The sequence below is a fragment of the Ananas comosus genome, linkage group 13 (genome assembly GCF_001540865.1).
Source record: "Ananas comosus cultivar F153 linkage group 13, ASM154086v1, whole genome shotgun sequence".
In the NCBI taxonomy this organism is placed as follows: domain Eukaryota; kingdom Viridiplantae; phylum Streptophyta; class Magnoliopsida; order Poales; family Bromeliaceae; genus Ananas; species Ananas comosus.
In genome coordinates this window covers 2,471,514-2,577,976 of record NC_033633.1, presented here as the reverse complement: position 1 = coordinate 2,577,976, position 106,463 = coordinate 2,471,514, and the positions used below count along the sequence as shown (strand labels likewise).

At 34.6% G+C, this 106,463-nt stretch overlaps 6 protein-coding genes across 15 annotated transcripts; 5 read left to right on the top strand and 1 right to left on the bottom strand.

Moving 5' to 3' along the window:
* LOC109719431 (zinc finger CCCH domain-containing protein 53-like) lies at positions 15,278-18,729 on the top strand. Of its 7 annotated transcripts, none has more exons than XR_002218692.1 (8): positions 15,278-15,761; positions 15,872-16,057; positions 16,171-16,271; positions 16,371-16,646; positions 16,794-16,920; positions 17,204-17,440; positions 17,776-17,861; positions 17,981-18,729. XR_002218692.1 is itself a non-coding variant. In XM_020246113.1 (7 exons), the coding sequence occupies exons 1-7, from the start codon at positions 15,403-15,405 to the stop codon at positions 17,807-17,809; spliced, it is 1,323 nt and encodes a 440-aa protein (XP_020101702.1). In that variant the 5' UTR covers positions 15,278-15,402; the 3' UTR covers positions 17,810-18,729. The 7 variants fall into 7 exon arrangements, 2 of the variants coding, with proteins under 2 accessions (XP_020101702.1, XP_020101703.1); XR_002218690.1 differs by having other exon boundaries at positions 17,201-17,440; XR_002218691.1 differs by having other exon boundaries at positions 17,201-17,440; positions 17,776-17,884.
* Positions 29,544-38,683, top strand: LOC109719561 (dihydrolipoyllysine-residue acetyltransferase component 1 of pyruvate dehydrogenase complex, mitochondrial). The gene is made up of 20 exons (XM_020246321.1): positions 29,544-29,684; positions 29,804-29,883; positions 31,085-31,138; positions 31,521-31,575; positions 31,640-31,673; positions 32,170-32,219; positions 32,321-32,365; positions 32,666-32,739; positions 33,034-33,103; positions 33,208-33,618; positions 35,116-35,176; positions 35,250-35,294; positions 35,387-35,470; positions 35,890-35,966; positions 36,044-36,106; positions 36,572-36,642; positions 36,732-36,792; positions 37,892-37,952; positions 38,035-38,115; positions 38,207-38,683. The coding sequence occupies exons 2-20, from the start codon at positions 29,855-29,857 to the stop codon at positions 38,263-38,265; spliced, it is 1,485 nt and encodes a 494-aa protein (XP_020101910.1). The 5' UTR covers positions 29,544-29,684; positions 29,804-29,854; the 3' UTR covers positions 38,266-38,683.
* On the top strand, positions 51,369-55,843 carry LOC109719681 (protein SCARECROW 1-like). Its single transcript, XM_020246461.1, is given in 4 exon segments — positions 51,369-52,932; positions 52,934-53,019; positions 53,087-53,872; positions 54,701-55,843. Coding segments are annotated over 4 exon segments (2,190 nt in total). The 5' UTR covers positions 51,369-52,062; the 3' UTR covers positions 55,149-55,843.
* On the top strand, positions 69,405-73,474 carry LOC109719729 (calcium uniporter protein 6, mitochondrial-like). 2 transcript variants are annotated; one of them, XM_020246521.1, is made up of 3 exons: positions 69,405-69,949; positions 72,274-72,758; positions 73,204-73,474. In XM_020246521.1, exons 1-3 carry the CDS (start codon positions 69,533-69,535, stop codon positions 73,253-73,255), a joined length of 954 nt encoding a protein of 317 aa, XP_020102110.1. In that variant the 5' UTR covers positions 69,405-69,532; the 3' UTR covers positions 73,256-73,474. The 2 variants fall into 2 exon arrangements, with proteins under 2 accessions (XP_020102110.1, XP_020102111.1); XM_020246522.1 differs by having other exon boundaries at positions 69,411-69,946; positions 73,204-73,470.
* Positions 75,633-79,086, bottom strand: LOC109719227 (L-ascorbate oxidase homolog). Its single transcript, XM_020245776.1, has 5 exons — positions 78,988-79,086; positions 77,701-78,095; positions 77,175-77,426; positions 76,190-77,038; positions 75,633-76,097 (listed from the first exon to the last, which is right to left on the bottom strand). The coding sequence occupies exons 2-5, from the start codon at positions 77,943-77,945 to the stop codon at positions 75,800-75,802; spliced, it is 1,644 nt and encodes a 547-aa protein (XP_020101365.1). The 5' UTR covers positions 77,946-78,095; positions 78,988-79,086; the 3' UTR covers positions 75,633-75,799.
* Positions 90,568-98,811, top strand: LOC109719542 (ethanolamine-phosphate cytidylyltransferase-like). 3 transcript variants are annotated; one of them, XM_020246288.1, is made up of 10 exons: positions 90,568-91,061; positions 92,817-93,052; positions 93,137-93,318; positions 94,461-94,532; positions 94,956-95,023; positions 96,321-96,441; positions 97,609-97,674; positions 97,763-97,885; positions 98,094-98,167; positions 98,264-98,811. In XM_020246288.1, the coding sequence occupies exons 1-10, from the start codon at positions 90,736-90,738 to the stop codon at positions 98,547-98,549; spliced, it is 1,554 nt and encodes a 517-aa protein (XP_020101877.1). In that variant the 5' UTR covers positions 90,568-90,735; the 3' UTR covers positions 98,550-98,811. The 3 variants fall into 3 exon arrangements, with proteins under 3 accessions (XP_020101877.1, XP_020101878.1, XP_020101879.1); XM_020246290.1 differs by lacking the exon at positions 90,568-91,061 and adding an exon at positions 92,466-92,592; XM_020246289.1 differs by lacking the exon at positions 98,094-98,167 and having other exon boundaries at positions 90,570-91,061; positions 98,264-98,470.

The following is a 106,463-nucleotide window of genomic DNA, read 5'->3' as shown; positions in this document are numbered from 1 at the left end:
TTCAAAATATGACTTACTCAGGAGAAAGCAGTGCCTACTCCCTCTTTTAGCCAAACTCTATGTATGTGGCATGCATCATCTCATCCCCCATTAAATTAACATGAAGTGGTAATTTTATTTTTATCTTATTTCATGGAAAGATTAATAGTTCAATTCAAATTGGCGCTTTAATTTCTTAATCTTTCAGTGGAAAAGTTTGAAGAAACAGAATCCTTTTTTTCCTTTTTGTTGAAATGCTTTGTAAGTAGGAGATGTTTCAAAACTATTAACTTAGTTTCCTACGACAGCTAAAAGTTTTATTCATTGTATTTGTTCACCGATCGTACAACTTTTACTTCGTAAGTAAAAAAATCATTTTCATACCCACCTAGTATAAATCAAGAATCTAGTATAAAACTCTTCTTTTGATTAACCAGTTGCTAGAGAAGCTTTTTTTACTTACGAAGTAAAAGTTGTACGATCGGTGAACAAATACAATGAATAAAACTTTTAGCTGTCGTAGGAAACTAAGTTAATAGTTTTGAAACATCTCCTACTTACAAAGCATTTCAACAAAAAGGAAAAAAAGGATTCTGTTTCTTCAAACTTTTCCACTGAAAGATTAAGAAATTAAAGCGCCAATTTGAATTGAACTATTAATCTTTCCATGAAATAAGATAAAAATAAAATTACCACTTCATGTTAATTTAATGGGGGATGAGATGATGCATGCCACATACATAGAGTTTGGCTAAAAGAGGGAGTAGGCACTGCTTTCTCCTGAGTAAGTCATATTTTGAATGACATACAGGGGAGATTAGTGCTAGAGACAAAGGGTTGGGTACTAGTAAGAGTGTGGAGTAGTGATACATAGGAGTGACAAAAGATAAGGCAATCATAGAGGTCATTTGATTAGAGCACCTTGGTGGGCCACATGTGTACACCTCTTTCCTTTTCTTTTTCTTTTTCTTTTTTTCTATTTTTCAATAGAGACATGATCACACCATTTTCAGCGTAAATGACAAATGTGTATGAACTATTGGGATGGGACATATATAGAGAGAGAAATAAAGTAGAACTACTATACGCTTACGAGTATAGAGTCATTCGTATTCATCAGTTGTTTGCGATAATGAAGCTTCCGAATCGACGATCCATCATTAAATATGATCTAAGAGTATTTAAAAATTCTTAAAAATAAATTTTATAATTTTTTAAAATTATAATAAAATACATCAAGTAGACACAAAAATGAACGGTCAAAATCGAACGACATCCTAAAAATGGATGATCGGATCCTTCAATTTAAAATTGAAGTTGTTGATATTTATCTAGATAGTGAATAGAATTTTCTATCAAAACTTCAATCGATTCCGATTCTTTTACACCGTTAAACTAGTAAGTATTTCATACTAGCTGTTAAAATTTGTTAATTTTGAGATCTTTTGATCATAAGATAAATAATGTCAAAAAAATAAAAAAATTAATTTCTAAAAATTTTAAATGCTCTAGATAATGTTTAATGATATGGATCGTCGATTTGAAAGCTCTATCATCGAAAATGACTTATAAGAACGAAGACAATCATACTCATAAGAGTATAGTAGCCGACTCTCTCTCTCTCTCTCTCTCTCTCTCTCTCTCTCTCTCTCTCTCTCTCTCTCTCTCTCTCTATATATATATATATATATATATATATATATATAGTGTAGAACTACTATACTGTCGAAAGAATAAGGGAGTTGGTGCATCCAACGTTTTAGCCCTTAGATCAAGGATTGTAGGATTGTGACGATATTGGTAACTCTTAGAGTTGAGTAGTCCCCCCCCTAAGATAATAATATTAATTCAAATATCAGAAATAGTCAAAGAGATTGATCCAAGAACTTAAAAGTTGAAAGCACAAACTCTCTTATACTTCTAAAAGTATACTAGCTGTACGTTATATATATATATATATATATATATATATATATATATATAAAGAGAGAGAGAGAGAGAGAGAGAGAGAGAGAGAGAGAGGGCTGGTATGCTTCTGGAAGCACGGAGCCCTCCGTGCTTCCAAGTTGTTTTCGATGTTCGGACTTTCGAATTGACGATCGGCTCCATTAGAGTTGATCTAGAGTATTTGAAGTACATAGAAAATAAATTTTATGATTTTTCGATATCATTTGCCTAGTGATCGAAGGGGCTCAAAATCAATAATTTTAACGGCTGTGGTGAGCCATTTGCAAGTTTAACGGTGTAGAAATATCCAAATCACATGAAATTTTGATAGAAAATTCTTTATACAGTATAAAACAAGATCAATAACTTCGATCTAAAATTTTAATGTCATATCATCATATTGTATGATTTTTATTTTCAGCCGTTGATTTTGAGCCACTTTGATCACTAGGCAAATGATATCGAAAAATTGCAAAATTTATTTTCTAAATACTTCAAATACTCTAGATCAAGTCTAACGAAGCCGATCGTTAATTCGAAAGTCCGAACATCGAAAACAACTTGAAAGTACGAAGCGCTCCGTGCTTCCAGAAGTATACCAGACGCACTATATATATATATAACGAGTTGAGCTATGATACTTTTACAAGTATCACCATCATGGTGCTATTAGGTTTTAAGCCATTGGATCTACTTTTTGATTATTAATAGTCATTGGATTAAACACTATTCCACCTACCACCACCTACCACCACCTACCACCATCATCTCAAACTCACATCTCTCCATCCAAGGGCTAAAAACATACAAGTATCACCCCCATGATACTTTTACAAGTATTCTAGCCCTACTCTATACATATGTATATATACATATATATATATATATGTATATATACATATGTATATATACATATATATATATGTATATATACATATATATATATATATATATGATGAGTCCGGCTACGATACTATCGACAGGACCAAGCCCTTGGTACTATTGAGATTTCTACCGTTAGATCTACCCTTTGATCAGTTCCACCCGTTAGATTATATTATTAAATTAACCACCCACTCAACCCTAGGAGACCACTATCAATTTAACCGGGGACCACTATCAACGTAACCGCACATCTATTCATCCAACTGCCAAAAACTCAATAGTATCAAGGGCTTGATACTATTGATAGTATAGTAGCATAATTCTATATATATATATAGAGTGAGGCTACTATGCTATCGGAAGCACGAAGCCTTCCGTGCTTTCAGCTTGTTTTCGATGTTGCGACTTTCGAATCGTCGATCGGCTCCGTTAAAATTGATCTAGAGTATTTGGAGTACCTAGAAAATAAATTTTACTATTTTTCGATATCATTTGCCTAGTGATCGAATGGGCTCAAAATCAACAAATTTCAATGGTCGTAGTGAGCCGTTTGCAAGTTTAACGGTGTAGAAATATCCAAATCACGTNCTCACTCCGATGATACGATAGCCTTCGTGCCTCGGAAGGCACGAAGGTCGAGCAAAAGCTACAACGCTGAAAGCTTAGCAGCTAGCCGAGGCAATTTGAACTAGATCTCATAAACTTCATGGATCTTTTATTTAAAATAATAAAATGCTATAGTAAACAGATCACTTGCTTCCTATATATATATATATATATATATATATATATATATATATATATCTTTAGCCATGTATTTCAAAGAGAGTGAGAGATATATGGAAAGAGAGATATAATGTAATTATTAATAAATTAAGCTATATTTTTTTAGTGATTATGCAAAATAAAACAGTGAGGTAGTCAATTGGGAAATAAAGTTACTTACTATAAATGCAAAGATGCCTTAAATGCGGATCTAATAGAGATTAGTCAATTGGGAAAGGCATCAACCTACTTTGATCAATTGTTATGTTCACCTTATAAGCACCCAGTTAGTAACTGATGTCTAGATATATAGATGGAAAAGCTTTTCCTAATGAAAATGTTAAATTCAGAGTAATTTTACTTAGCATAATTAATAATACTTATCAAGCTAGACAATGAAGTCAAATGACATATTATGTCCTTCTTCCAGTAATCATTAGAGGTGACACATAAATACACATGTTTAAATGATGAATAAAGTTGTAATAATATATGTTTAAACCTAATTAACGTATGATTAGATTGTTGGGAAATGCGGTACTTGCCCTAGTACCGGATTTTGAGAACTTGCAACCCACTCCGATACCGACTGTTGGGATTTTGTAACAGTAACGTCAAATCGAATTTTTATCATAAACCTGTCTTCTCAGCAGAAAAGAGATGAAACAACCAAACAGAAAATATGCGAGTAAAATAAGATTCACTAAAAATGAAAAGATTACATCTGACTTCTTTTCTGCAATAGAGTAACTATAATTTGAGCTCTCCTTTTGAATCTCTCCCATCCTCCTCTGATCTTCTATAAACCCACAAAAATACAACTTCTCATTTTCTCTCTCATAAGAGGCTTTCTCTCGTCCGTACATCATATAGGGTCATTCAACAATTTGCATAAATGAAGCTGCATATAAGGCTCCATCCTAGGTGTACCCAAATCCTAAGATAATAAGGATTCCTACTCCAAATAATATTTAAATCTATATTTAATTTATCTTCAATAAATTTAAATATATATATCCTAATCTAGTTAGATTTATACTCTAATTAATATTTAAATCTTAATTTATCTTTAATAAATTTAAATATTAATTCTTATCTAGTTAAAAAATTTACTACAAATCTAATCAAATCCCAACATAGATGTCCCAAAATTTATTTTCTTGCTTATACATTAATATGTAACCAAATTTCTTTTTTTATTGCCTCGATCAGAACTAGCTAATTCTCTTAATTTGTTACCTTGAAAATAATACAGTTTTGTCGCCTTATTTTACATATTCTAGTCGTTTGTTGATTAATCGCCATCAAGGGAAAAACTTGATGGGGTGATTCGTTGAATGTTTCTCTTTGACATGTATTTGCCCCGTGACATTATTCTAAAGTTATACATCGTGGATCAATATATATATATATATATATATATATATATGCTATCATTTTCATAGGTACAGCTCCTTAGCCTATATAATATGACAAGGATAACAATGTGCTGATCAGTCCTCGCTGGCCCACTTACAATAATCAAATTTGACTCCTCCTGAGACTTCAAATTAATGAGAGGACAACTACTGCTTAAGCATTTGGATAAGGATTGCCACATATATTGTTCACTTTGGTTTTTTTTTTCTATCTGAAAAAGAAAAGGTATTTTGTCATTGTATCTTAATTAGTGGGGTCCATTTTGCAAGCTATGATGTAATTAAGAAAGGGAGAGATTTGATTTGCTTTCATCGAGTGCCTAGTCCACAAGATAGTGGGTTTACGAGCGCTAATGTTGAATATTCAGTTTTAACACATTGATCTTGGTTTAAAAGGCAAACTTTCATTTTATATACTAATAATAGTAAACAAATTTAATTTAAAATAGTGTTGGAAACACCCACACATGATCTAAGCACATTAGTCAACCTAATAGTGCTTTTTACTCAATTTCGGTCTTAATTAACTGCTCCACCGTTTGGTAACTTTAAAACTCCCGCCCAAATTTGAATCAAGCACCATATCATCCTTCCACCTGAAACAAGTCCATCGATCGGTATCTGAATCATGAAGTAACCCTAGCAACAAAATCTACTGATCGGTAATGTTAGGATGTCATTGTTGCATAAAGTAGAGATTTTTGCCCTGTAATCGGGTGTGAATCACGACAAAATCATAGTCCAAGCTATCAATGTAAAAAACAAAAGAAAGAAAGAAAAAGAACCTGAATAACAAAATATCGTGCCTTAGCCACACATCAACTGCGCAAGCCATTAATGCCTTGGATATGGTCTCTATATGTATATAAATGCTCAGTAGCTAGGTCGAGGTTGCAATTCGTCACGTCACGATATGCGATGAGTTGTAATCTTACTGGAAAAGTAGTATCAATTTACATCCAAATAACCGCTTTTGGCCATGCCAACATTTAGATATATGCGGCAAATAATTTCTTTTGGTCTCTCTTTACAATAACTTAGAAGAGTAATTCGTTGCTATTTTGTTTCCCAGCAAAAGGTCTGAAGAAAATAAAATTATTTTCTCCTTTATGATCAATATTCCAGTTAGATAATTGGCAATATATAGCAGGGTAAAATTTAAGCTTAGATCGAGACACATTATAATATGCAACAACCTATAATTTGTTTCAAGTGTATTCATACATTCAAGTGTTTTCATCTCAGAAGCAGGAAATCACAATTAAAGTGACAGAATATATGAAAATCATATTAGAGTTATTTTACTGAAAACACTTTTACATAAAATATATGAAAATCATATTAGAGCCCATAATGATACTATATGTTTTTTTGGTATGGTATAGTACTACTTTGCTAATTGATAGTTTGATAACTATCTTTACGAAAATTTTTCATGGAACCAAAAGTAGTTTTAAATGAAACATTTATAAAACTAAATGTTTTGTATTTAAAGTTCTTGATTATAGATAGTTGTGCTATTGTTTTTCCATGAGTGATCTTTTTTTGATTCATTTGTAGCATGCATTGAGCTTTAATTTGTACACTAGGACATGGTGTTTGGCCGAATGATATACTTACTTTTTTACACTTTACTATCACATAACAGGCAATACATTACCATAAAATATGATTTTAATTAGTTAAGGTATGCAATATCATCTCATAATAAATATAATACTATTATATATATGTCTTGTAAAATATTTATTTTTAAAATTTATATGTGGTGTTATGTATATAACGTCGATAGTGACCCAATTATCATAAGAGTTTTCCTAAAAAAAGAAAAAAAGAATATCGTGAGAGTTAATGTTATCTTCTATATTGTTGTACTATAACTAGCTAGATATATTAATAGTAATTAAATATAGCAATCAACTATAAATAGCTTGGTCTTAAATTAGATTTTCTATGGAAAAGAATATTTCTTTTTCTTATTTTCTAACCATACTATCAATGTTCGACTTGGTTGTAGCGTAACTTTAATTATTTACTCCTTTAGTATCTGTAGCAAACAGTATGTTCTCCTCTTATGTATAAGGCTGATTTTGACTAAAACTGTTGAAATGAGAGGAAAATGGATCAATATGACAAGTGTTATGGCAAAAGCGAAAAAGTTCTAGGACGTCTGGTGCGAAAATATCAAAAAAGAATCGAGAAAGAAAAAATAAAGACAAAATACATAAATATTTACGTAGTTCAGTCGCTAGCCTATATCCACGGGCAAAGGTGAAACAGAGACTTTCATTGTAATAAAACCGGTGTACAAAATGTCCCTCTCTCATAAAAATTCATGTACAAAATACACTCTTAACCCCTCTTATCTGTTAAGTATTATCTGTTAAGTAATGTGAAATAGCCATCCCTCGCATCTAGACTTGAGACATTTTGGTAGCCTCAAGATGTGGACTTAAATTAAATGAGAGGATATCACATATATAAGGAGTCTAGTCTGTCTCGAATTTAGGATCTTCCATTCTAATACTACATTAAATAATATGAAATAATCATTTTCTCCAAAAGAATAAGCTACTAGATAATGGTATATTTAATAGTTATATTCAACATCAACCATACGAAGTCAATAAAGGATACATTTATATTAATTATTAAACTTCAACAAAATTAGGGATAATGTTAACTTAACTTGATGAGTCGACCGAAATAGAATAGAGTTAGTAAATTTTGCATTTCAAAATTCGAGACATATCTAACAACAAAAAAAACCCGCAAAAACATAAAATCAAAATCTTCTATTTGGCAGATATCACGTGAAATAACTAAGTTTAACTTAAAAAAAAAAAAAAGAAGAAATAGTTAAGCTATTAACAAATTTAAGCATCTAGAGCTCAGCTCTCCATTTTTAGTGATCTTGATAAGAATCAGGTGTGCAATTGATAGGATCCATCCACATCCAAGTTATTTATGCATGAGAGTGACTTAAAATAATTGCTTCATGCGGATCGAATTAATTGGGCTCCAAAAAGAATGGTCTCAAATAGGAAGAGTGATCTTAATTTTTGTGCATGCCCACTCCTTCACGTATCCCTTTGCTCTTTACCATTCCCAATCTCCCAATCCCCAACACCCATTGCTCTTTGCTCCCCCTCTCCATACCTCTCTTTTAATGAAACTTGTTCCCTAGACATGGTCCACTACATTCGCCGTGGACCACCCATGCAACAAAATATGCAATCTGTCTTATCTCTTACTTCAATCGCTACCACCCTGTACCTATTGAGCTTTGTTGTAGGGCGAAGTAGTGTTTCACATAGTGGTGACTAAGAAGTGCTATTATAAAAAATAATATGTGTGCGTATTTAGGTCCCGTTGTAGGGTGTAGTATTGCTTGATAGAGTATTATTTAAATAGTGCTTACAGATCATCGAAGCACTGTAATATGAAAACAATCAATAGTCTCGTGTTTTATAGAATTAAAAAACCTTCATTTTTAAACCATCTTCATACACACTTAATTTTAAGATTCAAAATCTTGTTTCTATTTATCAATACAACAATTGCAAGAGATGTTTAGATTTAAACAGCCGAACAAGCAATGAATGATGGACATTACTCATATATATTTAATTCTTCTCAATAACTTTTTTGTAATTATAACCGACCGTCCCTAATGCAAGTGACAAAGAGTTTGGTGGTTGGTATTTGAGGTCTCAAGTTTGAATCTTAATTGATTCATATTTTCAGCTAAGTTTAATTCTAAATAAAATAAATGAAGCGGGTAGCATGTTATCTATTTCTCAAAAAAAAAATTTAAAATTATAATATCTGAATTATCAAGTTTTTATTTCTATGTCTCAAAAATTATATTTCTACTTCTCGATACAGCAAACAATCCAAACATCTCTAATCTCTAATTAAGCACCAGTTTGGTTCGGGGTTAAGGGGTGGAATAACCCCTTAACTCCGAAGTTATTCCCAAACACCCAATTTGGGACCCCATCCCACCCTACTACTCCAATTAAACAAAACACTATTTTATCCACTATCCTTCTTATCTCATCTACTCCAACCAAACACTATTTTATCTATATCTGGACTAAACCTAATTTTCAACCAAATACAAAATTACTCTAATCTCACCTTAATTCTGAACCTAACTCTATTTCTGAAATAACAAATTTTTACTTAATCCCGAATTAAACGGTGGCTTAAATGCAGTATTGCGGTTATAATCATAACTGAAAGCAGTAACAAATGGAGGACCAGACAAGCCCTAGTTAGTAAGTCCACGGATGCTGACGCGGCGGACGAGGTTCACGAAGCATTACTTGCACCCTCCCTCAGCCTAAAGTTCCCACCTCAAGGCATTCCCACGTGCCAAGGGCAAGCACACGTGAGTTGGCGCATATGCGGAGGAGGAAAAGGACAGGGCCTTGGTACGCATGCAGAAACGGATGGGTGATTTGAGACCACATTCCTGTGCCTAATTTGGTGGCTTTTGAGAACACATACAGAGCGGAGAGAGAGAGAGAGAGAGAGAGAGAGAGAGAGAGAGAGAGAGAGAGTAAGTAAAAGAGAGAGAGAGAGAGAGAGAGAGAGAGAGAGAGAGAGAGAGAGTAGGGAGTGTGTGTGTGGGGTGTGGGGTGGGGTGAGGGGGGGGGAGGAGGTGACCACATGCACCGTGCATGCACAACCCCCATGTGAGGGGGCTCTGACACCATGAGTACCTTTCCCCCCTCCTCTCCTCCTTTAAAGCCGAGTAGTCCCTCTTCACACTCCCCTTCGCCCCCACACGAGACACACAACACCACCCAAGACCAAGAGAGAGAGAGAGAGAGAGAGAGAGTTTATCGCCCCCCCACTCTGGTAAAAAAGTCTAAAAATGTAACAATCATATAGATGATCTAAAAATGTAAAAAGTTTTAAAAAAACTATAGAGGAAATCATTATAATACTAGGATAAAGACAAAAGTAACAAATGACAGCAAATCGAAAGTTCTTAATGATCCATTGTTAGAGGTATGTTTTTTCGAGAAAAATGTTGTGAGTCTTCCAAAATATTGACATAAATTATTGATATATTCATATATAGAGGCCGTGGCTATTATACTATTATGAGTATTGGAGCCCTCGTACTTATAAGTTGTTTTCGATGATGGAGTTTCCGAATCGACGATCCATTCCGTTAAATATGATCTAGAGTATTTTGAAACTTCTAGAAAATAAATTTTGTAAATTTTCAAAATCATAATAAAAGTCCATTAAGCGGCGCATAAAAATGGTCAACCAATCAAACGACGTCCTAAAAGATGATTGGAGACTTCATTCAAGATCGCGGAGCTAGTGATCTTTATCTGGTAGTAATAGAATTTCTGAGTCAAAAATTCAACAAAATTTGCGATTATTTTACAACCACGTTAAACTAAACAATATTCGCATACACGGCCATTAAAAATCGTCAAATTTGTGGACCTCTTGATCGTAAGGTAAATGATGCGAAAAATATATAAAATTTGATTTCTCAGAAGTTTTAAATATGTAAATAAACTGTTTAACGGATGGATTGTCAATTCGGCAAGCTCTATCATCGACACGCGTTAAGTATGAGAGCGATCAGTACTTCGCATCATCGAAAACGGACGGCAACCGTTTTCGATGATGGATGTTCGCGAATCGACATCGGCATCCGTTAGACTTGATCTAGCGCATTTGAAAATTTACTAGAACATATTCTTTTGCGATTTTTTGCGTATATCATTTACCTAATGCAATTGAAATGATTTAAAATCAATAATTTTTAACGGCTGAAAATAAAAATTCTATAAAAAGTGGTGATATAGCACTAAAATTTTCGATCGGAAATATTGACCTTGTTGTAGATAGTATAAAGAATTTTGTATCAAAATTTCATTTGATTTGAATACTTCTACACCGTTAAACTTAAAAACGGCAGATATCAACCATTAAAAATTATGGATTTTGAATCCTTTCGATCACTAGGTAAATGATATCAAAAAATCGTAAAAATTATTTTCAAGAAACTTCAAATGTGCTAGATCAAGTCTAACGGAGCCGATCTCGATTCGAAAATTCCATCATCGAAAACGGCTCAGGAGCACGGAGGCCTCCGTGCTCCTGAGAGCACAGCAGCCCTACTCTATATATATATAGAAAGAGAGAGAGAGAGTTGAACTGGAATACTATTAATAGTATTTAGACTTTTTTGCTATTAATTTTTTAACCGTTAGACCTATACTTTAATCAATTTTAACTTTTAAATCATACTATCAACCAACCATTCACTCAACCCTAGGAGGATCACCACTAAACCCTAGGGAACCACTATTAATAGTAAGATCGATAGCAAAATAGCTCAAATACTATTAATAATATTCCAACCCAATTCTCTCTCTTTCCCCCTCTCTCTCTCTCTCTCTCTATATATATATATAATATACACACACTTTTGAACTGTTTGTATGAATATATTAACCAAAAACCTCGATCATCGACAACATATTACAACATCATCCTAGAATACTTGTGACAGAAAAGCACAATATTTATGCATCTTTGTATGGAGATTGATGTTATAAAATTAAAATACATTCTAATAAATACGACCTTAAATTATCCAAAGGTTACGCGTAACAAATAATAAATTTTAACATCTGATCTGCTAGGCTTCAAATTGCCCCAAAATTAACAGTATATAAAAAATTGTGTTGGATTTACTAGAATTTTTTAATTATTAATAATTCTTTTTATGATGTTGGTCGGTCACATGCACATACCCTATTCTTGATATATATATATAGTGAGATTGGAACTGAAAATTTATTTTTATGAAGGAAGTTGTCTAGGTTGACAAGTAGTTATACATCTAAGTTTAGTCGAATAATAATAAAAAAGAAATTTTGCTCAATTAATTAGTAATATATAAGAAAATAGATCGTCAAACTTTAAAATTTTTAACATATAAACTTTTTGAATGTTATAAGATACATTTAATAAATTAAACTTAATTTTGATTTGATTTGAGCATTTACAGCAACCATGCATGGAGCACGAGTGTACTATGTGCATGGAATAATTAATCCCTCCTCTCTTGGGCTCTCGTGCACGTAGTTGAAAATCTCCCACTTGAGGAAGTAGTTAAAAAAAAAAGAAGAAGTAAAAGCTGAGTATAGCAATAGATTGAGACAAGGACTTTAATAAGTGAAAAGTGAAAGAGTAGGAATATTTTACTTTTTTTTTATATTTCTTTCAAGGTAAATCATTATTTACCTTTGAATCAGCAAAAAGAAGGACACTATGAACTGCATGCTTCCTATTATGGTGAAGTGGGGATTTGATGATTGAGGAGAGTATATTCACACCCCACCCATCATTTGATACATTTATTAAATTTTAATGGGGCTCTAATGGTTAATTCATGAGAAGGGAGGTGCAAATTTGATATAAAAGATCTCTACATATGTGTCTTGGTGACTCCATGCATGCCTTTCATAATTGACCATTCCTGTAGCAATTTTTTTTTTTGGCATGTTCTCAATTTTTTTTGCTGAGTGTTATTTGAATTTGGCTGTTTCAAAAGAATCAGTATATGTGGATGCATGATATTTTAGAATTATTGATTAGTTTCTTTATATCTATATTTCGTGATTTAAATTTTTTTTACTATTTATATCATTATTTACTGCTTTTCAATTTAAGCGCCGACAAATATATATCTAAAGGTCTTACAGGTCTTAACATTGTTTTGTTAATAATATTTTTTATCTAAGTTAGGCTTTTTTTAAAAAAGGGTTAACAAATTAAGCTTTTCATTATGAGAGGGAAAAACAGTCTCTAAATAAGACATTTTATTAAGATATGGAAGCTCATTTCACTTTTTTTGGCAAAAAACTAAAAATCCAGCCTATTGTTAATGTTACAATATTTTGTATCAACACTTTTTAGAGTAGAGAAATTAATTATTCCAAAAGAAAAACTAATAAGAATATATAATGACACCGAAATTTTGCGGGGGCACTAAGCATTCCAATATAGCCTGATTTGATGGTAAAAGAAATTAAAGAAAATTTGCTTTTTTTTGTTGAGCTGTTCCAATCAAATTGATCTATGGTACAGTGACCTAAACTTAATAAATTTATTATTTCTTTCCCTGCACAAAGAAAATATCTAAATTAAATGACCAGGCTTTCATTGGTTTATTTCAAGGATTTAATTTGGAAGGAGATGACACACACAGGCAATAAATAAATGTTTTATTCCTTTCCAACATGTCTGAAGATTAGAATCTCTCCTTTCTCAATTTAGCTCCACACAGTAGCAATTGAGTTTCATGATGTTAGTGCATTATTATTATTATCTTTCATTATTATATTTATTGAATTAAAAAAACATTAGCATGATGCTATCAATCAAAGGGGAGCAGCACTAACACCAGCAGGGGGAGATGAGGGGGCCCAGCAACCAAATGATGGCTCGGGGGGAAGGAATATTAATTTAGAGAGGTAGAGAGTGAAAGACAACAAGCTTTGAACAAAGCACAGTGCTCAAAGCAAGAGATAGAACAAACTCAGCAATTAAGCCAGTACAATATATTGCATTTTAAGATCTCACACAAGGGAACCTGCTCTTTCTACTTATTAGATTCTCCTCTACTCTCTAATAAAAGAGAGCACAAAATAGGAGATTAGATAGAGAGAGAGAGAGAGAGGGAGAGAGAGAGATGGTAGTGTCTATATGTATGTTATATATAATTAAGCCACTTCACTTCCACCACCTTGGTAACTAGGGGTGTAAAATAGTGAGAAGAATACAGAGAGAGGAATCAAAGTTCAGTGATCAAAGCAAGTGTTAGAGTCCAAACAAGGAAGATCTGAAAAAACACCTTACTTAATTTTGGGGACCTTCAATGCTACCACCCTGGGTTTTGCTTAATAAAGTACTTGATTTAGTTGACACAAGCCATTTGGGTTTTCTCTTTTATTTAATTCTCTTTTTTTGGGGTCCCCCTCTCTCTCTCTCTCTCTCTCTCTCTCTCTCTCTCTCTCTAGCCTTTCTCTTATCCTCATGATAGAGGAATTCTACACTGTCACACTTACACCACGTCATCAATAACAAGCCAATCATATTCCTTCTTTTCAAACAAAAGTACAATAAAAATACTTTTTTACAATCATGATGGGACATATATTCTTAAAATGATTTATTTGATTGGTTTGTTACGCCACGTCACTAATATACCCGTTACATTCTAGAATTTTTCCTCCCCTCTTTCCCTTACCCTCTTACTTTGTTTCTTTCTTTATTACAACACTACACCCCAATAGCAATAGCTGTGTCTCCCTCTCTCTCTCTCTCTCTCTTCTCTCTTTCTCTCTCTTCCACCACTCCTCTCTCTCCCCAGCTCTGTATAAAAGAGAAGAAGAAAAGAGAAAGGAGAGGAGGAAAAAAAAAGGGAGAAAATAAAAGGGGAATTGAAGGAATTAAGAAGAGCTGTTGCTTGTTGCTCTTGCTAGTACTAGTTGTAGTAGTAGGAGTGGTGGTATATACGTAGTAGTAGTAGCAGCAGTTTGTTTGTGTGTTGTTTGAAGTTTTAATTTTTGGGTAATAGGGTTTGGTGGTGGTGGTGGTGGTGGTGGTGGTGGTGGTGGTTATGGATGCGTATGAGGCGACGAAGGTGGTGTTCTCGCGGATCCAGTCGCTGGACCCGGAGCACGCGGCGAAGATCATGGGGCTGCTCCTGATCCAGGACCACGGGGAGAAGGAGATGATCCGCTTGGCCTTCGGGCCCGAGGCCCTGCTCCACTCCCTCGTCGTCAAGGCCCGCAAGGACCTCGGCCTCAACCTCGCCCCCTCCTCCTCCCCTTCCCCTTCCCCCTTCGCTCGCCATGCCCATGCCCATGCCTCATCCGCGCGGCTCATGGGCGCCGCGCTCGTCCCCACCTCCCCTACCACCTCGCCGTGGGGGGCGGGCCGCCCGACGCCGTTCTCGCGCCAGCGCGGGAAGCGGGGCGAGGAGCTCCAGGGCGGCGGCGCCGGGGGGACGAGCTCGTGCGGTGGGTGGTGGGCGGCTCGGCGATTCTCATGCGGGGGACTCTCGTCGATGAGCTCGCAGCTCCAGGACCATCGAGCCTTTCCTCAGCTGACGGCGGGACCGCGCGGCGCCGGGTGTTTCCGTACTCGATGGCGGGTGGGCGCGCCGCGGCCCAGACCGCGCGAGCCTGCTCGTGAGCGAGCCTGCCTCCGCGGGGACGCGGCTCGGTGAGAAGCCCTGCCTCTACTACGCCCGCGCTAAAACTGCAAGAACGGCTCCACCTGCCGCTTCCTCCACGGCTTCCCCGACGACCCCTCCGCCGCCGCCGCCGCCGCCGCGGCGGAGCAGGAGGTCCTGATGCGCGCCAAGAGCCCGCGCCTCGGCGTCGGCGGCGGAGGCGGAGGAGGCGGAGGGGGAGGGGGAGGGGGCGGGGTCTCGCAGCTCATGGCCTCGGCGTTCCCCTACTCGCCCACGGGCTCCGTGCCCCCCTCGCCCTCGGCCCCGAACCGCGCGGCCGCGGCGGCGGCGGCCGCGGCAGCGACCGCCGCGGCGCTGATGCTCGGGTGCGACGACGCGCATAAGTTCGTGGCCCGGTCGCCGCGGCTCGAAAGGAGCGACCTTGCGGCGGGGCTGGCGAACCCCGGCTCGAGGCAGATCTACCTCACCTTCCCCGCCGATAGCACCTTCAGCGAAGAGGACGTTTCCAAATACTTCAGGTAGGTGTTCGACGAAATGCCGAAGAGAAACCCGATCTACGTATCATCGCACGGCTCTTCGCTCTAATCTAACAACACGGGTTGCGTTTGTTTTGTGTGCTTTGTGGAAGTATCTATGGACCAGTGCAAGATGTGCGAATCCCCTACCAGCAAAAGAGGATGTTTGGCTTCGTCACTTTCGTCTACCCAGAAACAGTGAAGCTGATTCTCGCGAAAGGAAACCCCCATTTCGTTTGCGACGCGCGCGTTCTCGTGAAGCCGTATAAGGAGAAGGGCAAAGTCCCCGACAAGTACAGGCACTCCTCTTCGATCTTTAGCTCTCTCTCACTCTCTCTTTTTATTTCTCTCCCCTTCAAATTCCACGTCTTTTTGGATCAAAATGCTTAATTTTGCTTACGTTTTGATGCAGGAAACAGCAACAACAGCAAACTGAAAGGGGGGATTTTTCTGGGTGTTCGACTCCCACAGGGCTACTAGACACCAGAGATCCCTTTGAATTGCCTCAAATTGGTGAGTAAGCAGTAGAGAATTAAACTTGGGTTTTGTTTTTAATCCATGGATTTGATTCATTTTTCGCTAAGATTACCAATTTTTTCACTAAAATTCTAGGAACAAGGATGTTGTATGGTGCTAATAGTTGCCAAGAAGTGCTTCTGAGGAGGAAGCTGGAGGAGCAGCAACAAGCCGCAGAGCTCCAGCAAGCGATCGAGCTACAAGGGAGGCGATTCATGGGTCTCCAACTGCTTGATCTCAAAGCTCGAACCCACCTCACCCCCACCACCATCCCCTCTCCCACCATTAACCCAGCTTCAGCTTCTGCTGCTGCTGCTGCTGCTGCTGCTGAGGGGAAGAGCAATGGAGGAGGAGGAGAAGCCACAAGCCAAGGTGAGTTTCTTGCTCACAAAAACCCTGCTTAAATGCCTTGAATTTGGAGAACAAGCTATAAAAGAGGGATCTTGGTGTAGTTAATGTTGCTAATAACTCCTCTCTCCTCTCCCTCGATTTTCTCTCTCTCTCTCTCTCCCTTTATAGATAAGAAGCTGAACACTGGAGCAGCTGCGGCAGTGGCAGAGCCCAGTGCCTCGGCGGTCAACGCGGCCAACAAGGAGGAATCCACCGGAAAAGCAAACCCCAATGTGGATTGTGATTTCCAAGAAAGGTAAACATTTTTCTTTTTACTTTCAGAAAAAGAAAGAAATAAAGGAACCATTTTTTCCCTCTTTATTTTCCTTTTGCCACTAGTATTTGTTTTCAAAAGCTATTATTAGGAAACTAATTGGGGTGGGGGGCAAAGAGAAAAGAATGGTTCTTGTTGTTTGGGTCCCTCCTTTTTCTTCTTTAACATGGTTTATATACTTTGTGTCCGATTCTTTTAGTATCAGTTTTGTTTTTGCTCTTTCCATTTGAGCTTTTTGTTTCTTGGTGCAAACAATGTGCAGTAGCTTGGAGCACAATTTGCCTGATAGCCCCTTTGCATCACCAACCAAGGCTTCTTCTTCTTCTTCTTCTTCTTCTTTCTTGTTGGGCGACTCTTCCTCTTTCTCCTCAGCAATAATGTTGCCTGTTGAGTCTCCTCAGAGTAATAGCACCAGCAGTTTCATGGCTTCTAATCTTCTCCCTCCCACCTCCACCCTTGATCTGGCTTCTTCCTACAACTCATGCTTCTTCCAAATGCCCAGGTATTACTATTTTTTGGTTAAAAAATAAAGGGAAAAAGAGAATACTTATTAGTCCTATTTTGATAATCCACTGCAAAAATGCAGAGTTTTAAAACATTTGTAAAGCATACATGCATCTCTAAATTAAGCTTTAGTGCGCGTTTGGTTTAGCTTTCGATGCACAAAGTTGAAATAAGTTTAATTTGAGGCTCTCGAAAGTAGAAGCTTTAATTCTAAACTTTTGTAGAGATGTTAAAGAGATTTTAATAAAAAAGTAGGGTTTTTTTTTTTGAAAAACTGCAATCAAACTACTTTTGTATGCTCAATAATTGAATGAGGGAACGTGGGGCTCTCAGGTTTTCATCTGGGCATGGTGCCATTGGAATGTGAATAGTGAGGGAGGAGACAAGGAGGGGGAGGGGATCTACCCCTCCCAGCTGGAGTAAGCATCAATCTCTCACAGTAGTAATATACAAACCAACACTCAATAATGATTCATAAAATAATAATATCATCTGCCAACCTTTTGATTGTTCTGTTATTGTTTTTTAATTGTGGCAGGAATGGCCAGCAATGCAGGGAAAAAAATAAAGAAAGAAAAAAGGTTTAACAAATAGGATGAAAAAGAGAAGCAAAAGAATACTACTTACTCTAGGGTTGATAGGTTACTTTCCTTCTTTATCTTTTCTTAGTTTATAGTTTATTTTAGCTTATAGATTAGATCTGGTCCTCCACTCCTTTTCTCACTCCCACTTACCCATATTTAAATGTTTCTGCTGCTGCTGCTGCTGCTGCTGCTGCTGCATGCTGCTGCTGAATTTAAGAAGAGGAAAGGGGGAGAGAGAGAAAGGAGGGAAAGATAGCATATAGTAATTTTACTGTTCTACTGTTACTGTTTAGCCAACTAAGCTACCCACCCACCCTACCAAATACTTGTCAAAAATATTTGCATACAAACACCAAACTGAAGTGAAGTAAGAGGGAACAGACAAAAGCCAAACTGATTTCAGAAAAGGACAGCAGAGAGAGAGAGAGAGAGCAAAGGAAAAGGGATAGGGAAATACACTCACAAGTGTGTAAGATGGGGGGAATCAGAAGGAATCATCATGCACCTCACCATCACCTTTTCTTTTTCTGGTTTTTACTGTCCTTTGGAGCATGTAGTGATGTACCATCACCTCCCCCCATCCTTTCTCACTTGCACCTTTTCTTACTTCTCTATTATTTTTTTTTTTTTACTTTGTTACTTTCTTACTGTAGAAGGAGACATATATATAATGAAATGAAAGGCAACAAATAATTTTTACACATCTCACTGTTTTTTTTCTTTTTACTGTGTTTTTTTTTTTTCCCCCATCTGACTGAGACTGTGTGTGTGTGTGTGTGTGTGTGTGTGTGTGTGTGGATGTTTTATCCGTCAGTGGGACTGTGAGAATGAACTGTGAAAAGGAGAATCTAATCTTATTAGCTGTAAATGAATTTGCAAAAGAAGTTCAATTCCACATAGCCTATCTCATTCAGGGTAAAATGCATGGATGTTCCTGCAATACCCTTTTATGGCTACTTGATTCTTGTAATTTTTTTTTTAACATATTATATATATTTTAGTTTGTCTATTAAAATAGTCAGACTCTGATTTTTTAAATGGTATTTAATTTTGTTTGAACTTAACTAAAATAAGTAAATGCAAAATATGTGAATCATTTATAATGGAAGGATCAAATAGTTGTTTACAAAAAAAATTGGTTTTATACTTTCATTTTCTTTTTAATTTATCATTCCATGCAAAAGTAAAATTAAGGGGCAATTGTTTATGTATTTCTGAAAAGTTTCCGATTTTCTTATTTATCCCTCTTAGAAGGCTAATATTGAAAATACTCTTCTTATGTTCCAAGTTTTTTTAATATATTCCTGGAGTTAAGTTCCAGAGCTGTCATTATCTCTGAAAAATTACTATTTTACCCATTCCAATATATTCTTGTACCGTAACTAACTTTTCTTATATATCCTTCATATAGCAAATACTTTTCTTATGTGCCCTCTAAATATCAATTAATTAACAATTAATTAATTAAGCACGTCGGGAACGAGCAGATGAACATATGAGGTCGATTAATTGCAGGTTAGTTAATTCGGATTCGTCAAAAATTTGGTACGGATATAATTCGGATAAAATTTGTCTTTTAATTTTTAAATTCGTTGAAAAATATGGCAAAAAGACGGATTCGACAATTATTCGGATACATAATTTATACGGGTATTATACGTTCACCAATTAAAATTCGGGATCAAAAATTCGACTATATAATAAATATATAATAATTAATATACTATATATATTATTATTATAATTTTTAATATATAGATTAAATATTTTTAAAATTATAATAGACATATATTAATAATATATAAGAGTTATATATTTAAAAATATTAATAAATAATTATAAATTTATAAATAAAATATTATATAATAATATTTCTGTATAAAAATAAAACACTATATAAATATATATTTANATATATATATATATATATTGAGAGGGAGGTCCACCGTAGACCTCCCTCTCATCCGGTCCACGAGGCCAAACTAGCCTCGTGGACCGCGCACACGGACGGCCTCGGGGGGCCTTGGCATGCTGACGGATGGCATGCGGCACGCGGACGGCCTCGGGCCTCCCTCTTGCTCTCGGCACCGTGGACCTCCCTCTTGCTCCCGACACGCGGATGGCCTCGGGCGGACGGCACACGAACGGCCTCAGGCGAGATAGGATCGTCGTTGCGGCCCTCTTGCTCCCGGCGCCGGCCAAGGCGGCGGAGGAGGAGGACAACGACGACGACGAGAGCGGAGGAGAAGGAGGACGACGACGAGAGCGGCGAGAGGGGTGGTGTTGGAGGTGGAGATGTGGGAGGTGGTGGTGGTCTGGGAGGAGATGAGGCGAGATGGAGGAGGAGGAGCCGGCGCCGGTGGTGGCGACCAAGTTGGGAGAGAAAGAGAGGATAACTATTAGTATAATAAGGTAAGGGCAAAATTGGTACTTTGTTTAGGTTTTAACTATAGTATACATTTAACCGATATTTAACCCCAGTTAAGCTAACAGGGGATAACTGCGGAGGTATTTTGAAATAATGGTGGAACATATGAGGGGTATTTTAGAAAAAAAAAAAAAAGAAGTAAGGGTACGTAGATGGGATATTTTCAAACGCATGAGGGGTATATAGGTAATTATCCCTAAAATTAAAAGCTATACAGTCCAGTTGGGATGCTTTTAATAGTTACAATCCGCCGAATTAAATTTGATCTAGAAATTTGAAAATATCAAAAAAAATAAATTTTATAAGTTTTTATATATTTTACATAGTAACCGAAATAGTTCAAGGTTAATAATTTTAATAGTTGACGTGAGTCGTTTGTAAGTTTAACGGTATATAAACATCCAAATTTGTAAGTTTTTGATAGAAAATTTTGTATACTCTTTAAAATAATATTAGTTACTCTAATCTAAAATTTTAATGTTATATTATTATTTTTTATAAAATTTATTTTTTCCGGTCCCTAGATAAACAATATTAAAAAATCATAAAATTTTTAAAGACTGAAATTTTTGTATTTCTAAAAGCATTCTAAGTGAACTCTGTCGGATCGTTAGTGCTAAACATTATTCCCAAAAACTCGAGTCGTTAAGAATACACAATCATTTCGCTTAAAGTATACAGACACAATATTCATGGATTTTGGTTGTGACTCGGTCCAATCAACCCCACGTCACTTTGAATGCAACACGATTCATTCTGACATTTCGTCCTGCCATAGAGTAAGATGCCGGATTCTTTAAACCAATTAACGCTCTTATTTTTAAGGATTAATTTCATACAGGTCCTTATAAACATAGTGAATGACAAATATATATCCCTACAAAATTCAACTTTTATATATTGTCTCTACAAAGGTCCTAATATTTTCAAATATGTTCCTCTGATTTGTTACCATAATTAGAGAACCATTAGAGAACTGTTTATATTTTCAATTTTGTCATCACAAATATATTCTTTCAAAAGTCATAACAGTATAATATCATAAGCATAAAAATATCAAAAACTAATCATGACTAAGTATTTAACCTATGATTAACTAAATTTTTCTAACAGATTCTAACGAAAGAAATATATTTAAAAATATTAGAACTTTTATAGAAACAACATATAAAAATTAAATTTTTAAAAAATATATTTATTATTTATTATATTGGAAAGGATATGTATTAAATTAATCTTATTTTTAGAAACTTTAAATAGGTGAGTGGTGGTTGCCAGCTCGCTGTCTTGTTTTCGGGTCTTCGTCCCGAGCCCCGACGATTTTCGAGGACGCATCGAGCAGTGCCATCACAGACCCTCTCTCTCTCTCTCTCTCTCTCTCTCTCTTGTGTATGGTTATGTATTTATATATGGATTTATCGAATGGCTTTTGGCTCATTTTTAAAGGGAGTGGTTCACATGCATGGTTTTGCTCAGCATCATCGTGCATCTGTGGTGTGGTCCTATCCTCAGCATTTCGTCCACATATGCATCTCAGTGTCTGTTTGGCCTCACTTAATTTTGCGAATGAAATACAAATTATTTGAAGAAGTACTAAAAGTAAAAAAATTGTAACTTTCTCTCCTAGGGTTCAAAAGTTTATTTTAGTTTTTACGATGAGAAAGTAAAAGCTTTATTAAATTTTGAGAGCTGAATTGTGTAAAATATGACAAACATTAATTGATCTTTTAAAAAAAACAATGGTTTATTATGGCTTGAATCGATTAAAAACCTTGGGGCTGCTTTTTTTTTTTTTTTTTAGAGAGAGAATGTTAGCACGCTATTTTGTTTTGTTTACATTTTTCAAAAAATAAATTTAATTGAAAATATGAAACAATTAAACTTTTCCTGCAAATAAACGCTATTTAAACGACACTCGAAAGAAGCATTCCCGAGTGTCCCTGTAATATAGCAAGTATAGACGCTTCGAAAGCATTGATCATATGACCTCCTACTGTATCAAACTAATTTATTGAATAATAAATTTTACTATTATTTTTAATTTTTCGACGTTTTAAAACGTTCTGATTTTAAAAAATTCTGACGCTTTAAAGTGCTAGAATATATTTAACCGATACCTAACATAAGAGTCGGCATATATACGGCGACTCTTCATTTCTCAACCAACAAATATGACTATAGATTATTTTGAAATAATTTTAAGTATCATTAAATATCTAAAAATATTATTAAATATTAATTTTTTTGTAGTGTTCGAATTCAAGAATCAGATGTCAACCATCAAGATCCTTTACCATTTTCGTTGGATATAGTTAGCAACTTTAGGCATTCTTGTTTCACCGGAAGTGGAAATTGAGAGGTAAAGTTGTTTTTGGCTGTAAATGCTCACTTTGTTGTTAGTGCACCGTAAATTAAATTCATCCATAACTCTATTTTTCCAAAACACAGCAATTGACTTCGTGCTAGGTTCTTCTGTAACATTTTGATCCTCTTTTGTATTAATATAAATTTTTAGTAAACTAAATAACGTAGTAAGATAATTACTATTTGAAAGGCATTGATTTACTCCAAAACAAACAATAGTCCAAATTAAAACAAACAACAATAGAATAAAAAAAAGTTTTTTTTATCAGAACTTCCATTCAACTTAGTTTCAATTTAAAAATCAATTATGGACAAACAAATAGAGTAGAAATTTTTAATTTTGTTTTTCCTATATTCAATGTAGGACTGTTAATCTTAAAGATGTCAAGATGCCAATGAGTATCAAAAATGCTTTAAATATTTAAAAATTCTACAATAATATAATTACACTATAATGTGATAACTTTTTTATTAATTTCTTATTTGTTACTATAATTATTATTTTGGTTATGAATAATACCATATTAATTTCTCGCAAATTGCAGTATTAATTAACTATACATATGAAACCTTTCATATTAGCATACTGGTAAATTGTAATTAGAATATTTAATATAGCATACCACTTTTCTAGGAGTATTCCATAAGTATATTTATATAGGAAATTAAGAGTAAGAAGTATTCTATATATATGTTTAATCGGAAAGAGTATTTAATTCTTTAATTTACAGAGAATTTAACTGTGTAGTTTTTAGTAAAACTTGATATTATAAATCCTTAAAATGATCTATATATCATTGTAGAGTAATGCATGTGATACTGAAATAAATAAATAAATTTTAGGCTCTTATTAACCTGTGCAGTAACTAACTTTTATACAAAACAAAATGTCCATGAACTGGTCTAAAATGGAAATTAAGAGTGGTGAAATATTTTACTTAGACTTTTGTATATGGTTATAATCAGTGATTAATTATAATATTGTCAATAGCATGGATGTTTTGCATCTAGTCCATTTCATACTTTATGCAATCAACAGTTTTCATGATTGGACCATGTATTGTTGGGATCTTTCACCTTTTTAGCTTTAATTGTTTTATTTAATATTTAACATTAAATGTTATTCCTCTAATATTGCCGAAGTTTTTTTTTTTCCTATTCAATATTTAGTGGCTTTAATTGTTTTATTTAGTTTTAAATGTTATTCATCTAATATAAGCTAAATTTCATTATTTGGACCATTTTTCTTGTTAAAGAGGAGTTAATTAAATTTCACCCTCATTTGAGTCATTAAAACTCATGAATATATAACCATAAAAAATTCACACCAAAATAGTAAATTGAGTAAGTTTCTAGAATCCTGATTAACTCTCAATTTTTTGGTAGCTAGAGATTGAATGCATCCATCCACATAAAGCTTAGCAAGTTTTGGGGAAATTGGAGTAAATTTTACAATGAGTGAACTCCAAAAGTGTTTTTCTTGCGGAAAACCCTATATTACAAGTCATTCTTTAGGAGTTAGTTATTTAGGATATATAGGAAAGAGCATTTCTTATCCATATTTTTTTTGAGAAATAGATAGCAAACTATCTGTTTCATTCATTAAGTAAAATGAACTATGCTTACAGTGTGGAAGCAGCTAGGGCCTCCGAAGACATTTCTTATCCATATTATTCACCATATCTCTATTTTATTTCTCATGCCGACCTTCTGTAACCGCTGAAACATCAAATATACAATACAGATCAATTGCTGTGTGTTACACGTAGTTGCTAACATATTAACAACTCTTCGAAGAGCTCGTAAGGATATCCAAAATAGTACGTACTCTCCCGAAATTATGTAGCATGTCTCACTATCTTTTTACTCTAATGTTACTTTGGTCTTTGGTGAAGTGAGTCTTAAGATTTCTATGTTCTTACCTTGGGATTATGGTGTTAATTTAGCTTAGCAGTAAAGTTAAGTGGAAATTATACGCCTTGGAGACTTCAAAATACTAATTACTTTTTGCACACGTGGCGTGATGTTATTGGTCGAACGGTCGTTCTCGGAAATCTCATTTGTAATGTTGGCCACACCCGATTGGTCGAGACTCGGTCAAACAACGCTTTGACCCTCCTAATTACGGTATCAATAATGGTGAACACTCCCAAATATCCCTAGTAATATAGTAATGCATGCATTTGTTATAAGTTATAGAACACAATAGGATATTAATGTAATGTTTCTAAGTAATAGTAACTTAGTACACTTGCTTTAGTATGGGGATTATATTGACCTTGACCTGAGCATCACAATTGCAACTAGATCTCATTTTGGGCTCAACCAATGAAATTTGGCCCATTCATGTCTCATGTAATGCTTGGATTTTGAGCATAGTCAATTATGGCAATTAAAGTTTTTATTTATTATGGAGTTTTTATGAAGATATTCTTGAATATGAAAGGGAAAATTGCATAATGCATTGTTTACTTTCGACAAATCGCAATTTACGATCAAATTTTAAAAAACTTAATTTTCTATGAAGTTTCTATTGACAATGTTAACAAGGTTCGGCAAGTAACATTGAAATAACATGAAATTTTCATTTTTGAACTTCATGTTGAGTGATAATCACGTGATGACGGCATAACTTATACATTGATAAAATGCTTACCGGTTGCTTTCAGCTTTGTAAATATTTTGAGTGTCAAAACTCAAGACTACGAGCCCTATCTCATCAAATCGACATATGTAGCACCACTCTATTTTATTATTATTGTTATTATTATGAAAAGTTAAACAATTAACTTAATGTAGTAGCTATTTTTGTAGTATATATTTATCTTAGTCCTGGAGAATTAGTTGGTAAGTGCTTGTTTATATATCATAGTATATGTATTAATATTTAATATATATACCCCGGCCCAAAGAAGTATTCATAGATGAGAATGGGCTTACAAAATAGATAGGTGCGTGGAAGAGTGGCTTATAATTCTATAATAATCATGCTTTTTAATTATTCTTTTTCATTTTTCATTCTTAAAGCCAAAATTTTTGTGCCCAGATCCTAATCTCATTGACTCTCTCCTTTATTAATTAATGACAAGCTGATGTAGCAGCATGTGATTGGATTAAGATGGCGACGTTAAATATCATAGTCATCCTTTATTCAACTAAATCAAATATTTTATTTCCATTTTTAGATAAGCACCTTATTTAATGTCAGTTTCTCTTTTCCACCTATCTTTAGAATAATGCCTATAGTCTATATATAAGAGAGAGTGAGAGAGAGAGTTCGGCACAGATGCTTCTAATAGCACCAAACACTTGATGCTACTAAGTATTTTAATATTAAATTTATCCCTTTAATTATTTTCATCCATTAAATTATGCTATTCAACCAATGATTCACTCAACCCTTAACCACACTTTCCTTCATCTAAAAGTTGAAAATCTAATTGCACCAATGACTTGATACTTTTAGAAGTATTATAGCCTAATTCTATATATATATATATATATATAGAGAGAGAGAGAGAGAGAGAGCAGAGTTGCTATGCTCTTAGGAGCACGGAGGCATTCGTGCTCCTAAGCCGTTTTTTATGATGAAATTTCGAATCAATGATCGACTCTGTTAAACTTGATTTATTTGAAATATCTAGAAAATAAATTTTACAATTTTTTTATATCATTTACCTAGCGATCGAAAGGTTTTAAAATCAACGGCTTAAAATAAAAATCTCACAAAACATGATGATTGACACCAAAATTTTCGATCAGATATATTGATCTTGCTGTAAAAAGTATATAGAATTTTCTATCAAAATTTCATATGATTTGGATACTTTTATACCATTAAACTTGAAAACAATAGACACTAATTATTAAAATTATTGATTTTGAACTCATTCGATCACTAGGTAAATGACATAAAAAACTCACAAATTTATTTTCTAAATACTTTAAATATAATAGATCAAATCTAACGGAGCATATCGTCAATTTGAAAATTCGATCATCGAAAACGGCTTAGGAGCACGAACACAGCAGCCTTGCTCTCTCTCTCTCTCTCTCTCTCTCTCTCTCTCTCTCTCTCTCTCTCTATATATATATATATATAATATATAAAATTGGGCTGAAATATTACTAATAGTATTTTGGTTTTTTTGCTATAGAGTTTTTAATCCTTGGATGAAAAATTGTAGGGTTAGGATGATAGTAATTCCCTAGGATTTAGTGGTGCTCCCCTAGGGTTGAGTGGGTGGCTGGTTGAATTGTATAATCTAAAGGGTGGAATTGATTAAAGTGTAGATCTAACGGCTAAAAAATCNATATATATATATATATATATATATATATATATATATATGAGTCTGACTACTATGCTATTAATAGCACGAAGCACTTGGTGCTACCAAATTTTCAGCCGTTAGATCTACCCTTTTGATCATTTTCACCCGTTAGATTATACTATTCAACTAACCACCCACTCAACCCTAGGGGGCCCACATCATCCTAACCGCACATCTCTTAATCCAATGGCCAAAAACTTGGTAGTGCAATGACTTGGTGCTATTAATAGCATAGTAGCCTAGTTCTATATATATATAAAGAGTTTTGCTAGAATACTATCAGAAGTAAATGAGCCGTTTTACTACCTATTTGTTTTCGATGATAGAGCTTCCAAATTGACGATCGGCTCCGTTGAACATGATCTATACCACTTGAAGTGTTTAGAAATCAAATTTCAAATCTTTTCGACATCATTTGCCTAATGATCAAAGGATTTCAAAATTTGTAATTTTAACAGTCGATAAGAGGCATTTTCTCGTTTAACGGCGTAAAGATATCCAAATCAATTGAATTTTTGTTAGAAAATTCTTTAAACTATTTAAAACAAGATCTATACTCTTGATCTTGATTATAAGACTCCTATCATCATTTTTAAAAGAATATTCATTTTCAGCCATTCATTTCACTTGATGGATAAAAGAACAATATCGAAAGTGTTTGAAATTTGATTTCTAGGTAGTTTAAATGGTTTAAATCATATTTAACAGAGCCGATTGTCAATTTGGAAGCTCTATCATCGAAAATAAATAGGTAGTAAAACGGCTCGTTTACTACTGATAGTATTCTAGCTCAACTCTATATAACTACTATCCTCTTAAAGAGAATAGAAGCTTTTGTCCTATTAAGTCATTTTGAAAGATCAGGACTTCAAATTGATAATCGGCACCGTTGAAATTGATCTATATTATTAGAAATATTTAGAAACTGAATTCTATAATTTTTAAAAATCATTATCAAATCCATCGAAAAGTCGAAAAATGAACGATCGACCTTCTGAAAACGAAGGTTAAACTTTCTCAATTTACGATCAGAGTTATTAAACATTATCTAAATAGTATAAAAAATTTTCTATCGAAAATTCAACCGGTTTGAATTACTCTACATCGTTAAACAAGCAAACGGCTCATATAGGCTGTCAAAACTGTTAAGTTTGCAATTCTTTGATCACTATGTAAATAAATTTTAAAATTTATAAAATTTAGTTCCTAGATAATTCAAATTCTCTAGATTAACTTTAATAGTTCCGATCATCGATTTGAAATCTCTATCATCAAAAATGATTTGATAGGACGAAGTCCCTATCCTCCTAAAAGGATAGCAGTTGGATTCTATATATTAACAATTCTAAAATTGAAATTTAGCTTATTTGGCTAGAAAGAATCTCTCTCTCTCTCTCTCTCTCTCTCTCTCTCTCTCTCTCTCAAAATTTTTGTTCCAACATAAAGCTAAGTAATAATGTGGTTAAAGATGTTAAATGCTTTTTCCAATCAAACAACACTACTGTAAAAGCCCTCTGGATCTAATATTAACTATTGAGAGATTTTCATTTTCAAAAAAAAAAAAAATCATTTCTCCAATGATCCGCATATGGACCTTTAGAAAGTGAATTTTTTAGTGCAAAATTAATTCTTAAATTTTTTGTACGAAATCGGTAAACTAAATCTATCCAATTTGCAATTCAATATCATTTGGGTGTATAATGTATGAAGTTCAAATTCTGGGCCTTGCATATGGGCTGTGGACCTAACCAGGCCCATTACCAGCCCAAGCTAAAATAATTATCGCGAAAAAATTATTGTCTTTTGAGACTTTCAATAAACCGAACACGAACGAGCTGGACCAACTCAAGATTAGGTCCAAATTTTTAGAAGTTAGCTCATGTTTGGCTCGAGCTCACAATGAGTTGGAAAAGTCTAGCTCGTTAGGTTCATTAGCCCGATTCATTTATTAGGTCAAGTTAGTGTGTATATGGCTCGAATTATTTACGGATGTAAATTTAGAGATGTAAATTAAAATATAAGATGAAGTCAAAAGGAATCAAATCGTTAGAGATGTAAATTTTATCGCTTTTAATTTTTTTAGAGAGCATATATGAAAGATCAAATGAGTTATATTTTTGTACATTTTCTCGATTCATTGAAATTTTAGAGGGATAGATTTTATCACTCAAAATTTTTTAGGGGTAAATATACAAATATGATTTTTTGGAGGGATATACAGGCATTTTCCAATAGTCTAAATAATGACATAAACTTGGGCTCCCGTTGGGCTTTGTAAAAGATCGGTCCATGTAGGTCGCGTCCACGTACCAACACAGAGTGAAACTATGGTCCAACCGAACCGCCGGTTCGTTGACCGGTTCACTCGGACCGGTCACAAAAGGAAAGCACCATTTCTCTTCTTCTTCTTCTTCCCGAACTACCCCTCTCCACCTTCGCTTCTCTTCCTCCCTTCTCCCATCGACGCCACCGCACGACTCCTCGCTCGAATCCGCCATTTGAGTATCTCTTCGAGCCGAACACCTCTACCTGGTATTACGCTTCCCGAATTTGTCCTTCGATTCGATCTCTGTAACGATTTCTCTTCCTGTTCGTCGGTGCTTAGATCGAATCATTAGGTTTTAATCTATTTGTTTCTTCGTTTTGGTTAGATCGGATTGGAGAGGCGTTTTGTACAGATCGGTGGAGAGTGAGGAGGGTTTATGGCGAACGTTCGATCGCTTCTGGTTGGGTAAGTAAAGCTACTATTTGACTATTCCTCTGATTTATTATTTTTTTTAAAAAAAAGAAGAACCCTGCATTTGATGTTGAAATGTTTTTATTTCCATCACTGTGCTCTGAGTGTAAAATTTCATACTTTATGGATATAAGTTGTTGAATTTTGAATATTTATTAGGAAGTTTGGTGTTTTTTTGTCTAATTAAAATACAAGGGAAATGTAAATTTGTGAAGATGTATAGAACCGATGATTCTTTTGTCAAAGTAATTGCTAATTAAGATTGTAAATTGAGTTAATTTGCTTTACCAGTTAATGCAGTGGGATCAACTGAACTAGGAAATTTAAAATGAAGCAAATGGTGGAAAATATGCAAATTTCTGGAAATTAGTTAAGCCTCTGGCATGAAGGGAAATTTTGAACTTAGTTCTTAGAGTGAGAGTTTCCTAGAGATTCGGACTATAGAAGGATGATCTAGTTGTATCCTTGATATGAATCAAGTGATTTAGTCCAAAGATTCTAAACATTACACATACAGTCTTGGAGGGAAATGCGTTTAATTTCAGGAAATTTACTGAATCTTTCTTCAGGGGATACATAAGAGTAACTTGCTACAGAATATTGGATTAGCTAGAAGCAGTATTTTATAATGTTGACGAGCATGCAACAGATAGATTAAAGTGCCCACACCAATAAAAGAATATACCGTCTGTGCAGAGAGACCCATGGGTAAAAGTGACCTAGAAGTGTTGGAGATAGCATTTTGAGCATTCATTTGTCATCGAACAATCATATCAGAGATTGATGGCTAGTATTATTCTTCTGATGTTCCCATCGACATTCAATCGCAGTTTCCGTAATTACAACTATCTATGAATAAAGTCGTAGACCATTCTTGAAATTTTCTTTTCACGCCTTATGTTTTATCAGCTAGAACTTTGTGCCAGGGGTCACTGATTCCCTTTCCTATTTTTCAGCTGTGATTTCAAAATTAGTACTTTGTGTTTAGATTAGATCTGTTAAATGTATTAGTTTGGTAATCTAGTTTTGCAAATGTTTGTCATTTCTAATTATCTTTCCTTTTGGCATTGCAAGAATGTGTGCACATGATGTCAGATTTTATTATTTATCACTTGTTTGGGATATAAATTGGATTTACTTATATCCTAAGTAAATTTTAACAAGTTTTCTTGCTCATTTATGTTACCTGTTGTAGCTTGGCCCGTGCACGGAGGAATTGTTTAGTCGATATTCACAAAAGTACTCTGAGGTATGCATATGTAACATATTATCGCTCTATATCATGAGTGCATTATAAACTTCAGATTTCATTCATCGAACTTGATTTGGCATAATCGCATCGGTAATATCTTGCTTGAACTCCGTTTGTTGTGATTAATAATAGTGAAAGTCAACAAGAGTACTTTTTGTGATTAATAATGTACATTAAGAACCACTGATTGTCGTATATGTCTATTGATTTCTCAATTTCTCTAAAAACTACATGTCATCCAACAAATCGAAGATCCTTAACTTAATATTGCATGGGAGTTGGGGCATTTTAAAAGAAAATTGTGAGTATTGATAGATTTCAAATCCTGTTTTTCAGTAATTTGGTGCCTAAATTACTTGGTGATTTTTTTCTCCTCCAGGCCTTTATCGTTGTCGTCAGTTAATAGCATCTCAGATTACCCATCAACAGACAAGGTTAGTCAACAGATTGGTTCATGTTATCTTGTTATATCAATACTAATTTGTCTTTTTAATGCAGTTACTCGTTCGGGTTCGGTGGTTCTCATCTACAGGTAGTGTACTTCATTTATTTTCCGTAAGGAAAGAATGGATCCAACACTCCTAAGTCTACCATCCAATTTAAGCAATTATTGACCATTGATGGGGAACTAGTAATGTTCTAAGCTACCAAGTGCATAACTATTTAGAGTAGCAACTCTTTCATGTAAGCTACTTTTCATGCAATTTCCGCTGCTTAAACACTTTCCTTTAAGCTATTCGCAGGATATTCGCTTCATTGGAAAAAGAAGTCATTTGACGTTTTTACATCATCAAATTTACACCCTTATTGTTGATCACTCAAGGTTTTTCTAAAGAATTTTCCTTTAAATAGGCTGGGCTCGAAAGATTTTAATCTCAAGCTGCATATATTGTTAAGAGTCCTTAACCAGGATGTGGAATTGAATCAATGACATCTAGCAGAACTTCTTGTCACAATAATAAATCACTTTTCTAGTTTTCTAAGGCTTATGTCAGACTGTTACATTTGGTTGCTGTTAATGCATGCAGGACTTCCTTCTCATTTGGTGCTTGAAATGCCAGCACTATCCCCTACAATGGTGAATAACCTCAAAATTGTTTTCTTTTTCTTTTTTATTTACGAGATCTTCATTTGATGATTTTTATGTATGTTGATAGCTGACAATGATCTTTAATCCAGAACCAAGGCAACATTGCGAAGTGGCGGAAGAAAGAGGGAGATAAGGTGAGATATATTAGTTTGCTATCATAAAAACTTTGGATTCTATATGTGGCAGTTTGGAACTATTGATTTTGCACATATGCACAATATAAATGCAAATATGAGAGATTGTTGTGACATTTTTAGTATTTTGGACAACATAGTGCATTATGTAAAATCAAAAATTTTGGGTGGCCTATATGTAAAGGGCCTAAAAGATCTCTATCCTGTGATAGATGGTGAGATCTATGTTATGCGGGCTATATAATTGCTTTTCCTTCACAACCTCTGAAGCTCTCACTTATGACTAATTTCTATTTGTAGATAGATGTGGGCGATGTACTCTGTGAAATAGAGACAGACAAAGCAGTTGTGGAATTCGAGAGTCTTGAAGAAGGGTAATATTACTATGCTTGCTGGTACATCTCAAATAAGAAGTATTGCTATGAGTAGAACTACAATCTCTACTATTATGCAATCGAGCTAAATAGTTGCTTAGTTTGTGGCTATCCTTTATGATTTGGTGTATGTTGTTAGCACGTTGTTATCATGTTAATTAAAGAATTCAATTCCTTTAGGGACATGTAGTACATATTTTAGGTTTTTGCTATGTGAGTTTGCTTCAAAATGGTTTCAGTTAAGCACATTAATATGTGTTCCTGCCTTCTAAATTGTGGGTAGAATTTCTACAGGTTTCTGGCTAAAATATTAACACCCGAAGGTTCAAAGGATGTGCCTGTAGGACAACCTATTGCAATAACAGTATAGTTCTTTACCTGATGGAAGTGTTTTTCTTTTACTTTTGAAGTACACATTTTCTACATTCTACATAGCTTGTATCTCAAAGTCATTATATTATATGGAAGGTTGAAGATCCAGATGACATTACAAAGATACCAGGTGATATATCTAAAGGGGCCGAGCCCAAACAGGAAAAAACAATTGAGGAACCATCAAAGAATTTGGAAAAGAAAAGGGGAACACAAGATGGGAAGTTCAGCCGAATCAGCCCATCAGCAAAGTTGCTTATTAAAGACTATGGACTAGAAGAATCTTCGCTCAAAGCATCAGGGCCTCGAGGTACACTTTTGAAAGGGGATGTACTCGCAGCAATAAAATCAGCAGGATCGTCTCTACAATCTTCTAAGCCATCTCAGGATGACAAAGCTTCATCAACACATGCATCTCATGTAACTGGTCATGTGCCAACTCCCACTGTTGCTCCCTCGCAAGACAAGGATGCTTATGAAGATCTGCCCAATAGTCAAATACGCAAGGTATATTTTCATTTAATTGTTAGTTTAAACATAAATGGAACACAAAATTTAGTGGTTTTAAAATTTCATTTCAGAACCATAATTTGTTATTCATGCTGCCACCATGCAATTGTGTTGCGAACTGTGTAGTTATGTAGTTGGATGCAAATTTTGAATGCCAATCATATCACATCGTGATTCCAAAGCATATTATTATGGCGAATTGCTGTAAGTTTCCAATTACTTGATTTTGAGTTATTTTCCTAATGTCTTGGTACTTCTAGAAGCCTGTTAGTAAACTAATAATTAGTGACTGCTAAAAGTGTCTTTAAACTGATTGAAATCAACTGTGTTGATTTGTTATTTTTGCTAGAAAGAGTTAGCCCAATTTGGTTCACTTTTTCCAGGCAGTTTTAGTTTTAACGATTATGACAATGGGACTCAATTACTGTGTACAAAAAAAAAAATAAAAAAAATAGTTTGTCATGATGGTGATGAAATGTCTTCGAGTTTTGTGAGTTGGAAAAAGAAGCTCAGTGATTTTGCTTACCAGGATCACTGTTTTAGTGAGACATCATCATGACCCCTTATTGTGCTTTGACCATAATCTTGTCAGGGAAATCATACAATAGTTTTATGTTTTGCTTAAAAAATTTCAAGTTAAATACAACCAGATTCATAAGTAACCGATGGTAGATTTATGCATGTATAATTTGCGTATATATGTGTGTGCATGCTTGTGTTTGTGCGAGCACCTGAACTTTAGATGCAGTGCAATCAGTCTTTGGTCAGCTTCAGCTTACTGTTGGATATGCCCTTTGTTCATAGAAAGGGAATAAAATTTCTGATACCCCTTGGAAGTTCATCCTTTTGTAGAAAGAACTCAATAAACTCTCAATCAAGGATTTGAATGCCGAGGCACGGGGTTGTGTGGAGCACTTGCTGGCACAATATGGCATGGTGCGCATCATGCCGTGCCGATGTGTGTCGTTGACACAATACTTGTGCGCTAACGCACTTTGCCAATAAAAAAGATATTTTCTTTGGCACCAATATATTGTAATTACTTTTAAATATTTTTTATTAAATCTTTTGTATTTTGTTAATCCAGTTACGCCCTAAATTTGAAAAAAGAGGGCTTTGAGCATCGGTATGGGGGTCGTATCGTGCCAATACCTTATCGGCATGGTACGGCACGGTGGGCACCACCCATGCCGATGGCACTTAAATCCTTGCTCTTAATTTTTTAAATTTCTTGCTTAGCTTTGCATAGTATCACAATTGACCCTCCATTCAAACAATATTAATTTCTGTTACAGTTCTTGTCACATTGTTCTATCACGTGTCCCAGAAACAAAGGCTTTGATTTCCTTTTGAAAGTCCAAAGAGTATTAGTACATATTTCCAGAATACAGTCACTGCTGAATATGAGATTAAAATAGTTTATTCTCACTGGTACGTTGACTGTTGTTTCCTCCAAAGTAATAGTGTGGAGTATTTTTTTTTTCTGAGTGACAGGTCATTGCAAAACGATTGATGGAATCAAAACAAAGTACTCCGCATTTATATCTATCGAAAGGTTTGTCATCATTCATTATACATACTGTTTCAGCATCTTACAGTTTGTTGAAGTATTTGTTGTTTGTCATCAGATGTCATGTTGGATCCTCTAATTGCTTTCAGGAATGAGCTTAAAGGTATGTAGTTCGGTATGTTGGATCCTTACTCTGCATACTGATTCGCTGATTAAATTGTTGCTTTTGTTTTGTGATCTTTAATGGACCTGCAGAGCAGCATAATGTGAAAGTTTCAGTTAACGATATTGTCATAAAAGCTGTTGCACTTGCATTAAGGAACGTACCTGAAGCAAATGGTAAGGCTCTTGAAGACCAAGCTGGATTTAATTTGAGAAAAATTTACATTATGTCGTAAAATTTTGGCTTGTCAAACTTGCCACCCAAGGAATGAGATGGCATATTAGCTCCCTGACTTGACCTCATCTAAATCCCCAAAGTTAAGTTCCTCCTTTCGGTGATTATATAATTCACCAATAACGAAATTATGATAGCGTATTTAAGTATGTTTTTTTTTTCAAAGTTAATAAATTAACTGATCTATCATCGTACCTTCACATTTTATATGATATTATACTATTAGATTGTTAGCTAAGTGGCTACTGCTATGAGGCATTAGTTAGAGACATTGCATGCATTCAATTGTAAATTGCATTGTTTTCTAAGGTGCAACTTCGTCCTAACTAGAATTTCTATTTCATTGTTAATGAATGAGCAGCTTACTGGAGTACAGAAAAAGAAGAACCTGAATTATGCGGTTCGGTTGATATATCAATTGCTGTTGCTACTGAGAAGGTATGCTTTTCAATTCTCATCTGAATTATGCTAGTATATGTCAATTTGCTAATATGATCAGTTCTGTCACGGTACAGGGCTTGATGACTCCAATCATAAGGAATGCAGATGAAAAGACATTGACAGCAATTTCCTCGGAGGTGAGAATATTCCTGGCTCTAGTTCAACCCCTTTTTTTTGTTTCTCTTTTTTCCTGGTTATTGGAAGGGTTGGGTGGTACAAGGTGTTGGTTTGTTTCTCCTTTTCTTCTAGTGTGGGGTTAGTGTGGGAACACCAGAAACAGTTTTTCCTTACGGTAGTACCGGTGCTTATCTTGAGAATATTTTTTGTCTTCTATATTATGCTCAAACCATTTGGCTGCTTCAATTTACATTTTCATTGAAATCCTTGTTTTGAAAGCTCTGTTTTTGCTTATTCAGAAGCTAACATGAAATGTAAATCTATATTGAAGGTTATCAGAATCTAGTGCTGTTTTTGTATTGTTTTGGTTGTTCAACTTCAAGTAACAATCATAAGTTATATATCTGTTTGAGAAGAGAAAATGAATCTTTAATATAGTCAATGGCAAGTGAAAAACTGTTTGTTGGTTTCGTAAATATTCATAGGTCAAAGAGTTGGCCGAGAAGGCACGAGCTGGGAAGCTTGCACCTAACCAATTTCAAGGTGGAACTTTCAGGTTAGCATGCTATATTTATCTACAGATTATTTATGGTATGTTCTTAATTATGCTTCTAAGTACATGATTTTCTTATTCATTCTGTGCAGCATCTCAAATCTGGGAATGTATCCAGTGGACCATTTCTGTGCAATTATTAACCCTCCGCAGGTTTGTGGTCCACTCTCTCCTTTATTCTAACTTTCAAACTATTCACACACAACTTTTATCTTTGGACTTAAATCCAAATATCCAATACGTGTGAAACTTCTGGAAAAAACAAAAAATAGAATCAAGCTAAGCTGCTACCACGTTGGGTTTTGGGGGATGCTCAGAAGGTACACTGCCAAACAGAAACAAGGCAAATGAGACGGATTTGGAGCACAAATGCATAAAGCATTCCTGCTTTTATTCTTCTCAAAGGCCTTTGGGCCTGGGTTAATGGACCACATAAGATCGCCGTTTTAAAAGGCATAAAGAAAAAGTTTAAAAAGGCATGAATGAGCACATGAATCACCACATAAGCTCATCGTTGTTTTGCTGAAGAGCATCCTACAATTTTAAAAGCATTTGGGATGCTGCGACTTTAGAACTCTACCTTAATTTTGCAAGTATTTGGGATGGCGGTGCTTTAGAACTCTACCTAGGGATGACTTAAATAACATACAAGTCTTTTTTCTCAGTGTATAGATAATTATACTAGTTTCACTCCTGTCGCTGTAAGCTTATCAATATGGCACTCCAGCCAATCACCTGGCTAGATTGGATTTGGGAAATCTGAATATTTGAAGTCTTAGGGAAACAACTATGCCCTCATTTGGCATCTTCCTCAGGTCGACACGCTAGATTCTGTATCCACTGTCCCAAAGTTCCCACAAGTATCTACTTATCCGTGTCTGTATAGCGGTGTTCACTTTTAGGTGTCGAGTAACATGTTTGGGTGTTGGTTTCTTTATCATTTCGGACAGTATGGACTACGGAGTACTATCAGTTGATTTTCCAACATGTCATTTTCCCTCATTACTCGTATTACTAGGTGTGAGAGGGAACAAAGAGTCTTACAGAGTAGTGATGAAAGATAAGTTGATCACTAAGTTTGATCAGATAGATTCTACAAAATGGTTAAAAGGAATTAATGCTCATTCCTGACTAATTGGGACCGAGAAGCTTTTGGTTTTACTTTTCTTTGGCAAGTTCAGTTGCTTTTTTCGAAAGGAATGGCATGGGTGATAATTATTGTCCATAACTGCTATACATGCCTCTCTTCCAGGCTGCTATTCTTGCTGTAGGTCGAGGCAACAAAGTTGTCGAACCTGTTATAGGCAGTGATGGTATGTTTTATTAATCTCTCTCGTGACAACTAATGTTTAACAAATTATGCAGTCGCGCTTACTCTTCTTTTTTCTTTTACAGGAATAGAAAAGGCTGCAGTTGTCACCAAAATGGGCTTAAAATTATCTGCTGATCATCGTATTTTTGACGGGCAGCTTGCAGGCAACTTCCCTTTTCTATTTTGATTTTTTTTTTTTTTTGGTTATACTTTGTGTTTGAAGGTAATTCTATTATATTTATTTTCTGTACACAGGTAAATTCCTTTCTACTCTGGATGCAAACTTCAGCGACATCCGAAGACTACTCTTATGAACAGACACAAACAAAGTAAATTTAAAAACAGATTTCAGTATCCACTGGGACGACTAATCTGACCAAGAAGGCTTTGAGCTTCTACTAGAAGAACACCTGTTTGTTTACCAGATTAGCGATTTATTATGCATATACTAATAATCATATCACCTCATTGTTTGGTGATTTTTGTATGATACCATGAACCTTTGTTGATCACTGTAGCTATTCCACAAGGATCTGTTGTTGAGCACAAGTTGATGGTCTTCCTAGCTGATTTTTTTTTTTCTTTTCTTTTTTTTTGAGAGAGAGAAATTTGCTTGCTAGGAATCGAGACACATGAATCAAATCGTGGTTGTTTGTAAACAACCATTGTTGAAGATTATTCTGAGCTCCATCCTTTTTGATGGGCTACTAATAAAATTCTGAGTTTTTATTATCTTTCGCTCTATTTAACCATTTGTTGTTTTCTCAGGTGCTGTTTTCTTTTCCTTTTTTTCCAAAAAAAGAGAAAGGTCGTACGTTACTGGCTTCGGTCTTTTTTTTTAACAAATGAACTGAGCCAGAAGTGTAATACAATTAGGCTTCGAATTTGGGACCTCGGTTACTAGCAAGTTTTTAGCCAATTACGCTAGGTACGATTGGTTTCGGATGCAGTTATTGGTGTTGAAGCAGAAACAGAAGCAAGTTAAGAAGAAACAGTGAAATTGCGATAGTCACTGGTAATTTCGTAGCATATTTATTTTTGACAGGAGCATATCAAACTTATTGAATCTGGTCAAATTGAATCAGTAAATAGTGATTAGTTTTAATGAGTCTATCTATCAATATTAAAACTGTGAAACACGCTCTAATCACTCGCAAGCATATTTTTTTTCTCCATAAGAATTAGAATAATGGATTTCTCTTTTCTAGGTAGTGCTTTTTGTGCATATATGCTGCATCTGAATCATAAAGAACAATTCTAAGAGAACTATAAATTACATTTATTACAACAATATAATCAATGGACTATAATCATTGTAGGGCTCCTTATATTCATTTGTGCTTCTGCAAAAAGAGCTTAACGGATCTTCTGATACCTGAGGAGTAATTTGTCTCTGGGTGGCAAATGATCTCTAGTAACTGGTGAACTTGCGAAGTTCTTCATCCATGCAAATAACATTGGAAATCTCTCCTCTGTTATAATTCCTACTTTTGTGATTTCCTCATAAATCGGAATCACATACACCATCCAAGCGAATGATATATCCGCAAATCCGACGCTGTCTCCATTGAAGAACTTCTTTCTCCACCGGCCAAACGGTCGCAATAAAGCGAGCAAAGCAAGGATCCATACAAGGTGAAAACTCTGAATTAAAAACTGAGATGAGAGTTGTTGTCCAGGGTTTCATCACAAGAATCTCATAGGCCTCGCAGGCTTTTGCATCGACGCGACGCGAGCAGACGCTGGTGTACGAATTCATTCCCAACGGGACCTTGCGTGACAACTTAAATGATGCTTCTCAACTCAACCATTATTTCTGCGTCACAATGTATAATTTGATCATGATCAACTGCAGGATGACGGTTCTCCGAGAAGAGTGATGTCTACAGACTACAGCTTTGGTGCCGTCATGCTCGAGCTGATAACTGGAAAGCCTCCGATAGAAAATGGCGAGCGCATTGTTCACGAAGTGAGGCTGGCAATAGAAAAGCATGATCAAGATTATTACGGTCTCGAGGACATGATTGATCCTATCATTAGGAACACAGCAAACCTCATGGGCTTCAAGAGGTTAATTTGTGCAATTAGCAATGGATTGTGTCAGAGAATCCGCATGGCCACGGCCGAAAATGATTGATGTAGTGTACGAAATCGAGCCGATATTGCAGAACGAGGGACTCGATACACCGTGAAATTCATCATCTTCTGATATACATTTCGCATAAGGGTGGCAGCAACTCACAAGTCAAATACTGATGTGGAAACTGTTCATCATCTTCTGTTCTTGCTTTTTTGTGAATTATAATTTAAAGGTCAATGTAAATGCCACTGTAGTTACTTCGAGAGATCGGTATATTTGTTTCCAATATCTATGTTAATTCAATCTATTAATTTGTGATCCATCAAACTGAATTGCTACCCCTAGTTTTAAAAAAATGGAAGTATAATAAGCTAAGAGGTTTCGAATTCAATCTCCATTGTCAGCCCACTCCGGCCTAAGGTTTTATTGAAGCTTGAATAGATGATATGAAGTTCATGTGAGCTAATTACGATATCTAACACTAATTTTTTTCCTTCTTTTCTGGTAATAATCGAGCGCTTGGCTTCGTACACTCTTAACATCTAAACCGCGAACATTCTCTCGAACTCGAGCTCAATTCTTTCAGATCTAGTCCGATGTCCTACGGCCAAAATACCAATAGTGTAGCCGCACACAAATACTTTTGTTGGCTAGTGAAGGTGGATTAGTTAAGCTTTCATACCCAAAAGGGTACAATATATATGAACCTTAGTTTAATAGGCCCAAGTAGTACAAATGAGTAACCCTAGGTTTAAGATATCAAGGTGCATAATGTTTGATGACAGTGTCACATGGGGGGGGCAGGTAGACAAAATATTCATGCCAAGGATGTATACAAGGGAGAAGGGGACGAATAGATAATGTATGAGACGAGTAGAAGAGGTGGAAAAGGATAAGGGGACAAGAGCAAAGCCATGAATAAGATGAGCATGGTAATGTGGAAAAGCATAATAGGTCAAATAAGCTATACAACATGCTTATGTTGAGTACATATATTCTACTATTCCCCATGTTGCATTGCATTGTTCATTGCATTTGTCTCCCAATTATTGTGTACTTATTATTGCCTTGATATTAATGGAACCACGCACAACACGAGAGAAGTTGGGAGTGTGTGACAAGATTGATTCTTTGGGCTATGAAAGGTGACAAGCTAGGCTCATTGATCAGTCACCACTCATCAAGCTACATGACCTGTGATAAGATGAATGAAACGTACTCGCTATTCCCTATTAAGTACATTTAAATTTGATCAAATTTAGTAGATCTGATTCACGTACAATAATACAAATAACTCGATTAATAATATTGCCTTTCCAAAAGAGAATTTTATTGTTAGTGTCCGTTCGGTATAGCTGAAAATGAGTTTGTAATATTTTGGCTACTTCAGAAAGATAAATGGTTGAAACGTAAAGTGATTAGACAAATGGCTGTTCGAACTTCGAAGGGACAGTATGCGTTAGCTATTCAAATGCACCAAAAATGCTGATTTTCACTGTGAAATGACTATGAAATTGTAGTGATGGATATTTTAAGTAATTTTATGTAACGTTCCAATAAAAACTTTAGTGTGAAACCCTTGCTTTTGCTATAGAGAGGTCGATGTCGAGGTGAGATTTAATGAAACGGCTAGCTCTTAATACTTCCTCCAGTAGTAGGGCTGGCAAATGAGCGAGCCGGCTCGCGTTCGACTCGGTATTTGGCTCGCTCGAGCTCGACTCGAAATTAAATGAGCCGAGCTTGAACAAAAAAAAAAGCTCGAAATTTATTTCGAGCCGAGATTGAGTATTACTCGGCTCGTTCGAATTAAGCTCGAAAAACTCGAATATATATATATATATATTAAAAAATATATAAATATAATATATTTTAATTATAAATAGGCTGAGTGAATAATCTGAGTTTAGTTAAAATTGGGCCAATATTGTTGGCCCATAAAAACAAACTCAATAGACAAATAAAAGAGCAAAATTTTACTAAATTTATATATTTTTCTTTTCTTTCTTTCTTTCTTTCACAGAGCTCTAAATTTTCAATATGTTTCTCTCTTTCTCTTTTTCTGTCTCTTACCCTAAGTGGCCAAGCCGGAAGTCCTCTAAGTTACCAAGTAACATCATATGCCCGCCGTTGCCTACCTTGCTATTAATTGTATGCTTGAGAAAATATACAGAATATTTTTAAAGTAAAAAATTATTATTCATATAAAATTTTAATTTTAGTTATATATGATTGGATAGTTTAATCCAATATTTATCTATATAATTTATTTATTTTTGACTGCATAAATGAAAATGAATAATATGGAGATTGAAGGCGGAAGAAAAGACATGTGAGGCTGAAAAGATTAGATATTCAACTCATAAATTATTTTTTTTCATATTATAATACTATATTTCATATAATTATTTTGTACTTTGAACTATTAGACATATTTTTGTATCAAATTATAGATAATGTTCTATACAAATTAAACTATTGATCGTATAATGTTGAGAATTTCAAGCGGCTCGTTTAGGGCTCGAGCTCGCTCGACTTGAAATTAGGCTCGCTCGAGCTCGGCTCGAATTAATTTCAATCCAAGCTTGAGCTTAAATTTAGGCTCAAAATTAATTTCAAGCCGAATTTGAGCCGAGGTAAGCTCGCTCGAGCTCGGCTCGTTTCCACCCCTATCCAGTAGTGCTACTTAGCCAATAGACATTTGAAAGGCTTTGGAATTCGCTTTCAAACTGTATCTCCAAAAATTAATCTTATAGAAAACTTCTTAGAAATGAACTTAAAAAGACAGAACTGAAATTGGATATAATTAGTACAGTGCAATCAGATGATTTATAATATAGTTCTTTAATAAATAAGGACGTGTGCAACTAAAAATTATAACTAAATCATTGGTGGTTTAGTGGTTAGGTATTCAGATGTCATGAATACATAAGAATGGAGGTTTGAGTTCCCACATGAGCTTAAATTTAGGAGTCATGCCCTAACTTCCGATTAATATAGATATATATATATAGAAGTAGACTGGAATACTATTAATACCACCAATGACTTAATAGCATTGGTGCTATTAATAGTATTCCAGCCTAGTTCTATATATATATATATAAGAGCTACTATGCTATCAGAAGCATAAAAGATCTGATTCTTCCGATTTTTTGGTCCTTGGATAAAAAATTATACGGTTGGGATGATTGCGGTACTCCAGGGTTGAGTAGTACCCCTAGGGTTGAGTAGTCCCCTAGGGTTGAGTAGTCCCCACTGGGTCAGGATAATTGCGGTACTCCAGGGTTGAGTAGTACCCTTGGATGAAAAATTGTAGGGTCGGGATCATATTAGTCGGTTAGAGTTGAGTAGTCCCCCTAGGGTTGAGTGGTCCCCACTGGGTTATAGTATTTAATCCAATGGTTAGAAATAATGAAAAGAGTTGATCCAAAGGCTAAAAAACTGATAGCAACAATGGGATTTTGCTACTAATAGTAACCCAGTCCAACTCATATATAGAATTAGACTGGAATACTATTAATAGTAAAAATGATCTTTTTGCTATCAAGTTTTTACCCTTGGATGAAAAATTGTAGGGTCAGGATGATATTAGTCGGTTAGAGTTGAGTGGTCCCCCTAGGGTTGAGTGGTCTCCACTGGGTTATAGTATTTAATCCAATGGCTAGAAATAATGAAAAGAGTTGATCCAAAGGTTAAAAAACTGGTAGCAACAATGGGATTTTGCTACTAATAGTAGCCCAGTCCAACTCTCTCTCTCTCTCTCTCTCTCTCTCTCTCTCTCTCTCTCTCTATATATATATATATATATATATATATATATATAGTTTGACCGGGCTACTATCGGTAGTAAACTGCTCGGTTTACTACCGATTTATTTTTGATGATAGAGCTTCCAAATCGACGATCGGCACTGTTGAACATGATCTAGACCATTTAAATTATCTAGAAATCAAACTTCATGAATTTTTGGCATCACTAATTGAACGATCAAAGGGTCACATGAATTTTTGGCATCACTAATTGAACGATCAATGGGTCACAAAATATACAATTTTAATGGCCGATATGGTGCGTTTGCTTGTTTAACTGTATAGAAGAGTTCAAATCAACTAAATTTTTGTTAAAAAATTCTTTAAACTATTTAAAATAAGATCTAGACTCTAGATCTCAAATATAAAAATTGTATCATAACTTTTTAAAAGATATTCATTTCCAGCCATTCATTTTTCTGTTCACTTGATGGACAAGAGAACAATATCGAAAATGTGTGAAATTTGATTTCCCGATAGTTTAAATAGTTTAGATCATATTTAACGGTGTCGATCATCAATTTGAAAGCTCTATCATCGAAAACAAATCGGTAGTAAACCGAGCCGTTTACTACCGATAGTATTCTAGCAAAACTCTCTCTCTCTCTATATATATATATATATATATAACTACTGGTTGGATGAAGAGCTAATGAAAATTCCAAGACATATGGATGAATCAAATAGGCAATACATTTTTGAGATTAATAAAATATAGTAATAGAATGGTATAATTTTTTTAAAAAAATTGTATAATGTAGGAAATAAAAAATAACTCTAAAGTACAAATAGTGGGATATAATTAAGCCCAAAAAAAAAAAAAACTACAGTATTAGATGATGTATTAGGCCTACATATAACATGGTTAGCTTAATGCATGGATTAAATGCGCCAAAAGTCTAGCTACTTTCAAAATGTTATATTTACAATCCAAATTTTCAAATTAACCACATTGATTTATTTTTAAAGTAATAAATAGTACTTACTTGGTCAAAAAAAATAATAAAGAATGTATGGCTGCTAAATAGATGAGTCTTTTTTTTATATCTAAAACTACTTTATTGGCCATAACTATTATATTTAATTTATGAAAATTAAATGCTAAAAATAAATTTTTATAGTACTGTAAGATGGAATTTTATCATCAAAGGAATCCTGCTATATTACATGTGTTATTTATTATTTCTGGATCATTTGATTGATATTAGTTACTTTATATTATTAAAATATAAAACTAAGACCTTATTGGTATCGTGTTTATTTTTATTTTTTTAAATAAAATTTTATATATCAAAACATGAAAGAATGAACAATAATTTACCTGGCAATAAAAAATAAAAACTTTTAAAAAAAATTGGTTCCAAAACTATTTAGATTTCGTTTGGGATTGTAGGGAGATTGCGTTACGTTGAGAAACGACGATGGAAAAATACTCTGTTTGTTTCGTAATATTGCATTCCGCATATCGCGATGAGTCGGTTATAATATATTTTCTGCGGTCCCATCGAAGAACGCAGAAGCATATCCCTATATGCTTTTTCCTCAACTCCATTTTATCTAATAGCGTTAGATAAATCTCAATACCAAACTAAGCCTTAAAATAATTTATTGTTTATCAATTAGTCGGATATATTATAAGCTAATAAACTATTATAATATTAATAATAATAATAATAATGAACATCTTTCCTTCGACATATTAAATTATATAGAATTAGCGTTTTAAAACATTCAAAAAAAGGGGACAATACCCAACAGGCCCTAATTAATGATCGGTTCCAAATTTTAAATAATTAATTAAAAAATATAAAATTTTAAGACTTTATGCGCCTATCTATAAATAAATAAATAAATAAAAGGGTTAGGACTTTTTGCTTACTTATTCCTGACTATTCAAAATTTTCAAATTTATCCTAAAATTACTAAACATATCCTTATAAATCCTAATTTCTATTAGTAAATCCTAAAAATTAGAAATATTTTATGAAATTTTTAATAAATTAATAAAAATATTTTGATCAACTTAAAATATATATTAGATATTCTTATAATTTCAAAGAATATATTAGATTTTGTTCTAATGATCAACTAACTCGCTTACAATTCACTATTTCTTTTCTCAAAAAAAAAAAAAAGCCCAAAAAAAAAAAGAAAAAAAAGCAAATCTTATGAATCATCATCATTTTCTTCTTTTTTTTTTTTTTTTTTTTTTTTTTTTTTTTTTTTTTTTTTTTTTTTTTTTTTTTTTTTTTTTTTTTTTTTTGTGGGGGGGAAGTGGGGGACCACGTTGCCACTCACGTGCATGGGTAAAAGACAAGGAGCTTTCCCATGCCACGCCATCTATTAATTAGAGTTGGACTGGGCAACTATTAGTAGCAAAATTTCATTGTTGCTACCAGTTTTTTAGTCTTTGGATCAACTCTTTTCATTATTTCTAACCATCGGATTAAATACTATAACCCAGTGGGAACCACTCAACCCTAGGGGGACCACTCAACTCTAACCGACTAATATCATACTGACCCTACAATGTTTCATCTAAGGGTTAAAAACTTGATAGCAAAAAGAGCGTTTTACTATTAATAGTATTCCAACCTAATTCTAATTAATTAATGTTTGGTGGGTATATTTATGATCCGTCAAAGCGGAAGACATTCCGTGGGCCGCAGATGCTGTGACCGTCTGGTAGTTGTTTGGAGAAAAATAGCTGCCATCCATGGCTTTTTCTACGTGGAGTAGCGAATTAGGTGACGACTTCCACACAACGAGTATCAACGTCGTTGCCGACTTTAGTGCTGCTCCAGCTTGTCGCTCCCAAAAGTATCGTTTTCATGTGATTTATTTGGACTCTTATTAATGAGACCATGTATATGTAAATGGAAATGCCGAGTTAGGCTCAAAAATACTTCTAGAAGTATTTTTTTCTATTGGAATAATAAGGGTTAACTACACCGGTAGTCCCCCAACCTTCGCACCAATTTTCACTTAAGTTTCCAATCTTTTTTTTTTTTTTTTTTGCAATGGAGTCCCTAACCTCTTGATTTTACTACAATTGCGTCCCAACCGTTAATAAAACTGTTAAAATTTACGGAATTGCCACGTCAGCGTCTATTTGGCAACCTTTTGCATTTCAATTTAGGTCCCTAAACTTTGCACATTTTTCATTTTAGTCCCTAAAAATAAAAATTCTAAATTTTAAATTTAAATTCAGAAATAATATTAAAATTAAAAATTTAAACTAACCAGAAATTAGAATTTTGAATTTGAATTTTAAGTCTAATTAAAACTTTGAATTGAAATTCAAATTTTAAATTTAAATTTTTAGTTGAATCTAAATTTTGAATTCAAACTTAAAATTTTGATTTTGATTCTGATATTTCAATTTACATTTAAAATGAAAGTTTTGAAACCGAAGTTTAAATTTAAAACCTGAATTTAAATTTAAAATCATATTCAAAATTTTGATTTTAAATTTTAAATTTGAATTCAAAATTTAAATTTGAATTTAAAGATTTGATTTCAATTCTAAATTTGAATTTAAACTTTGAATTCAAAATCACATTTTGAATTTGAAATTTCAAATCGAAGTTTGAAATTAAATTAGAATTTAGAATTCCAAATGTGAATTTGAATTTAAAATTAAAAAAAAACTAATTACTGGTATTTTAGAGTAGTTGATTATTATCAAGAATGCTATTTAGCAGGGCAGTAGTCGAAACCTCATGAAGTTTCATGTATGCCTCTTGTTAATGGTTACATGCATGAGAAATAAAAGATCAGAATCTTATCCTGCTTATTTCTTATCCAATCCGTTGAGTTGACGCTTGGATTTCCCTCTAAAGTGGTGCTGCGCAATCAAATTTGATGGCTCTTGCGAATTATCACTCAAAAGATCGATCTAATAGAAAATAATTTAGAATTAGTATTAGTGTTAACACTCCTATTCTGTATAACAACAGAATATAATAGACACGAAGACGTCATAAAACAACACAAGAGCTCTTCGAATGGAGGGGACTTTAGGAGGAATTCAATTGCATAGTAATCCCTCGCACAAGAAATCTTTGCACACCGCGATCGCATCGTTCATTTTAAAAAAAAGAATATGAATTTTTTGTGCGTAGAGCAATAACGATAATCATTAGAGACCTTATGCTGCTAACGTTCTAAATTGACGAATGGTTAAGGTGAAAGAGAGAAAAAAAATTAAGAAGAATTTGAGTGTCTCAATTTCTCTTCTTTTTAATTTTTTTTTTCAATTTCTTTTCTCTCTCATCTTTAACCATCCATCAAAATTAATGAATAATTAGAAAATTAAGAGCACAAGGACTTATGTGCTTCTAATAGCACAATAACCCTACTCAACGTATATATGCCATTTTCAAATAGGAGAAACTTTGCATCTGCTTTAATATTATGAGTAATAACCGACTGTCCCTAGCGCAAGTGGCAAAAGGGCTTGGTGGTTGGTACCCGAGACCCAAGTTCGAATCCTAATTGATTCACATTTTCAGCCAAGTTTATTTATAAATGAAAAAACGAAGCGGGTAACATGCTACCTTTCTCTCAAAAAAAAAAAAAAAAGAATAATACCTCAATACACCATGTAAATCAAGGCGACCTACTATTTTGGCATAAGTACCATTCACCAGATACCTATTTAAAGGGTATTTTGGTCTTAGAAAAATATTTTGGCCTACAAGATAGGTTTTATCCAACTAAGAATACTATAACCTTTTCAAATACCTACAACAATAGTTGGAATTCAAATTACAACTAAACTGTAAATTTAAATACAAAACAACATAAAAAACTTAATTATAAATCAAATTCAACTTTTAAATATAAAACACAAATTTAAAATAAAACTTTCAGTTCAAATTCAAAATTTTAATTTAAATCAAAAATTAAAATTTGGCTTACAGATTAAAAGTGCAATGTAGATTCAAAATTTAAAAATTTAATATAAATTTTGAAATTAAAATTTTACATTACAATACCAACTTCAAAACTTAAATTTAAATTCAATATTTTTTTGAGTTGAATAACAAATTGAGTATTATCTAATTTGGTAAGTAACAAAACTAAAAAAGATACTTAATATTATAGGATACTAACAAATTTGTATATACTACTAATTTTTTTCCAATATTGTCATATTAACTAATTCAAATCGGTAACCTATTCAATAGGTTACCTTATGTAAAATCCAACTATACCCTTTACTAATTAAGAGTTTGATTTTAATACTTAAGGGCATGTTTGGTTCGAAGTCGGAATCGAAATCGGAATCGAAATCGAAATAAGCTGGAATCGGAATCGGAATCGGAATGACTTATTACTTAACTCTGTTTGGTTCATCACCTGAATCGGAATCGGAATAAATCATTCCCATTGTTGGTGTTTGGTTTAGGTAAATATAAAAAACGTAATCGGATTAATATGCTAACTTTATCTTTATAATATATTAATTTAAATTCAAATTAAAATTTAAATATTAAATATTTACATCAAAATTTTGAAATAATATCAAAATTTTAAATCTATTTCTTTAAAAAAATTAAACTTTGAAGTTGAGTAAATAATTCAAAATATAAAACTAAATTTTGATTTATTCAAATTCAAACTTAAAATTACAATTTAAATTTTAATTTGAATCCATAAATTTAATTTAAGTTTTAAATAAAATTTGAATAAAATTTTATATAAATTAAAATTTAATTTAAATTCAAATTCATAAGTTAGATTCAAAATACTTGATTAAATTTTAATTTTTAATTCAAGTTCAAATTAAAATTTAAAATTTAAAATTTAATTTCTAAGTTTAAACTCATATTGTAATTAAAAAGTAGAAAAAATAAATTTAATCCGAATAAATATCCATTCCGTCCTGATTCAACTTCTAATCCGGTCTCCTAGGTCGGATTGAAAAATGAGGTGATTGGGGGATTCCCATTCCACTCGGGAATCGGAATCGGAATGAGACTCCCACGTACCAAACACCTACAAACGAATTCACCCATTCCGATTTCGATTCTATGGTGAAAAATAAGCGAACCAAACACGCCCATAGTGTATTGAAACATTGCTCTAAAATTATATTATCCAAAAGATCGATCGATAAAAAATGATCTAAAATCAATCTTAATATGAACACAAGGAATTCGTAAAGGAGAGAGTTAGAAAAAGCTTACATACATAAGGCCTCCTCTAAAAGCCAAGGATGTATAGAGTAGTCGAATGTATTAAATGGTTTAATTAACAAAATATAATTTGTTTAGTTCTCCTAACTTATTTTATCTCTAAACATGCAATCTAAATCCTACGTAATACAATCGATTGGTATCGGCGCATATATCACTTTCTACAACCCCATCACCAACACCATTCTCTTTTATATTCGGTTAAAAGCATTATATTTAGTTATGATTTCAGATAAAGCTTCAAATATCCATACAAAAATAAGAGCTACTCACAAATTTTAATTTCTCTATTTCATGAAGAAGATTTATTTTAAACAATAACTTGTAAATTTTTACATAAACTTCAAACAAAGTTTAAAACAAAAAATATATGTAATAATTTCAAACTCAAACCCCAGAAAAAAAGTTTCAAAGTCAAAGCTCACCCAACCAAATGCAATGATAATTGGAAACAGCAGTTATACTCAACATCTCAAAAAGCTCCACTATCTAAGATTTCTCTTTACAAAAAAAAAAACCTTTTCTAATTGTTTCAGGAGAGAGAGAGAGAGAGAGAGAGAGAGAAATAGGACCAAAGTCCAACACACCTTTTTTCTCCCTTTGTAACACTTTTACACAGTACCCCACAATCAAGAACTAAATTTGTTTATCACACCCTTTCCCATAACCCCCACATCCCAACTAAGACCTAAACAACCTTTCCAAGTCAAATGAAAAAGCCTACCCTCTTTACTAATTTAGTTTAAGATAAAAAATACTATATAATAATGTTTTAAAATAGGCCCCCAAACTTATCATCCTACAGTTTAAAAAATATTATTTTATTATCTATAATTTTATCATTAATTTATCAGAAAATTAGAGGCTAGTGAAATGCTATATTTTACTTTTTTTAGTGATTTATACAAATATTGTATCTTACTATTTTGTGGTTTATAATTATATCAGTTTGTTATTCTATTAAAGATCGAATTCTTATGATTAGACAAAAATAAAAATCAAAAGAGAATAAAGCATTGTTTTTTTTTTTTCTAACTATAGGATGATAAAATGAGGTACACTCTGCAGTTTTCCAAGGACACATATTTATTCACTAATTTTATTAAATCTTTCAATACTAAAAATTTAAAATAAAATTTAAAAATTCTTGAATTTCTTTTTGCCTTTTTTTAACTAGGAAGCGGCATGTTCGCACATTCCAAGAAGATCTTTGGTGGTGTCAATCGAAATAAGATGAAGTAGAAGGGTCTGCATGCATTTTGGATGCTCGTTGTTTAATCCGACCTTTTCATTAATCCCACCGCACAAATCGCACGGCGGAGAAGAAAAAAAAAAAAAAAAGAAAAAAAGCCAACCCGATTTTTCCCACCCCTCTCACCTCCCTCGCCTGGGGTTTCGCGTCGTCTCCCGACGCGCCCCGAGCGACGCGCGAGCGCCGAGCGCGACAACGGCAACGGCTCTCTCTCTCTCTCTCCTCTCTCCTCTCTCCTCTCTCCTCTAGGTAAGAGAGAGAGAGAGATAGGGGGGAAACAAAAAAAAAAAAGAAAAAAGGAAAAAATTACAGTGGTAGAGAGAGAGAGAGAGAGAAATAGGAAACGCTGCAACAGGTTGTTCTTTCTTATTAGCGTCGAATCCAGGCCCGAACAACAACCCCTCACCCCCATGTCCGAATCGCCCCGCCGTTTTTCGCTTGGAGCCGTCCCCGACCCCTTATGCGTACCCCAATGCGCACCCGCTTTATAAGCAATATATATCCCCCTCCCCCTCTGTTAACAATAGTAACAATAATAATAATAATATTATTATTATTAGTATTACTATTGGTCTCGTGCTTATTCCCGTGTTATTGTTGTTGTTGTTGTTCTCTGCGCGGCTTCTGCTCCTCGGCCTCTTCCTCTTTACTCTCCTCCTCCTCCTCCTCCTCTTCCTCATCCTCATACTACTACTACTGCTACTACCACCTCACCGTTTCTTCTACTGCACTAGCATGCGCCGAGCCCTTTCCCTTTGTTTTTTCTGATGGGTTCCTCCTCTTTACTGCTCCTGCCCCCGACCACAACCACAACCACAACCACAAACACGACGTCGTCTTCTCATGATTCTCACTTCTCGCACTACTCTGAAGAGGAAAAGGAGCTTCTTTATCTCCTCTATCTCCAGCAGCAGCAACAACAGCAGCAGCAGCAGCAGCAGCAGCAGCAGGTGGGCGAGGTGATCATGGTGAGGAAGCGCCCCGCCTCGGAGCTCGATCTACAGCACGAGTCCTCCTCATCTTCTTACCACAACCCCAGACTCCCTCGTCGCGGCGGCGGAGGCGGTGCTGCGGCGGCGGGTGGCGGGGCTTCCTCGTCCACGGCCGCGGCGCAGGGGCCGTTCGCGGAGAGCGCGGCGGCGGGGCACCCCTCCTCGCTTCTGTATTCGGCTTCGAGCGGCGGCGGCGCTCTGGACGCCCCGATTTTGGTGCAGCACGGGGGCAACCCGACGCAGTTCCTTCCGTCTCTCCCCCCGCCGGCGCCGGCGGTGTGCGGGTTCTCGGGGCTGCCGCTGTTCCCGGCGGAGCTCGAGCGGGGCGGCGGGGGGGGTGCGGCGGCGGCGAACGAGGGGGTGGCGGGCCGCGGCGGCGCGGACGAGGGCGCGGCGTCGGCGTGGGTGGACGGGATCATCCGCGACCTCCTGAGCAGCGCGGCGCCCGCGGTGTCGATCCCGCAGCTGATCCACAACGTCCGCGAGGTCATCCACCCCTGCAACCCCGCCCTCGCCGCCGTCCTCGAGCACCGCCTCCGCTCCCTCGCCTCCTCCGACCCTCTCCCTCCTCCTCCGCCGCCGCCGCCGCCGCTCCCCTCCCTCCCCTCCGACGCGCCCAGCCTGACAAGCTCGCCGCCGCGAGCTCGCCCCTCCCCCGCCCCAGCCCCCACCGGCCCCGCCTCTTCCCAAGTCGCCACAAAGCCAACAACAGCAGCAGCAGCAGCCGCCCAACTGGCCGGAGGAGCCCGCGTATCCTCCTCCTCCTCCCCCTCATCATCATCATCATCATCATCATCGCCTCCCCAACCCCCAACCCTCCTGCTCCTCCGACCCCCAGCCCCAGCGCAGCTCCACCTCCGACGAGGGCGCGCAAGGAGGAGCTGCGGCAGCAGAAGCGCGACGAGGAGGGGCTGCAGCTGCTGACGCTGCTGCTGCAGTGCGCGGAGTCGGTGGCGGCGGACAACCTGGACGAGGCGAACCGGCTGCTGCTGGAGATCTCGGAGCTGGCGACCCCGTTCGGCAGCTCGGCCCAGCGCGTGGCGGCCTACTTCTCGGAGGCCATGTCGGCCCGGCTGGTCAGCTCCTGCCTGGGGCTTTACGCCCCGCTGCCGGCGTCGTCCCCGGCGGCCCTCCGGGTCCACCACCGGCTGGCGGCGGCCTTCCAGGTGTTCAACGGCATCAGCCCGTTCGTGAAGTTCTCGCACTTCACGGCGAACCAGGCGATCCAGGAGGCGTTCGACCGCGAGGAGCGCGTGCACATCATCGACCTGGACATCATGCAGGGCCTGCAGTGGCCGGGCCTCTTCCACATCCTCGCCTCCCGCCCCGGCGGGCCCCCGCGCGTCCGCCTGACCGGCCTCGGCGCCTCCCTCGACGCCCTCGAGGCCACCGGCAAGCGCCTCTCCGACTTCGCCGACACCCTCGGCCTCCCCTTCGAGTTCCACCCCGTCGCCGACAAGGTCGGCAACCTCGACCCCGACCGCCTCGGCGTCTCCCGCCGCGAGGCCCTCGCCGTCCACTGGCTCCACCACTCCCTCTACGACGTCACCGGCTCCGACACCAACACCCTCTGGCTCCTCCAGCGGTACATTACATTACCCTCTTCTTTCATGATCTCCATTCCCATTAATTACCTCTTTTTGCATTTCAATCAAACAAGATATATACATCGTTCAGATTGTTAATTAATCAATCAATCACTACTACGTACTAATTATTAACACAAAGGAACTTTCTAATATTAATTAATCAAACCTTTCTTCTTCTTCTTTTTTTTTTTTTTTAAAAAAAAAACGAAAAGAAAGAAGGTGAGAGGGGGGAGGAGAGGATATATATATATATATATATATATATATATAGAACTTGGAAACAGTACGGGCGCATCATATTTCTGACTGGTTTCTGTGCCGATCTTGTGCTCTAGCACGAAGACGGAAGTGATCTCAATCAATCGCTTGTGTTTGCCCAATCTCCAACCATATATATACATATATTCTTCTTCTTCTTGTTTTTTTTTCATCTTGCATTATTACTATTATTATGGTGTGGTGTTAAGCACTTTTTGTCTCTTGAAAATGTGGAGCTAGAAAGAACTTTTATTAAAATACTTTATAGATTACACAAGTAAAGCTAAAAGTAGTCATTATGACTAACTTTTGAAGCCATTGCCCTTTTTTTCCATAATCTCAGTGTTCTTTAGTTGCCATGATTAGGAGGGGGGGATTTAATAGACGGATTGGCGTACTGTATTAGAAGAGTAGTACGACTTTTGATAAGATTTTTATCCATTCTTTTTTCACGTGTTACACGCATTACATGAGATTCGAAATTTTATTAGGGTTAAAAAAAAAAAAAGAAAACTAGTTTGAAAATTTGTTGTTTGTTTGTTTGTTTGTTTGGTTGGTTGATGTAGTTTGGCGCCGAAGGTGGTGACGATGGTGGAGCAGGATCTGAGCCCGGGGGGCTCGTTCCTGGCGCGGTTCGTCGAGGCGATCCACTACTACTCGGCGCTGTTCGACTCGCTCGGCGCCAGCTACGGCGAGGACAGCCCCGAGCGGCACGTCGTCGAGCAGCAGCTGCTGTCGCGCGAGATCCGCAACGTGCTCGCCGTGGGCGGCCCGGCGCGGTCCGGGGATGTCAAGTTCGGCAACTGGCGCGAGAAGCTGGCCCAGTCGGGATTCCGCTCGGTCTCCCTCGCGGGCAATGCCGCCGCCCAGGCCACGCTCCTCCTCGGCATGTTCCCCTCCGACGGATACACGCTCGTCGAGGAGAACGGCGCGCTCAAGCTCGGGTGGAAGGACCTTTGCCTCCTCACCGCCTCGGCGTGGCGCCCGATCCAAACCGCCAATCCGCCCCGCTAGCCGACACAATGTGGGAGTTCTTGGCTCACGCGAAAGGCGCACTAACAGCAGAATAAGAAGATCTCATCAAAATCCGAACTAACTACTGCCGCCCTAATTTGAGAGCCAGAATATTGAGGATCATTTGGCAAATCCATTCAAGTCGAGTGCGCCGTTCACGATCCTCTGAGTCGAACTCTTATAATATTTACTGCATTTACGTCTCACTATCATTTTGTTTTTGCATTTCACCGTGTAGTTAGGCAGATTTAGTTCTAAAATCTTTGACACTTAAAAATTCACATATCATGATCACTACCCACTTTTTCCTTTTTTCTTCGTTCCCCCCCCCCCNGCGAGCTGTGAAGAAGCTGATGTTTGGCCTACTGATGAAGTAGATATATAGATGGGTTCGGGAGCAGCTATAATTAATGCATGCTGGGGCTACTCCTAAGAAGTGCTTTTCCTTAGTCGCCAATGGGTTTCTTTTTGCGCTACTGAGTGGTCCTTTTCGCTCTTACAAAAAGCCGTACCCCCTACTCTGTAGCTTTTGGCGCGGACAAGCCCATTGCCATTTCGTTTTCCCTACTCTGTCCTTTGTCATGGTGCAAGAAATTGCTGAGCTGGCTTTCTAGTACTCTCCCACCCCCTCTCTGTCTAGAACTCTCTCCATCTCTTAAATGAGTTAATGATAAAGGCTTTTATTAATTATTTCATCACTATTTAGAGCAGTTGGATGTTAGTCCGGAATATTGTTCATCGTTGTTACTATGTTGGTAATACTAACGGGGTTATATATTGCTGGAGAGGTTGGAGGCGTTTTATTAAGCATGTGGAGGGTGTGTGGCACACCTCATCTCATCGGAGTTAAAAAGGTGTCGAAACGGGTCGAATTTGGAAGTTTGTAGAATGAGTGTGGTCACTGGTCACGTGGTTGGGCTTGCGCGAAGGAGTGTGCGGGGCCCACAATGGGGGAGGAGGTGGGGGTGGTGTGAAATTTGTTGCCTGCACCTCGTGCATTGGCGTCTCATGCACCAGTGGCAATATTTGATTGATTATTAATTTCATTAAATTCGAATATGATCCAATATAACTTACAATATCGAAAGAATAATGAGAGGATCCTATATCTTAGAGTTTGAAGGATACTAAGAAATTTACATGCGAATATACTATAAATTATTAAAATCTGTTACTCAACTGTTAAGGAATTAAAAATGTCAGCAATTCCGAAAATTAGTTCAAGGAGAATGTCAAATTTATAAGAAAATAGACTTTTAAAACTTATTATTTTTTAAGATTTAGGTTATTTAACTAGGAAAAAAATTAAAATGCTATTAATAGTAGAGAAATAGTATTTCCTATCTCCTAATTATGAATTTATTAAGGATTAAAAAGCGAATAGCAAATACAATTTCTTTACTGTCGAATAATAATGTTTTGTGAATGAATAGTTTATAATATTTTGAGGGACTGTTTTGAGAATGCGGTGCATGAAATGTACGGATGCACCAGGCGTAGGAAGAGAATTCTGTGTGGGTGGTAGGGTTCGGGTTGGTTGACCCCACCCGATTTCGGTGTACATGTCAGGCGGACTAGCTTATTGAAGTGTCACGTCAAGCGATTGGAGGAATTTTCTTCGGTCGGAGAGAGGATGAGATATTATCAGGTAAAAATTGTATGGATACCCCTTACTTACAAGTGGTATAGATTATGCCCCTCCTATTGTTTTTTTGATTCATTTACTTGTCAAGCCTCTTTAAAATAATAATAATAATAATAATAATAATAATAATAAAAAAGAAGCTAAATTACAGAAAATTCTCCTGTCAAAACTCAATTTTTTAATTTTCCTCCCTGTCATTTAAAAACCTATATTTTGCCCCTTTATAAAATAAAAAATATTCACAGGAGTACGGTGTGAACTGTAATGATAAAATGACCATTTTCCCTCTCATCATTTTGCCCATCACCATGTTTACAGAAGAGAAGGCTGCGGACATTTTTTGCATAAAAAAATATATAATAATATTTTATAAACGGAATCCTAACTGATTACTAACTGTAGGGGTCGAAGTGAACATTTTTTATTTTACAAGAGGGCAAATTGTAGGTTTTTAAATGACGAGTGGAGAAAGTGAAAAATCGAATTTTGACAAGGGGTTTTATGTAATTTAGCAAAAAAAAAATTCCTATCTAGCCTCCTTTTGAAAAATATTCCCAATCTAGCCTCATTTTTATAGATTAAGAAAAAAATGATAAATTAATAATTTTTATATAGATTAATATGTTAAGGGGGTGGAGATTATCTTTCTTCTCTCTCCTTTAAAATTAAGTGAATATAATGTGATTTTATATATGAATACTTAATAAAAAATTTATTTATTAATAATAATATTTCTAAATTATAATTTTTAATTAGTACTACTAGTACTTAATTTGATTATACAAGTCAATATAATTTAAAAGTGTTCATATATAAAATCACATTACATTCACTTAATTTAAAAGGAGAGAGAAAAAAAATAATCTCCACCCACTTAACATATTAATCTATATAAAAATTATTAACTTATCTTTTTTTAAAAAAAATATAAAAATGAGGCTAGATTGGGAATATTTTCAAAAGGAGACTAGATAGAGAATTTTTTTTTGTAAAGAGGCTGGACAAGTAAATAGTTCTTGTTTTTTGGGTTAATTTCATACATGTCCCTGCAAATATAGTAAATGACAAATATATCCCTACAAAGTTCAACTTTCATATGTTGTCCCTGCAAAAATTCTAATATTTTCAAATATATTCTTCTGGTTTGTTACCATTAGAGAACCGTTTATATTTTCAATTTTGTCACCACAAATACATCCCTCCAAAAGCCATACTAGTATAATATAAAGGAGTAAAAATATCAAAAATAATTAGGGTTAAGTATTTAACATATGGTTAACTAATTTTTTCTAACGAATTCTAACGGCATGAACATATTTGAAAACAACGGGACTTTTGAAAAGACAATATATGAAAGATGAACTTTGTAGAAATATATTTGTTATTCACTATATTTGCAGGAACATATATGAAATTAATCTTTTTTTTATAGGAAAAAAATGTACCGGACTTATCTTATTCATGTCTAATCTTTCAAAATTTTAATTTTATTATTTAATTTTTTAATTTAGAAAAAATTTTAAATACCACCTCTATAGTTTCGCGCTTACTCACTTTAGTGCCCTATGATTTAAAATGTATCACTTTAGTAATCCCCTGATTTCATTTTTCTCTTTCCGTTATTTCCTCCGTTAACTTTTTTCGTTAAATCAGTAACAAAGTTAAAACCACAGAGTACTAAACTGAAAATTCGATAACCACATGACACTGAAGTGAATATTCAATAAATCATAAGTGGGGTATCTGAAGTTTTTTTTATATAATTTAACAAAGAGTTAACGGAGATGCTGACTGAAAGAGAAAAATAAAACCCCATGATATTAAAGTGATGCATTTTAAACCATAAGATAATAAAGCAAGAAAGTGCGAAACCACAGAAGTTGTATTTGAAGTTACTCTTTAATTTATAAAAAATATTTCTTGTACACCCCAGTAGGAGCGTACAAGATACATCCCACCCATTCAAGAGTGAAATATTGTCCACTAGTTACTTGATGGGTGTGGTGTATATCCTACACCCTCAGAAGGGTATACCATCAGCATTTCGTTTTAATTTATTTGATTTAAGCCATCAACTTTGTACAATTATAATTTTATTAAAATAAATAATTAGTTTAAATTTTTAAAGTTAAAATATTATCGATTCACTTAATTCAAATAAATAGAAAAATTGAATAGTAAAATTAAAAACTTTAAAAGATTGAGCAACGGAATCAAAATAATTTATATTTCAGATAAGTTTCTTAATTTTTTACTTTAATATTCACACCATCTAATGACGTATTTATTTCGTCAAATGTCCACCACTTTCTCAAACAGCGAGGGCGAACATTTAATATTTATTATTCGAAAAAATTTAATTAAATTGAACCAATCTACGAACTAATAATTATTAATTATTTTAAATTTATTTACCAGTACGCCAAAACCCCTATCAAATTTTTTTTTTTGTAAGGATGAAAATAAAAAGTTTAACCGTGTAAGAATGTATTTGCTATTCGATATATTTATAGGAAGTTGTATGCAATTACCTTTTTTTTTAATTACGANAATCAGAAATAATTCTATCAAATCTGATAATTTATTTTAGTTTGTGTTTATAAAATATAAACTAAATAATTAACAATTAATAGCTATTAGAGCTAATATATTTAAACAATAATTTAACTAGCTAGAAAAATTCATATAAAAGAAGTTGGACGTTACCAAGTGTCGACCAGAAAAAAAAAAAAAAAAAAAAAAGGTGGTGAAAAATTTGATGATTTGTATTCGAGATTTTAAATTCGAAATCTAATTGCTTCATATTTTTACCTAAGTTTATTTTTTTAAAAAATAAACGAAACGAATAACATATTAATCTTTAGATACCACCCCTGTGATTTCGTACTTTTTCATTTTAGTATCCTGTGATTTAACGTGTATCGAGTTAGTGTCCTGTAGTTTCATTTTTATCTTTTCGTCAGCTTCTCCGTTAATATTTCGTTAAATTATATATAAAATGCTTCAGATACTCTACCTAGGCTTATCGAATACTCACTTTAGTACTCTTTAATTTTAATTTTGTCACTGATTTAACGAAAAAAATTAATGAAGTCTATAATAAAAAGATAAAAATTAATGAAATCACAGGACAGTAAATTGATACATTTTGAACCACAGAATACTAAAGTGAAAAAGTGTGAAACTATAGGGGTGATATTTGAAGTTTTTTTTAAAAAAAAGGCTAAATTACATAGAACCTCCTGTCAAAACCTAATTTTTCATTTTTCTCCCTGTGATTTAAAAACCTATATTTTGTCCCATCACTTTGCCCCCTTGTAAAATGAAAAATGTTCATTTTGTCCCCTGCCGTTAATAATCTATTAGTATTCCATTTATAAAATATTATTATTTATATTTTTATGCCAAAAATGCCTTCAACCTTCTTTTCTGTAAATATAGTGAGCGGCAAAATGATGAGGGCCAAAATGGTCATTTTATCATCACAGTTCACACCGTATCCCTGTGAATATTTTTTATTTTACAAGAGGACAAAGGGTAGATTTTTAAATGACATGAAGGAAAAATAAAAAATCAAATTTTGATGGAAGATTTTCTGTAATTTAGCCAAAAAAGAAAACACAAATTTGCGAGAACAAAGAAAGTGAAGGGGGCTTGTTTCATAACGCCGTATCGTTGAGGGGCCTGCGTACAATTTTCACCCGCAATAAACGGTGCTGCGGCTTCTTCTCAAAGGCCAAAGCGCTTTACCCCTCACAAAAAAAAAGTCGCATATGGATGGATCCGTACACGGAAATGGATTGGACGAGGGGTATTGAAATCTGGGATTCGGTACATGGGTGGTGCAATAAATGATAATCGCTGCGTCGTAAAGCCTCCTTTTTCATTCATTAATTAATTATTCTGATCGATGTTGGTCATGTGGAGTAGGTTTGCTGTTTTAAATGCTCGGACAATGACAGTAGAATGCAAACGAAAGCGATTCAAGAATAAGGCCTTTTTTTTTTTTACAAAAATAAAATATAAAAAATATATATATATATATATATATATAGATAACGTTTGGTTTGGATATAAGTAAGAACTAATTATTACAGTGATAAATACAAATAGAAAAAATAATGTTTGGATAAAAATTAGATTGTTTCTGGGATAAAAAAAAATAACGTAAAATAGTGGATAGTTATATATAAAAAATAGAGGTGTTGGTGGAATAGTTATACCAGATTATTTCAAGTATCCGAGAACTATTATTCTCGGATAAAAAATTTGCTTTTGGATATAAAGGGACGGATAAGGGGTTATCTCTCCCATTATCCCCGATCCAAACATTGTCATAAAAATATTTTTTTTTTACTTCTTTTTTATTTTAAAAAATTTATATTTTGCTTTTTTACAAATTTTAGAAATAGTTTCAAGTGGGTACGATATTAACGAGATAGAAAAATGTCCTAATTATTCTTATTTCTTCTATTAAAAATATTTTTTAATATATTTTTGTTATTTTAAAAATTATTTTTAGTATAAATAATAAGAAATAGACAGAAGAATGATGAAATCCTGACGGATGGAGGCTTAATGCAACAACTTAAAATGTTGAGGGAATACAATATAGATTTTTAAAAAATAGAAAGAAAAAGTAAAAAAAACAAGTATTTATAAAATTTTTTTGTAATTTAGTCAAAAAAGAAATAGAAAAAGGTTAGAAATTTGTTGAGGGGTTAATCACGCAATGGTACACATTGTCTCCCGTCCCATAGAATTTTTATTAGGGTTAAACTATAAAATATTTCTTTTATAAATGAGTGTTTTTACATTTTACCTCATTATTTTTTTAAAAGAAACTTATATTTTGTCCTCTTAAATTTATATTGTGGTGGTAAATCAATATTGTTACTGTTTCATATACAGTATGATACAACTAGATAACTAGTAATATACACAACTTCATTCTTAAAAAATGATGAAAAACTAAAATTTAATTAGTAAATAGTAGGAAACCTCAATATAATAAGCTAATTTAAGAAACACAAAAATATTCTTATAGGAATATGCTATCTGTATACCTATATATAAATGTAAATCTTATACCCACTCCATCATAAAGTTTATAGAAAATCAAATCGGTTTTAGTTTTAAAAAAAAATTGGTAAGATTAGTGGAGAAAGATTTTCTTAGATGAATGAGATATAAGATGTATGCATAATATAGAAAAAAATTAAAAAAATGTGATAGTCATAGATGATATAGTGTCGCTAATCAATCACATTTGACCCCTAGGGTTCGCTCAGCCCATCATAATTTTTTTAAAAAATATTGAATTTTTTTCTTAAATAAAAAAAATTTGATTAGTTGAGAGACATGCGACATTGTGTGACGGCCGTATAGGAAACTTTCTCCTAATTTAGGAATTAGGAGTGTACAAATAGCATTCCTCATTCTTATATAGTTTTAAAAATATAATGAGTATCTTAGTAAATTGGTTGTACTACATAATTTGTATATATAATAGTTGCAAAATAGTTTATGCGCATAATCAAGTGATACAATTTTAAATTTTAAAATAACAAAATAGAGATTTAAAAAAATATATATAGAGATAAAGTGCAAAAGTGGATATTTGTTGAAAAACATTTTCTGCCTTTTAGACTCAAAATTAATTTTATTAATTTAGATGAAAATTGCCCTAGTAACAAGAAATCACATCAATCACATTAATATGTGCTATTACGATCCGTTAGAAAATATTAGTTAACCATATGTAAAATACTTAACCGTAATTAGTTAATGAGGTGAATTGATATTTTTAGCCCTTTCCAATTAATAGTTAAGATTTTTGGAGGGACATATTTGTGACGGCAAAAAGGTCATTTCACTTATAAAATAAACAGTTGTTTAACAGTAACAAACCATAAGAATATATTTAAAAACATTAAGATTTTTGCAGAGACAACATATAAAGGGGCAATTGCTTATATATTTCTGAAAAGTTTATGACTTTCTTATTACCTTTTTTAGAAGGCTAATATTAAAAATACCCTTTTTACATTCCAACTATTTGAAATATACCTCTAGAGTTAAATTCCGTTAATAAACTGTTAACAATAACTGTTATCAGTATGAAATTACTATTTTACCCTTTCAAATATTTCGCCATAACCGATTTTTCTTATTTACCCTTTAGATAGGGGAACAAAAAGTATTTTGATTTTTTGTCTTTTCAAGTATACCTTTCTACCATAACCAATATTTCTTATTTACCGTTATGTTAAGAATAAAAGAGGTATTTTAGTTTTTTTTTTAAACTCTAGTAGATATTTAATTCACGTTTAACTCAAATTAACTTAAAGGGTGGTAACTGCAGAAGTATTTTGGAATAACGGAGGAACATATGAGGGATATATTGGAAAGAAAAAAAAAAAAGTATGGGTAAATAAGATATTTCTAAAGTTTTAAAATGTATATATACAATTATACCATATATAAAAATTAAATTTTGTAGGAATATATTTGTAATTCACTATATTTGTAGAGACATGTATAAAATTAATTCTATTTTTAGAAAAATTTTAGAATGCAACGGGTATACTAGTGACGTGGTGTAACAAACCAATCAAATTAATCATTTTAAGAATATATGTCCCATCATGATTGTAAAAAAGTATTTTTATTGTACTTTTATTTGAAAAGAACAAATGTGATTGACTTGTTATTGATGACGTGGTGCAAGTGTGACAGTGTAGAATTCCTCCTATTTTTAATGTCCATTAACTTGACATGTGATCTGCAACTGCAGGCAGCTAGCTATAAATGCCCTGCAGCTAGACCACCTTGTTTTCTGAACCCTTCTGACTTGTACAGAGCCACTGCAGTTCTTTACTGACTAGCCATAATTTACCACATTTTCATACACAACTCAGATCAGTTGGGTACAAAATTGATCAGGAATTAATTTAACTTTTGCTGTCACATTTTAACCCTAATGATTCTATACGGTCTTATTTCTGCTGCAGAAGTACTGTGAGTTCTGAGATCAAATTTCTCAAAGACAGTACATTTTTAAAATTTTTCAAATTTTTGTCGATTTTAACCTGCAGTATATTACTGTCCCAAATAAAACTAAAATTTTAGAACGACTATGAAATTTGGATGCAAAAATTCGTTGAAATGAGTTGGTAAGTTACTTCGGTTTTATGTATGAATATTTTCATATGTTGGCACTTAAATTGGAGGACTAAAATCAGATACAAACCATCGATACTAGAAGTTAAAAGAATCCGCATTTTATCTAACAATCAATGTAGTTCATTTGCCAAGGATACAAGATTAAGTTTAATGATATTTTTTGTGTTGAGGGTTAAGTGAGACGTGGCCGAAAGCGTAGTAAACTCATCCGTAAACTCTTTCTAAAATTTATCGATTACTCGACTAAATTAGCTTTCCCTCGACACCTTCTATTATATCGAATATAACAGTTTCAAATTGAATTTGTTCATTTTTAGTGCTCGATTGATTACTTTAAAACACACCACAGCAAAATCTCTCTTTTTTTTCTCGAATAAAAGTTCACGGTGCTTCTTGAAACAGAAAAGCTGCTCTACCGTTTGGGCTTCGGCAAATGCCAAGTTATGTTTGGGCCATCCAAGGCCCACCAAGGCCCAAATCGATTACATGCTTCAATCCTAATTAAAATCTGAAGCTAACTTCATAAAATTTGTGGCCAAAAAAAAAACGAAAAAGATTTTGGGTAGGCATATTGTGTTACTTATTTTGAAGAAAAATATTTGACATGTATAAATGGATCAACAAGGCACAGATTGAGAATTACTATATTTTGTTCAGTTTATTTATTTATTTTTTTAAGGTGTACACAAGCCGAGCACAATAGTTGAGCTCAGGTCGACTCGATTAGCCAAAGGCGGGGGGCTCGAGCTGGCTCGAGCTCGATTCGAGTCGACAGAGGCCAATCTCAAGCGAATAAAATTCCTTTTTATTGGCGGCTTGAACTTACCTTATTTAATAACTGAGCAAGCTAGATTCTAAGTTGAAAAGCGTTCGAGCTTCAGCTAGTTAGAAATGCTACTTATACAGCCAAAAATAAGATTGAAATCTTATATCTATATATATCAAAAATATATACGCCTTTTTTAGGTTTTTAATATTAAAAGAAAAGATCAGTAAGTTTAGTTTTTGGATAAAGGTTCGTAGATAAATAGAGTGCTAGATTTATAATTTATTCGGATGTATAACTTGGCTAAATCATTAGTGGATAGATATAGAGCTCAGTGGGGTCCATTAACTCCACTGAGATATGTTAAAAAAAAGGCCATATTGGCCAATCTTGAGTTGTTGACCCAACTTTGACGCCAAAGTTGACCCAAAGTGGGGTCAAATAATATGATTTTTTATTTTTTAATCTCATAGGCCTACGTGGTAGTGGGCTGACGAAAAAGCATAGAGGGATTAAGTAGGACAGTAGAATAAAATAGAAAAAAAAAATAGTAGATCCAATAAAAATGTATGATCCGCTAACCTTAAATTTTCTCTTTTATTAAGACGAAGAAATATAGTGTTTCCAAGAATTTATTTATTTTTAAAGTTGACATTAATTCCACCTGTTACTACTTGCCACATTGGAAAGAGCTTTTTTTGTAATAAATTTCATAAAGAATAAATTACGCAATTATATGTGTGATCAATTGATGAACGATTGCTTAGTGACATATATATGCTTAGTGATATATATATATATAATATAAATAATTAGATATATAATAATAGTATTATAATCACTGAATATTATCAATATGCAACCTAATTATTGCTTATTAGTTTTTTACCATTCTGAACTTAAGAAATGTACAGTTAGAATGATATGGGCCCTCTAGGGTTAAGTGGATAGTTGGTTGAATAGTAATATCTATCGGGTAAAAATAATCAAAGGGATTAATTGAACGACAGAAAATTGATAGACACCAAGTGTTTTTTGTGTATTGATAGCATAGCAGCCCGGACTATATATTATTATATATAATTATACCATATATCATATAATAGCATTATTATTATCATATATACATATATATATATATATGTATATATATACATATATATATATACATATATATATATATATATATCTGTGTTTGGCGGTGTTATCGTTCAACCTATCCAACATTATTCTCAGAATACGAAAACATGTTGAGTATGTTTATAAATAAAAATAATACATTTTTTAGTTTTGCAATTTAATGACTAGTTTATATCTTATTTTATTAATTTATATTTTATATTTTCTCTTTATTATATATTGATCCCACTAAATAAAATTTCTAGATTCGCCGCTAGGCTGAATGGATATGCTCGGACCTACCTGGTTGAATTTCGATATGATAAAACGCCGGCGGATCGCCACGTCAAATCGTACCTGGTTGGATTTGTACTCAAGCCCGACTTAATTTGGGCCCACAAGAAGAACATTTTAGATTGACCTGGGGTGTATTTAACTTGAGCTCTACTGGATTACAATCATTAGTAAATGGCTCCATTTACTATCAATTTATTTTCAATAATAGCGCTTTTAAAGCGACAATCGGTATCATTGAACATGATTTAGATTATTTAAATTATCTAAAAATTAAATTTCATATTTTTTTGACATTACTAATCCAACGATCAAACAGTTGGTGCAATACATTTGCTCATTTAGCGACACAGAAGAGTCCAAATTAGTTAAATTCTTGTTCAAATTTTTTTTAAATTATTTAAAATAAGACTTCAGATCTTCATGAATATAAAATTACATCATCACTTTTTGAAGAATTTTTATTTTTCATCCATATATTTTATATCCATTTGATGAACAAAAGAATAATATCGAAAGGAATATCAATTTTTATTTTTAGATAGTTTAAATTATATTTAATTGTGTCGATCGTCAACTTGAAAGCTCTGTTATTGAAAATAACTCGTAGTAAATTGAGTGGTGTGCTATAATAGTATTCTAGTAAAACTTATTTAAGTTTCTATTACTCATAATAGGTTCTTTTTTTCAAAAACAAAAGCTTTGGATTATTTAATTATAATATTATCTTTATGTATTGTTGCTGTATTAACATTTATAGTATATAGATGTTTAAGCATTATAATACATTGCGGGAATTTGCTAACACACCAATAAAATATTTTTTTCATTAGAAATATAAGTTCTCTTTAACAATTTTACATATAACAATACTTTTCGAACTAAACGTGCAAAAATTATTAGTTGATCTGAAAATATTTTTCTAGGCCTTCTAATTGTTTTCGACGAAACGGAAACAAATTTGTAAAGCTTCCACTTTTACAACAGCGAATAATTATTAATAGGCTTCAAACTGTTTTTTTTTTTTTTTCAGATTATGATTTCTCTGAAATAAATGGAACATTAAAAAAAAAAAAAAAAGGCCAAAGACAATATCTTAATTACTTTTTTTTTTTAATTCCGGATCTCCTTTTCAATTCATTGAAGTATTTTTCTATTTGGCCCTCATATGGGCATCACCTTTAAATTGGTTGTTAAAGCAATAATATGAAATCAATCATTTTAACATAATGTTCTAATACCCATAATTATGTGATTAAGCCATTAGTTAATGAATTAGTGGACAAAGTCAAATAATACACTCCTAATAATGAGCCTCATAAGGAAAAATCAATGTTACTTAGAGCATATATTAACTCTTATTTGTGTAAATTATTTGTCTATGATATTGGATGTCAAGCCCCGGATGTCTCGTTTTCCGGGCACGCTGACAAATCCGCCGTATACAAAAGAATTTTTCCTGTATACGAAGCGTCAAAAGTACCTGTAGATATACAATACTACAAACAGTAGTATAGAGCTGCTCAATAAACCAAAGCTAAACAACTGAGTTTCATATACATAGTCCAAATCCAAAATACATGGTTACTCGCACTGGCGAGTTAAGCAAGCTATGTACACAAACTCGAAACAAAACATCTACCTGCAGTAAGGGTGCCTCTAGCTCTGTCAGTCGGGTAGGGCTCTAACTCGCAACGCCCTTGCCTCGATCCTGATCCGCGGAAGGCGCAGCAGCCGAAACCTGTGGCTCTGCAAAACAAAGGGTAACAACTGGGCGTGAGAACTACTGTAAAAACAAGTAGTCCTCAGTGGGTACCGCCCAAAACAACATCGGTCACCCACTAAGTCTACAGAAGGGAGCAAGGATAGAAGGAAAGCAGGAAGCATACTCTACCGCTATCATCCACTACACTATCATGCTCTACACTAACCAACTGTAGGAAATGTCAAATCTGACCCAATCCAATCGGGACTGTAAGCATACCCGTCCCCGGGACTGTGAATACACCCGTCCCTGCCCCGTTGCGACTATCGGGCTCTATCCACACTAACTGGTCCGTGGAGAGCAAGTCCAACTGGCATGAGCGACACCAACGCAAAAGCACAAGCCTGACTCCGGAGTGGCACTCGTGGGCGCTACCCAACCGAGTATGCAGCGTATCTCTGTCGAGCTCAAACAGGCTCCAACTAGCCAAAGTCAAGTAATCGACTCAAAATGGTCTAACAACCAACAGGTAAGTGCCCTCGGCACAATCTGACGCCCAAAAAGGCGATACGGGTCCACCGTCAACTCTGACGGCACCCAACAGTCCGAAACAACCTGAACGACCCTGTAAAAATCCACTCGGCGAACCAGCACGAGTGTAAATACATTCTAAACTACCTGGAGTACTCGTCTCGAAGAAACTGCGACAGTACAATTTTCTAACGGCTCCTAGAGCTAAATCAGGTAGTTAAAACTGGTGACAGGTCCAAATCGCAGGTTTTCTCCTAATTCAATTTTCAAGTCCAACATGTATGATCTACTTAATTTATAAAATATGCTCCAAAATTCAGATTTCGCAATCTACATATAGTCCATGAATTTGAGCTAAATTAATTACCGAAATCAAGATCTATACATGTCGGCCAATTAGAACTTAGGAGTAAAGCCGATGTAACCCACCTCAAACGCTAATCACAATCCGGCGCGACAACAAAAACGGCGGAATCGGACCCTCGCCCGGCCCCCCTCGCGATGCTACGACGACGAACACACGCTCGAACGGCACCGCTGCGCGACGTCGACGAAACTCCACACCACCCGAGCTCCTCCTCTACGTACGGCTCAAGAACTATATGCGTAGAGGCTCAAGAACTATATATAAACTATGCACAAGTATTAAGGTGATAAGCATGCTTGGGGGTAAGGTGCACGTGGCATCCTTATCCCCAGCTAGCTTACCAACTCAAAAGAAATAAAAAGAAAAAGGAAAAGAAAAGATAAAGAAATAAGGATACTACATTGGATTTTGAGTACCACGAAAATTAATTAAAACAAAAAGAGGAAGTTGTTACATAATTAGATATAATAATTTTTTAAAAAATGGAAAATTTTATGAAAAAGTTAGCTCGAGAGATCCAATGATTACGGGAACTTACAATCACGGTGGGGCTGAGCATATCCTATTCGGACACGAAGGCCGCTAAACGCCGTTAACGCCCCTCCGTTTTCTCGCCGTTATTTCTCCGTCTCTCTCCCACCCCTCCAATGATGGCCACGAATAAGGTCAAAAAAAACACCGTACCCGCTGCGCCACAATGTCTCCGATCACCTCCTCTCCCGGTCACCGCCAGTGACCACGAACCCTAACCCTAACCCTAAACCTAACCCTAATGTGGTGGCGCTCCTCGTCGCGCGCGCTCCTCAGGGCCCTGGCGGGGGCCCCGGCGTGCCCTAGAGGGCGCCGATGGGGGGCGGAGCGGCCGATCCGACGACCCTGGATTCACCTCACCTCCCTCTCCTCCTCCTCCTCGTCCTCGGCGTCGCCGGCGAGCGGCGGCGGAGCGGGGGAGGAGGTGACGACGGCGGAGGCGAGGAGGCTGATGCGGCTGGTGAACGTGGAGGCGCTGAAGCGGCGGCTCGGGGAGGGGGGCGGGGAGGTTATCGGGTACACGGAGCTTCTTGCGGCGTGCGAGGGGGTCGGGGTGGCGCGGACGCGGGCGGAGGCGGAGGCGTTCGCGCGCGTCCTCGACGAGGCCGGGGTCGTCCTCCTCTTCCGCGACAAGGTCTACCTCCACCCCGACAAGGTGGCTCGTGAGCTCTACAAACCCCCTCAACATCTCTTCGAATTCATTATTTGATTGCAATTAGTTAATAAGCAGGTAACTTGATTCAGGGTTTTGAAGTAAAATGTTTGAATCTTTTTGTGGGGCGTTCGGGCAAATTGAGATTTTGATTCGTTTCCTCGTCCTAGAATTCTCGGAATTTAGCTTTGCTTATCTTGTTTCTTCTGATTAGCTCAGCTCGTTAAGGATTTAAATTTAGTTGGTGATTATTCTTGTTACAATAGTGAAGGAAAAGTTTAAGGAAGTGAGAAACAGAACAAGGGCCCGCCGGCCCTGCTGCGTGATGTAGTGCTATTGGATGAAGTGTTGTCTGAGAAGTGCTAGCGGGACAAGCGCTGTATTAAATCTTCTCTAACTGTTTATCCGAGACACGGTATGAAAAAGTTCAATTTTTGGTCCTCAGAATCACTTTTATGTTTCCCGCTGCAGCAAAAACTCACAAATGCTAGAAGCAAGAGCACAACCAAACAGGCCCTAAGACTGGTCGAGACGGAAGATTCCAAGGCTCATAGATTTTGGCTGACATTCACAGTTTTGCCATTGGGCACTCTTGATTTTGAGATTGACAGTTTTGATTCTTGGAAGGAATGCAGTCCATGTAGATAGCTGTTAGAGATCTCTCTGATAAAGTTTTGGATATTTGTGGACCACTAAGATTCCTCCACTTGCTGCTACAGGAAAAGGGTTTTGTTGTCTCTCAGGGCAATTTGGAAGCAGATTCTTGTGTTTGCTTTCTAGTGATGTTTTGGTTTTACAGATTAAAGGATTGAAGGTTAGCAATTAATACTGTTAAGTTTGTCAGAAAGTACTTAAAGTAGTTTGTGGAGCTTGCTGTTTTCTTGCTCTTGGTAAAAATAATAATAATAATAATAAAATAATAATCTAGCATAAGCACGTATATATTTGGCGTTTTTCCCCTCTTCCCCGCCTTTTGTACTTCGCTTTATCTAAATGGCAGATGTTATTGCTGATATTTATGTTTTTTCCCTTCTGTTTTATTACCTCTTTGCGTTAAATCTCCCATGTTTAGTTCATGTCATATATATGGATTTTTGGTAAGATAAGCTCAACAATTCATCTGGCTAATTATAAGTGATGCTCATAACATTAGCATGAACTATATACCTTGATATTTGAATGGAAATTTGGCAAGTGTTTTGTTTTTCTCTTTTTCTGGATTTCCATCTGTTCTATGATGGCAGACATCTAAAATGTGAAGAGATGATAAGGCCTTTACTGGAAGTTAGTACTTCCATAATTCATTGCGGATGTGGTAAGTGATTACCATAGGGTACTTTATTTATGGATATATGATTGTCGAGGATGTTAGCATTTTACTCTCTTGCGTGGGCTAAAAATTGCAGATTACACGTTTCACTTTTCCTTTATTGTAAGAAATCAGGTTCCAAGACGTTCCAGTTACCTGTGTCATCTCCTCAAAGTATCGTCCAAAACAATTACTGAAAAGAGAGAAACATAGAAAAGGAACAATACGGTGCTGTTATGATAAACAAGATTTTGTGACGTGTCCCTGTTCCATAAAAATTTTATTTGAAAGAGGTCTTATCCTTTTCCATTTAATCCTTATTGACTCTTACCTTCTTGTCCTTGTAGTAAGAGATTATCACATGTTCCAAAAATAATTTACACAGAGAGATCTTGTTGTTTTTCTTTTCATTTAACTTTCTTTTTCCTGAAACAATATGTAGCAAAATAGTGCTACTAGATGGTAGTCATAATATTGAAAACGAAGCAGTAACCTGATAGTACACCAATCTATCAAAGGGTGCCAAATTGGTGCTCGCTAGCAATCTGTCTTATAAGCACGTAGACAGATCACCTACTAGTCTGAGTGGTGCTTTTGACAACTTAACTTCTAAAAGCCATTAAAAGTTTTTAGTAGTCTCCAAGCTCAGAGCATATTATCTTAAAGATTGGATTATAAAATGACACCATAACTTCCCAGCGAAGTTGAAAACTTACTATTCGCCTGAGTCCGAGGAGTGCACATTTTTTTGACCATTGCCGGTTTACTTTATATGCTGGTACTGTTTATTTATTTATTATTATTATATTATTATTATTAATTATTGCCTAACCTTTAGTTTGATTTAAGACTCTTCTCTGCCATATCTTAACAGTAATTCTTACTTTTTTAATGGAATATGTTGTAACATTGTGAAACTTTCCGTTACTTAATCTTTTGAAATATAGTAAATTTATGTTTTTACCTATTGTTTCTTATGCTCCAAAGCTTATGATGTGGAACCATATGTGTCTTTTGCTAGGTTGTGGATTTGGTGAGAAGAGCCGTGCCCCTTGCGCTCACACCAGAAAATGATCCAAGGAAAGAGGAGCTGAAGCAGCTGCAATTGAAGAAGGAAGAGATCGATAAGCTTGCCCACAAGCAGGTCCGACGAATTCTATGGTCAGGGTTAGGGTTTCTCATCACTCAGGTCGGGCTCTTCTTTCGGCTCACATTTTGGGAATTCTCATGGGATGTCATGGAACCAATAGCATTCTTCACAACGACGACCGGCCTTCTTGTTGGATATGCTTATTTCCTAATTACATCGCGGGATCCAACTTACCAAGATTTCATGGAAAGGCTCTTCACTTCTAGACAGAAAAAGCTGCTTGAGAAGCACCATTTTAACATGGAGAGGTACACAGAACTGCAGAAGCATTGTAAAAACCCTTGGGATAAGATTGCAGGGTGCGAGCATCTCAGCGCAACTGATGCTTCTCATCTTCAACAGTTCTCTCTCTACAAGTGATAACCTTCGCTCTTGAACCAAGTTCGGTAGAACTGGTCTTTTTTCGTTTTAGACCTCCTAACAAGCCCTTATTTTGTTTCTTAAGAAAGAAAAAAAAGAAACCCTTACGCAGTTTTCGACACCCTTTTAGCTGTCTTTTGTGAATGCAATGCGGCCGCAAGAGCCAGCATAATATTTACAACCAAACCTTAAGACTATATAGAACTCACCAAGGTTTATTCTTATTTTGCTACTATATTTTTATAAGAAAATAGAAAGTCACTTGATAATTCGTGTATATTCTCCGAATTTATGTACAATCAAATAAATGAATGATGGAATCCATTCCTGCAAACTGTTGTAATTGTAGTTTATGTGTTTGCAACTGGAAAATTTAGGAATCTTAGATCTCAGGGTTGTCTAACACCATGCTTTTGGTTGATTCCACCTTTTTTGTTGCAGAAATTGTGAAAATTTCTGTGCTCGGGACGATTCAACCGCCCATGTGAGGTAGGAATGCGGAGCTCGTCTGCATCAAATGCCCAAATTGTATGTCTCTAATGATTATCGTGCTTGCTCTACGCACAAAAAATTCAGATTCTTTTTTTTTTTCAAAATGAATGATGTGATCGCGGTGTGTAAAGTTATTTTGTGCGGAGGATTACTATCCAATTGAATTCCTCCTCTATGGGCGCGTTTGACCCAAAAAGAATTTAAGAGTAGAAGCATATGGAGAAATGCGCGCATTTTCCTCGTAAACAAGTTATTTTTATAACAGTTATTTTATATAAAAATAAATAAATATTAAATATTTCAAGTGAGTACAGCAACGAAATTTTTTTTAAAAGATTTTATTTTAATATGAAGTAACTATATTATTATGCCTTCTGATTAGGCTCTTTACTGTCTCGCAAAATATAATAAAATTGGATTGGAATATATCCGTGTGGAGATGCGGGTGTAAAACGGGTTCGGATGGCCCATGGGCCGCTAAGCCCGCAATGGGAGTGGGGCGTGCCGTGTCACTAAACTTTACTGAAAGTTTTTTCTATTACAGTTATTACACATTCCATGTGCAATGTATGATAAAAAAAACTTTCACATTACAATATTGCATACTAGTACGATACATTTTTTTAAAAAAATTGTTATTTTAATATGAATATCGTACCAATTTTAGTTAGAATTTTTTTTATTTTACATGGTACAACAAAATTGATTTAAGATACATCCTATATGGTGCAAGTGTTACCTTAAAGAGGAATCCACATGATTCCTCCTTTTTTTTTTTTGTTGATTGTTGTCTTCTTCTCTCTAATAGGATGTATATAATATTCAAATTTTGCATAATTCTTATCAAAATCATATCATTATTTATTAAATAGGCAACAATATATATTTATAAAAATAATGTGAAAAAATTAAAAAATAACATTAAGTAAATTTTAAAATTTTAACAAAAAATCAGATCAAGCTGTACTACAAGGAAAATGCCATCGGAGACGGCACTGGCTGGATCTTGATTAATGCTGTGCTATGGTAAAATTATTTTCGACTGTAAATATTTATTTTTATTTAATTTATCATAAATTAAATTTATTCATAATTTTACTTTTCCAAAATGCCATCATTCAATTATTTTTATTTAATTCGTCATAAATTAAATTTATTCATAATTTTACTTTTCCAAAATGCCATCATTCAATTTGCCCTGCGGAACGACGAAGTCAAATATGAGAGGAAAAGTGATGAAAAAATAAAAAATAAAAAATAAATTATTGTAATTCATTTTTGGGGATAATTGTATATGGGATATGGCTTCTTTCAAAGGTATTACGTAATAAATTTATTTTTATAAAATTTAAATTATCAGATTATTTCTTTAAAAGCCCTTCCGTCTATAAATATATTATTTTGTTACTAAAATTTAAATAATCATGAGTTAAAAAAGTTAACCATAATTAAGGGGTATAATAACTTTTCTTATCTTTTATATATATAATTTGAATTCCATTCCATCCTCTTCTCTTTATCTATGACAATGATGAGGCCTTGACGGCAGCAACATCGAAGGCGAGATCCTCTATCGCGATAAAAATAAGGTACGCCGCATACGCTGCGGCAAAAAGTGAGGAGAGAAAAAAAATAAATTTTTTTACAAGAGTAAATTTATAAAGACAAAATAGTCATTTTATGCATCTATTTTTAAAAAAATTAATCATGAATCAAACGATAGGGACATATATGAACGAACTAAAACTTTTGAAAGAATATATTTACAAATCAAAGAATTTTTGGAAAGATATAATTACAACCAGAGAACTTTTAAATGAATAAATTTTATAACTTAAATTTTGTAGGGATACATTTGCTTTTTGATATTTATAGGGATCTGTATAAAATTAAACTTTTAACTTTATCCTCTTACATGGTAATGTAAAAATTTTTAGTAAAATTCCATATAAAGTCTTTACCCCAAACCAATCTTGTTACAAGCATTTGTAGCCTGCATCTAAAAGTTCCACACCAAATTCTATATCTTCATTTTAATGCAATCCAGGGATAATGGTCTGAAAATTGCTACTCCTAAGCCCAAAAGTTGAGTACAAATTTTCAATATTAAAAAAATGATAAAATTAGCGGGGAAAAAAAAAAGTAATATTTATATCCATTTTTGATGTATATATATGTAGCATTTTTTTTTGTTAATAATTACGTACACAACTGAAAGTGGATATGTAGGTGATTCCATTAACAAACTTGAAATTGATAGCAATAATTAAATTCAGATTCAAGGAAAAATAAAATGTGACTAAAAATTTGAATGTGTTAATATCAATGTTCACGGAAAAATTCAAGCCACATATTAAGTTACTAATAACAAACCAAGCTTCAAAAGTAACCAAATATAAAGATCAATTGAATAAAGTTTTCCATTACTATTGAGAGAGCTCCAGGTTACATCACAACCAGCCAACCATGCTTCAAAATTAACCAAACATAAGATCATCTTCTTCTTCTTCTTGGCAGGGCTCGCTGGTTGCTCACGGCGCCGCGCTCAAACGTACAACGGAGGGAGCGGGAGCCCGACGACCGCGCCGCAGCGGAATGCGTTATCGGGCATGTTGTATTCGTCACGCAGCGACCGCGCCGGCGACACGACGCTGATGTAGAGCTGCTGGCCGAGGTAGTGCCTCTCCCAGATCTCCGACCGCAGGTTCCACATCCCCGCGTTGTCGAACGTCAGCATGATCGCCGTCCACGACCCCGGGTACACCTGGATCGTGTGCCTGCTCACCGCGTCGAGGAGGTTGTACCCCTTCCTGCTCTCCGGCGTCCACTTCCCCGGCCCCATCCTGCACCAACAATCATATTAACTGCACGCTCTTATTTCTGCTTTCAGCTACAGCCATACGTGCTATTCCTCTTTTTTAATAGTGTTACGTACCCGACAGGGAAGAAGGAGTAACCGTCCAAGTGGTAGGACTGGATGCTCTTCTCCGGGTTCTCGAAGACGATCTCGATGAACGTGCGGAACTCGGCGGTGAGGACATTGGGGGCGACGGTCAGGGGGGCGCCGGCGGTGGGGGGCTCATCGGCGATGAGGTTGTACTTGAACACCGCGTCGGAGGCGTTGAAGTACTCGGCGAGCTTGAGCGGCGTCTCTGGGTCGACGTGCGAGACGCCGTTGAGGGCGAAGCGGAGCTTGCCGTCGGCGGGGAATCGGCTGTTGGCGAGCTTGATGGTGCGGGTGATGTTGATGCTGCCGTAGTGGTAGGACCCCTGCGGGTTCGGGCGGGCCGCGCTGGCGGTGAGGTTCCACCGGAAGGACCGCCACTGGTTCAGCGACCAGGCCCAGCCGACCGGCGCCTCGGGGAGCACCGGGGACGGCGGCGTGCTCGAACCGACGTACCGGATCACTGCAGTGGCGGTCTGCACCGTCTTCATGAACCGCGTCGACGCGACGATGTAGTAGTCCCCGACCGGCTGGTCGGCGGCCACCAGCACCGAGTAGCACTGCCCGACGTGCACGTCGAGCGAGTCGTAGACGTTCTGGACGGTGTGCGACCCGTCGATCTCCACGAGCTTCAACGTGTGGGACTGGATCCGGAAGTTGAGGGAGGTCTTCAGCCCGACGTTGCAGATGCGGTAGCGGTACGTCTTGCCGGCCTCCATGGTGAAGAGCGGCTCCTTGTCATTCTCGCCGGACTTGCCGTTGATGAGGACGCCCGCGGGGCGGTTGATGCTGCGGCCGGAGTCGAGGAGGCGGCGGAGGACGTTGTGGTTCTTCGTGTACCTTTTCAACACAAAAATATCAAAAACATCGTTCTCTAACAGCCGAACCTTTTAGAAAATAATATCAGAGCTGTTTTATATATGAGTTCGAGTTCCGTCAGACTCCTAATTAGAAAGTAGCTAGCAAGGTAGGTTACCAGTCGCCGACGAGGACGGTGAAGTCGTCGGCGGGGGGGTCGAAGGGGACGGGGATGAGGAGGCGGCTGTTGACGCGGAGGCCGCCGAAGCCGCCGGCGGCCTTGTGCAAGGCGAGGGAGGGGAAGTAGAAGTAGCTGCCGATCTGGTCCTTGGGCTGCCAGTGGTACGTGAAGTTCTGGCCGGGGAGGATCGGGCAGTTGGTCCCCGGCATCCCGTCCTGCCACGAGTTCTTCCTGTGCTGGATACCGTTCCTGTAAATAAAGAAAACATTAATTAATTTCACATTTAATCCTCCTTCCTCTCTTATTGTCTTAGCATTAAAATGATCAATTTTTTTAGGAAAAAATAGTATGTTATTTTATCTTGTAAAATTAACTCAGCAAGAAATATGAAGTCATTAATTATAATTCAAACTTATCTCAACGTACACTAGTTATTAAGCATTTAATCAATTACGTTAGGTGCAATCAAGGAGAGGCATGCATATATAATAAATTTGGTGATAAGTATATATACAGTAATTACCAAGAGAGGAGGAAGGGTTGGTCGAGGTAGTTGAAGAGGTTGATGACGATGTTGTTGTTGCTGGAGCAGTTGATGTTGGGGCCCGGGAACTGACCGTCGATGAGGATCACTTGTTGGGGAACTCCGAGCGGCGAGATCGTGCCGTACGTCACGTTCCACGTAAAGTACAGGTACGGATCCTCCGCATGCACGGCCATGAGCCCCATCACTGATAGGACCGCCAATAACAATGCGACACGTGCCATCTTTGTATTTTTTTTAAAAAAAATTTATATAAAATTTCTCTCTTCCTCGAGTATGTGTAGCTCGGTTTCTCCCCTCTTGGGTTTTTGGTTCTCTCTGTTTCTCTCTTCTTTCTATCCAATTTTTAAAAAAAAGAAAAAAGAAAAAAGGACCTGCAAAAAAGGGAAAAAAGAGTTGTGGTATTTATAGAGCTTTAAAAAAATATCAAATTTGTTTACAAATTATAGACCAAATTTGAATTTGTTTATAATATTCAAGCAGTGTATAACAAAAATATATCTCTCTAATTTATATATATATATAACGAAAGGATATCTATCTAATATATATAGAGAGAGAGAGAGTCCAGCTACTATACTCTTATGAGTATATTCGCTTTCGTACTTATTAGTCGTTTGCGATAATACAGTTTCCGAATCGACAATCCATATCGTTAAACATTATTTAGTGCATTTAAAATTTTTAAACATCAAATTTCATAATTCTTCGACATCATTTACCTTATGATCAAAAGCTTACAAATTGATAATTTTTAACAATGTAAAGAATCGGAATAGGTTGAATTTTTTATAGAAAACTCTATTTACTATCTAGATAAAGATCAATAACTCTAATTTTGATCTTTTTTTTATACCGACTTGATGGACTTTATTATAATTTTAAAAAATTATAAAATTATATTTTAGAAGTTTTAAATAATCTAAATCATATTTAATGGAGTGGATCGTCGATTCAGAAGCCTAATCATCGAAAAAATATAGAGCCCTTTCTCTTTCTCTCTCTCTCTCTCTATATATATATATAAGCTTCTGTACTTTTAAAAGCACAAGAGTTTGATATATTTGTAATTTTTTAATCGTCAGATTGTCTCAACATCCATACAGTATTAACAAAAAGACTTAATTGAATACATTGTTAACTATACTGCATAAGTCTTAAAACAATTCGACTGCTAAAAAATTACAAATATAAATACTCATATACTTTTATACTCTATAAAAGATGATGAGAGTTATGGTGTCATGAGAAATGAAAAGAAATGACCTTGTCCTTGGGAATAATGACGGGAATTTAGCGAGAGGCCATTGGAAGAACCCCGATAGTGCTTGGTTGAGATGAGAGACCAAAAGGCCAACCGGGGAGCTTCGATCTTTGTGGGGGTGGTGTAGCATCTCTTTTATAGTTGTTGTGTAAGAGATGGAGAGAGAAAGAGAGAGACCTAAACATTCTAAATTAGCTTTAATTGCAATTAATTAATTAATTAATTAATTGGTATCAATATACTCACACAATAGCAGGGTCAAAAGGGTTCTCTCCATCACCCATTTCCCCTCGCATTGCGCCCTTTCACACATGCCAAGTGCTACAATTTCGGAAACTCTCTCTCTCTCTCTCTTATGAAGTGGATGTGGTTTAGTTTGACCCATTCTTAAGGGTTTTTAATTAAGCTTAGGCAATGAAATTAGGGTGGTTTAATTGTATAACCATGGTCTTGTTTTATTAACTAGCTAAATTGGTATTATTTACAAATCCATGTCGAATAGCCCGTGTTTGGCTCGACAAAGGCTGGCTCGATCGGCTCGTTTTAATAAGCGATTAAGCTCGGATGATCATGAAACATAGATATAAAAGAAAATAATATGAAATGTGTATTGCGTAACCTCCGCAATCTAAATATCAAATGGAGTTAGAGAGTTAATTTAATGAAGGGCCCTATATGTGATTAGTATAGAACTAGGCTGGAATATTATCAATAGCACCAAGTTGTTGGTGCTATTAGTGTTTTATCCCTTAATTAGATTGAGAAATGTGCGGTTAGGATGATGTGGGCCTCCAAGGGTTGAATGGATGGTTGGTTCAATAGTATAATCAAACGGATAAAAATAATTAAAGGGGTTAATCTAACGGCAGAAAACTTGATAGCATCAAGTGCTTGGTGCTATAGATAGCATAGCAGTCGGACTCTAAAAATATTTACTATTTGAGTTTAAGTATTTTCGACCGATAGTACTTTAAATAAAACAAGCTATAGAGCTAGTGTTGAACTATTTTGAAGTATAAATTTAAACCTAAATTAAAGTCCAAAAAGTTAATCAAAGCAAAATTAATCAACTTGACATTGTATCTGATCAAATGCTTTGAATGGTATTGTAGAGAATAATGTTGTTTAATGAAGCGTTGCCTTAATACTGACCTTCATGGGAAAGGATGCGGGAAACGATTTTTAAAAAGTTTTATTGGTTTTCATGACTTAGTGTTTCAAATGAGTTTACGGATAGGAAACATTTTAAATAGATAGATGTGAATGTGAATGTGAATGGTGTATGAATATATAGATATTCATATGTGATGATTGTATCTTGTATTGTATATCTTATACTTGTGCGACACCGTGTAAATATAGAGGAGACTCTGTCCGTGTGAACAGTGGACTCCCTATATTTGTAGCGGATCTGTCATACCCTGAGGGGTCAGATTTTTTTTAAAAAAAGAAGGTATTTCCGCATTGACTTTTATATCAAAAAGGCACTACTAGAAAATTAATCATTAGTAACATTAATTTATTCTGCTAAATGATCAACAAATACTGCTAAAAGTTTTAGCAGCATATGACACTAAATGCTGACTATACCAATGTTGCTAAAAGTATTAGCAACATTTAAAATAAATGCCGCCAATATAAATCAATTAGTGTCATTAGGAACATACCGTTAAAAGAGATTAAATGCTAATTTTAAATTGTTTATTAGTGGCACATAAATATAATGCTGTTAATACAAATATCTGATTTTAAAAATTAAAATTTTAAAATTTTAATTTTATTTCAAATTTAATTTTTAATTTTTTTTATATGCTACCTGCTTTGTTTATTTTTTTTAGAAATAAACTTTACTTGAAATATAAATCAACTAGAATTCGTACTTGAGACCTCGAGTATCAACCACCAAGCCCTTTGCCACTTGCCCTAGTGACTATTAATTATGTATATTTTAATTTTTTAAATTTTAAGTCTTATATTTTAAATTTTTAAAATTTTAAAATTTTAAATTTAGATACTAAATTTAAATTTTTAATTTTCATATATCAAATTTTAAGTTTCAAAATTAATAGTTTTAAATTTGAAATTTTAATTTTAAAATAAATTTTAAAATTTTAAAATTAAAATTTTAAAATTAAAATTAAAAATTAAAAATTAAAAATTTTAGAATTTAAAATTTAAAATATAAATTTTAAAATTTTAAATTTTAAATTATAAGTTTAATTTTTAAAATTATATGTTTCAAATTTTAAACTTTAATTTTAAAATTTTTAATTCTAAATAAAAAGAAATATATTAATAATTATATATTAATTAGTAATGATATTTAGTAACAAGTGCAGCTAGTTTATTATATTTAGCGGCATTCACTAATTTATGCTGTTAATTTATTCTATTTTGCAACATTAATAGTAAATTGCCGCTAAACAATTAAATCTAGCTGCAATTATCAAATAATACTGCTAAATATTTTAATTGGCATAATTTAAATAAATATTGCGGAGCAAATATTGCTGCATTTAGCAATAAATGCTGCTACTTTATTACATTTAATGTCATATTTTATAAAATACTGAAAACTTCAGCAGCTTTCACTAATTTATGCTGCTAATTTATTCTATTTTATAATATTAATAGCAAATTGCGACTAAATTATTAAATCTAGCTGCACTTATCAAGTAATACTGTTAAATATATTAATTAGCGTTATTTAAATAAATACTACGGAGTAAATGCCGCTAAATCATGAATTTATTGTTGTGATGATTTTTTTTTTCTAATTTTAGAATATCTCTTTTTTCTTTCTTTCTCAAGAGAGAATTTTAAACCTTAAATCTTCTCCATTCTCACATTCTCTCATTCTTTCAAATCTTATAAATTTGAAAATTGACAAAGTTTCTATATAGTATTAAATAAATGAGAAACTCTTATCTCTTTCGACTTCCTCCAGATAGAAACCTTAAATCCTAAATCCTCTCGCATCCTCTCTTTTTTTTCAAACCTGTTAAATTTGAAAATTAACAAATCTTTTATATGTTGTTAAATAAATAAGAAATTCTTTTTTCCCTCCTATAAACACTACCTAAATTTGTTGATAAAGAGAAATGTATAAAAACAAGGAAAAGGCGAGAAGTTTATGCCATTATAGTTACATATGATTTTCTTTATTAAAAACAAATATGTTGGTATACGAGGTTTCAAGTACCAAGTCTATTCCTTTATATTTTCAACTAAATTTATTTACAAAATAATAATAATAATAATAATAATAATAATAATAATAAATGATATAATGGTATGCTACCATTCCTCTCTCAACAACAATAAAAAAAAAAATCGGCCATGTATTAATATATATAAATTTTCTAAGTATATTTCAATTATAATAATATTGAATTATAATAAGGCCTTTTTCAATAAAAAATCTACTTATTTTGGGCTTTTGCAAAACCGGGTCACCTTTTTCGTTTTTACAGATTAGGTCCGCTTTTTCAGCAAACTGACTAAAATATCCTTATTACTTTTTCTCTTTCCTCTTTCTCTCTCCTCTTCGTTTCTGTCGTTCTTTTTTTTTTCTTGCCGAAAAAAAAAAGGCGGACCGTCGCCTTCTTCTTCATCGTCGCCTCCCTCCTCACCATCCTTCTTCACCGTCGCCCCCCTCCTCACCTTTCTCTCCACCGCCCGCGACCCCCTCCTCCTCTCCTCCACCGCCGCGGACCCCCAACCCGATCCCGTCGCCGCGGCGGCAGCGGCCGCGGCAAACGGGGTCGGGCTGGATGCGGAGAAGAAGACAACGGCGAAGAAGAAGAAGGGGAGGCCAAGCGGCAGGGCGCAGGAGCGGAAGGCGGAAGCGCAACCGGCGCCGGCACCAGCGCCGCGCGTGTTCTTCTCCGTCGGCGCTGCCCCTCCTCCCGCCGCCGCGCAGAAGCCGCCGACCAGCGCCTCTGCTTCTCCCACGACGACGTCGAGACGCCGCGTCCGCCGCGGACCCCCAGCCCGATCCCGTCGCCGCAGCGCCAGCCAGCGCGGTCGAACGGGCGCCGGCTCGAGACTATTTTTATTTCTAAATGACCATCTTTAAGAGATTCTATACTCCTTCTCCTCGTTGGTTGCCCACTGTTTCTCCTCTGTGTTGACTTGTTTTTCCTCTTTAGAGGAAGTGAAACAGTTTCAACAGAGGAGAACAGTGCAACAGAGGAGAAGCCAGTATAAATATCTCTTAAATGAGTGTCAGATTTAAGACTAAATGGGTGCAATTTTTTTTTGTCTGCACTAATCTCCTCTTATTAACTATTTTATAAACCCCTTTTTTTTTTTTTTTTTTTTTTTTTTTTTTTTTTTTTTTTTTTACTCTTTAACAGATATTTATATTGCTTCTCCCTTTGTTGCACTGTTTCTCCTCTTCTAAGAGGAGAAACAGTGCAATCAATGAGGCAACAGGCCAACAAAGAGGAGAAGCCAAGTTTTAAATATCTCTTAATATGAGTAGCGGTTTCAAGATAAAATGGCGTATGCAGTTTTTTTTCTTGTTGACTATTTCTCTCTTATTCGCTTTAATTGTTTTTTATTTTAAACTACACATCTTTAACAGTTATTTATCAACTGCTTCTCCTCTTGGCTTGCACTGTTTCTCCTCTTGTTGCACTGTCTTACTCCTCTTAAAGAGCGAGAAACAGTGCAACAATGAGGATAAGTAGTTAAATATCTCTTAAATAACTAAAGAAGGGTGCGAGTTTTAAGATAAAAATAGTTGTAACAGAGGATGAAATGATCGAACAAAGAGTAGAAACGTGGCGGAACAGAGAGAAACAGTGCAACTTTCATTTAAAGGAGTGTAATTTTTATCTTACTGGGTGACAGTTTATATCTGAAAGTGCAATACAGAAGAGAGTAACAGTTTGTAAATATCTTTCCAAAGAGTTTCAATCTTTTATTTAAAAAGTGTAAATTTTTATTTATAAAGTGCTGCAGTTTACATCTTAAGTAGTGCAACTTGTACATTTTTTTGTAGTTAAACGACTACCAATATTCATTCTTCATCCTTTTTTTTATATAAATTTTTATCTTTTTTTTTTCTGTTTTTTTTTTTGTCACCCTCTTGCAATAGGCCACGGTGCGGGTTGCGACGCCGCTAAAGACCCCCCACTTCGAGGCTGCAGCGCCGCAGTGATCTCCACGGTGTCGGCGTCGGTGTCGGCGAAGATGCATTGTCGTCGGAGGCAGCAGAGAAGGAGGGAGAAGGAGAGACGGGAAGGGCAGGGAAGAGCGAGAGAGGCGCCGTCGTCAGAAACTATGGAGGAGAGTCAGAGAAGAAAAGAAAAGAAAAATGCAAAAAAAAAAAAGTCACAGCCCGGCCTTAGGGGGATCGGAGGCGAGGAAGGTGGGGGCGCCGGCGGCGACGCCGCTCTGTCTTCGCCGCTCTCTGGGAAGAGAGAAAAAAAAGAACGAGAGAAAAAAGAGAAAAGAAAAAGGTATAAGGGCACTTCTGCTCCGTCTTCGCCGCTCTCTGGGAAGAAAAAGAAAAAAGAACGAGAGAAAAAAAGAGGAGAGAGAGAAAGAGGAAAGAGAAAAAGGTATAAGGGTATTTTGGTCAGTTTGTTAAAAAAGCGGACCGAATCTGCAAAAGCCAAAAAGATGGCCCGATTTTGCAAAAGACCAAAATAAGTGGATTTTTTATGCAAATTGGCCTTATAATAATAAAAAATTATATTTATTGCAAATTTAACATGATATATATTACGTCATCATATCTTTTGAACATATTTGCATGTACTTTCAAGTATGTTAACACTTCTATTTTTAAAAATAATTTTATATTATTTTATTTTAAAAAATTGTGCGGCATGCATTTGTCAAATGAGGCAGTTGCAATTGTAATTTTATAGCATAAAAAAATTTAAAATATTTTTAAATTTTTTAATAAAATAAAATAATATTTTTAACTGCCGCGTTGCCAAATTAGACCTTATTTATCTAAGCATTCTAATAAGTTATATTATTTTCATACATAGATGCACTGATGTACAAAGAAAGTTGGATCGATCATTATTTTTGTAAGATAAAATATAAATTAATCAAATTAAGCAGGTGAAAATTTTTTCTTAAATGATATAAATCTGGGGGCTCCGGATCCCCGCCCCTTCCACTCCAATATTCACATCAGAAATCCACTCTAAGGAGGTCGAAGAAGAAATCTCAAAAATATGCACACGTGGAGGTCGATTTCTGGACTCTATAAAAGATTTCGTTTGGTTCCGAAATAAGTAAGAAACTGTCTAGCTCAGAAATAAGTATGAGCTCAGGTATAGACATTAAATAGATCAATTTTAAATTTGAATAAAAATTGAGTTATTTTTCGAAATAAAAAAAATAGCGTTTGAATAGATAAGATGGAATAAGAAGAATATTGGTTAGTTATAAATAGAAAGTAATAATATTATCCCAATTATTATATTTGAATTAAAAATTTTAAATTTTATATTTAAAATTTAAAATTTAAATTCAAAACTTTTAAAATCGAAAAATTCGAAATTAAAATCTAAATTTGTAAATCTCAAATTTAAAAATTTAAAGTTATAAATTTTAAATTTTAAATCAAATCTAAATTTACAAATATAAAATATCAAATTTAAAATTAAAATAATTAAAATAATAATTTAAAATTTAAAATTTAAAATTTAGAATATAAAATTATAAATATTAATTTTAAAATTATAAATTAAAAATTTTTAAAATTTTAAATTTTAACTTTTAAATTTTAAATTAAATAGAGGTGGGCTTAGCTAATCAACCCCAATTCCACGGAGGAGGGGGGGGCACCAAAAAGTGTTTGGGGACTAGAGGGGATAACCCCTTATCCCCGTATCCCAGAACCAAACGCTACTTAAGTTATCCCAAGTTCATTCGGGATAAAATTCTAACAAAAAATACCTATCAAACGAGTAGTCTAAAAATGAACGGATGAAAATAAAATTTTCATAAAAAATGATAATAAAAAACTTGAATTTAGGATCAGAATTACTGATCTTACTTTAAATAGTGAAAAAAAATTATAAAAATTTTATAAGATTTGAATTGTTTTACACCATTAAATTCACAAATATATCACATCGATCATTAAAATTATTAATTTTAAGACCTTTTGATTACTAGTCAAATAATGTCGAAAAATTATGAAATTTAATTTTCAAATATTTTCAATAGTGTAGATCAAGTCTAACGGAGTCGATCATCGATTTGGAAGCCGCATCATTGAATATAACTTGGCAGCACGAAGGCCTCCGTGCTACCGATAGTATACCAGCCTAACTCTCTCTCCCTCTCTCTATATATATATATTTAGGGTTGAGTAAGTTATTGGTTGAATAGTATAATCTAACGGGCAAAAATAGTTATAAAATTAAATTTAACGGCAGAAAACTCGGTAGCACCAAAGGCTTGGTATTATCGATAGTATCCCAGATTCTCTCTCTCTCTCTCTCTCTCTCTCTCTCTCTCTATATATATATATATATAGAGTTGTGCTGGTATGCTTATGGAAGCACTGAGGCCTCTGTGCTTCCATTTTGTTTTCGATGTTCGGACTTTCGAATCGACGATCGGCTTCGTTAGAGTTGATCTAGAGTATTTGAAGTACCTAGAAAATAAATTTTGCAATTTTTCGATATCATTTGCCTAGTGATCGAAGGGGCTCAAAATCAATAATTTTAACGGCCGTGGTGAGCCGGTTGCAAGTTTAACGGTGTAGAAATATCCAAATCACATGAAATTTTGATAGAAAATTCTTTATACCATATAAAACAAGATCAATAACTTCGATCTAAAATTTTAATGTCATATTATCATATTTTGTAAGATTTTTATTTTCAGCCGTTAATTTTGAGCCACTTCGATCACTAGGCAAATGATATCGAAAAATCGCAAAATTTATTTTCTAGATACTTCAAATACTCTAGATCAAGTCTAACGGAGCCGATCGTCNTTTTTATCCATATCCAAAATTATATTCATTTAGTATAGGTAAATCCACTATGTTTGCTTCCGAGTTTGGGTTTGGATTCAGATAAAATTATGAATATTCATATACATTGATATCCGTAATTCATAGATATTTTATTAAAAAATATTACAACATATTAAATACGTTGAATTTAAATTTTTTTTCCCTATATTCAAATTTTTTTAACTTTGTGATAAAAAATTAATATATAAACTAGAGAATTTTAAAAGTTTCTTAAACAAATTAAATATGTTGAATTCGTTATTATCAACATTAAATTTGTTAAAATAGTAACACAAAATTTCTCTTATTTAAATTTAATAAATTTATAAATTTAAATATTAAATATTTAAATTCAACATATTTAGAAACATTACTATTTCTAAACTTCCTAAAATTTATATTAATGCCTAAATTAGAAGAATTCTAAAATTTCTAAAATTAATGCCTAAAATTTGAAATATCAATCAAATCTTAAATTAATGCTTAAATTAGTACAAAATTAATGCTAATTTTTGAATATTAATCAAAATTTTCTTAAAATTTTGCCTAATTATAAAAATACCCTCACACCAAATAACCTTTTAACCTGTTATGTAATAAAATGATATTTTTAACCTTCATTAATCAATGGTTAAAATCTTTTTATTTTTTATAAAATAAAGTATCAAATTATTTCTCAAAACTTATTTGTTATTAGTTCTCTTTATTCTTTTAATCGGCTGATGTATTGGAATAGAAAAGATGAAAGTTTAATTAGTTTATGCATAGAATCTAATAATGGCACATGGTTGTTAACGTAACACATTTTGTCAACCTAAAATATTTTTCTATGTATAATAAATTCTATAATGTACATATGCTAGAGTAAAGTTAGAATATTTATGGAATAAATTAATAGAGTCATTTATTTTCATATAGTTTTCAATTATGGAGTATTCAAATCAATAATTGGCATCATTAAAAATAATTTAAATTATTTAAATTTTTAAAAATTTAAATTTTATAATTTTTAAAAATTATTTAATTACCTGTTAATCAAGTAGTTTCAAAATTACCTTATTTTAGCCATTAAAATATTATGATTTAAGCTACTTCTCTTTGTGAATAAAACGTATATATATAGAGACAGAGAAAGAGCGAGAGAGGGCTAGAATGATATTAGTCTTTAGAATTGAGTAGTCCCCTAGAATTGAGTAGTCTCCATTAGGTTATAATATTTAATCCAATGATTAGAAATGATGAAAGAAATTAATCCAAAAAGTAAAAACTTGATAGCAAAAAGAGTCTTTTGCTANCCCACATGTAGCAGCCACGTAGGTTTTTTTTTTTTTCAAAACACAGTAAATCGTTCACCGCATTTTAAAAGTCTCTTATTTGTTAAAATTTTTATATAATTGTTAAGATTATATATAAGATATAAAAATAAACAATAAATAAAAAAAAGACGGTGAATACTTCACCGTTTTTATTAAAAATTAGAAAGTGCTGAATCGTTAACTATCTTTATAAAGACGGTAAACTATTCGCCGTTTTTAAGAGAAAGTCTCAACGTCGTTTTTATATGACAAAAAAAAAAAAAAGTTTATCAAAAAAAATTTTTAAATTAATTTTTCAATGAAAAAAATTTATAGGACCGTTTTGAAAAAGAAGTCTATGATACGTGCGTGTTGCATTAATTAGTTTGCGGAAACGCAGCATCCTTCCAGATTATCCCATGTCACGTTCTCAGCCGATCTTTGACTCGCACCTGCACCTCTCTCTCTCTCTCCATCTTTTTCTTAAAACAATTCCACGTGTCATCTCCATATCCTTCTTCTTTACCACATAAAATTGAAAGTGAAAAAATTATAAAATCCCTAATAAACATTAGCACTTTTGCATATTAGAACTTTTTTATTTGGCTGTTAGTTTTTCTAAACTTTATCAAATAGTTCAGTTGATTGTTCATCTCAATTTAAGTTATTGTACAGTTGTTTTGATTGCAAATTTTGCATATAATATTGTCACACTTTGAAATATATTAAAAAAAATCATATTTCTTTATCTTTTAGTTTCAATAATTAACGTAAGAATTGAAGAATAAAGTAAACATCCGTGTATTTTTTTATTATTTTTTGTATATTAAAATAACAAAAATGATTGTTTAAATTGAAATTATTGCAAATTCAGAAGCACTCTGTACATATTTCTTTCTGAGAGCAATATTATTCATACACCTATAGAGTAGGTAGGTGTAGATCATACATCTAGAGGGTCCTCGTGGCCCATATTTCTCCATTTTTCTCTCTTTTTTTAAAAAAAATAAAATTTATGAGGATTTTATTAACCCTTAAATTTTGGAGTTTAGGATTTACATCCCTAAATGTATAGATAATATTTTAATATTTTTCTTTCTTAAATTAAATCTAGGAGGAAAAAATATACATGCCCACAAACTTTAGCATTTTTGCAAATAAATATCTGAACTCGTAATTATTTTAGCAATTATACACTATAAATTTTGTCAACAATACACTAGACTCTTATTCTCAATCAAAGTAATAACAACATAGTTATTTTGGTTGCTTGTACTGCATATAATCTTATAAAGATTTAAAATACAAAAAACTTATTTCTTATATTCTGCACAAAAAATAATAAAAAATAAAAATTGATTCAATCTACTTTTCATGCTTAATTATCATAACTACAAAAGAAAAGAAAATTTCATGTGTGTTTTCAAATTGCATAAAATTATATATAAGACATGTGATGGCATGCTTTTTTGGATCTTCCTCAACATTCCCCTAAAATTACTAAAATTAAAGTGTAGGGATCTACTTATAATCGTGTTATAGTTTATAGGCTCATTGTACATTTTCCCCAAAATCTATCAATAATAAAGACAAAAAACAAAAATCCAAACTAACACGATAAAGACGTACAAAGACACACGTCCACAATAGAATTCAAATCACGAATTTAAATAATTAATTAACGTCCTCAAACCGCCTCAAAAAAAAAAAAAACCTTAACGTGATGCTTGTATCTAACGGTTGCTAGAGTGCCACGTAGACAGTGTTGAATGGTAGGAGCTATAAAGGTCCACCACGTAACTGCTCCTACTAATTAATATTTAAAATAAAAAAATATTAATTTAAAATTTAGATTCTTAAATTTAATGTTGTAATCATGTGTTTTGAACAATTTAAATTACATCAAGTTGGTTATGTGGGTCAGCTTGAATATAAATAGTTTAATAAATGAATTAAACGAATCCATCCATTTCTAAGCCAGATCAATTTAAGTTAAATACAAATATGCGATCAATTTATTATAAAGGAATAAAAAATTATCAAGTATTAAAAGCATATTATTTACGCATTAAGTGGTTGGCTTAATGTAATAATAAAACATCTACTAAATAAAATTCTTAATTTTGAGAAAGAGATTAAATTCTTTATTTAAAAAGCTCTGAATTGGAGGTTTAGAAGGGAGTGGGGTGCATGATACACCGGGTCCATGCAACTATTCTCGTCATTTCCATTGCAACCACCGTTATTACCCTCCAAAGACGTATATATTTACCCCCCAAACCTCAGCCCTCTCTCTCTCTCTCTCTCTCTCTCTTTCTCTCTCTCCTCGCGAAGCCTCCTCCAATGGCGCGAGCTCGAGAGCCTCCTCGTCTCTGCGAACGCTAGGGTTTCCAAAAAAGCCATAGATCCGAAACCTCCTCGTCATCCTTTTCTTCCTCGCGGTTAATTCCTCTCCTATGGATCCCGAGGCCCCCGCGAGCTCGCGCTTCGTCGCGGCGCTCATCCTCGGTGGCCTCGTCGTCGGCGTCTCCGCCCTCGCCTTCCACCTCGGCCTCGCCACGCCGCGGCCGACGCCGCCGTACACGTGGTGGTGGCGGAGGAGGAAGAAGAAGACGAGGCCGGTGCGGGTGTACATGGACGGGTGCTTCGACATGATGCACTACGGCCACTGCAACGCGCTGCGCCAGGCGCGGGCGCTCGGCGACGAGCTCGTCGTTGGGGTCGTCAGCGACGACGAGATCACCGCCAACAAGGGCCCCCCCGTGACCCCACTCCATGAGAGGTCGATTTTTTTATATTTCTCCTAGCGATTCTACTTTAGATGAGCCCTGTAATCGTTTGGATTAACGAAGTGATACTTGATGCGTGAATTTCAGTTTTTGTAATTAATTTTTTTTGACAGTTTGCTTGTTTAATTTGCCGCTATTTGATGATGTATATGGTTTTTTTTTCCCCATCTACTTCTTGTTTTAAATTTGTACTTTTTATTGGTTTTTGTTTCTGCATTTGCATGCTATGATGCATCTGAATGAGCAATTGTATTTGATCTTAATTTGATAGTTCTATATAACTAAGTGCATGGTTCGATCTAGAAGAGTTAAGTTTTTTGGACCAACCATTGTTACGTATCTAAGTGGAACACAGCTGTTCTTCTGGTAAATTAGTGTGATTAAGTATGTATATATTTTTTCATGTTCTACATTTATTGTGGGGCTTGATCAATTGTTTAATTTGTCTTTCCCTTATTGTATATTATCATGTCAATGTTGTCATGAGACCAGATTCTCCTGGTAGCTCGTGGTACTGCTGTTTCCTGTGCTTAGGCAGACTAGGGTGCCTCTCCATGCATGAGGACCCACTAACCTTGTCACTTGGCGCAGTAGATAAGGCAGTATAATAATTGTTGTCTAATTAGGAAATTAGAAGTTGATACTCTGCCTGTCTAGGTTTGTAGATCAGTAGTTGAAACTTCGGAACTCATGATCCCTATGGGTTTTCCCTTGCGGCTGATTGCTTGGTCGTCTAATTGCCTTGAGGTCATCTTTGGGGGAAGTCAAAGTTTTGTGATAGAACATAAAGAATTTGTATTTAGTAGAGGAAGAAGATCTTGGGATCACAGGAATTTTCTGGTAAAGAGGAGGAAAATCGAGGAAATACCACCAAACTAAGGAGAACAAAGTATGGTTAAATAAAAAAGAGGTCTTCCATATGGGTGATTGGGCCTTTTTTGTTTGGCTATGGCCAAACGGGGTATCCATGGTCTTGTGGCTTTTGCCAGAAGGAAGCAAATGCCGCGATGAGACTTGATGAGTCATTTGAGACGCAAAGTGACTGTTTGGCCCTAATGGACTAACATTGGCTTCCTTCTAGACTCATTCTACCATGTTTCAGTAGTCAAGATGGATCAATTTCAATTTAACTAAACTGACTCTTAATATGATGTCCTCGTCACCAATGGTCATAACAATGTCATCTATTGACATCTATAACTTCCTCAACTAGTTTTTACCTTTGATTCATACATCTTCATCTTTGGTAGTACGCAAGTTTGTGACTTATGGCATTCTGATGTCTGTTTCAGTATACTAGATTTGTATGTATTTGTTGACACACTATGTCAATATTTTGCTTAGTTTTGTAGGTATTCTTAATTGAATTGTTCCCCATCACCTGAACATGTCCAGAAGAATCCATCTAGACACCTTGTGATGCTCATATCCCCCTTTCATAGTTTCAAGTTTGGATTCATTACATGACCGGGGCTGAGACAGATGACAGTCCGGTGGCAGCTAGATGAAGTTCTCGACATGCATGTGGGCATTATAGGATGTTTCTGTTTTGTAATTAGCAAATCGGTGCACAATTTCAGTTTGCCTCTTTATTATTTATGCTTAAGACAATGTGGAACATCTTCACGAAAATATGCTTTTGAAATCTAAAAAAATATATAAACATCTTACTACATTTTCAAATCTGCTCTCTATACAGCTATATTTAACTGTTTCTCCAAATTGCCTTATATTTTTTGTGGTCACAGGTTGATAATGGTGCGAGCTATAAAGTGGGTGGATGAGGTTATTCCAGATGCCCCTTATGCCATTACAGAAGATTTTATGAACAAGCTGTTCACCGAGTATAATATAGACTATATCATCCATGGAGATGATCCTTGCCTACTCCCTGATGGTACAGATGCCTATGCCCTTGCAAAGAAGGCTGGCCGTTATAAGCAGATTAAACGAACTGAAGGAGTATCTAGCACAGACATTGTTGGTATGGATTCAATTCTTCCTTTTGAGTTTCCCAGTTACTTGCAATTTATGCTATCATTCAGGATACATAATTTTCCAACTATAGGTCGTATGCTTCTTTGTGTGAGGGAGAGATCCATTGGTGATAGTCATAATCATTCTTCTTTACAAAGGCAGTTTAGCCATGGGCACAGCCAGAAGGTTGAGGAAGGTGGATCTAGAAGCGGAACTCGGATATCTCATTTTCTGCCTACATCCCGGCGAATAGTACAGTTCTCAAATGGGAAGGTACAGTTCATTGCTATCTTATCATAAAATCGTTTCATACGGTTTTGAATTAATCATGAAAAGCTTCTCTATTATTTGCTTTGTGTTGAACTGTTAATTTGGTCTCTTTCCAGCATAATTTTCTGTAGACATTGGCTGGTCAACTACAAAATTTATTACGATTTTCCATGATGGTCTCTTACCAATATTTAGATGTAATACTAGTCTCATGTGACAATTCAATCATAAACCAACTCCGTAGAGAGGGAAAGCTTATTTATGTGGGAAAGTTTTTTGATTAAAATCATACAGCAACAGAAGCAAAAGTTTCAAATTGGAGCTTCTGCTTTGGTGCCAAGAGCTCATTTTCAGGTTCCCTCCATTGCAGGAACTCCAACAGTCTTGTTTTCCGAATGGCTGATTTCTACTTTAGGAATAGGAAGATTGTTCTAGAAGTCTGGCTAAAATAGCTGCTAATAATCATCATCTTTTCTCCTTTTGCCATTCTATTTGTTCTCCATCTATTTTTGTCAGCGTATTATGTTATCGCATGGAAGTTTACATCATGCAATTGATTTTGCAAATATTTGTCCATTATTGCTACAAAGGTTATATAAAAGATCTTACTAAGTTAAGCTGGTTGCTAAAACAAAAAGGTTGTGTGGCTGGTGCCTTGCTATTTATATTTGCAGTTATCTTTTAGTTTATTTTTGTCACTGGTTGTTGATGGTAACTATTCTCATGGCTTATAGCAAATAAAATGTGCAATCACACCTCCCCTGCCCCCCACCCCCCCCTCTCTCTCTTTCTCTCTCTCTCTCTCTCTCTCTCTCTCTATATATATATATATATGGAGCTAGGCTACTATACTATCTATAATACCGANCTCTCATAAGCATGATTATTCTTTCATAAATTGGCGGACTTAGAAAATTCTGCTTGGAAAATCAAGTGTAGACAGAAAACAGTCTTTTCAATTTACTAAGGGTACTGTTGTTTAATTTTGAAGGTACATTTTTTCTCGTAGACAAGAAATTATGAGGCTTTTATGGTCCTATAATCTTAGTTCTCATTGTTTTCCTGCTACTGATGAGAGGATAAATCTTAGAGCATGCATATGATCTGTTAGTTCATTGTTCTACTTTTATTGGTTGTTCTTGCAGGGACCAGGTCCTGATGCTCGCATTGTTTACATAGATGGTGCATTTGATCTTTTCCATGCTGGACATGTGGAGGTAAATAACCTTTTTTCCACCTAAGCAAAAGAATGTAGCTGAAAAGGAATTCCTTCCTTGTCACTGAAATGCCAACTTGTTTTTCTAGTGGACTGGTAGTCATCGGAGATTAGTTTGGACCATTCCAATTCCTCATTTCAGACTGTTTCTAATATTATCAGGCAGTTGTTTTCATTTTTCTTGGTTCTAATTGTTTATACATTACTTTTGTATATTATTTTCGAAATAATTTAGAAATCTAACTGATAGAAAATGCCAAAATGGTCATTTTGAAGTTTCCTGATATTTTGGATCGCATGCTATTCACAGGATCTGCAATGCTGTACTAGTCCAACTTACAAGGAAATATGTGTTTGGGTTATAACTTATTATTAAAAAAATACTGTTCATTTTCTTTTACTTTACCTTTTATCATTTTTACAGATATTGCGTATTGCTCGAGAACTTGGAGATTTTTTGCTTGTGGGCATCCATACTGATCAGACGGTCAGGTGATTTTCATTGCTCCTTTCTATCTCTCTACCTGTAGATGTGGTTCCCTATGATCTTCTACAATATTATGTCAGATCCTGGTTCCTTTTCCTGCTTATTGATATTGCTAAGATTTTGTGTTCTGTGGAAATAACTTACTCAGGAGTAAGGCTCCTGAGATTTAACCCTCCATAGGAGGGATTTGCATTATTTGAAACTGCATTAGTGAACTGAATGTTTTATCTCTTTTGATTTGCTTTACTTGAAGGAAAAGGTTCCATTTTGTTATGTTCGATGACCTATTTTGTTTCCAATTTTCGGTTATTAATTCACCTTAAGAAAATGAATTCAGCTTAAGAAAATGAAAATCAGATGGACTGAATAACCCAACCACATATTAGTTATTTAAAAATGTCGGTATATGCAGTTTTATTTAGTTCCAAAATCTTTCTTCTTGGTTTGGTTTCAGAAGTCGGAAAGTTGAAAAGTGAAGCAGTTCGTGAAGTGATCCTCTAAATGATCGAAATTTCATAAATACCCCTACAAAAGTTGAATTTTTTACATATGCCCCTATCAATATTTTAGATTAGATTACATTGTAAACATCTTTGTTGTAATTGTGGTTTAAGATATTTAGCTTAAACCTGGTTTAAATGACAGTTTTATTCAAAATAAGATTTTTTTTTTTTTGGGGGGTGGGGAACTCCTGTTATCGTCCATTGTTGTTGGTGGTTTATAGTGCAATTGATCATTTGTGCTGTGAGACCAGAATTAAATTTATTTCCAAGTACAAAGCTTCTTGGTGATCTCCTATTCTCATCCTCCAAACATTGGGGGGACCATGTCGTGCTCTTCGTATCTCATGTGAATATGTTTCAGTCTTATTAGTTTCAGGGGGTGAAGAGGGTTAGGTATGAGCACAAAAAAGAGCAGTGTTTCATAAATATTTAATGAAAACACTGCTTGGAAATGGTTGATCTAGCAAGGTGGTGAGTATTTGGCTTATTTTGGTGGTTTAAATGTTTGTTTCTGGTAACTATAGTAAGGTGAGCTAGATTATCAATGATTTTAATGCTAAAGTTGCATCCATTTGACCATGACATTTATGTAAGAACTCCATAAGAGGACAAAAGGCCATAGTTGTTTGGTTTCAATAACCTGATCATGCTGGGTCTGTTTATTTTGGTACTTCATTAACCTGATCATGCTGGGTCTGTTTTTATTTTGGTACTTCATTGTTGCGTCCTTGTCATTTTTCTGTGCTTTTGTCATGATGTCAGCTTAAAAAGTAATTTGGTGTTAACATGCCATATGCAGTGCTACTCGTGGACACCATCGCCCCATTATGAATCTTCATGAGAGAAGCTTGAGTGTTTTGGCTTGTCGTTATGTGGATGAAGTGATTATTGGTGCCCCATGGGAAATTTCAAAAGATATGGTAAGTCATTTTCTTTTATCTTGCTTCTTATTTCCTCTTCTTTTTTTTTCTTTTTTTTTTCTCCCTTCCTTTTTCTGAAAGCTGTGAAATATATTGGATGCTTCTTTCAAATGATAAATGTAGTTTAAAGAAGAACTCAATATTAAAAGCTGCCCAGTATTGAGAGGTGGATTGATTGCAAAGAATGCAATCAAAAGGGCATATCTGTTGCTGCAGCATATCTAGGGGCAATTTGATTTATCTTAAAACTAGTTGTGCGTGAACACACTTTGAATAGTTTATGCATGTCTCCTATCATGAACAGTTCCAGCATGAGAGTTACAGTTCAACATATTTTTGGTGTTGCACATAAGTTAAGGAGATTTGTGCTACCTACCTTGGCAAAATTGGAGACGTTTAGTTGAGGATTTGAATATTTTGCTATATTTGGAGATTATTTTACAAAATTTTGCTAAATTTGAGGAGGGGTCCAACATGAAATGCAAAAGTGCAATTTTGGTTCAAAATGATTATTGAATCTTTGTTCTGTCTTCTGAAAATGCTTTCCTAATCACCATTCTGGTAACAGCTGCAAATATTGTTTGCTTCTTAGCTTCTACTATTAATCAATTCAATTATGTTGAAAACAAGGATGTAAGTGCCGTGGCAGGGGGTCGTGTCGAAAATCTGACTTGCACGGTGCGGCACGGTGTGTGCCATGTTGTGCTGATGTGTACTAATCACAAAAAAAAAATCTGTTTCCTGACAGCTAATGGTGTGAAATATTTATTTCTTTGGCACCAGTATACTCTAATTGCTTATTATATATGTTTGTCAAATCTTTTGAACTTTATTGAGATAACTATTTACTAATTTCAAAGAAGCGGGAGTTTTGAGGCATGGGTCATATCATGCCGATATCTTATCGGCATGGTGGCTATGGCCCTTGCGGATGGGTTCTTAAATCCTTGATTGAAATACTATATAGTCAGTCATCTGAATGCTTGTAAATACTAGGTCTAGAGGCCTAAACAAATGTCATAAATACAGCGAATATTTCATCAGCATCTGTTTTCTATTATCATTTAGTGATATTACCAACTGGGTCATTAAGTCTTCTTTTCTCGCTCTCTCATCTTTTGCTGGAAGCTGAAATATTAACAATTTTTAAATTTTGTTCTTTTGCAGATTACTACATTTAATATCTCGTTGGTTGTACATGGGACCATTGCTGAAAACATGGATTTTCGGAAGGTAGTATCTTATAATTGCCCAAGACAGCATAATCTTACACTCTGAAAAGTTATCAGTAGTTGATCATAGTATATGGATTACTTTCCAGGACGAGTCAAACCCATATGCGGTACCAATGGCTATGGGCATCTACCAGCAACTAGAAAGCCCTTTAGACATCACAACTAGTACTATTATCAAGAGGATTGTTGCCAATCATGAGGCATATCAGGTAATATCTTAGTAAATTCCTTTGATATCGAAAATAATGATTTCCGTGTTACCTGCGTACCATCTTTCTTAGCAACATTAATCTCCAAGTTCCTCATTGTCAATAAAACACCAGTTTATGGCATAATTGGTAACAACCTTAACATATTATGTGTCATTTAATAGCAAAGTTTGCTGAGAACCAATATTTCGTGCCAACTTTTTTTCAGGACATGTCTTTCCACGTGAATTATAAATATATAAGCAGTAGGTGGCATGTTTGGTTGTCAACCTATGTTCAACAGTTCCGTGCTTTTCTTCTTCTTCTTCTTCTTCTTCTTCTTCTTCTTCTTCTTCTTTTCTTGAGATGTTATTGGCTCAAAATATTTGATGTGCACAGAAACGGAATGAAAAGAAAGAAGCGAGTGAGAGGAAGTACTACGAGGGCAAAACTTATGTATCTGGAGACTGAACTCTTCTTAGGGGCTTTGGTAGAAACTGTTGGTGGAGATACATCTGCTATTCTCGTATCCTCGATCAGCAAATCCTTTTCTTGCTGCATCTGCAGGCTAATCCGGAGTTTCTCATTCACGTTCCAATTAGCTCGAGAGTATATATATAGGCTGCTGCAGTTATATCTTGTTAGCCAGTGGTTAGAGCTGTTTTTTTCGTCTGATTTTAGGTAGAGCTTGTTACTACATAAAGAGGGTCTCTTTTATTTCATTTTTGGTTTCTTTTTTTTTTTTGGTTTTTACTGTTCTAACTTTTGGCTCCTGTGCCCTTCTCGTCCTATCCTGTAGTTATCAGACGAGTTGTTTGTATTGTTTGTAAACCACTGGGAGTATGGTCTCATCTAGCTCTTGTATGATCTTTGACATAAAAGGAGAACTTTTTAATCTGGTGAAAAAGGATTAATGTTGTAAGCGTCGGGGCTTACGACGCAACTTAGGTGGTTGTTTTCGTCATAGCATTTCTCCGTCATTCATTCGACAAATAACACCAGAAAAATAATGAAAGAGAAATACAGGTTGTTGAGAATGCAAGAGGCCAAAAAAGAAATGCACTGGAATAGGATGGATTCGTGGGCTCGGAAAGGCTTCCTCAACTACCTTTCAAATGGAACACTAATGAATAATCCTAACCCTTTTTTGAATTAATAACGCTGATTCGTTTGCATTATAATTTTCTCTTTCGTTTTCTGATATATTTGTATAGATGAAAAGGGAGGTGTCTGTGTCTTTTGTTTTGTTGAATTTCGATTTCCTAACATTCGGCCAAAAAAAGAAAAAAAAAAGTATAGAGTTTTTAATGTGTAATAGAATTGAAATGGCTTTTGAGTCTTAACTTTATTAAAGAGTTGTCGGACATTTTTTTAATAAAAAAAAAAAGACGACCGTTCGTAACAGCTCTCATCTGACAACATTTTTTTTTTTTTTTTTAAAACTTCAATCATACCAAAGAAATACTAGATAAAATCACAAGTCATATTAATTATTGGAGTGCAGCTACTATAGTATTATTAATTAGCATGACCGTTTTCATAATTGTAAGTTATTTTTAATAATAGATTTTAAAATTTGACGATCTATGTCATTAAATATTATTTAGAGCATTTAAATTTTTTATAAATTTAATTTTATAAATTTTAATATCTTTTTTCTTACAATAAAAAAAACAGAAAATTGAAAACTTTAATTAAGGGCCAGTATGCAGCGTTTTTTTTACTTTAACAGTGTAGAATATATATAAAAAAAAATTTGCAGAAGAACCGAAATCAAAATTCTATTCAGTATCTAAATTAAAACCAATAACTCCAATATTGAATTAAAAAACTTGATTCACTATTTTCAAAAAGTCGTTTAATCTTGGCCTGTTTATTCTTTCCTCACCCGAGGAACTTGACAATAATTTTTAAAAATTATACTATTCAGTTTCTTAATAGTTGAAATGCTCAAAATTATATTAAGCCACACGAGACGTTGATTCGAAAACAGCATCGTCGATCGAAGACTTTTCGATTCACAAAAATAATTCAAAATCATATTTAGCGATGTGAAACATCGAGAATACTTTCCGATCATTATTATTATTATTATTATTATTATATTTTAAAAAGAAAATAATATGTTATCTGTTTCGCTTATTTCTTTCTTATCGTTATTATACCTAATTATTGTCCTCAATATTGCGACCCTACTAGATCTTAAAAAAAAGGAGGGGAGGGAGTGAGAGCGATGGGTGATGCAAACCCAGTTGCAACCTTTGCAAACAAAGTCAACCCAAACCATCCCTTGGATTATTATTTCTTGGATTCGCACGAGTGTGCGTGTTTGTGTTTGTGTGTGTGTGTGTGTGCGCGCGCGCGTGTGGGAGGAGGGGGGTTGGTGAGACGTTGGAATCTAATGATTCGCTACTTTGAAAAAAAAGGGGGAAACCAAGAAAAATTCGCGCAAAGGAGGAATCTTTTGAGTGGTAAATGGTCACGATCTTCATGATGCAATATCATATGATCATCGATAGCAACACCGCACCTGTGATTGACATGTAATATTGCTGTACCGCATGATTGCGATCCATATTCAAGCTGATCAGTTAGTTGGTATTCTCATTACTGATTAAGATGTTAGAAATCGGTGTCCTCTGTGCCTGTGCCTTTGTTAAAAAGATAAATTATTTAGCCTCCGCTTTTTGGTTGGAAAAAACAAAAAAAACAAAAATCTTGATTAGCTCTAGGAGGGATTTTTTGGGTGTTGTAAAATTCAAAAGAGAATCGTCCTCATCTATACTCAGCAACACTTCATGCATGAAATATATTAACTTCTTTATATAGAGATCAAAAACTGTATTTTTTTTATATATAATATGGCCTGATCCTGGTTGAATATTTGACCTTCAAGCTCTCACGGTTTGCTTTCAAATATTAGTAATAATAATAGCGTAAAGATTGGGATAATTTTTTTAGAAAATTTCATAATCAAAACAACAAAGTGTGGAAAACCATGCATAAATCTAAGGAGGTCATGTACATGACACTTTAATCTTTGTTTCTGCACCAAGTAATGCTCTTTTTAGCAACTTAAGCTTTAGGAGATCGAAATTACTTTTCCCGCATGCAAAACAAATTTCTTTTCTCACATACGAAAAGCTGCAGAGAGAAAGATTGAGATGAACAGCTCACTCACACAAAAATTAGAACTGCATAATTGATTGATTCCAATTAGCTTTAAACGTGGCAATCCCTTTTTCTTTCTCATTAATGTGTGCGCGTGTCTTAAGACGAGAAAAAGAGATAAATATGGCCGATCGATTTGGTTCGTGATCATCATCTTTGTATAACCAAGAAAAGAAAAATTAAATTAAGGACACGTATGCGTCCAAACACATGCTTGTGTACATTTTAGTCCCATAAATTAAGTGCATCATCAATTCATGATCATTTTTTTATCTTTTATCATAGTTGGCGTTACCTACCACTCGTACAATCTGATAATTTTATGTAGGTACATTTATAACATTATATATATATATATATATATATATATATATATAGTAACAGATGTTAGCTACTAATTAATATCAAAAAAATTGTCTAAGGGGCTTCTTTATGTGTTAATTAACAAAAAGACCAAACTTTGTCCTTTTCTTTGTGTATTTAGTTAGGTACTAAGTACTGTATTATCCAACTGGGAGACACTAAGCACTGTTTTTTCCTGTTTTCTGTTTTTGTCATTTTACGGGAACATGCAATGAGAAGAAGAAGAAGAAGAAGAAGCAAAAGACAATAACTTCACGTACCCACCTTTTAATATTTCTTGATTCTTCTTAAAACTATTTTTCATGCCCTATTCTATAAGGCCGATTTTTTCGGGTAAGATGCGATCGATTAGAGTCAATACTACGCTTTGTAAGTTCCAAAACACAGTGGGTTTAACGCTTCACGTGTTTTTCTTTATTTGTACACACGTCCGTAAGTATGTGTCAGTGTTAAAACTATTGCTGAGTTGTTTTCTATGAGATTAATTTCTTAGATAACAATCCTAACTAGAAGTAATTTACAATACTCATTAACTAATACCTTGTGAAGATTGATTTGTGGCCATTTATATTATATACATTTGACTCTTGATTTCGATCATGTGGTGGCCAAATAGGAGATTATTCGACAAAATTGGCTCGCAAATGAATTGTCTAAAAGGAAAATATAAGATGATATTGATTATTGGGAAGTTTAAGTGGGGTTTTCTTACACCACTTGATTATAAGATTTATCGTAAGAATTGTTCTAGCTAAATATAAGGTGTTTCATTAAGTGTAAAACGATAATGCTATTCCTTTCAAATTTAATTTGCACTTACATAATTAATTATAACAAAATATTTTAATTTTGACACAACTAATTTATAGGAGATTGAGAAGCAAATTGTATACCATATTTATAAGAATAGGATAAATCAAGTTTAAGTGGGGTTTTCTTACACCACTTGATTATAAGATTTATCGTAAGAATTGTTCTAGCTAAATGCTAATTTTGAAATTAAGTGTAAAACGATAATGCTATTCCTTTCAAATTTAATTTGCACTTACATAATTAATTATAACAAAATATTTTAATTTTGACACAACTAATTTATAGGAGATTGAGAAGCAAATTGTATACCATATTTATAAGAATAGGATAAATCAAATTTTAGCGGGAATTTGATGTCTTAAAATTTGTACCATTTCCCATTTTTGTTTGAATCACTTAATTTCAAAATTAGCATATATACCATAAAAAAAATGTTATATTAATTTCCAAAAGAATCCAAACACCCGCATGCTTATTATATTTATTTAAATTTTCTTGGACGAACCAAATATTATAATTATATGCAAGTTTGACAACTCAATAGTTTATTAAATTAAATTGAAAAAAAAACTTTTAAATACTAACATAAAGCTCCAGGATCGATTAATTATCAAATAATTAATGAGATTTTATTACTCACACGTTCTCTCCAACTGTCACTGCAACAAGATTCATTTATTTAATCGTATCAAAGGAGAAACCATGCATGTTCTTTTTTTGCTTTTAAGTACACCTAACTGTTCACACACACACACACATGTGCATATATATATACACTATTATTTTTTAATAGTACCATTATTTTTTATATATTTTAATACAAAGTTAAAGTTAGTTCACTTGGGGATAAAGGTGTATCATAAAAGCAGGATCATACTCGCATGGGAGTTACAAAAATATTTGTTTTAACAGGCGTGAAACAAAAAGATGTGAATGAGAATGGTCAACTTTATAGTAACACAGCAGATAGTGTGTATATACACTTTATTTTCACCTTTTAGGGTTGTGACTAGTTAATAGTAGTTAGATAGTGTGATTAGTTAATAGTAGTTAGAAGGTACATAAGAACTCATTAAAAATAAATGACGACAGAAACTATAATAGGAATTTTCACACACACACACACACACACACACATATATATATATATATATATATATATATATATATAATGATTACTATCTACTTTTTTATTCTTAAATTATTACTATTCTAATATCCACTAAATTCTGGACATTCAATTGGTCAAAACAGTAAATATATAGTAAATACTATTCACATACTATTTTTTGATTAAACAGAGATAAACCCTATTATTCACATACTATTAATAATATTCTGACACAACTTTCTAGATCTCTCTCTCTCTATATATATATAGAACTTGGCTGGAATATTATCAATAGCACCAAACTATTTGTGCTATTAATTTTTTAGCCCTTGGATTGAGAAATTGGTGGTTAGGATGATATGGGCCCCCTAGGGTTGAGTGAGTAATTGGTTGAATAGTATAATCTAACGGGTAAAAATAATTAAAGGGTTAAATCTAACGGTGGAAAACTCGATAGCACCAAATCCTTGGTGCGATCGATAGTTCTCCAGCCGGACTCTCTCTCTCTATATATATAGAACTAGGCTACTATACTATTAATAGCACCAAGTCATTAGTGCTACCAAATTTTTGCCATTGAATTAAGAGATGTGTTGTTAGGATAATGTGGGCCCCTTAGGATTGACTGGGTGGTTGGTTGAATAGTATGATCTAACGGATGAAAATGATCAAAAGGATAGATCTAACGGCGAAAAATTTAATAGCACCAAGTGCTTCATACTATTAATAACATATATAGTAGCCGGACTCTCTCTCTCTCTCTCTATATATATATATATATGCCTCAGAGTGTGTGTGTGTGTATATATATATATATATATATGCCTCAGAGTGTGCGTGTATATATAGCTCAATTCTATATATATATATATATATATAGAATTATAGAGTTTTAGGGTTAAATCATGTAAATTACTTATACACCTAATTTATTTTCTAATTTTTTTTTAACCTGTTCAAATTAATAATTTTTAATTTTCGTTACGGGAAGAACCATAATTAATTGCAAGTCCAAAATGAAAATATTAACATTCGAAGTACATTCACACGAGAGTTAGTTAGGGCAGTTGAGTTTATATTGAACTGACATGTCATTTATGGAGCTACAAATCACTATGTACTAACAAAAACAAGAAGTACTAAATAGCCAAAAAAAACAAAAAAATAAACTTTTTTTTAATGAATAAAAATAAAAAATTATTTTGTCTGAATTTTATATATATATATATATATATATATATATATATATATATATATATCATTTTGAGTTGACTATCTAAACTCTTAAAATTTTAATTTTTACATTGCAATCTCAAATCAATTTATTTGATTTGAATTAGTAAAGAGTATTTTAATTTAATTTTAAAATTTATATATATTATTTATTTTTGTAGGTTTAGTAAGTATACTTCATGTAATTATCGCAACTATAATTTTTTTATAGTTTAAAATATGAGCTGAAACTATCATTAATTGAATCGAATTAAACAAATTGAAATACTGATCAGTAATAAAATGAAAATTTTGAAAAGTTGGACTGCAATATCAAACTGGTTCATAGTTTAGATATGTTTTGTATATTTTTATCTTATCTTTTTCCCTTATTTTTGTCTTTGTTCTTTATTTGTAGATCCCATTTCTTATAGAAATTAAGCCACCTATAAATATAGGTATAATAGGTATGCTTTGTCTTTAAAAAAAGATTAATATTTACTGACTCGCGTTATCAAATTTTTTAATATTAAGAATTTTAAAATTTTTTAAAAGTTTTTAAAATTTAGAACTATAAGGTGTAAAATATATATTCCGTAATAATGTGTACAAATAGTTTTTTTTATATAAAAATTCACTCAAATAATTATTTTTCTATATTAAATCTAAAGTCAAGAGTCTAATAGCATGTTTACTTTGATCGAAGTAGAGTAGAAGTGGTGGAGTTTTCATAACCAGAGTTCACCTTGTAAAACTCAGACTTCCGTCGAGCCTACGTTACCAACACAGCCAAATTCATCTTGTTGGTTTAAATGAGATAAGCATCATACTCTGTGGCAGAAAGTTAAGTGGCTTGAGTCACATTCGAAATGATCATGTGAGATCGAGTTGAATCAAGTCATATTCGAAATGAAGTAAAACTGAATGAATCGAGTCACAATCGAAATTCGTGAACGCTATATCTGTATACTTTAAGAGCGTGTTTGGTTCGCACTATAAAAAATTACTTGCAGTAAAAATATATCCGAGAATCTTATTCCTATTCATTCTATTACTAAGAATGTAGTATTTCGGTGTTTGGTTCTTACTGTCATATTATTTAGTCATATTATTTAAGATTACGAAAAATATACAATTTATTTTTTTTTATTTAATTTTAAATAATACTATAAAAATTTTAATATTTTTTTAGAAAAAAGAAAGAGAGAATATAGGTTAGAAAGAGAGAGTATAATTAAAGAAATAGGAAGAAAAATAGAGTCGAGGTTAGAGAGAATGAGAGAGCTGAGATTTTAGAAAAAGAGAAGAAGAAATGGCTTAGTTTAGAAAGAGATATGAGATTAGAGTGTAAAGAAAAATAATACCAACTAGACGGCAGGTAGAAAGAAAGAAAGAGATTAAATATATTATAATTATTCCAATCCATTAATATAAAGATACCTATCCTCCCTCAAAAAAATGAGATTAGTATTTTGGGATGCATCTCATTTTCAAGTAAATTTAATATTACCAACTAGATTACTTAGTACGTTTAGTCAAATACCATTATTTTTTTTTATTTTTATTGAATTACTAAAAATTTTAAAAATATAGCGCGAACCCAACGCACCCTATGTGCTATGAGCTCGCGACTTCGCGCAACTTCGCCTCGATTGGCGCAAAGTCGAGCTCCGTGACGGCTTGAACTCGCCGAGTTAGACGGCGTGTAATTCTTTTTTACCAAACACGTACACAAAGATGGGGGCAGGTGTTCAATTCCGTGATTGAGTGATAAAGCTGTTTCTTCAGTGGTCATGTCCGCGGTGGCATGGTAGACCAGGTCCAAGCAATAATTTGTTGTTAAGGTCACATCAATTAGTGGACCATATTGGTGTGTTGTCCTCTCTAATAACATCATCAGTACTAATTGTACCCTCAGTTAGTTAATTC

Coding starts and splice junctions, on each gene's coding strand:
- LOC109719542 (XM_020246288.1), top strand. CDS start 90,736: ATGGATCCCGAGGCCCCCGCGAGCTCGCGCTTCGTCGCGGCGCTCATC. Junction 93,319..94,460: donor TACAGTTCTCAAATGGGAAG/GTACAGTTCATT, acceptor TTGTTCTTGCAG/GGACCAGGTCCTGATGCTCG. Junction 95,024..96,320: donor CATACTGATCAGACGGTCAG/GTGATTTTCATT, acceptor TGCCATATGCAG/TGCTACTCGTGGACACCATC.
- LOC109719431 (XM_020246113.1), top strand. CDS start 15,403: ATGCGCGCCAAGAGCCCGCGCCTCGGCGTCGGCGGCGGAGGCGGAGGA. Junction 16,921..17,200: donor GATTGTGATTTCCAAGAAAG/GTAAACATTTTT, acceptor AACAATGTGCAG/TAGCTTGGAGCACAATTTGC. Junction 17,441..17,775: donor TGCTTCTTCCAAATGCCCAG/GTATTACTATTT, acceptor TGGGGCTCTCAG/GTTTTCATCTGGGCATGGTG.
- LOC109719729 (XM_020246521.1), top strand. CDS start 69,533: ATGTGGTGGCGCTCCTCGTCGCGCGCGCTCCTCAGGGCCCTGGCGGGG. Junction 69,950..72,273: donor ACCTCCACCCCGACAAGGTG/GCTCGTGAGCTC, acceptor GTCTTTTGCTAG/GTTGTGGATTTGGTGAGAAG. Junction 72,759..73,203: donor CAACAGTTCTCTCTCTACAA/GTGATAACCTTC, acceptor TTTTTGTTGCAG/AAATTGTGAAAATTTCTGTG.
- LOC109719561 (XM_020246321.1), top strand. CDS start 29,855: ATGGCGAACGTTCGATCGCTTCTGGTTGG. Junction 32,366..32,665: donor GGAAGAAAGAGGGAGATAAG/GTGAGATATATT, acceptor TTCTATTTGTAG/ATAGATGTGGGCGATGTACT. Junction 36,107..36,571: donor TGACAGCAATTTCCTCGGAG/GTGAGAATATTC, acceptor AAATATTCATAG/GTCAAAGAGTTGGCCGAGAA.
- LOC109719227 (XM_020245776.1), bottom strand. CDS start 77,945: ATGGCACGTGTCGCATTGTTATTGGCGGTCCTATCAGTGATGGGGCTC. Junction 77,039..77,174: donor ACCGTCCTCGTCGGCGACTG/GTAACCTACCTT, acceptor TGTGTTGAAAAG/GTACACGAAGAACCACAACG. Junction 76,098..76,189: donor TACTCCTTCTTCCCTGTCGG/GTACGTAACACT, acceptor TTGTTGGTGCAG/GATGGGGCCGGGGAAGTGGA.